This window comes from Macaca mulatta, chromosome 11 (genome assembly GCF_049350105.2).
Source record: "Macaca mulatta isolate MMU2019108-1 chromosome 11, T2T-MMU8v2.0, whole genome shotgun sequence".
Classification (NCBI taxonomy): domain Eukaryota; kingdom Metazoa; phylum Chordata; class Mammalia; order Primates; family Cercopithecidae; genus Macaca; species Macaca mulatta.
Window position 1 is genome coordinate 92,011,076 of NC_133416.1, and position 144,179 is coordinate 92,155,254.

General features: G+C 35.4%; 1 protein-coding gene and 1 pseudogene across 1 annotated transcript; both read right to left on the minus strand.

Annotated features, from left to right (window-relative positions):
- Window positions 1-29,476: 29,476 nt before the first annotated feature.
- On the minus strand, window positions 29,477-82,158 carry SLC6A15 (solute carrier family 6 member 15). Its single transcript, XM_015152362.3, has 12 exons — window positions 81,918-82,158; window positions 61,329-61,806; window positions 55,744-55,901; window positions 55,268-55,394; window positions 53,699-53,880; window positions 46,274-46,384; window positions 42,214-42,455; window positions 41,730-41,922; window positions 39,586-39,778; window positions 36,130-36,289; window positions 32,562-32,724; window positions 29,477-31,154 (listed from the first exon to the last, which is right to left on the minus strand). Exons 2-12 carry the CDS (start codon window positions 61,615-61,617, stop codon window positions 30,780-30,782), a joined length of 2,193 nt encoding a protein of 730 aa, XP_015007848.2. The 5' UTR covers window positions 61,618-61,806; window positions 81,918-82,158; the 3' UTR covers window positions 29,477-30,779.
- On the minus strand, window positions 63,372-63,520 carry LOC114671237 (U2 spliceosomal RNA; annotated as a pseudogene).
- Window positions 82,159-144,179: the final 62,021 nt, after the last annotated feature.

Consider the following 144,179-nt stretch of genomic DNA (forward strand, 5'->3'; position numbering starts at 1 on the left):
TAGGAACCTCCACCTAGATTTAAGGGGATGTAAGGTAATGCTTGGATGACCAGGCAGAAATTTGCTGCAGGGGCAGAGCTCTCATGAAGAACCTCTGCTAGCGCACTGCAGAAAGGATATGTTGGGTGGTAGCACCCACACAGAATACCCACCGGAACACTGCATAGTGGAACTGTGAGAAGAGGGCCACTATTCTCCCATCCCCAGAACAGTAGATCCACCAACAGCTTGCACCATGTGGCTGGAAAAGCTGCAGACACTTGGTGCCAGCATGTGAAAGCATCTAGGAGGGGGGGTGTACCCTGCAAACCCACAGGGCTGGAGTTGCCCAAGGCCATGGGAGCCCACCTCTTGCATCAGCATGACCTGGATGTGAGACATAGTATCAAAGGAGATCATTTTGGAACTTTAAGGTTTAATGTCATCCCTATTGGATTTGGGGCTTGCATAGTGCCTGTAGCCCATTTGCTCTGGCCAGTTTCTTCTATTTGGAACAGGTTTATTTACCCAATGCCTGTGCCCCCATTGTACCCATTGTATCTTGAAAGTAACTAACTTGCTTTTGATTTTACAGGATTATAGGCAGATGAGACTTGCGTTGTCTCAGGTGAGACTTTGGAATTAGACTTTTGGGTTCATGCTGGAATGAGTTAAGACTCCAGGGAACTGTTGGAAAGGCATGATTGTGTTTTAAAATGTAAGGACATAAGATTTGGGAGAGGCCAGGGGTGGAATGATATGGTTTGACTATGTTCCTACCCAAAATCTCATCCTGAATTGTAATCCCCATAATCCCCATGTGTCGAGGGTGGGACCAGGTGGAGGTAATTGGATCCTGGGGTCAGTTTGCCCCATGCTGTTTTTCTGATAATAAGTCTCATGAGATCTGATGGTTTTGTAAGCATTTGGCATTTCCCCTGCTTGTGCTCACTCTGTCCTGTCACCCTGTGAAGAAGGTGCCTGCTTCTCTTTGCTTTCCACCATAATTGTAAGTTTCCAGAGGCCTTCCCAACAATGTAGAACTATGAGGCAATTAAAGTTATTTTCTTTACAAATTACACAGTCTTGGGTATTGCTTCATTGCAGTGTGAGAGTGGACTAATAAATCTCCTCTCCTAGCTTGTAAATACATGTGGAATCTTCTACATGTTGGAAATTAGAAAATGTTCAAATTAATATAGGGAAAATTTGAGGGAGGGGCCCCAAATATTTAGGCAAACTATGTAATTTTTTTTTTCATTTTGTTCTCTTTCTCTCTCTGCTTTTAATGAGCAGACAGGAGGAATACACTTTTGGCTCAGAATTTCTTTCTCCACATATGCATTTTAAATAAGAAATAACAGTCCCTAATTGAAACAAAATATTTAATTAAAAAAATTGAAAGGAAATTATTTAGGCTTTCACATATATAAATAAACTCTAAAAGCCTTATTTAACATGATACACTAGAGATTATCACTTTTTGGTAAGGTCAACTTTAATGAGAAAAGATTATTAGCTAAATTAAAAAATAGGAAAATGAGTAATTAGTTCAGGAGAGAAAAATAAGTAAAATACTTTGGGGGAAGCATCACAATGCTGTCATGAACTTAAAAAAAAAAAAAAAAAGTTGGCCTGCACCTTTTAAATCCAAAAACCTGAAGATGTCAGATAAAATATACCGCATGTAAAAAGTGTTATCTAAAGACAATTCATATTTTTTTTCTACTTTTTAAGGTAGCTTTTATTTTAAATATTTCATTTCAACCTCACTATAATTTTGTTAGTTCAGAAGGTCAAAATCTTTAGGACAGCTCCTTAGAAATCCAAAATCCTTTGGATTACTCATCGAAAGGTCAAAATCTTTAGGATTGCTCCTCACAGTCTTTAAACATTAACTAAGCTATCTTCCATCTAGGTATGTACTTTCCAGAAACAACTATCTTCTCTAGTCCCTTGTACATTTTCTAAAGATCCAATGGTTTGAGGAACATAGAAGAATGGATGAAGAGAATACATAATATCAGTAATTTGATTTATTGACATACCTAGTATCCAAGAGGGAATGTCTCTGTGCCTCCATTTATAAGACCAAAAAAATTGTTCTTTGTAGTTAAATTAAATTTCCCTAATTTTTAACTAGAACCTTCAGATTCTAATACACAGTCATTAGAGCATAAGTTAAAATAAATTCAAGGTTTTCAATAGTGTATGAAATTAGTTTGAATAATATATGCCAAAAAACTTTTACTGAATTATCTTAGAAAAAGAGAAATATGTATTGTACCTGTTTTCTTGAGTAATGTGGGAGTTGTAGAGGTAAGAAACTTACTGGTTTATTTTTAGCAATTCTCAATTATATCAAATGTTTCTTCAGAATGGAGCTATTGCAATACCAAAATATATGCATTTGAATCACTGACAATTTAGAGACTATTGTCTGGGGAAAAATTATGAAAGAAGTTCAAATATTTTGAAAACTGTTTCTAAAGGAAAACAACTTTTTGATAACACCCACATCTTTTCATCCTATTACACTAGTTCCCCAAATTTACCACACACTAGAATTTCTCACACTACTTAATGAAACTACAAAATTCAAATGTTAATCCCTGAAGATTTTGATTTGATAGAGATCTAGAATTTGAGTTTTCATTTTTTTAAAGATCCCAACAGACTTGGATGGTCCCCTAATATAGATATGAGGTTTTATAATCTATGCCAAAAGATGCAAATATATAAGATTATGTTAAAGAGATAATAAAATAAAACATAAAAATAAAAATAACTCAAAATATGTAATAATTCCATAAAAAATATAAATATTATATTTCAGTGTGGAACTACTTGAATTTTCAAATAAATTAGTTTTTTTTTCTGTAAATGAGTCAGTCTAACTTGCTTAAGGCTATGTATTATCTCAGAGACCAACCATAGTGACTACGAAGTACAACTGGGCACTCATACCAGTGTCCTGAAGTAAACATAATCTTTTTCAGACAAGAATCAAATCCCAAGTAAATATCTCTGCAATTACTGTTTTCCACACTCCATTATGTCATGTTTATTCTTACCACTCTTTCCTATGACACTATGACATTGCTTTATCTATGGTTATTTTGGGAATCTACTTGAGAAATACAGGAATAAAGTGTTTGGTGAAGAGATTTTAAGGCTGTTTAGAGTAAGCCTCATTGAAAGTGTTCCCAATTAAATTTTGATTAGTGGAATTATGTGTTTCTTTATTTACTTTATTACTTACTGAAAAGTTACAAACTTTTCAGTATTTTGTAAATTTACATAATGTTTCTGAATTACTTTCACAATTAGAAAGAAATTTTTAAAAAGACCAAATGCAAATTGTAAATGGTATGAATATTGTTATAATAATCAAGGATATCTACACCAATTTGCTTATTCAGGTGATAAGATAATTCATTAAGTTAATAATTTCTGTGCTTTCATTCCTGTTAATATTTTTCCTTCCCTTTTTTTCAAACCATCTTCTTGGGCACCCCTTCCTCAGAAGCAAAGCAAAATACTTTCCTTTTCTCTCACACAAAAATTTGAGTTCATTGAATGTATACAGACTGTGAGAGGTGAAAGGAAGCATTCATGATGATATGACAAATGTGAATTATTGAATATGAAAGTCATTAGTAAACATGAATTTATGTTTTAGAGTAGTTTTCAAACTATTGGGGTAAAAGGAAGCAAGGAAAGTGCCCATGCAGGGGGAAAAAATTAGCCAAAGACTCTGCATTGGATCGAAGGAAGTCAGATTATTTAGATCCAGGTGTTTCACAGTAGGACAGAGTTAAGGGCATCTGGTAGGGTAAAATAGTTTGTGCACCTAAGTTAGTGCAGTATGGAATATACTCACTACTTTTTTTTTCTTCTTCTCAATTACTAAAGTTTATTTAATATACTCTATGGAATAATATTTCTTACAGTAAGTGACACAAATCATTTGCATCAAGATCCCCGAAGATATTTGTTTAAAAAAAATGCTGATCACTGAATCCCTTCCAGATATGTTAAATTAGAATTTCTGAGAGCTCAGAAGTTATCATTCAAATGAGCTACATAAGTTGTTTTAATCACAGTAAAGTTTGAAAACTATTGTTGTAAATGCATAAATTCATATTTATTAAATACCCTTATATTCAATAATTAACGTTTATCATATCATCATTTTAAATATGGGAGAAAATCTTGTATCCTTTCCTCAGTCTGAGAGGAAGTCTTCTGTGGTCCACAATACATGAGAAAATAAGGATAAGGCAGTGAGTGTATAACTAGTTCTCAGCCTCCTGGAGAACTGATTGCTGTGAACAGGAGGATAATGAATCTTTATCACCCTATTCACTTCCATATATTTGCTTCTGTCTAATCTAAGGTAAGTAAATATGGTATTTAGTTTTCTGAAAGAACTTTTAGTAGAAGGTATCTACAAGGGACAGATGCTTGGAAAATGCACAGCAATTACCACAATTTCTCACTGGCTCATAACCCTTTGGGTATGGTTTTGGAATTAGGGAGAGCAACACAAGGGTGAGTTACAACTCTTTGGTGTCTACATGGAAGGCAACACACCCTATAGATATATAGTGTATTTAATATGAATATGGGCCTTATTGACAAATTAGTATTTGAAACTTGGAGTGCCAAAATCTGATTCCAGACCTGTGAGCTATACCTGAAGTCCCAGGTCTCATACAGACAGTTCTGTTTAAGCCTCCTCTACATTTCTCAGGCAGTTTATTTTAAACAGAATGACTTAGACCTATGATATTTACTCAGGTCTATTTATTATGTCTCCCAGATTGTATTAATGGAGGGAAAGAAACTGATTATAAAATAATGGAGGGAAAGAAACTGATTATAAAATAAGGCTGGACTCTGCAGTTTTCAGTGGAGTTTTCCAAGAGGGAAAAATGAAACTGCGATAGCTTAGCGGGGAAGTATTGTCAGGAGATAGAGAACAAAGAAGGCCTTCATGTAAGGTAGCAGGGCTAGGTTCTGGGGAGTGTTCTCATGGGGGCCTGGATTAGTCTGAAAATCCTTTGGTTTAATGGTTTCTAATAGCATGGGAATTTCCCTAACACTTATCATAAAAGGAAAGACATTTTTTCCCATATTCTCTCAGAGTATAGGTGGGATTAGGAACTTTTGATTGTTGACAACGGACCTTAAAATCTGCATGAACTTTTCCCCAAAGAAGATAAAATTAACCATAATGGAAGTAACATGTAAGATTGGTCGCTATTTTAGTGTTGTTTTTAGAAAATAGGAAGGGAGCACCTGTTCATTGAACCCATCTCAAATGAGGTGATAGAATTATAATTGCCTCTTCCCATGACCCATTGTTTCTGCCCAAGTGGGAGTCGTAAAAGTGGCCAAATTCCTCTTTACTTTGCAACAGTCACCTGGTTGTAAACAATACCAGAACTTCCCTCTCTGGGAGGCCCAGAACTTCTCAGAGATTGAGAAAAGGAGGAAGAAGAGAAGGAGTCATTCTAATTAGAACTAAGGGATGAAACCTGTAGGGATAGAAACTGAATGTGTTTAATGCTGGTTTGGGGTAAATAATAAAAAGGCATAGTAGATTGGTCTCTGCCTCTGTGTCATTTTTGTTTCTTACAGAAGAATCAAACTAAAATTACATGATGTCTGATATTTGCTTTAAAATATTCTAGAAAACATTTACAGAATAGACTAAACAAGATTGGTAAATCTTTTATGATTATTTAAGTTGGATGAAAAAGGGTGCAGGAGGGTTTGTTTATTGTTACCTTCTCTCTCTCTTATGTATGCTAGAAAATTACATTAAAAAAAATTGAGTTTTAGCCCAGAAAATGCTGTCATCTCTGATTTTAGCTAGCTCTAAAACAGTGACCTTTTTAAATGCCCCCTGCCTCTGCTTTGAGTCCCCAAGTGAAATCTGGCCTTTTGTATGGCAACACCTCTGTTGAAAACATTTTCACATATACTGGGGAGGGCAATGGTCCTGAAGCTTTAGACCATAATCAGTAAAGAAGTTGCAGTGAGTTCTATTTTAGAAGTGAGAGAATTGGGAAAGAATACTTTAAATATCTGCTTCCACACGATCTAGTTAGATGAAGATATAACTACCTTCTCTCTCAAATACAGTAGCAGAGAATGATCCTCGAGGAATATCTGTGTATTTCTACACGTGTCTGTGTTCCGTAATACGTTGCCAACTGCCTCTTCTTTGAAAGGGTTAGCTTCAATTCTGACAGTATATTCTTCCTCTATTTTTTATTCCAATGTCTCTATGAAGTGGTGGGGATAAAATATGGTAGCATGGCAAATATTTTTGAAATCTCATTTTATGTTGTTCTGCAGAACTGTTTTGAAATTATTTTTAAAAATCCAGGAATATTGTCTTTGTTTAATCTCCTTTATTTGTCTATTCCATCCCTTCATCTCATTCCTTTAATTATATGCTTGTCTTATTTGTTTACTTCTATAATTTTTCTCCTCTATTCCATCAAGTCTCATTATGTTGAGATTTGTACAATCACATACAATCACAGATATTTTTCTAATTAAAAAAAAAATCACTATTCACTCTGGTCACCTTCCAAGATGTGGACACACAACAAACATAAAACAGAAGGGTGCATATTATGTAGAAGTAACACCTTGATCTTCCTTTTGCAACGGTGAAGGAATTATGAAGTAAAAATTAACAAAGAGACTTTCACCTTTGTATGTCCAACATTTTTTCAGAGCTGTGTTGGTTGATGGTGATTACATTAATAAAGGCTATTTTAAAGAACAGAAACTGGGCCAGGTGCGGTGGCTCACACCTGTAATTCCAGCACTTTGGGAGGCCGAGACGGGCAGATCAAGAGGTCAGGAGATCGAGACCACCCTGGCTAACATGGTGAAACCCCGTCTCTAATAAAAACACAAAAAATTAGCCAGGCGTGTTGGCAGGTGCCTGTAGTCCCAGCTACTCAGGAGGCTGAGGCAGGAGAATCACTTGAACCCGGGAGGTGGAGGTCGCAGTGAGCCGAGATTGCACCACCGCACTCCAGCCTGGGTAACAGAGCAAGACGCCATCTCTAAATAAATAAATAGGTATCACAAAGAAAGTAAAAGGAAGAAGCAACCATCATCCTTTCAGTTGGAGGAAAAAGGAAGAAGTTGAAGGTATTAGAACTTAGAAGTTTGACAGAGGAACCCTGTAGAGTTAAGACTTAGTCTTCTTAGAAAGGGGGAAGACCAAGTAGTGCTAATATTTTAGGAGCCAGGGAAAGGAACTCGACTGAGCTAGGACCTAGGCCTTGGAATGAAGATGTTGCTTGGCTGGTGCTGGTATCCCAGGAACTCAGATCCAGTGCTTTGCAAAGATGGAACTCATATCTCTAAAGAGAGGGCTCTACTCATCTGGAACTAGTGCCTCTAAGGAGATACAATAAGTCTGTTTGGGGAAGAAAGTTATTCCTGTCACCATAATTAAAGTCAGGAATAACATTAGCATCACAGAGCAGATAATAGGTGTAAGTTTGGAGATAAGAGAAAAATGACTAACATGATAATAAATCCCTTCTGATTCTAATCACTTGTACACACCTTTCTGCATATATTAAAATGTCCATATAACAATATAAACAATTTTATGCTTTTGTCTCAAAGTATTCACTTATCTTTTATACACATGAAGATGTTGTCATCTACTCCCTAAGGGCAGACAAAATCTAAACAGTGATGGGATCCATCTCTGGATACTATCCATTAATCCCCATCTGAAAATACTGTAAACTAAAAACTCAACTGTAAAGTTGACCATCCATGACAATCCTTAATACGATAAGGGTAAGAATGGGGGGCAAAGTAACTGGTACACATGAGCACACACACACACACACATTACATCACAACATGCAAGAAGAAACAGGCTTAGCTGTTACAGTACTTGTTTTTGTAACCAGCCTTAAAGCCATAGTTGATATTATGCCCTGATTTTTAGCATTGGCTGAATTCTGTGGCGGTAAGTATTCTCATGAATGCTAATTTCAAGATGTCAAAGTGATGTCACTAAAAACACAGTTGGGAAATGATGCACATCAGTGATTCTGGGGAGTTCATATGAACCTGTTGCAGGGTGCCAGCTCTTTCGTAGCATTGAAAGTTAAATTGCACCTACCCATCTTGCATTTGGCCATTTTGCACTCCTCATGCTGTTGAAACAAGATGCAAAGAGGATAGTATACTGAACAAGGCGATAGATCCTAACTAACATAAAATGGGGTTGCTACTCCACAGGGGAGCAAGAAGGGCTCTGTCTAAAACCTATGGAATACTCTAGGGGATCCTCTCATTCTTCCATTCCAACTGGTAAAGGTTAATTAAGGAAAAAAAAAAAAAAACCTTCAATGAAAAGTTGGAGCAAAGTGCAAAACAAATGAAAAAACCAACAGGCAACCATAAAAGAGATGAGGCATGTTCACTCATGATTCAGACCTTTCAGAAATGAAGGTTGAGATCACTACCAAATAAAGAACTTCAACAAGCTGAGACTCTTGACACAAAACTAGGGGCATATGGAATATGCAATGAAAAAAGAATACTGACTAGCCATATTTTTGTCCCCAAAATCTAAGAGAGCTTTGGCACATTTAAATACTCGAAAAAGTACTTGCCAACTGAATAAAAATTGTCTACAAAGCTAATTAAATTGTCATTAAACCAAGTGATGTTTTCTGAACTAAATGATCAAATACATTGATGTCTTTGGGTTTGAAATTCCCATTGCCTGATACATGTGTGCCAAAATATGACCAAAAAGTGACTCAATTAATTTTGCCAACCTGATAAAAAAATCTTCTGAGTAATCCTGTACAGAGGTACCCACATTTCTCACTTTGCTTTTTATTATATTGATATGATGGCTTTTGAAGAACTGAAGATAAAACTTTTATCTTCACCTGACTTGAATGGCAGGGCTGAATAATAGCAATTAATTTGTATATTGAGCTTAAAGAAGAAATAACACCAAATCACCTATAATAGACACTGTTTTCTAATTCTCGGTATCATCCCTATCCTTCAACTCTCTCCCCAAAACTGCGGGGGAAAAAGGCCCTATTTCCCTAATTCCCTGTCAGTAGGGCCATGAGAAGCACTCAGGTAAGTTTGGGAGGTAGGAGATGAGGAGGAGTATTCTGCGACAGCTGTGGGCAAGTGTGAGGGAATCTGCAGGCAAGCAGCAGATAAAGGGTATTTGAGACAGGAATTCCACCTGAGGATTCTCCACGTTAGTATTCTATGACTTGAGATCATTAGTAGAGACTACCTGAGGCTTTCTGGGGTCCTTCAGAAAATGACCCACCCTGGTACTGCAGGCAGCTGAGGTCACTGGCAACTAGTTTTCTGCTCCATTTTCATTTCTCAATCTCCTAAAAGTGCCTTTCTCAGCCCTTATAATGGTTTTGGGAAGCTACTTGTTATTCATTTAAATCTTTTCCCCGTATTACAAATCTGTGATCACCTATGCATGATACACCATTCAATTCCATGCTTTTCCTTCATAAATTGCATAATGAAGACAGATGAAGCAGAAGGAATAAGGAGAAAAGGCAAAATAGATCAGTATTTGTTTATTTTTCTTGGAAATTAATACAAAGATTTCCTAGTCCCAGGGATACTTAGAGATGGATCAGATAAACATTTGTCAGAAAGTGCTGAAAATCAGTATTGTTTAAGGAATCTAATAATTATGTCTAAAATTAGCTTTAATGCTACAATATTGCATTTCTAAGAGCCATCATTGAATGGTAGGTGTTCTGAACCATTGTGGAATTGTTATTAAGTTATCTAAAATGTGATAGAATAATAGCAGTAATAGGACTGATAGCTTATATTACCACTTAAAACTATTTCTAGGTACAGGATTGCATAATTTCCTCCTAAAACTTTCCCTGTGGAAGCATTATTCTATCATTCTTTTCACTCTTCTAATTATTTTCAAATGATACAAAAATCTCCAATAAATTTATATATTAACACACACAAAATGTTTCATACAGACAAGACCCGATGCAATACATGTACTTTGGGAAATAGCAAAAAGTATAATTTACATGCTCCCTGATTTTACAGAGAACCTCAGAGTCATCCATAATCACCATGGGCCTGCCTCCTTATCCCTGCTTCTATACATTTTTCTCCCCATCCCACCACCACCACCAAGCTAATTTAAACTGAGCATGGAGATGACAGTTTAAAAAAAATCAGGATTATACAAATCACCTGATTTTAAACTTTCAGGGCTTCCACCTTTTTAAATTACAACATGCATATGCCTTTGGTCACTCAAGTTCTGCAAGACAGGGCTCCTGTACATCTCTCAAGCCTTATCTCGTAATACTGCACCCTTTCCCTTCCTATGCTGCAGCCACTCTACCCTTGTGTATCAACCTCCTTCCTTTGTGTTAGCATCTTCGTATTTTCAGTTCTCTCCCTTGTAAAATCATTGGTGTTTTCTTTGTTTGTTTGTTTGTTTGTTTTGAGATGGAGTTTCACTCTTCTTCCCCATGCTGGAGTGCAATAGTGCCATCTTGGCTCACTGCAACCTCTGCCTCCAGAGTTCAAGCGATTCTCCTGCCTCACCCTCCCAAGTAACTGGAACAACAGATGCCCACCACCATGCCAGTCTAATTTTCATATTTTTAGTAGAGACGGGGTTTCACCATGTTGGCCAGGCTGGTCTTGAACTCCTGACCTCAGGTGATCCATCCGCCTTGGCCTCCCAAATTGCTGGGATTACAGGCATGAGCCACCATGCCTGGCCCACTAGTGCTTTTTTCAAATAAAAAAAAAATTTTTTTTGAAATAATTTTTGAATTTATGTCAATGTTGTCAGCTAGTATTAAGAACTCGCAGAAGCACTTTTTCTAGAGTAGGACACTTGCATCGATAACCACAGCAAAATAATCACAATCGTGAAATTATCATTGATCAAATGTTGATTAAATATCATTATCTAATCCACAAACCTTATTCAAATCTCCTTGATTTTCCTTGTAATATGCTTCTAAGGACTAGATTCCAATCCAATATTGTATAATACTTTTAGTTGTCATGTTTCATTAGCTTTTAAAGACTGGAACAGTTGCTCAGGCTCTCACTGTATTTCATGGTTTTGAGAGATTAGAAGAATGCAAGCTAGTTGCTTTGCACAGTGTTTTATATTGATTTGTATTCTCATTACTTTGTATCAGAAAGTACACAATGGTTAATTGTCATTTTACTGATGATATTAACTTTTATCATTTTGTTAAGATAGTGCCAGGTTTCTCCACTGTAAAATTAAGTAATATATGCATTAATTAATGTATAAGTTTAATTATTTTGTGAGAAATATACTCTGACACTTTGTAACTGTCCTGTTCCTCATCAAAATTTCACCCACCAATTTGCATCCATTTAAGATTCATGCATTAATTATTACTATGATGATCGCCAAATGCTGATTACCCAATTCCATCATTTCTTTTGCACTTATTAGTCAGCAATCTACTTAAGCAGAATTTGCCCTCTCTTCCATTTAATATTTATTCAGTTATTGTTTATTTATGGATTTTAGATTTCTGTTCTACTCAAAATGTTGACATTGTTACTATAGTTATTTTGACACTCAAATTATCTTATATTTGTTCAGTGGAAGCCTGTTCAGTGTTGCTGCTATATCTTTTTGACACACCTACATTGTTCTTTGAGCACATTCTTACTCCAACACCAAGTGGTTTCCAGCTCATCTTGTATTTCCTTGCCCAAGCCTTGGAGTGAGCCACTTCTTCAAAGAACCTTGGTTCATTTTAGTGAAGAATTATATTTATGAACCAAGACCAATTTGCTAATGTGCTCATTTCAAATGAAGCATCACTGTATATTGACTGGTCTGTGGAGAGAGTTGGGAAATATATATATATATACACATACACGTATGTATATTTACACATACACACATATGTGTGTGTATATATATACATACACATACAAGCTCACACATATGTATCTATTTTAATATCAACTTATATATAATTTATTCTTGAAAATCATGATTTCACGCTGCTACTTCAAATTCTAGCCATTCCATTTCCATGTCTGTAACTCCATTTTTTAACAGTGTGAAACTTAGCTTCCTTTTTCCTCAATTTGTTTGCTTATTTTCTTCATCCTCTTATATTGTATGTAGCAATCTGATAGCAGTCTTGGTAACAGCTCAACACCTATGCAGGGGGAAAAATGAAAAGAAAAACAAAGAAAGAGATAATCTCACCATGTCTTTCAACTAGTTCAATTTCACCCTTGAGGTCTTAGCTCAAATGCAACTACCCTTTAAAATGGCCTTTTCACACAGGGCCACACAGGTCCCAAGTGAAAATATAAGTACATTGACTACCTAGTTTTTATAATGTTGTTTTTTTCAATGTGTCAAATTTTTGATGCTTTATTCCAGTAAACTGGTTAAGATCTTAGACTCTTTGAGATTTGATTCTGCCACTTATTAGCATTATGAAATTGGGTGATAGATTTCAATTCTCAAATATAAAATGGAGCTCACTGTACAAAGACAGCTAACTCATCCAGATATTGTAAAGAACAAATGAGATCAGAACTTAAAGTTCTTGGCATGAGTTTTATCTGGCATGTAGTAATCACTTAACTAAGAAACGTTAGCTGTTGCTGAAATATATTTGCGGTAGTATTGTTGTTGTTATCAGGTTCAATTGATGTTAATATTAGCATTAACACTCTTCAGATTTTTTCCTACAATAATTTATGTATCCTCCAAATCATAACTACATGCTATACGGTTACCATTAAACTGTCTGAAGATTTTTTCTTAAGAAACATATAAATTCACAGCAATAAAAATCTTGCATAATTTTAGCATAGTATTCATAAGGATGTGAATATATTGATTATGTTAGCCTACAAATTACAAAGAGATTCTGTTATTTTCAAGTTGATTCATGGCATTTTACACACGCTAATACACACCCACATATATAGATGCATAATACATGCCTAAGCAATGACGAAAAAACTGACAAATTCATCTTTTGTTTATATTTTAATAAAAGTGTTTTTAAAATATATTAATAATGTCCAGAATTGTTACTAGAAAATCAACACATTATATCAATTTTCTTGCTGCTTGCTTTTATTTAGAAAAACAATATGTTTAATGATTGTATTTTGTTTTTACGAATCAATAATGTTGGTCTCTCGTGTTTTTTAAGTAAAGGTTTCATTTCTAAATAGAAATAAAATACATTTTATTTTAAAGTTGAATGATAATAGAGTGTACAAAATAAAACTAAAACAACAACAACAACCAAAAACAAGAGGATTTTACATCAACTACACCTTCCAAGCAACCAATTATTAGCGTCAATTTACTTGGACATAACATCAATGAAAGTAGTTGAAAACCTACTGGTATGGAAATGTTCCACTGCCCTCTTATGGAAGATACTTGTATGACACTCAATGGTTTCACACATCACGTTTGGAGTGAAGATATAAATAAGATTACAGTAAACAATATGGTTTGATTCATTATACTTTATTCTGTTCACTTATTGTTTAGATTTTTGTAAGTTAATTTCCTAACTACAAAATATTTTAAAATTATATTTGTATAATATTAAAATTCCCCTTGAACTAATCAGTATAGAATTTTGATAAATTTCCTTCTCATATATCTTCCTTCAAACTTGTATCAGAATGATAACAGTATGCTTAGTGAAAAATTAAAATACAGTAGTTGAGCATTTATCTTTGCAGGTGGGTGACAATGCTTCATTTTAATGTTTAAATCATGGCTGGTTAACACAGATGGAAAAGCTGGATAGATGTGGAAAATAATAGTTCACATTATATAATATGTATTATTTGACATGCATTGTTCTAGGTCTAAAGTATTCCACATTATTAATCCACTATATGCTTACATCAACCTTATGAACCAAGTACTGTTATCATTTCTAATTCAGATGGAGGTATGGAAAAGTTACATGAATTATTCAAAGTCATTTGGATTCAAAGTAGCAGAGCTGGTATTTCAGCCAAGGCAACCTGGTTTCAAATAATTTATGTGAAGATCTTAGGCCTACCTTGTTTTATTACACTTTGCTTTACTGAGCTTTGCACATACTGTGATTTTTCTTTTACAAATTGATGGTTTCTTCCAACCCTTAATCCAGCTAGTCTATCAGAATCAATTTTCCAACACCATGCTCACTTCATGTCTCTATGTCACATTTTGGTAATTATTGAAATATGTTAAGCTTTTATATTATTATCACAACTTCTGTGGTGATCTTTTATGTTAGATTGTTGTTGTTTGGGGGTACCATTAACCTCCCCCTTATAAGACAGCAAACTTAATAAATGTTGCCGGTGTTCTGACTGTTTCACCAACTGACTTTTCCCCAGTCTCTCTTACTCCTAGGGCCTCCCTATTCTCTGAGACTCAAGAATATAAAAACTAGGCCAATTAATCGCATTACAGTTCTAAGTGTTCAAGCGAAAGGAAGTGTTACTCATCTCTCACTTTAAATCAAAAGCTAGAAATGATCAAGCTTAGTGAGGAATGCATGTCAAAAGCTGATATAGGCCGAAAGCTGATATAGGCTGAAAGTTGATATAGGCTGAAAGCTAGGCCTCTTACACCAAACAGGTAGCCAAGCTGAGGATGCAAAAGAAAAGTTTCTGAAGGAAATTAAAAGTGCTACTTCAGTTATCACACCAATGATAAGAAAGCAAAACAGCTTTATTACTGATACACAGAACGTTTTAGTGATTTGGATAGAGGATCAAACCAGCCACAACGTTCTCTTAAGCTAAGCGTAATCCAGAGCAAAGTACTAACTCTCTTCAATTCTATGAAATCTGAGAGTAGTGAGAAAAAAAGAAAAAAACTGAAGCTAACAGAGGTTGATCCATGAGTTGAAGGAAAGAAGGCATCTCCATAACATAAAAGTACAAAATGAAACAGAAAGTGCTTATGGAGAAGATGCAGAAAGTTATCTAGAAGATCCAGGAAAGATAATTAATGGGATGACTACACTAAACAATAGATTTTCAGTGTAGATGAAATAACTTTGTATTTTAAGGAGATGTAACCTAAAACTTAAAGTCAATGTCTAGCTTTAAATCTTCAAAAGACAGGCTGACTCTCTTGTTAGAGGCTAATGCAGCTAACGACTTTAAGTTGAAGCCATTGTTCATTTACCATTCCATCAATCCTAGGACCCTTTAGAATTACACTAAATCTACTCTGCCTGTACTCTCTAAATGTAACAACATAGCCTGGATGACAGCACATGTGTTTATAATATGGCTTACTGAGTATTTTAAGTGCAGTGTTCACTGTTAAGAATTACTCCTCATGGGGGAAAAAAAAAAAAAACCCTTTTAAAATCGTATTGCCCATTGCCAATGCACCTGTTCATCCAAGAGCTCTGATGGAGATGTACAAGATTGATGTTGTTTTCATGTCTGCTAATACATTCTTCAGCCCAAAGAGCAAAGAGTAATTTTGGCTTTCAAGTCTTATTATTTAATGAATACATTTTGTAAAACTATAGCCGCCAAAGATAATGATTCTTTTGATGAATCTAGGCCAAGTATATTGAAAACGTCTGGAAAATTATCACCATCTAGATGCCATTAAGAACATTAGTGATTCATGGGAGGAGGTCAAAGTATCAACATTAACAGCAGTTTGGAAGAAGTTGATTCCAGCCCTCATGGATGACTTTGAGGAGTTCAGAGACTTAAATGGAGAAAGGAAGCGTAGACACGATGGAAATAGTAAGTGAACTGGAATCAGTAAGTGGAGCCCGAAGTTGAGACTGAATTGCTGCAATCTCATGATTCAAATTCAATAGATGAGAAGTTGCTTCTAGTGGATGAGCAAAAAAAGTGGTTTCTTGAGATGAAATATACTTGTAGTGAAAATGCTATTGACATTGTGGAAATGACAAGAAAGGATTTATAATACTGCATAAACTAACTTGATAAAGCGGCAACAGGGTTTGAAAGGATTGAATCCAATTTTGAAAGAAGTTCTGTGGGTAAAATGCTATCAAACAACATCACATCCTTCACAGAAATCTTTCACAAAATGAAGTCAACCTATGGGACAACCTTTATTGTCTTCTTACTTTTAGAAATTGCCACAGCCACCCTAACCTTCAGCAACCACCACCCTGATCAGTCAAGTGGATATAGGTAATAGCATGTAGAAAGAAATTAAGTCAACAGTGCAACCATCAACATCAAGGTTAAATCCTCCACTAGCAAAAAAATTAAGACTCACTGATGACTCAAATGAATATTAGCATTTTTTAGCAACAAAATATTTTTAATTAAAATATATACCCTATTTTTTATGCATAATACTATTGCACAGATAGTAGACTACAGTATTGTGTAAACTTTCTATGCACTGGGAATTTAAAAAATCCATGTGACTCACTTATTGTGATATTTGCTTGATTCAGGTGGTCTGGAACTGAACTTGCAAAATCTCTAAGGTATGCTGTGTATTTATCCATGATCCCCAAAGAGAACTTAGCAATGGTCAGCTCATCTCTACTTATATCATTATAATGAGTTTCCACAATTTAAGTGGGAAACTAATTTGATCCTATAATAAGAGTGTGATTGTTCAGATGGGGCTCTGTTTATTCTCCTCTAATGCTTCTTCCTCCTTCGATACCTGCTTCCCTTCTACCCCATCTACTTTAAAAAAAAAATACAAATACAAAAAGCATGTGTCTTCCATGTCAAGTGCTGTGTAAGTTCTGGGAACATGATTCTGAACAAAACAAAACACCTCACTTCTGGGAGTTTATAGACTACTGTAAGAAACAGATAATTTCAATACAGTAATGAATGCTGTTCCAAGGGTGAACAGAGCACATAATCAGGGCAAACAGCCCCACAAAAGAAAATACAATCTAAACTAAGAACCGAAAGATGTGCTGATTTTAGTCAATGATTAAGGGAAGAATGGTATAGGTAATAGCATGTAGAAAGAAATGAAGTAGAAGAAATTTAGAATACAATAGTTAAAGAACGATGAATATAGCAATTGCTAGGGGACAGAGGCAGAAACCTATTGCAAAGAAGGAGGGTTACCATCTTAAACACTTTGTACTGAAGGAAATAAAAAGACTTAAAATGATTTTTGTACCTTAGAAGGTGTATGTTTATGTAAAATCTTGTTTCTTTATGTTTTCTTTGCTTAAAACTTTATTTTATACACCTCTACTAATGTGTAATTTTAAAAGAAAATGTGTTTGTATTTCTCTGTAGAAATAAACTTAGTAAAATAATATTAAAAGGTCTACATTATTGATTTCTAAAAACAAAATACAATCATTAAAAGTGTTCTCCTAAATGAAAGCAAGCATCAAGAAAACTGATACAGTATATTCATATTCCAATAACAATTCTGGACATTAGTAAAATATTTTGAAAACACTTTCATTAAAATATAAATAGTGAAAAGATTAATTAGCTAGATTTTTTCATCACTGCTTTGGCATTATTGTGTGTGTGTGTGTGTTTATGTGTATTACTGTGTGTTAAATGCCATAAATCATCTTTGATAATAATAAAACCTCTTTGTATTAAGTAGGCTAGCACAATAAATTTATTTACATCATTTTGAATAATATGCCATATATGTCTAATACTGCTAAGATAATAATATAGATTTCACTATTTTCCTTCATATTTCTAGAGAAAAATACAAATAACTGAAAAATTTAAAAGTATAATTCTAGTCTGATCATTCTCTTAAAAATACGTCAGGCTTGATAGTTATTCAATGAGCCAGACAAGGTTGCCATGCCTGGCTGATCAGTGAAGGACATCAAAGAATGGAAAACAAAAGTAGGAGCTCACAGTCCATTACTCTGTCCCGTTCACATTTTTCTTTAATGATATTACACAGCTAATACTATTTTATATTAAAAGATAAAATCTCATCCACATATAGTTAGTCCTTCATCTCTGATAATCAAAACTATAATGTGAAGACAGAAATTTATAATTCTATTCAGTCTATTATCAAGTAATTATACTTTTTATTAAGACAAAGCATAATTTAATGCCAAAAATATTTTCTCCCTATATGAAAAACTTTTTTATGGCCTTAACATTACCTGAAATTGTATGACTATAATTTTAAAAAGTTATTATGCTTTAGTAATATACAACTATTGAATTTTCTGAAACAAACTACTTGTGAAATTTCAGATATTTTCACGTAGTCATCAAAAATTGATGAGATAGAAAATTAGCTGGCGGAATCAAGGCAAAATCTCAGAATTACTGTTTATCAACATTACATGCATCATGAAATGCACAGTAATGATGAGAATGTGAAAAAAAGTGAATGTTTCTACCCATCCCTATCATAGAGGTATTTGCTCACTCTGCCTAAGTGAATCAGTTCTAACAGCTTAATTTAAACAAATTGGAAATTTGAAAATTTGGAACCTCTGGAAAACTGAAGTTTAGTATTGAACTACTGTGTTTTCTAAAAACACACAGGTAAATATACAACAAATTCATAACAAAAATAAGTGTTGTTTTTGCTATTGAAACGAATGAACAGCAAAACCAGAAGATAGATTTATTTACTTATTTTGGTTGAAATTTGTTTGAATATAAATATTTTATTAACAGTTGAGAAAAAATAAAAATGAAACGGTCTTGGATAAGAAAATGCTCCCTCTGCTTTATGGATGAGTTATTATTAAAAGAGTTATAAAGTAAAAATACAATAGAAAATAACTTCCATATCATGATATTAAAGTGTATATGATGTAAAAGGTCAGACTTATTTTACTGAAACTAATTCCTAGAACCAGTTTGCCAGTTGCCTCATCTGGCGAAAGAAATGGAGAGTAGGGCTGGGCATGGTGGCAAGAGCCTATATAGTCCCAACTACTCAGGAAGCAAGGCAGGAAGATGACTTGAGCCTAGGAGTTTGAAGCTGTAGTGTACAATGATCACATTAGTGAATAGGTACTGCACTCTAGCCTGGGCACCATGGGGAGAAAAAGAAAAAAAAAAGAAAGAAGAAATGAAAGGGAAGGAAGAGAAGGAGAAGAAGGGGGAAAGAATGGAGGAAGAAGGGAGGGAGAGAAGTAAGGAAGGAGGGATGAAGAAAGGAAGGAGGGAGGGATGAAGGGAGGAAAGAAAAAAGGAGGGAAGGAGGGGAAGGGAGGGAGAAACAGAGGGAGGGAGGAAGGAAGAAAAGAAAGTGAAAGAAGAAAAAAAGAAAGAAAGTAGGAAAGAAAACAGAGAAAGAAAGGAAAGAAAGAAAAGAAAGAAAGAAGGAAAGAAAGAAAGAAAAAGAAAGAAAGAAAGAAAGAAAGAAAGAAAGAAAGAAAGAAAGAAAGAAAGAAAGAAAGAAAGAAAGAAAGAAAGAGAAAGAAAGAAAGAGAGAGAGAGAGAGGGAGGGAGGGAGGGAGGGAGGGAGGAAGGAAGGAAGAAAGGAAGGAAGGAAGAAAGGAAGGAAGGGGAAAGAGAAAAAAGAGAGAGAGAAAGAGAAAGAAATAGGGTAGATATTGCTATTTTAGAATCGCTGGTTGTTTGGTTGGTTGTCTATTTCAACATTGCATTACTTGATACAGGAACTCAGAAAAAACGAATTTGAAAATATTAAATCTCTTGTAGGAATGCTTACATAAAGAAAGAATTCAAATTATTATTTTGAAAAGTGGATTAAGAAAGTATAGAGTGAATAGTTAAACTTTGGTCTGATTTGTTTAGCAGAGATTTGGATATCCATGTCCCTTCTGCTGAGACAGGCAATCTTCATTGTTCAGTTCTATAAGATATTAATTTCATTATTGTAATGCACATATGTTCCTTTTAATATTTGCTCAAATTAAAATCTTTAAAATGGAGGTTTAAAAAGGCATATCCCCGATGAGACGAAGAGTGCTCTGGAGGGAATAAATCTAAGCCAGGGGTCTGCATTATGAATTCTATTGACCTTGCAGTAATGTTTGTAAATGCTAATAATGAGCAGATAGAATGGGTGCCACATTGCTTTTGTGCTTGAAAATTTTAAAATTTACTCTATATTATCAGGTCAAGGTTTGCTGGGGTTTCATGTTCTACTTTTTATTTTTATTTTTATTTTTATTTTTGCTTTTTATAATGAAACATTCCTTTAAAAACACTGAAACAACAAATTTTTGTAACTAGAATAATAGACTGTTCCGAAAAAAATTCTATTCTCAGAAAAATAAATGTCAATCTCTACTAATTAGTTTTTAAAAAAATCTTCTTTACTGTGCAACTGAAAATACTTTGAAAAGGCAATCGATGAAAAATAATAGCAGCGGGGATATCACCACTCATCTACAGGGGATGGTTTCTTTTATTTACACGGCACCACATATGGTATTGCACAGGCATTACATGGCACATTTTTGCTGTTCAAACAAATCAAGTGTTTTTGGCCTTGGTGGTGACGGTGTGGGTACATAGGTTTAGATGGTGGTGCTAAAAACGATCATGGTGTGTTAAAGCAATAACCAAATCCAAAGGGCATTTAATTTAGGACAAGATAATGTGTAGTCCCTTTTTTTCTTTTCACCTCCATATGAGAGGCATTCTTAAGACAAACTTTTAGGTAGAATTTCATGTCATAAAAACTAGCAGATGAGTCAGTTTTGGAGTCAAGCATTTGAGGCAAAGTAACATATGAAGCATTTTATTTCAGTTCCAAATTGTGAAGGTGAAAATATGCTATACTCAGTAATATATAGCTTATGGAATGTTTTGTTTTGTTTTAATATTTCCAATAACTTTCTAGAGTTTTATGGTTTTCTCTTTTTGTCAAAACTTTATGGCTCAAAAATTTACAACTAAGCACTTTCATTTTCATTCTGTTTGAGAAAAGGCAATAATAATTTGTCTTATTTCATTTTGCGTTGCTATAACAGAATACCAAAGTCCGGGTAATTTATAAAGAAAAGAGTTTAATTAGCTCATAGTTCTGCAGGCTGAGAAGTTCAAGAAGCATGATGCCAGCATCTGCTTGGCTTCTGCTGAGGGCTTTTGTGCTGGTCACAACATGGTAGAAGGTCAAAAGGAAGAAGACGTGTGAAAAGGGACCAACCAGGAGGAACTTCCCTTTGCAACAACCCAATCTCACGGGCACTATTCCATTCTTACAAGAACTAATCCAGTCTCACAAGAGCGAGAACTCACTTCTGCAAGAAAGCCACCAAGCAATCCATGAGGGGTCCACTCTCATGACCCAAATGTTTCCCATCAGGCCCCATATTCCAATACTGCCACATTGCAGATAAAATTTCTACATGCATTTTAGTTGGGGAGAAACTATATCCAAAGGATATCAAAATCAGTATTTTACTTGTCATTTTTAAATTTTCTTTGCACCCATAATTCCTAACCAAGAATGCATATTAGAATAACTTTGAAGTTTTAAAAATATACCCTTGTCCTGCTTTCAATCCCAAAAGAATTTTTATTTAGTAGGTTGGAAATTGATATGGTTTGGCTCTGTGTCTCCATCCAAATCTCATCTTGAATTGTAATCCAAATTGTATTTCACATGTGTTGGGGGAGGGACATCATGGGAGGTGATTAGTTCATGGAAGTGGTTCCTTCATGCTGTTCTTGTGATAGTGAGTGAGTTCTCACAAGATATGATGGTTTTATAAGGGATTTTCCCTCTTCACTCAGCACTTCTCTTTCCTGCTGCCATGGGAAGAAGGACGTGTTTACTTTGCCTTCTGCCATGATTTTAAGTTTCCTGCGGCTTTCCCAGCCCTGCGGAACTATGAGGTAATTGTACCTATTTCCTTTATAAATTATCCAGTCTCAGATATTTCTACATAGCAGTGTGAGAATAGATTAATACAGAAATATAGCTTTAACAAAGGTACAGGTGATTGAAAACATAATTTTAGTTAAGAAGCACTATGTATTGATATTGAATTTACTGGAACCACATACTCATTTGATGATTTCTTAAAAAGAAGTAACTTCTGCATAAAAATACACACAAACACAAACACATGAAAATGCAAGCATATTTTCATGAAATTATGTCCTAAGATCTCCCTGCATCGATATACTAGACTATCTCATTATGACTCTCATACCTTACTCAGTACATTTTCTCCTTCATTCTTTTATGCTTTAATTTTTTATTTTTAATTATTGTGGGCACATTGCAGGTGTACATATTTGTGGCTGATATGGTTTGGCTATGTCCCCACCCAAATCTCATCTTGAATTGTAACTCCCACAATTCCTACATGTCATGGGAGGAACCCAGTAAGCGGTGATTGAATTAGGGGGGTGGGTCTTTCCTGAGCTATTCTTGCAATAGTGAATGAGTCTCACAAGGTCTGATGATTTTAAAAATGGGAGTTTCCCTGTACCAGTTCTCTTTTTTTGCCTGCCACCATCCACCATCCACATAAGGTGTGACTTTCTCTTCCTTTCCTTCCTCCATGATTGTGAGGCTTCTCCAGCCATGTGAAAGTGTAAGTTCATTAAACCTGTTTCTTTTGTAAATTGCCCAGTCTTGGGTATGTCTTTATCAGCAGCATGAAAATGGATTAATACAGCTGCATGCATGAGACATTTTTATACAAACCTGCAATGCATAATAATAAACTCATGGAAATGGGGTAGCCATCCCCTCAAGCATTTATCCTTGTGTTACAAACAATCCAATTATACTCTTTTAGTTATTTTAAAATGTACAATTAAATTATTATTGACTATAGTCACCCTGCTGTGCTATCAATAGTAGGTCATAACTCATTCTTTATAACTATTTATTTTGACTCATCAAACATCCCCACCTCCCCCACACTCCCCAACTCTCCTTCTACCTTTCCTAACCTATGGTAACCATCCTTCTACTCTCTATCTTAATCAGTTCCATTAGTTTGATTTTTAGATCTCTCAAATAACTGAAAACATTCAATGTTTGTCTTTCTGTGTCTGGCTTATTTCACTTAACAAGATGACATCCTCCAGTTCCATCCATGTTGTTGCAAATGACAGGATCTCTCATTCATTTTTATGACAGGATATATTCAATTGTGTAACTATCACATTTTCTTTAACCATTTATCTGTTAATGAACACTTAGGTTGCTTCCAAATCTTGGCCATTGTTGTGACAAACATCGGAGTCTAGATATATCTTTGGTATACTGGTTCCCTTTCTTTTAGGCATATACCCAGCAGTAGGATTGCTGGATCACATGGTAGCTCTATTTTTAGGTTTTCAAGGAAACTCCAAAAGGTTCTCCATAGTGGTTGTACTATTTTACACCCCCACCAAGAGTGTACAAGGGTTCCCTTTTCACCACATCCTTGCTAACATTTGCTACTGACTGTCTTTTGTTTCTCTGCATTCTCTATTCTGTTCCACTGGTCTATGTGTCTATTTTTATGGCAGTATCATGGAGTTTTGGCTAGTATAGCTTTGAACTATAATTCAAAGTTTGGCAATATGATTCCCCTGGTTTTATTCTTTTTGCTCAGGATGCTAAAAATGGGGCCTTGAAGTCCCTGGCTATTATTTTATTGGAGTTTCTGTCTCTCTTTAGATCTGATAATATTTGCTTTATATATCTGGGTTCTTCAATGTTGGTCACATATATATTTATAATTGTTATATCTTCTTACTGAATTTACCCCTTTATCATTAAATAATGACCTTCTTCATTTTTTTATAGTTTTTGTATTGAAATCTATTTTGTCTGACATAAGTATAGCTACTCTTGCTCTTATTTGTTTGTTTCCAGTAATTTGGAATATCTTTTTCCATCTTTTATTTTCAGTCTACATGCATTTTTATAAGTGAAGTGTGTTTCTTGTAGGCGACAGATTATTTGTTCTTGTTTTTTAATCCATTCAGCCGCTCTATGTCTTTTGATTGGAGTATTTAGTTCATTTATAATCAATGCTATTATTGACAAGCAAGGACTTCCTCTTGCCATTTTGCTAAATTTTTTCCAGTTGTTTGTCTTCTCTTTTTTCTTTTCTGCCTGTATTTCTTTTAGTGGATATTGTTTTCTCTGGTGGTATGATTTAATTTTTTACTTTTTGTATATCCATTGTATGTTTTTCAATTTGAGGTTACCATGAAGCTTGCAAATACTATCTTATAATACATTATTTTAAACTGATGACAACTTAATACTACTTGTATAAATGAACAAATATGCCAGAAGAAACCTTATAAAAACTCTATACTGTAATTTAATCCCCTACTTTACAAACTGTTTTTCTTTCTCTTCATATATTATTGTACTATGTCTGAAAAGTTGTTGTACTCATTTTTAATGGTTCATCGTTCAGTCTTTCTACTTAAGATATGAGTATTTCATACACCCCAATTATAATGTCATAATATTCTATCCTTTTCTATGAGCTTACTATTATGTGTGAGTTTTGTATCTTCTTGCTTATTAAAGTCATTTTCTTCCAAATTCAAGAACTCCCTTTAGCATTTTTTTGTAGAAGAGGTCTGGTATGAATGAAATCTCTCAGCTTTTGTTTGCTTGGGAAAGCTTTTATTTTTCTTTCAGGCTTGAAGAATATATTTGCCATATATACCATACTAGCGTAAAAGTTTTTTTTTTATTTTATTTTATTTTTGGCTTCAGCACTTTAAATATGGTATGCCACTCTTTTTTGGCCTGTAATCTTTCCACTGAAAAGCCTGCTCCCAGACACACTGACATTCCATTATACGTTATTTATTTCCTTTCTCTTGCTGCTTTTAGGAGCTTTTCTTTATCCTTGACCTTTGGGAGTTTGGTTATTATATGCATCAACATAGTTTTCTTTGGCTGAAATCTGCTTAGTGTCCTATAACCTTCTTGCATTTGAAAGCTGATATTCTCTAGGTTTAGGAAGTTCTCTATTATTATCCCTTTGAATGAACTTTCTACCCTGGTCTCTTTCTCTATCTCCTCTTTAAGGGCAGTAACTCTTAGATTTGCCCTTTTAGGCTATTTTCTATATCTTATAGACATGCTTGATTCTTTTTATTTTCTTACGTGTCCTCTGACTGTATTTCAAATAGTCTGTCTTCAAGCTCACTAATTCTTTCTTCTGCTTAATCAGTTCTGCTATTAAGAGACTGATGCATTTTCATTATGTCAATTGCACTTTTCAACTCCAGAATTTCTGCTTCTTTCTAATTATTTCAATCTCTTTGTTAAATTTATCTGATAGAATTCAGAATTTCTTCCTTGTGTTATCTTGAATTTCTTTGAGTTTCCTCAAAACAACTATTTGAAATTCTCTGTCCAAATGATCACATATCTCTTTTTCTCCAGGGCTGGTCCCTGGTGCCTTTTAGTTCATTTAGCAAGCTCATGTGTTTCTGAATCATCTTGATGCTTATGGATGGTCAGTGCTTCCGGGGATTGACGAGTCAGGTGTTTATTGTACTCTTTGCAATCTGGGCTTGTTTGTGCCTGTCCTTCTCGAGAAGGCTTTCAAGGTATTCAAAAGGACTTGGGCCCGAAGCCCAATAATGCTGTTTTGTTTTGTTTTATTTGCAGATTCACAGAGATACCACCTTGGTGACTTGAATAAGATCTGGGAACATTTTCTGGATTACCAGGGAGAGACACTTGTTCTCTTCCCTTAATTTCTCTCAAATAAATGGAATCTTTGTACTGAGCCACCTGCAACTGCGAGTGTGGCACTGAAAGTACCCCTGTGGTAAACACTACTGGAACTATGCTGGGTTTGACCTGAAGCCAGCATGACACTATGTCTCACCCAATGCCCTCTGTAATGACTACCTGGCTACCACCTGTGTTCATTCAAGGCCCTACAGCTCCACAATCGGTAGGTAGCAAAGCCAACCAGTTCCTTCCTTTCAGGTCCTTCCTTTCAGGTGGTGGGTTCTCCCAGGTCCCAGATAGGTCCAGAGATGCTGTCCGGGAGGGAGGGATTAGAGTCAAAAATCTTAAAAATATACCTGATGTTCTATTCTTCTGCAGCTAAGCTGGCACTCAAAGCACAAGACAAAATTCTTTCCACTCTTCCCCCCCTTTCCTCAGTCAGAGGAGCCTCTCTGTGGCCACCATCACCACCAGCCCATAAGGTTCTCTGCCAGACCACCACTGATGTTCACTTAAAGACCAAGTACTCTTCAATCAGCTATGGTGGATGCTGCCAGGACTGGGACACACCCTTCAGAAAAGTGGGCTCCCCTCTGGCCAAGAGCTGGTCCAGAAATGCTGTCCAAGAGCCTAGTCCTCAGCTCAGAGACCCCAAGACCGTGCTTGTTGCCCTAGCCCATTGTGGCTGAGCTGGTACCCAAGGTGCAAGACAAAGTCCTCTATTTTCTCCCTGATTTACTTAAACAGAAGGAGTCTTTTACCATTGTCACTAGAGCTGGGAGTGTGCTGGTTCACATCTGAAGCCAGTACATCTCAGAACCCAAGGCCCATGGCATACTGCTTGGGTATCACTACTGGTTATTCAAGGCACAAGGGCTCTTTAGTCAGCAGGTGGTAAGTCCTGCCGGGACTGGGTCTTTTCCTTCAGGGCAGAAGGCTCCCTTTTGGCCCAAGATGTGTCTAGAAGTGTCACCCAGGAGCTAGCATCTGGAATGGGGACCTCACAGCTCTACCCTGTGCCCTATCCTACGGTGGCTGAGCTGGTATCCAAGATGCAAGATACAGTCCTTCTTACTGTTTAATCTCTCCTCAAGCAAAAGGAAGGAGTCATTTTTGTTGCTGTGAGTCACACTGCCTGGGGTTGGGGGAGTGGTGGCACAGGCACTACTCCCTTAACCACCCAGGCTGGTGTTTCCCTAGGTCATGTGCCTCCATAGTCCATCCTAGTCCCAGCCCAGCAGTAGGAATTGCAGTTCTTGTGTCCTAGACTGCCTTTCAAGTTTACCTAGGACCCCAGAGCACTTTGGCCCATGTTGTTGAGGCTTGCTGAGACACCCAAGTTTTGACTGCTGGGATGGGCGATTTCCTTCTGGCTATGCATGGTCCAAATACTCTCCCTGTGCACAGATGCTGACTGAGCCCAGCACAGCTTTTCTCTCTACTGTGGGAGGGCAGCACTGAGTTAAATGAAAAAGTCCCTTAGTCACTGTGCTTTCCCTTCCCCAAGTGCACACCCTGCACAGCAGGCCCTCTATTAGGAAATGGGAAAGAGGTGGCTTCAGCAATTCAAGAATGTCCCCTACCCTCTTCAATGCCTGTTTCAGCAATACGAAGTTAAAACCAGTATTATGAATGTTCACCTGATTTTTTTTGTTCTTGTGATCGTGCTTTTCTGTGTACATGCAGTTGTTAAAATTTGGGGTTCCTGCAAGAAAGATAAAAGGTGTAGGCTTCTATTCCACCATGTTGCTCCACCCCGTCATCCTTGCATTCTACTCCAGAACATTTATTATCCCTCCCGTCTCAGTCCCTAGTCTCCTTTCTGTTTGAAGACAGACGAATCTTGGCTACATCACATGGAGGTGCAACATTAGGCCAGAGTTTATAGAAGTAGTGGAAAGTAACACAAATTTGAAAGCCTCAAATTTTACAGTATAGAGAAGGCTATTTCAAACTGCTATTTGTTGATTAAATCTTACATTGCCTGGGAAAAGGCAGGTAGCAGTTCTCACTGGCAAACAAGAGAAAATGGAAAAAAATTAATTAGAGCATTTATACTCTAATTATAATGGTGTCTTGCATAAAGTACTTATAATAAGTTAGAATTTTAGTTAATAGATCCTGAGTGAATAAATCAATAAATAAGTGTACAGCTGAAGAACTGACTGCATGAAGGAAGCAAAAAGAAGAGCACTTTGTCCATTTTTCTTTAACTTCTTTGGCCAGATTTCCTTATCTGCCAAGTGAAACCATAATAAGGGTTTTAAATTCTATTTCAACTCAAAAATAATATTCCTGCATTGTTCATATTACTCAGTGAATAGAAGGATGCAGAAATAATTCCTAGTGCAAGGCAGGCACCCAAACTGTAGATTATATCAAAAGGAAATGAAATCAGCACCTCATGGAAGATCTGTGCTCCCACATGCATTGCAGCATGATTCATAATAGCCAAGATATGGAAACAATCTAAGTGTCAATCAATGGATGAATGAATTAAGAAATTATGATATATATACACAATGGAATATTATACCATTTGCAAAAGCATGGATAAATTTGGAGGACATTATGCTAAGTGAAGTAAGCCAGACACAGAAAGAAATAGAGAAATAGAGCATGACCTCACTTATATGTAGAAACAAACAAACAAAAAAAACCCAAGTATATGGAAACAGAGAGTAGAACAGTTGATTACCAGGAGTGGGAAGAAGGTGAAAATGGGGAGAAGTAGGTCAAAAGGTTCAAAGTTATATAGATGAATAACTCTAGAGGTCTCATGTAAAACATGAAAATAATAGTTAATAATATTGTATTGAATACTGAAAAAATTGCTAAAAGAATAGATTTTAGGTTCACTTGCCACCAGAAAAGGCAACTATGGGAGATGATTGACAAGTTAATTGCTGCAACTATGTTTATGTATATCAAAACAGCATATTGTACACCTTACATATATACTTTTTTTGCTTTCACTATATTTATATACATCAAAACAGCATGTTGTATGCCTTAGATATATACTTTTTTTTTTTAAGAGCCCCCATGGCAAGAGAGCGAGAGAAGAAGAATGGTGCTATTTGGCAATGCATTATTGTGTTACAGTTAAAGTCTGGCAGGTTAAGTATTATAAAGATTAGCGTACTATATAAAAATATTGCCTCGACACAAAAATAAACAAAATTTTTATTACTTCAGCCTCTGAAATAATGAAGCACATTTGTGAGTATTCATATGTAAAATGCTGTCCAAAATAAATTTTTCACAGAAATAAGTAAAATATAGACGAAAGAATATAGAATGCTGTCATTTATGCAATATATTGTATTTCCAGAAGGATACAGAAGAAACTGGCAATGGTGATTGCCTTTAAGGATGGACAATGGATGGCCAGGAGAAATGTTGGGTGAGAATTTGCTTCACACTGAATTGTCATAATTTTTTAGTTTTGTATAATGTGCATATACTGCCTATTTATAAAATATTAAACCTTTTTAAAGGGATACAAAACATAATACTCATGAATATATTTTAAAAGACTAAAAATTTATGCACCAGTGGAATTAATATTTTAAATGCTATGATACTGTTTATTAACATCTATCTATAGCAGAGCAAGAATACTGGCTGAAATAAATCAATAGATACGGCATGTGTATTATCTCACCTATTTTGCTGCTATTTCCGTCACTGTTTTTAACATGTAACTGATCTGGTGGTAGGATAAATGAAAGATTTTTAACTAGAGGGCACTCAGTGAGGTTTCTCTGCTCTATCCAATTTCATATACACAACAGTTTTATTTAAAAATCATAGTCTTTTATACTTTACAGACAATATTGACACAGCAAGCAGTCAATTGCACACATGGTTTCTTGGGAGGCTATAAGTACTTTTTCAAGAATCATAAGACTACATAAGAACACCATTGAACCATAATATTCTGTTTTTCCTTTGTCTCTGAAGTGGTGGTAACTCTATTCAATTAATGTAATTAATCCCACTTGGAATGTGATGTTTAGTTATTATGAAATGCCTAAGTGCTGACTGAAATGAAAGACAATCCAGTTGAGGTGATACAAAGAAAATCAATGTGAAAAACAAACATTTCTAAACTTTGTTTATTTGTAGATTAAAATGTAATGCATTACAATTTTAACAATCACTTAAAAATGATGTATATTTGCATAAAACAGAAGCAAAACAGAAATAGGTTAATTAAAATGCCATCTTGCTTCAAGTTTTCAAATTAGTACTTTAAGTACTTATATGCATTGCAAGTATATTGTATAAATATACTATGAATAATCTTGAAACCACAATAAATATCAAGTAGATTTTTAGGCACACGGCATGAGAAAAATGCAGAGTCTGCATAATTCTTGAGAGTGCTGAGTAACTCACTCTAGTTCATTTTCACACATATATTTTACACAAAATATACAGCCATCACTCACATGATTCTCAGTCACCTCTGAATCTCATCTTTCATCCCAGCATTAGTGCCTTCTTATGCTTTGATGCTATTGCTCTATACAGCTATTACATAAGAAAATATTTTGCAGTTTTCTTCAACTAATTGCCTAAGAAGGTATCAATGCTACCAAAATCAATACAGCCTATCTACATAATATATTCATGGAAATGTGCTGAGAGGCACCCACTTACAGAACTGCTCATTATGACACTGGAAGTTACCCTGAAGGCAAACTTATAAATTTTAAGGTATACCATTTTTAATTGCCAACACTACTAAACCCAGAAATTATTAGAAACTGAGGTAACACAATTTTTTTAAGAGATAGAAATACTTGAAAATACACCAAAAGTACTTAAAAAAAATCCTCGCATACATGTGCCTCAGCCATCCTAAGATTTGTCTGCAAACCTTTCTGTACAAATGTAAACCAAAGAATCCAAAAGAATGCTCAAGTTGAACTGACATACACTGTTAGGATTAAAGATCACAGCCATGGAACACCTGAGATCGCCCTCTGATAAGGGAAGCCTAATGCTTCTCTTAGTAGGGCCAATGTTCATTGGTAAAAATGAACCAAATAAAACTCACTGACTTTTCCCCCAGCTACAAATCAGATTCTGGCATATCTGGCATAATATCTGCCATCAAGTACCCTATTCCGTACCGTCCATTGGGAGCAGTATCCAGAGTTGGGGATCCACTCTGTTTTCGATAAATATTTTTACCAAAATTTGGAGATGGCATCTCGCTTGATATTTTTCCGTGAATGAGGCTTGTATCATCGCCCTCTAAGTTTACAGGCTCTTTCAGGACCCTTCCTCTCTTATAGGTCACAGATGCTAAATTACCAGAACTATCATCTATAAGGTTGAAGCGACGAACAACGAAGACTACAGGGACCGGGAGTATTGCAAAGACAACCAGAGAGACACAGACGACCAGTCCCCAAGTTGGATAGCTCAGAAATTCTTCAGATGCCTGTTAAAGAAGAAAATAATAATTATTAGTAATCTATCTTTCTTTGCACATACATAAAATATTGTACTTGCTTCAGGTTTATGAGGAAAGAATCTGGGCTGGCTTGGTGACTTGTTTTGACCAATAGAAAGCGGTGGAAATGACGCTAAGCAAATTCCAAGACTAAGCCTTAAAGACCTTCCAATTTCTGCTTCTGTTTCTTACAATGTTGCCCTGAATCCATAATGCTTGGAAACGTTATAAATGAAAGACCACCTAAAAAGAGAGCCCAGCTCTCCTCCAAGTTGAATGCAACTGCTTGAGTTAGCCTAGGCAAGAAAAGAAGAACAACGGCTTAGCTCAGCCACGGAACTGTAAGAAATAATACATCAATGTTGCTTTTAGCCATTAAATTTCAGGGTAGTTTGTTACTAAGCAATAGATACCTCTTAAATGTGTCATATATCTTTCTCAAATCTGAAAACCAAACTTTTGAAGCACATCTGGCCCCAAGGGTTTTGGTGAGAGAACAGATTTGTTTATGCCTCAGTCTAGTATTATTAACCACAGGATAGTTAAAGGTCACAGGTATCTCTGAAAATAAGCACTTTGATTTTATGGCAGCTGAGATATACCTAATGATTACATTATTATTCAGCTTGAGAATAGAAATTGAAATAGTTATTGCTAATATAAATGTTATAACAGAACTTTCTTTAAAATTTACTAAATTGTGTACTTTGCTAATACATATTTTTCATCATTACATAAAATCTGGGATACAATTCTTATTGATTGATTGATTGATTGATAGAGCCTTGCTTTGTCACACAGGCTGGAGTGCAGTAGTAATCATAGCTCACTGTAACCTTCCACTCCTGAGCTCAAGCTATCCTTCAGCCTCAGCCTACCGAGTAACTAGGACTATAGGCGAGTGCTACCATGCCCAGCTAATTTTTTTTCATTTTTTGTAGAGACAGAGATTCTCTATGTTGCACAGGCTGCTCTCAAGCTGCCAGCCTCAAGTGATCCTTTTGCCTTGGCCTCCCAAAGTGTTGGAATTATAGGTATGAGCCACTGCACCTGGCCTGGGATACAACTTAATAAATTCATGTATTAAAACATTTCTGGTTTTGATTAATATGTTTTCTAGAGTCAAAGGCCCAATAATTATTGGTTCGTCAATGTTAAGATGGATATATCTGCTTTAATAAGGACAAGGTCAGTGTTTCATATGTGTTAAAAACATCCACAATGTATTTTAAAAATCATATATGCCTGGGGCAGGGCACAAACGTAAATCTCATATCCTTGCATAAAAGCTATGCCATTCATTAACAGCAAAAAAATGCTGTGACAGAGACAAAATGCTCTAAAAAAGCTTTTTATGTACCTTTTAAAAATGTAATTCCCTTATTTTGTATTTACCTTATCTTCAATCCATGCATTATAGCCAGGAGGACTTAATCCCATATTCACAACACTAGCTATTAGCAATGATAATAGCATTAGAGGAGAAATGTATTTCCACATATAGTAGTAATATCTGCTGGGAGCAAAGCCCAGCATATCTTTTAGGTCTTCCATAAACCTGAATAAAAAGAAAGTATTTAATTATTCCTTAATTTAATATTGCTAAACCTTAAAAATGTGCATTGTATTAATGGTCTGACAAAGATTTAGCCATGGATACCCTATGACATTTTATATTGTATCAAAGTTCCTCTTGGAAGATGACTATAAAGTAAAATGAAAACAGTTAAGTACTATAATTTTTATTTAGGGAAAACTCTCTTAAGCCAAATATTGAATTCTTCTACTGATAACTTTCTATTCTATAAACAAAATATTTTCAGTGCATTAAAAATTTATTGTCTCTTTTTTAGTAATACAAGTAATAATTACTAAAAGAAATTATTTAGAAATTATTTATTTTAGTAATTATTACTTAATTATTATTAAGAAATATTAAGTAATTATACATTAAGGAATTATTACTATGCTATTAAGGAATTATTACTTTTAGTAATAATTACTTTTTAGTAAATAATAATTTTACTAACTATTGCTTTTACTAATTTTTCTATTACTTTTAGTAAAAATTAGTAAAAGTAATAATTCCTTAATATCACAGCATTAAAAGCATAATAATTCCTTAATATCATCAAATATACCTAATCAATGTTGTATTTTCTGAACTCTTCCTTTTACATTCTGAATTTTTAAAAAGGTCTACATATAGTAACTAATTGTTATGAATTGTCATATCTCTTGAGTCCATTCTTTCTTTCTTTTTTTTTTGAGACAGAGTCTCACCTGTTGCCCAGGCTGGAGTACAGTGGCACAATCTCGACTCACTGCAACCTCGTCTTCCCAGGTTCAAGCGATTCTCCTGCCTCAGCCTCCCAAGTAGCTGGGATTACAGGCGACCACCACCATGCCCGGCTAATTTTTGTATTTTTAGTAGAGATGGTGTTTCACCATGTTGGTCAGGCTGGTCTCGAACTCCTGACCTCAAGTGATCTGCCCACCTTGGCCTCCCAAAGTGTTGGGATTACAGGTGTGAGCCACCGTGCCCGACCCAGTCTTAATCTCTATGTTTCTCCTCCCTTTTTCATTTCTTCCAAGTTGCTCCAGAATCTTAAAGGACATCTTCAATGTAAGAATTCTATACCTGCCCTTTAGAAAAAATACGAACTTTGAAGAGCAAGAGACCTCATTTCAGATCACAGTTCTGTGTTCTTTTGATGTATATCTTAATCTCTCTAAGTTTCATTTTTGGTGTTTTCCAAAAAGATAATATAATACCCACCTTTGAGGGTTATTACTAGAACCATAAACAATGGATGCTTAGCATACTACCTCACATATAGTACAAAATCGACAGATACATCTATTAGTAGTAGTATTTTTTCTTCTGTTGTTATAAATAGTGTTATTCAGGAACACTAGCATTAAAAAGAGAGATTCTTTAGCAAGTTTATCATGAATAATTAACCGTCTAAATGGAAATCTAAACTACAAATGTATTTACAGATCAATCCAATAACAACATCAAATTCCATCATGGTACAGGTTATGAGTTTTGAGTAGCCTAGTAAAGCTTAGAGAAAACTGGCCTTGAAATGAAGGTCAAGGTTACAGTACTGGCTCTACAGCTAACATATTGTATCCTCCTGTAAAAGAAGGGGCAGTTTCCCATCTGTAAGATATGGTTCATGTTAGTTAACACGGACTATTTTTTTATTACAGACTTTATTTTTTAAGAGCAATTTTAGGTTCACAGCAAAATTGAACTGAAAGTGGAGAGATTTCCCATATAGCTCCTACCAATATACACGCATAACCTCCTCCATTATCAGTATCTCCCACGAGAGTGGAATATTGGTTACAACTGATGAACCTACATAAGTTAACACATCATTATTATCTAGAGCCCACAGTTTACATTAGAATTCACTGTTTGTGTCGTAAATTCTCTGGGTTTGGACAAATGTATAATGACATGTGTCCACCATTACAGTGTCATACAGAGTAGTCCCACTGCCCTAAACATTCTGTGCTCTGACTATACTTCCCTGGATCTGGCCCAACCCCTGTCAATTGCTGATGTTTTTACTGTCTCCATAGTTTTACCTTTTCCGTATTATAATATAGGGGAATCTTACAATATGTAACCTTTTCATATGTGACTTGTTTCACTAAGTAATATGCATTAAAATTCCCTCTGTGTCTTTTCATGGATTGAATAATATTTCACTGCCTGTATGTATCACAGTTTATTTATCTATTTACCTACTAAAGCATATCTTGGTTGCCTCCAAGTTTGGGCAATTATGAATACAGTTGCTATAAACACCCACGTGCAGAATTTTAAGTGGGCATAAGTTTTCAACTCCTTTGGGTAAATACCAAGTAGCATGATTGCTGAATTATATGGTACGAGCTATTACTACTATTATTATACAGTACATGATTATCAAATGTAAGTTCTCCTAACCTTCCTGGCCTGGAGCTTTTGGCAACCATAAAGCTTTGTTACAAAGCTCATTCAATACCAACAATATTCTTTATGTTGCTTAAAAGGACTCTGGTCTTCACTTAAGGTGCATGCATTGCTACTTTACCTAGGGCTGTAATGAGCTTGGCGATCTTATTATCTCTCAGTTCATATATGTGATTAGAGACAGTGACTATAAAAAGTATTGGACAAATCCTCCAAAGGTCTTTTTCCCTTGAGATTACTCTGATGCTTCACATCAGTTAAAATACATATACTTTTCATATCAGTGTACCTGATTGATGTGAAAAGTATATGTATTTGATATGAATTTATGAATAGTGAATTTATTCATTGTTTATGCACATAGTGAAATTAAGTAATGACTCCTTATAAATATAACGTTTATGTGCAGCAAATGACATACACGTCTCACCTGGGAAAATATCATTTCCCAATATTGTCCTGCTATATAAGTCATTATGACACATGCACTCCTCTTATAAATCAGTTTAGCAAAATAATTAGGAGATAAGCTTTAGAGTTAAACAGAAATGGACATGAGTCCCAGGTCTGTCGCTGTCCAGGTGGGTGACAGGCAAGTCACAGGGTATCTCTCTAAGCTTGATTTTCCTTATCTGTGAAACGTAGATAACAACTACATCTGTAGAATGTAGATTAACAACTCAAAAGAACCTAAGGTTCTTGGAACACTGCCAATACTTACTAGATCCTAAAAGTTACTTTTTGATAACCAGGACTAAATCAAAGCTCTAAAATTCTACACACTATTACATCCTATATAATTCTATTTGCCCAATAGGTAAATGTACTTTACCAAAACTGTTGAATCAATAAGAGCCTGCAAAAAATTTGATTTTTTTAAAGAATTGTTTCTTCTATTCATTTCTTTCCTCTTCTTAATGAAATGAATGTTGATAATTGATGTTTTCAAAAGAGAGATAAAAGTGAATACATAAAAGCAAATATACTTACTTATCTATGCCATAAACAAAGCATACAGCAATATTCTCCAAAATGACTACAATTAGCAGAGGCAGTGTAGCAGAATAATCATCAAACATTGTAACAAAGTAATTTCCAGAGCGTTGCACAAATATCAGGCCAATACAAAATGCCAGAAGACAACAGATAACTAGACAAAAGAAACAAATGAAAAAATGAGACTCTATGCAGAGCCAAGTCCTTCAAACTTTATTATAAATTATTATATTCAAACTTTTAAAACTTTTATAACATGTCCATCATATAAACAGGCAATACCTTTCCTGATACATGGTATATAACCTACTAGGAATTAGGTTACCTGGGTATAGTCCCAACATTCATACAAATTTATTCTAAGACAGTAATTCATCTCCCTGAATTCATTTACGAAGGTAAATTTACCAAGGTAAATAGGGCTGTAATGAGCTTGGTGATCTTATTACCTCTCAGTCCATATATGTGATTAGAGACAGTGACTATAAAAAATATTGGACAAATCCTCCAAAGGTCTTTTTCCCTTGAGATTACTCTGATGCTTCACATCAGTTAAAATACATATACTTTTCATATCAGTGTACTTGATTGATGTGAAAAGTATATGTATTTGATATGAATTTATGAATAGTGAATTTATTCATTGTTTATGCATATAGTGAATTTAAGTAATGACTCCTTATAAATATAACGTTTGTATGCAGCAAGTTATTCATTTACCAAGTACAATAATAAGTGAGACAAAATTTACAGAAAATTTTGAAAGTATAAATTTCCATACTCTATTCCTATAATTAATAGCAAAGTGACTTCTTCAGGCAGCAAATATTCATAGGTCATTTCTTCCTTTTATAATGTTCTGTAGTGTTGAAATATAGATGAAATTTTTGAATTAATAATGAGACTAATATGGCTTATAATATTATGAAATATACATATTATATCATTGATTGAAATATGGTTACTTTTCAAGCATAACTGAAAAAGTCTGACCACACCAAAAACCTCAACAATAATCCACATTTATATCTTTATCTTGCCTGAACAGATTAGTTTGGAAACAAATTATAATGGAGTTATGCAATCTGATCATCCAAATAACATCTAAGAAAAATAATCTAAAAAGAGTTTCCCCAGTAATAGCTAAGAAACAGATGCATAAATTTCTGACCAGCTACTACTTAGAGAAGATTTGAAATTCATATAATATTCCCATGTTTTTGTTAGACTCTTTGTTTTTTTGTGCTCATTAGCAGAGAAGCCTCCAAAGGTAAAAGATGACTGCATTCCATTCCTCAACCACATTTCGGCAGAGGTGAGTAAACTTGAAAGAAGTAGAGTAGTAATGGCAGCTAAGGAATAAAGACATCCATGGATTCAATCATATGAATGTTCCCTAACAATTTCAGCAAGTATGTGTTACATGAAGAAATTACCTCCATCTCTTAAGTACTATACTGGTGCTGTGAGTTACATCTTACAGAAATGAATATCATATGTAAACATATAATGTAGAATAAGAAAAGTAACATTTACTTGGATTCTACTGCATATTAAATTTAAATGCTTATCACAGTATAAAATAATATTGCATTATCTCATTTAATTTTTATAACATCCCAATTGAACAATGTATTGCTTTCTTTACAGATTAGAGAAATGGTCTCGAAGAACGTTAAGTAATATGCTTAAAGTCTAAGCTGGAAGTAGCAGAGTCTGGATTTGCACTCAAATCTGTCTTTCTCAACAGCCTGTGTCACTTTCACTATCTCCTAATTACACCACAGTATGAGGCAAATATAAAAAAAGCACATTATAAGTGGTACAGACAGTAAGAGTTTTGCTGGAGATGTGAGGGAAAAGATAATGAGTAATTCATTTGCCTAAATCTTACTGCATAAAAGAGAAGAAAACACACCTACCAAAGAAAATGAGGTAATATTTCATTGAGGTCAAATATGACTACTATTTGAAGTATCAGTATGATCCCAAAACACAAGAAGTGGGAAAGAGGGTACATTCCCTTTTGCTCTTTCCAAATAAGTCTTCTAGAAGGAGTTAGAAAATACTACTTTATGTGATTTTCCCTTTACATTGTTACTTTTTCCTTAACCTGTAAGCCCTTTACTATAGGAGAGGACAGTTTGGATATGGTGAGCAAGGATAAGAATACAAAAATGACTTTAGCTTGCATTTCAGGCAGGATATGGATTTTCATATTAAGAAGTAGAAATCACTTTCTTGAATAATATAAAGCAGTTCCTCATTTCTGTTCAGCTGAATTGTGGATATGTAGCTATCAACATTAACAAACTGCTGAAATTAAATTGTTTTATACACACACATACATGCACATGCACAAACACATACAGACATACTTATCAGAGCAGCAAGTGATAAAGGTATATATTTGAGAGTTATTTACACATAAATTCTTAGTTAATTTTTATGGCTAAGAAATAGCCTTTGGGAGATGCACACCATTGTCCAGCATTCAAGGTTATCCATAAAATTTTTATCCAATCTTATTTTACATCACTTACTAGTACTATTTCTGTACTGTACTCTCGTATGGTTAGCTTTCTTACTGTTGCCTTTATCTCCATTTATGTATGTTTACTAAAGTTATCCTCTGACCCTTGAGAAGACCCTTCCTCTTTCCAATTCAACTTCCATCTCTTTCTCTGACAGCTCCATCATATATTTAGATGACTTAGAATCTTTTGAATTCTTACATGTAAAATCCATTATGCTCTCTATCAGTATTTTACATGCTATAAGTCTTATCTATGCAATCTGATTTTAATTTTAGTGTTATTATTTTTGGAGATTTTTAAATATATATTTGTATCTCTCTTATAATTTTTTATATCTTTTATATCCCTTAAATGAGAGTGTGATGCATTAAACTGGTACTTTAAGAATCACTTGTAAATTGGACCTATTAACTACCATTCATATTGATAAATTATTTTCTTCTCTACTTGGAGACATTAACTACTAATAAATCACTGTTGCTGCTGTGTATGAGAACTGGATTTAGGTTTATCATTTTCAGCTATGTACTTTTTGGATAGGAATATTGCATCTGAACTGCTCTAATTATGATTATTTGACTTGAATACAAAATTATACACAAACACTCCATGACTTTATTCTAGTGTCAGTAATTCTTGATAATGCATTACTATTAATGAATTATAACAATAAATATTTATCAATAAATGATAAAATGTAATTTATATTAAAACATTCCTATTTTATAATATATATACAATAAAAATTTATATAATTAAAATGTATACAATGTATACAATCATAAATAAATAGTAATAATAGAAATTAATAAAACTCAAAATATAAGACTTTCCAGTTTTCATCTCTAAACTTTCACCAAGAATAAAATGGCCTGGCTTTGTTCAATGAAAAGTCAAATACAAAAATACTCACCAGTAAGAATTTCTTTCCTCACTTTGAAAGTGTCCACAATAGGCGTGACAATCCCTTCAATGGTTCCAAACATACTGCCAAGGCCTAGATTGACCAGCATGAGGAAAAACATCACTGACCAGAAGGGAGATGCAGGGAAATGTGTCATCGCTTCTGTAAAGGCAATAAAAGCTAAGCCAGTCCCCTGAACAGCCTGCAAAATACACAAAATAGCAACATTAGTACAGAATAATAATTAAACATTCGCTCTATATCTCAGTTACAATGAGGAGAAAAGAACTCTGAATAATGTCCAGGGCTGCTGGAAATAGACATGCTCACATCAGCTCTTAACCTGATGAATCATGTTGTCATTCTCAGAACTCGGATTTAATGAGATCAAGCAGATCCAAATAATGAAATTTTGTGTATAATTACTAAGCAGAGTACACGACTGTGTTGTATATACTATTTCACAAGACTCCTAGAATGAAAAATTATATTAAAGAATACATAATATGTTTGGTTTTTTTAAAGCTTATGAATATGAATAGTGACATATTATCATAGACATATAAATACATATATATATATATAAACTATTTCTGGCTCATATACATAAAGATTTTAAAAATTTGGTTTTACCTTACCTCAAAGTGGCTCAATCAATTGTTATAAAATATATATATATACTATGAATAATAAACTTGTTTTAAGAGAAAACTGCAAATGCAAAATAAAAGGATGTGAACAGAATAAGTAGATCATAAAAAGCCAATTTTTAATTTAAAAAATCTGTATCTTTACATTTTTTACTTCTGATATTCCTACCTCCCTGATTTAAAAAAAAAAAAAAGTTGGGCTGGTTTTCATAATTCAGGAGACACAATGAATTTCCAGACCAAACTAATAACAAAATGAATTAAAAGACAGATACTCCAATTGGGCAGGAAGAAATTTACTTACTTGCCAATATTAATGTTAGCTTATTTTTACAAATATCACAAATATTGAGTTGTAAAATAACAACTTACTTCGTCTAACTGTACCTATAACCAAACTTCAAGTTGATTGTGTCGTCTCATAAAGATAGATGAGAATTAAAAAAACAAAACTTTGAATAGTACATTAGTAATTAATTAAATATTTCCTTGAGAAATTCAAGGTTTTTCTATTAATGATGGCTTTACGTTTTTAATGAATAATATCCACACATGATTCTTTACATTAGTCTCAAGTACATTTAACTATCTTAAAGCAAATAGTGACTAATTTCCCATTATATTTCCCTTTTTGACATACAGGAGACAGTGGCAGCCAATACAAGCACATTTATTAACGCTGACCTTTTTCTTACTTAATACAACATAGCTAAGAAAAAGAACTTGATCAGTCGGGCACAGTGGCTCAGAACTGTAATCCCAGCACTTTGGGAGGCAAAGGCAGGCAGATCATGAGGTCAAGAATTTGAGACCAGCCTGGCCAACATGGTGAACCCCCTTCTTCCATCTCTATTAAAATTACAAAAATTAGTTGGATGTGGTGGTATATGCATGTAATCCCAGCTACCCGGGAGGCTGACCAGGAGAACTGCTTGAACCTGGGAGGCAGAGGATACAGTGAGCCAAGATCGCACCACTGCACTCCAGCCTGGGCGACAGAGTGAGACTCTGGCTAAAAAAACAAAAAACAAACAAACAAACAAACAAAAAAAAACAAAAAAAAAAAAAACCTTGATCATGACTTGTGGAACGCAACAACTAAAATTTCTATTTTAAATATTATTCATGCATCAAAGCAATCATATGATGTATATGTAAATGAGAGCCATAATTCTAATTCTATATTGAATATTATAGCAAGAAAGATTTCAGACTGATCATCATTCTATGATGAAAATCACTTTATATTCATATTTTAAATTATTGTGGCTCAATCAATGAAATAACTTTTTAAAATAAAGCAAATCTTTACCATTTAAGAAAACATATTCTCTAAAATTAAGAATGTAAATTGTGAAAGCCTTACAATGCCCAGGAGCTTCTCTGGGCATTTTAAGAGCTTCCTCGGGCATTTGAAGACCCTTTTCCTGAAGGGAGTCTGCTGGATAATGCATATTTCAACTGAATGATAATTATTTTATTGCTCAAACATGGCTTACTAACTTTATTTAGCTCTTCTTCAATTTGGCAGGAATTGAGATGAAGAGCAGGAAACTCTTCTTCTTTCACTTTTTGAATGATGTCATAAACTAAATGATAATCTTCTGCAGTAACTGCTGAAAGGTTGATATGATGGGGAATAATATCCTGACTAATGTTTCCCATTTTCAAAAATTTCATGATCATCTCTGAATTTCTGAAAAATAAAACAACATACAAATGAGCACATAAGAGTTCTTTGGTGTATAGTTTGTAAACGACTATGCCATTATAAGCTAATGAATGAGCAATGTTCCCACACAAAGACATGATTAATGTTTGAGGTGATGACTATCCCAATTACCCAAATTTGACCATTATACATTGTATGTTTGTGTCCAACTATCACGTGTATCTCATAAATATGTATAGCTATCATGTATCAGTAAAATTATAAATAACAAAATAAAAACTAAGAAAAAAGGCAAATGGAAATTAATATTCATACTGTATAATGCATTTCTCATTTATGACATTTGCTTTGAAGCCCAGAACTGCAAACACCACCAATGTTGCCAGGACAGAAGTGAAAAAATTGATGAAGGACACCAGGACAGCATCAAAGTGGCAGTTGTTGTCTCTCTTGTTGTAGCTTGAAAAGGCAATGACACCACCAAATCCCAGACCTAAGGCAAAGAATACTTGAGTAGCAGCTTCTCTCCAGACCTTGGGCTCCAGCATTATTTCAAGCTGTTTAAAAATAAACATAATAGAATAAGCTACAAAATAATATTTCAGAATAATTAATTTTTATAGAATTTACTGTTTCAATATATTACAATGATATTTATGCAGCCAAAGGTTATTTAAATCGGGAAATAATATATTCTTAAGCATAAATAAACATCTATTTTTAGGAAACAATTATGAGTAAGCTAGTTTATTAATCCTTTACATGGAGATTTTAAGTACATGGGGATTTTCCACTTACATGGTGGTTTTTAAATATTTTAAGAATATGAAAGGGAATATGAAATGAGAATATGAAGAAAAATTAGTTATCTTCAGTAATTTCCCATTATGTCTTTTTTCTTTCCATAGCAAAACAGGTCAATTACCAATAAAAGTTAAGAGTTGCTTCACTAACACTCCATGTTTTGTGTTTTCTGCTGTTAATCTAATGGTTGAAGCAGAAAACGATTATAAACTTGTTAGAGTTGAACTATTTGTACTTTGCATATTCACATATGTATTCTTCATTCATTTAAAAGTCTACTAAAAGATTTTTCTTTGAAAATAGAGTAAATTCATCTATATTGTCTATAAGATACTCTTTCAGATCCAAAGTTCTGACACTGAACAGATATTAAATATTGAACAGATATTTCATGCGGTTGTGCTTTATGTCTTAGATAATTATCACTGTATATAATCAAAACTTAAATGAAACAATTCAGATCAGCCATGTGTGGCACAGACCTCAATACATCAAAACAGTTCAGTTTGATTTCAGTAATAATAGTGTTTAAATTGGCATTTTATCTCTTTTTACCATTACAATCAAATTGCCTTTATTGAGAGCAATGTCAAACATGGCTAAGAACATGAGTTCTACAGAGAGTTTCAGATTCTGATTCTGCCATTTAGTAATTTTACAATAGTGCAACCAATGGCAAATGACGTGTCCTCTCTGAGTTTCAGCTTCTTCAACAGAAAGATCAGAATAATAAGAAGGGTACCACTTACCACGGTGCCTACCACACTCTAAAAATGCTCAGTAACCGATAACATAGACGAGCTATAGTGGCAAACACACTGAAAAGCATTTTATGTGGCTTAATTCTTTTAGTATTCACAACAACCCATGAAGTTGTTGCTACTTTTACCTGAGTCTTAGGAAGGTTATGTAACTTGCCTAAGGTTACACAGCAGCTCTGAGGTAGAGATGAAATAAGAACACAGGTAGATTCCAAAATCCATATTCTCTCAAACAATAGGATGTATTGCTTCAACTAATTTTGGTTATTAAAATCTATGAAATATGCTTATTAAACATAATCATGATTATCTTCATCATTTATGAGCAATTAACATATGCATATTGTTTACTGGCCATTGCTACATCATATTCTATTAAAATACACTCAATTGTCTATCTCTATTTTTCCCACTAGATGGCAGAAAAGACCTATTTACTAAAGACCTTGCCAGCATCCCTTCCAATCTCTGACCTAAACCTCCACTCACTGTTTCAGGAGTATTGGATGTGCTTACATACTTTCTCCCCTACACAAACAATGTAATTTTTAAAAAAAATTACAACTACTTCTCATATTGAGTATCACATCCTACAGAAATGTAATAGAGTCTTATCAACACTCAATGAAAAGTTAGCTGAAGGAAAATTAAAATTTTTTTTTTTTTTTTTTTTTTTTTGAGACGGAGTCTCGCTCTGTCGCCCAGGCTGGAGTGCAGTGGCCTGATCTCAGCTCACTGCAAGCTCCGCCTCCCGGGTTCACGCCATTCTCCTGCCTCAGCCTCCCGAGTAGCTGGGACTACAGGCGCCCGCCACCTCGCCCGGCTAGATTTTGTAGTTTTAGTAGAGACGGGGTTTCACTGTGTTCACCAGGATGGTCTCGATCTCCTGACCTCGTGATCCACCCATCTCGGCCTCCTAAAGTGCTGGGATTACAGGCTTGAGCCACCGCGCCCGGCCGGTAGAAAATTAACATTTTAATAGTGATCCCCAGTCTAGGTAAAAAATGTTAATTCATGCTGCAGTTTTCAGTACTGGGACTATATATAATTATTATGTATAAGCATTTAAATTCTAAAATATCTAGTTAAATGTTTAGAATTTTGTCAGAAGCAATTGTCAGTTTAGAAAGAGAATATATTCTAGAAATTCACACAGAACTTTGGTTGTCTTGAACTCAGAAAACATTTTCTTCAATATTATACATATAAGTATTTTTGGTCATTAAGTATGGCCCATTTGTAGCAGATTTAAATTATAGTGTGGCTGAAACTCATAAATCTTAACTAGTTGTTCACAAAGAAGTTCCAAGAACTCTAAATGTTAAACAGGACATTTGAAGTAGCTGAGAAAACCAGACACCAGTGTCAGCATTTTTGCTACTACAGAATGAATACCAACTCAAAACCAGACGCACAAAGAACACAGCTTCTTTTACGCAGTATCAAGGCAGCTGCCAGGAGTGACAAAGAATTCCAGAGAAGCTAATCCCTTCTGCCCAAATCTCACAGCACAATGCTGCCTGCACATTCATCCTTCAGATAACTTTTAATTCCTAAACTAATTTTGAAATCATATCTTTAGACAGTTTCATCTTTATGTCTGCCTATGATAGCATTAGCAAACTAATAATGGGGATCACCTTCATTTCAGTGAATTTTTTATATATATACATATATACACACACACACACACACATATATATACTATCAAAAACTTATTTGTTTCCTGTTAAATCAATATAAGAAGTTATGATTAAGTCCACAGTTATGATTAACCAGGTTAAATGTGCCTAGTGTTGAGTTTGGCTCTACTAAGTTGCATGATGGATTATAAGTTCTGAGCCCTTGATGGCGTCTAATGAGAATTTTCCTAAAATATATATGCATCTATAGAAGTTACAGAATTTCACAATCTGATCACTATATTCTTCCAGAAGATACAAAACTACAAAACCTCAAAAAAAAGTCACTAAGAAAAGAAAACACTAATTTTCTCTGAGAGAGTATTTTAGGGTTCTTAATCTTATTTTAGGGTCCATGGATTCTAGATGATCGGTCAACCTCCGGATACACTAAGCAAATTAATATGTTCACTACTTTTTTTTGGTAAGAAAATCCTCGTCACTTTTTGAAATGGGTCCATAACACAAAAAGATTAAAAAGCACTAGAAGAAAGGGGGAAAGAGTAAATGAAGACTGAAAAATTGCAGTTAACTCAGTATAAAAATTAGAAACAGGCCGGGCGCGGTGGCTCAAGCCTGTAATCCCAGCACTTTGGGAGGCCGAGGCGGGCGGATCACAAGGTCAGGAGATCGAGACCACGGTGAAACCCCGTCTCTACTAAAAATACAAAAAATTAGCCGGGCGCGGTGGCGGGCGCCTGTAGTCCCAGCTACTCAGGAGGCTGAGGCAGGAGAAAGGCGGGAACCCGGGAGGCGGAGCTTGCAGTGAGCCGAGATCGCGCCACTGCACTCCAGCCTGGGCAACAGCGTGAGACTCCGTCTCAAAAAAAAAAAAAAAAAAATAGAAACAAATTTATTATAAAAGAGGGATTTTTGAAGTAGAAATAGTGGTAGCCTCACTCTAAAATCAAAATGGGATCTAGAAAATGGAGATTAATGGCTATAATTATACATAAAAAAATGCTGGTTTTTCTAGACTGGTTAAAAATTATATTTTAAAAGTTTAATGTACATATATTAGAACAATTATTCCTTAAACATAACTTAACTTAAACATAACTAGAACATTTTACCAATAAACATAAAGCTTTCATGATCATAAGCCTTAAATAGAAATACGGTACATACCTTAGGGGTAAACATGTGGCGAATTCCGTCAATTGAACCATTTAAAAGGAATGCTCTGATGAGGAAGCATATAAGTACCACATATGGAAACAGAGAACTAAAATATACGATCTGCAAAGAAAGAAAAACAAAAATAAGTGAGATGCAATGACAATTATATTTTTATAGTTAAGATTTTATATGTTAGTTTCTGTACTTTGACAGTCACTGTTTCATGACAGGGTTAATAAAACTATTAATAACTTCTAAAACCATTTTTAAAGAATGGTTTATGAGTTGTGATTTGGCCTTAAGATTCTATCTGAGATGTAATTTAAATTTGAAAGATTCTATCTCCTTTGAAAAAATCCATAAGCTATGGTGTGGCTTCAACAGTGTTGATTCCTTATAGTCCATAAAACAAGAAATATTTCAGACAGAAATGAACAGGCACTAACTACCTAATGAATTCCTACTTTTTTGTTGTTGTTCTAAGTAGCAAAATAAAGTCCTATGTCTTTTTCTTTTAACCAAATTTTCATTGTGATTCTGTAAAGCTTTCAATGCAGCATTGTTCCTATGCTGCATCTTCCAGAACCCAAACAATCAAACGTGTAAAGATTTTACTTTCCGCTTCAGCAATTTTCACCATTAAACAGTTCACCAAATATTTATAATAGAAAAGGAAGTGTGCTACTCAGACAGTCACTGCCTCCTTGACATCATCCTCTGGAGGCCTAGTAGGTCTCTAAAATGTTTCAGATCCAGAAGGAAACTTCTGAATTTCCCTCAAAGCTGTTCCCACCCATCTCTATTTCAGAAAATGGCCCCACCCTCCATCCCACAGGTAAAGCCAAACATCTAGAAGTGGTTCTGGACCATTCATAATATTCTCCTATCTGAATTGCTGGCTGCCCCTTGGTTTATGTCTTTCCCTGCTTAAAACACTCCAGGAATTTCTAATGCCATTGGAGTGAAGTGCTGATTCCACCCTCTGGCCTGCAAAGCCTTACGCCACAGTGCCTGCCTGCCTGCCCACCACTCTTCCCATGGAGCTCTGGCCACGCGGGCCCTTGCTATCCTGTGAGTCTACCAAGCTCAGCCAGCCTTAGGGTGCAGGGCTGCACCTTCCTTCAGAAGCACCTCTTCCTTATTTGCAGATGACTTGCTCTTCCTTACTATTTTAGTCTCATCTTCGTCTTCTCCCTGAGGTCTTCCCTGACTACCCAAAATAAGGGGACGCCTCTTTCCATCCTCTCTTCTCCCATCTGTCCCTGCCAACCCTCAGTGATATTACCTGGGTTTGTTGTTGTTCTTTAGAGTACTTAGCACTTTTGGCATTTTATTTATGTGTTTCTGTGTTTATTTTTTGTATCTTCTACCAGGCTAAAAGCTAGTGAGGGTAAAGATCTTTTCTGTTTACTACCAAATCCCACACACCTAACACAGTTGCTGACATAGTAACTCTAGAATATGTATCTGTGGAAGGAAGGAATGGAAGGAGAATGGGAACAATGGAGGAAAAAGTGTCATAGCAAATGATGCCTCCGGGCAGGTAAGAGATACTGAATTCAGTAATAACTACAAACAACATAAACATAAGGCAACACAATAAGGGGCACTTTCTCTCTCTCTTTTACCCACTTAAGAATCATATTTAAACACGTGGCACACTCTAAGGAAAAAATATGGATAAAATGTCAGCATACTTTGGAACTCAATATTTTAAAACTAAATTATATTTTAACTTAATTAGTTGTAATGAACATAATTTTTTAATAATTTCAAATTGGTTTAATCCTTTGATTAATCCTTCACTCAAATTTTTTGATTTTTTAAAAAAATCAGAATGCTTTCAGATGGATTTTTTTCATTCTCCCTGCCTACTTCTGGCATTCATTAAATTTGGCAGTTGCCTTGATCTCACTTGAATTAAAGTTATCACCTTTATGATTCTTCTTCACAAATGTTGAGGCTAGCCAGAAATATGGATTTACTTTTGAACAATAGCTTGTTTTTACCTTTTTTTTTTTTTTTTTTTTTTTTTTTTTTGAGGCGGAGTCTCGCTCTGTCGCCCAGGCTGGAGTGCAGTGGCGCCATCTCGGCTCACTGCAAGCTCCGCCTCCCGGGTTCACGCCATTCTCCTGCCTCAGCCTCCGGAGTAGCTGGGACTACAGGCGCCCGCCACCGCGCCCGGCTAATTTTTTGTATTTTAGTAGAGACGGGGTTTCACCGTGTTAGCCAGGATGGTCTCGATCTACTGACCTCGTGATCCGCCCGCCTCGGCCTCCCAAAGTGCAGGGATTACAGGCGTGAGCCACCGCGCCCGGCCCTGTTTTTACCTTTTAAAACGAAACTCAAATGTACTGCTTTATTAATTCTACTTTTATATAAGTGTAATGAAGATTATACATTATAAAGTCTAGTTAGATTATGATTTTATCCAATAAAATATACCTTTTTAATTTTATATTTTATCTTTATATTTTTAATATAATTTCTAATTAGGTACTAAGAAAAGATTCTTCCTGTACTCATATTATTCCAGGCTAAAATATTCTAATCTATCCTTAGTATGTCCCTCTTCCTCAAATCCCGTAAACCAACTGATCACCACACCCAGCTAATTCTACCACAGAAATCTCACATCTGTCCCTTTGCTTCCCCTCTCAATAGCACAATACCTTTCAGTATGAAAACAGTTTCCTGCTCATCTTGCCTCCAGATTCTGTTAGCTTTCCTCTGCATCCCAGAAATCCATCTTTCACACTTGCCAGAGTGATCTTTCTAAAAATCTGGTGCTGTCACTGAACTATTTAAAATCCTCAAATGTTCCACACTGTTTGCTAGGTAACAGCCCATCATTTTACAAGAGTTCACAGATCCTTCAATATCATCAACCAATTTGCATATCATCCTTCATCTTCCACAAGCTGCACAAGTTGTATGTAAAAGTCACACAGAAATACTCAGCAGTCGTTGAGCTTTGCACATGCTGTTATCTGTGCCTACACACAGTTCTCTGTGAACTTGCTGGTGAACTTCTCTTCAACCATCAAACCCTGCTCCAAAATTTACATCCCCTGTGAAGCCTTCTTCCTAATCCAGTTTAATTACAATTGCTGACTCTACACTATCACACACTTTCTTTTTTCTTTCTTTCTTTTTTTTTTTTTTTGGAGACCGAGTCTCACTCTGTCGCTGAGGGTGGAGTGCCGTGGTGCAGTCTCAGCTCACTGCAACCACTGCTTCCCAGGTTCAAGTGATTCTTTTGCCTCAGCCTCCCGAGTAGCTGGGATTACAGGCACCTGCCACCATGCCCGGCTAATTTTTTGTATTTTAGTAGAGACGGAGTTTCACTGTTTTGCCCAGGCTAGTCTCAAACTCATGAGCTCAGGCAAGCCACCTGCCTCGATCTCCAAAAGTGCTGGGATTACAGGCGTGAGCCACCGCCTGGCCACTATTACACACTTTCTATGTGCTTCTGTTACTCTACTTAGTCTGTTCTAATCATCATTACAATATGTTGTACTATTGTTGTTCAATAATATAATACTAAAATATATTGCACATTAAGATAAGACTTATAGGAATTTAAGTTTTTCTTCTTGTACACAATTCACTCATTGATTATGGGTTCCATGAGGACAGACTGTGGCCTCATAGGCATATCCATCAGTGCCTGACAAACAGCAGATATTCAAATACATTGTTCATTGAGATAGGATTTACAGGAATTTGAGGTTTTCTTCCTGCACATAATTCCTAAAATTGCAAGCTTATCTTTATTCTGCAGTATTTTGAAAATTATATTCTAATTATATGTCCAGATATTTTGATTTTCATTTATTAATTCAACAAACATTTAAATTCTTAAGAACACTGATCTGTATTCAATAAAACTCTAACACAGTTTCATAGTAAGTTACAAGAACATTTCAAGCCCACAAAATGGAGAAAAATAAGTCAGTATTTCAAACATTTAAGTGATATTAAGAAGGCAACCCATCAATTGTATTCCTCTGTGAGCAGGTAAGAGGACAAAATATTTCATTATTAAATTCCATGATTTAAAAAGATATGTCTTAGGAGTCAGCAGGTTACATAAATATCTGTGTCATTTTTAAACACAAATTATTTGCATCCGGTCATATGGCTCTAATCTTATTAGACCAAAATAGCCAGTTGCATAATATTATTAAAATGAGTTAAATTCAACCTACTGACTATATGTATACCAACCACTTTCTTGTTTCCATGCTTTATGTTTTGTAACTTGAAGTTATTTTATAAATGTGTTTATTGTTTGCTGCCTCTGCCACTATAATGGAAACTCCATGAGGACAGGCACATTGTTTACCTTGTTAGCTGTATTTCCTAAACTAGATCAGTGTCTAGAACATAGTAAATGCTTAATAAATATTTTCTCAAAATAATAATGAATGGGTGAATCATTCTTACTCATTGGCCAAGAAGTATACATGTTTAAAACTGGGAAATGATACAATGAAACATGTTCCTTTGACTGATTTTTAAGACCCCCCTGGGCCTTGACAACTGTTATGCCTGTAGAAGCAAGTATGTTAGTAAGAGAGACTATTTTATCATTCAAAAGATTGTATAAAACATGTATAAAACATTTTCATTTTACTAAACTGTTTAAAAAATCGAAAACATAAACCATTGTTTTACATATGTAAATGTTTATTATAAATATACCTTCAGAATGTATCATTCTTTTTGAAAATTTTATAGTCCAGTTTTAGCCCTGTCTATCATGTATTGGTTGCTTAATTCTGGCCAAATATTTATTTTTCCTGAGCTTGTCAACTTTGCAGTAAAATGGGGATAAAACACATAAATTATCTAGCTGACAGAAAGAATAAACAAGCTAATGTATGCACAGTATTCAGCATAGTAATAGTAACAATAGAAAAGTAGTCGGAGTAGAAAATACTACCTTAGAGTTCGAAGAAAGCTTGGAGCTGTTCATTTCTATCCTCCATATTTGAGACAGGCATCCCTTTATTAGATGCTATAACTAGGGCACATGCCACTTCTGTGTGACCACCTCCAATGATGCTGAGCTCTCTACCATTGAGGCAACTGATTTCATTATTGTCAAGTTTGATTCTTGAAAGGCCTTTCTTTCTTTGAAGGCTTACCACCATCACAACCTCCTCCATAATAGCCAATATTTGATCATAGTTTTGCTTTCTATGGTCACACAAAGCAGCCCTATTCTTCTTTTGTTTAACTATTTGAAGACTTTGATCACAGAGCTGAAAGTTCTCATAATAAAAAGGAAAATACAAGATTTCAGTAAAATCCAGTATTGCAGATGTGGTCCAACTGATATGTGCCTACCTAGCCCAAAGGACAATGTCCCTGTCATACCCCTCTTTTAAATCATGCAGTTTCCACTTAGCATTTTGCGGTATATGTATATGCATGTATGACTATGTGGTTTGACCAAGCACATCACCAGCTGACTCATTCTTCTTTTAGCTGCTAAATCCTCTAAGCTGTTTTTCCATGTCCTAGCCTTAAACAATATTTCTCTCTTCAGTACTTGTGACGCTGTTTATTTGGGGGCATTTTCTGTTTAGTAGGTAAACACAAAGCTTAACATTTAATTCCTCATGAAGTCATTCTTATTATACTTAACTCATTGTTTCAGATTGAGGAATTGTGACTATTTTGGCTTCCACATCTTTGCTCATATTACCTACAGCTTGCTTTCTCCCCATCAGTGCCTGTTAAATTCTTTCTTCAAATATTGCCCAAATACTAGTCTTTTCCTGAAGCATTCTCATTAAAATAATGAGTGTATGCACTAAATAAACTGTATTACATTTTCTATATAAATTTATACTATGTGACATGAGAAAAACAAGCCCAAGGTTCTGTGATAAGAAAAGGATGCATAGTTCTTTAAGTGATGCTAAGACACAGACTAAGAAGAAACAGAAACAAAACGTGGTAGTAACAGAACTTGAGTACAAGAGTTTTCGAGCTTCTCTGGATGACCACAGTTGGTTTTCTTTCTACCAAATGATATTATGTTAGGAATCATATCAATATGTTTAGGTCTTATTTAAGAATCTATTCCTTCATTTATAATGTGAGTGGAATGTGGTTCTGACGTAGTGGAAGACACACAATTGAACAATTTGAAGTTATTTAGTCATACAATACAATAACATTTGCCAAAGACTTAAAGATATTTAGATGTGTTATCAAGTATATTCACAAATTCAAAAGACAAAATGATACAGAGTTTCCTGCAGGAAGGTAAATGTAAAATCAGCTACAATTTACAAGTTAAAAAGTCACTAAAAATTTTAATTAAATATAAAGTAACAGGAAGCAAAGATGAATCAGACAGACTTCTGCCCTGAAAGAATTCACTAATTGTTGGGACTAGGACAGGGTGAGACATTATAGTGTTGTGTTAAAGAACACGGGCTCTAGATTTAGACAGACTTGCATTTGACTCCAAATACTAGAACTTAGTAGCCATGAAACTTTGGATAAGTCAACCTAATTTCTCAAGTCTGTTTATTTTAAATCTGTAAAATTGTTCTGAAAATCAAAATTACTTCTCAAGAGTTGTTTTTATAATTAAATGGGATAAAGCATAAAAAGTAGTTATCACAGTACCCAAAGCAAAATAAATTTGTAATAAATATTGGCTTCAATGATTGTTCTTACCATAATTATTGTCAGAAACATCTTTATCATCTATTATTATTATTATTATGACTACTTCTACTATTACTGCTACTACTACTAATACTATTGCCATTCCTGCTAGTATGTGATGATGAGTGGTAATAAGTTAGCCTGAAGTCAGAGTTATACTTTGAAAAGGAAAATGGCACAGCTGTACTGTTAAACGGCAGAGAGAAGAGTCAACAGTAAATTCTTGCTATGATCCAGCCAAGAGATATAGAGAGCTTTAGAATAATGGCTGTAATAATGAAAAAAAAAAAGTAATATGAAAGCAAAATAGTGAATAGCAATTACTTTCCTAGTGCATCCTTTAAAAATAACAACAAACAAGCTACCTAGAATTCACTTAATGTCTTTTTAAACCACAACCATTCTAATTTTCAATTTGCCTTAGAAGGAATGATACATTAGGGTTAATTGAATAAATGGCAAGAAGAAAGGACTTTTAAGTATTAAAAACATTTTAAAGATCTTGTTGAAATAAGGAAAGATTATAATTAACCTTAGATTTCATTATAAAACACTTATGTTTTTATTTGTCTTTTTAAAAATTTAAGCACACTTTTAAAGTGCCACTTTTCACTAATCTTTAACTACCTAGAATGAAGCGTTATGTGTGATTTGCCCACAGAAAATTTTAACAGAATTTGAGAGAGGGATGAATCCAGAAATGGTGATTAGCAGAAAAGAGAAGGGCTCTAACATACTAACTTTTCCAGAAGACTGAATGCCTTTGATCATAGCCAAGCAAACCATGACCCAGGCAGCCAACAAGCAGATGGTCATCTTCCAGTTTAAGCCCCCACTTTCAGAAATGGAACTTGAAATATTCAGTGCTTCCCTGTACCAGTAATAGGTGGTGGCAGAACTTTGTTCACATTCTGGTTCTACAACTGTAGAAAGAAAAGTAACACACAATTATTTCAGAATATAAAGAAAATGAGACAATTTTTTGTCCAATAAACCTGTAAGTGAATTCTTAATGCTTCCTAGAAAAGTACTACCATTGTATAGCAGCGTGTACATTCACAATGAACAATAAAATCTCAACTGTGCAACCAACAGAAATGTATCCTGTTAGATATTTCTTACGTAGTTCTGCAGTCAGAATATGTGAACTTCTTATCAAAGTGATTTTTATTTATTTATATTTTATTTTATTTTTATTTCTGAGACCGAGTTTTGCTCCATTGCCCAGGCTGGAGTGCAATGGCGCGATCTCCGCTCACCACAACCTCTGCCTCCCAGGTTCAAGTGAATCTCCTGCCTCAGCCTCCCAAGTAGTTGGGATTACAGACACCCACCACCAAAGCCAGCTAATTTTTGTATTTTTAGTAAAGATGTGGTTTCACCACATTGGCCAGATTGTTCTCAAACTCCTGACCTCAGGGGTTCCACCTGCCTCGGCCTCCCAAAGTGCTGGGATTACAGGCGTGAGCCACTGCACCCAAACCCTTATCAAAGTAATTTAAACAAATCAGGCTTATCACCCCTACTACCCCTGGAATTATGGGATTGCCTCCCTGGGTAAGCACTGTCAAATATGCTAGCTGCTGGCCAAGTTTTGCTTTTGAAATGAGGCCAATCTAAAGTGACATGGGTTACAAATGTGAAATTTGAACTAGATTTCAGATTCAGTATTGGAAATTATTGTGAATTATTATATTAATAATGTTTAGAGTAATTATATATTGAAATAATATTTTTATATATTAGATTAAGTAAAATATTTCATCTATTTCTTTTTACTTTCTTTCAACATGTTTACTTGAAAAATATAAACTATACTTGTGCATCAGAATCTATGTTTACTAGACATCACTACTATAGGTGACTGTTCTTTATAATATTTATATTATATTATGGGATTTAAAAAATGATGGGAAAAGTATGAAACAACAGAACCAAAGATATAAAGGCAACTATTTTCATTCAAATTCGTATTTCTGTCCCCTTTGTGTTAGTTTTAATGAAAATGTAAGGCATCAATCAGGGCCTACAAAATAAAGATTATCAAAGTTAATAAGTGAAGGCTTATAATACTTTACCCTAATATCATAGGGCATAGTAAAATAACTAGGAAAGAGCTAGAAAAACTAGATGGTCCCAAAAGTCTATCTCTAAGAGTATGTCAATCCTGAATGTGAGCAAAGTCTGTTATAATGATAATTTTGAATGATGTTTCTACATTATTTTTAAAAAGAAAATATCTCGAAAGCTTGTACCTTTGCCACTCTTATAATGCTTAAATACCAAAACACTATATTATACATATCTTACAAGTGTGTGAAGCATTTTTCACCAAAGGACACTGATCCCAAGGCAGGGGTTGCTGAAAAGACTGAGAAAAATAAAACAAACTCCAGCCAATGATGACGTTGTAGTAGAGAGCCACAAAATAGCACACCTGCAAAATAAAATGACATTCCATTAAACCTCTCATACCTCTTCCATTAAAACAATGAAATCAAATGCATAAAATGTTACTTAACATTTAAAAATCCTCTTCATTTTATTATTTATTTGGAACACATTATCTTTTCTAAAAAGTTAATGTCTTTCTCAGGACTTAGAACAGGCATTGACACCACCGAGCTATAGCAATATTTATAGTTAGTCCATATGCCAGTAATGTTTTCTAAAACATGGTAAAAGAGTTGTTTATTAACACACACTCCAAAGTTTCATTTAAAAATGAATTATATCATTTCAAACCCTATAAAGATTATAGCATACATCAACACCAGGAAACTTACAACACAACTTGCAAATCCAATCCCGCCCAGTTTAGGGCTTATGTAATTCCATACACCAATGCTGCCTCGCCGAATTCTTTGACCCACAGAGAGTTCCAGGAAAAAAAGGGGAATGCCTATTACCATAAGTAGTATTAAATATGGTAAAAGATATGCACCTAAAGAAACAAGAACAAAACATAGATTATATTTTTAATACTCACAGTAGAAAACACACTAATTCACTTTATCCCATTAAAGATATTTGAATTACTATATAGTGTCATTATGGAGAACTCTGAAGAGAACACAATTTCATTACTTTGCACTTTCTAGATTCTGAAACTTGAATTTGATTTCTACAAAAGGTTTCTGATAATAAAATAACTAGGATAAAATTAAGAATATTAATGAATAGCTTTAGTTTAAATTTATTTAAAGAGTAAAACAGTTTCATTTTCCATAAAAATAATTGATTATTTAAAATTCATTCTTTTCTGGGGCAGATTTCACAAACTCCTAGAAATCTTATTCACACAATGTTTATGAACTCATTTATTAAAATTTATGCAAACTCATTGAAATAATGCATTCTAAATCAGAAAAAATAGAGTGAATGAGATTTTATGGCATTAAAGTTGACTTTTATTTCCAAATAAAATACTGTCATGGAAGAAGAAATGTCTGCTTAGACTGAAAAATTTAAAAAACAAACAAACAAAAAAAAAAGCAAAATAATTTCTACCGGAGACAAATGTCATTTTTTTCCCATAAATACTACAGAAAAGAAGTATACAAAGAGTTTTTTGTTTTCCAAAATTATCAGAAAAGGCAGTGAGTCATTAAGAAACGAAAACATTTAATGTCTATTGTAAAAATGTATATGTTATTATCCTTATAATAAAGTTTCCATATTTTAAAAAGTATTTTTTAGTTAAATCACAAATTAAGATGTATGACTATGACTGGTGATTTTAAAAGGTACCTAAATAGTTTGACAGTGTTAATACAAGATTCTATTAACTGAATTATAAAAAGATAAATGTGAAACCTTTACTCATTTGTTTGTGTCTTTCTTTTCTTTTGGAGACAGGGTCTCACTCTGTCTCCAAAATCCAGGCTGAAGTACAGTGGTGTGAACACTGTTCACTGCAGTCTCAAACTACCCAGCTCAAGGGACCTTCCTGAGCCTGCGGAGGTCATTCCTACAAGAAGCTACATGTGCAAATTATTATTAAATAACCTCTTAGCTAAACTTTTTATATTCAATTTTTTAATCTGCAGTTTTGTCCAACTAGATACTGTTAAATGTAAAGGTCTTATAATCAATGGTAACTAATTCCTATTTTCTATAAAGAGCCTTTTATTATGCATTTCCTACATATTTATCATATGTTTAATGGCACTGAATAGATTTTTGAAGCATTCAAATTGTCTTAATGGAATATTTAGTGGAATACAAATATTTAGTGAATAACTGTCTTCAGCTGAAGCAGTGAAATAATGGATTTTTTCAAATTATTTATCTCAGCATCTGTATATCTCTGTAATAATGATTATATACAGGAATTTTCCCTACATAGTGGTTGCTACATAATCTGAACCTTCCTATGACTGATTTTCAGTCTTTCATTCTTAGTTGATTCTAACAAAACTACATATCAATGTAAAAATTGGATGCATGAGCTTAGAAAACAAAATTCTAGTTCTAAAATGATGAGTAACATTCAGCAACTGTTGACCTGAACGTTTTTCCCAAAGACTGAAAGTGAATTTTAACACCTGCATCAAATCTTAGATTATGAATGGGTTGTTTATATGCACGTGAATGAGTAAGAAAAGAGAGAGAAAGAATTATGACTGAACTCATTGGGGATTTTTTTTTCCAGTTATGTGTGTGTGATGTGCTGTTGGATACTTAGACTTTTCTTCTATCTCAAATTCTTCTATGCAAAACAGTATGAAGATCTCTTAAAGAACTAAAAGTAGATCTCCATTCAAGACAGCAAGCCCACTCCTAGATATCTACCCAAAGGAAAAAAAGTTATTATGTGAAAAAGATACTTGAGGCTGGGCATGGTGGCTCATGCCTGTAATCTCAGCACTTTGGGAGGCTGAGCCTGGCAGATTGCTTGAGCTCAGGAGTTCGAGACCAGCCTGGGCAACATGGTGAGACCCCTGTCTCTACTAAAAAAAAAAAAATCCAAAAGAAAAGAAAATAGCTGGGCATGGGATATGCGCCTGTAGTGCCAGCTACTTGGGAGGCTGAGGTGGGAAGATTGATTTTGAGTCCGGAGTGGGGGAGAGGTTGCAGTGAGCTGAGATCGTACCATTGCACTCTAGTCTGGGTGACAGAGTGAGACCTTGTCAAAAAAAAAGCCAAAAACAAAAAGGAAAAGACACTTACATGCATATATTTACAGCAGTACAATTCACAATTGCAGAGATGTGGAACCAACCTAAGTGTCCATCGATTAACGAGTGCATAAAAAAAGGTGATATTATACACCATATAGAATACTACTTAGCCATAAAAAGGAACAAACTAATGCCCTTCATATTAACTTGAATGGAGCTGGAGGCCATTATTCTAAGTGAAGTAACTTAGGAGTAGAAAACCAAAAGCTTTATGTTCTCATTCATAAGTGGGAGTTAGGCTATAAGTGTGCAAAGGCATATAGTATGATGTAATGGACTTTAGAGATTCAGAAGGGGAAGACTGAGATGGGGGATAGGGTTAAAAAACTACATATTATGTACAGTGTATGCTACTTGGGTGAGGGATGCATTAAAATCTCTGAATTCACCACTATATAATTCATTTATGTAACAAAAATCCACTTGTACTCCAAAAGCTATTGAAATAATTTTTCTTTTAAGCATGGCACTTTGGCATGCTGGGTACCTTGAACTAAAGGAAATTGGAAGGAACTCGGAAGCCAAGGCTTCCTGGCCTTTCCCTTTACTCCTGTCTCCCACTCTTTTTTTGTCCCTGAAGCAAGTCACAGACACAAGATTTTCACAAGATTTATTTTCCCTCAAGGTGGGTCATAGAAACTAGAATGTCTCTTCCCCAAAGCAAGCCACAACACCTAGAAAGCTCATTTTCTCTCTTTTCCCTTGAAGATCCTCATTCCAGAGAGGTCCTGTTTCATATCCAGGAGGAAGGAATGCTACTCAGAGAGGCCAAGAAGAATCTGAACAGACAGGATTTGCTGGGTTTGCTTCCTTTAGTCTATTCTCATTAGATCATACCCTTTTGTCCAAGTACATTTCTACATGGCTGCCTATTCTTCACATAATCTAAGCATAAAAACAGTTTTCCCTGAGTCTTTGGGTCTTCATTTCTGAAAGTTCTCATGTCGTGTAAGACTACGATTAAATAAATGTGTTATGCTTTAAATATATATATATTTGAACATTTACTATTTGCCAGCCACATTTCTAAACATATTACATGTAGCTATTAATTTATCCCTTACAAGAATCCTTGGAGAGAGATACAATTATTAACCCTATTTTACAGGGTGGAAACTAAGCCTGAACAAATGAGGTAGCCTGTGAAACGTCACATGGGTAGTGTGAAAAAGAACCAGGCTTCAAACAGTCAAATTGACTTCCAAACCTGATCTGGAAGTCTGTATATTATACCACATACTTCGCTTAAACATTGTGCTTTAAAAGGATAAAATCATTTGGAAATTAAACTTATATTGACTCTATTACTTTTTCTTTATTACTCAGAAAGTGCTTAAATGATTCATGAATAAGATTTTGATAGCCTGAGGCTGAGAACTATCTTCTTGTTGTTTAGCCAGAAGATATTCCTCCAACAATTAGAAGACTCAATGCCATACTGAATTTTGAGTGCAATCTTTGGTACTGTAACAACCATTCTAAAATGAAAAATCAGGTGGTATTTTATAATATGTATAGTACTGCTTTCTAATATTTCCATTTAGTAGAAAATAAATAATACTAGAAAGATATTTTGACTTTTTTAACATTTGGAAATAAGAAGGAGGAGCCATTTTTGCTAAGAACCCATTACTACATATAAAATCTTTCAGCACTCTCCAGCAAGACAGAAATTGTACAAAATGGAAGTCAACCTGACTTTTTAGCCAAATCAGCTATCCTCTTTAACAGTGTGGTCAATACCATTTACAAGGCAAAAAAGTCTCAAAACCAGAATTGATCTTCTGCTAGTCTTGGCAAATGGAATGATTTGTGAGAAACAAAAAGCAGGAGAGTACATAGTTGCTTACAGCTGACTTGATAAATAATTCATGTGTGAGGTTACTGGCTAGCTAAGGAGCTGCTCAGTATAGGGATGCACAGTGCATCACTGACTCTATGTATCGATCTTTACCTCTAAGGCAGATTTGCCAAATGGGCTATGTTTTCCAAACCTTTTGTTTTGTGCCTACTTGAATTAACTAAAAGATATCTTAAACATATTTTGTCACCATAACATCTTAGAGTTTCATGTTTCAGTGGCCAGGAAAAAATTTACATACGCATGGGTTTTATTATTTTATTTGATGCAGGGTTTATAGATTACAACTATATTAAAAATAAACCATATTTTTGCCCAGTCAATGAAATTATCACAAACTAGAATCAAATACCAAAATATTTGTTATATACTTTGTGTCCTGAAATGCATGGCATATGGAGTATTTTGGTTTCAGCCACATTTATTTTAACAGCATGTACATGTACATAAATAATAATATTTCATATATATATAATAACATTTCAATCCAATGTTAGATTAAATTCAGTTTGATTTTGGTATACTATGGAACTAGCATCATACATAAACAATTTTCTCTTTTGTAAAGTTTTTTCCCTAGACTTCTAAGATAATTTTTGCTAAATAAGCCTTTATAAGTACAAACACAGATATTAATAGCAAGAATAGCAATGATGTTGCAGATAATTTTGTTCAAAATTAAGGTTGCTAATTTCTTTAAAGTTGTCTTTGAAACTGAACATTGTTCCAAAATACCATGGAACTGGAAAGGAAATACATAAAATGCCTAAGGATGAAGAATGTCTAGCATTATATTATCTGTTTACATTCCTTCTACTGGGATTTAAATGTTCTTGTCAGCATTTGAAGATCATAATTATTCTAAATTACATATCATTTTTTATTTTTTGAAGAGTGAGGCAACTTAAAATTAAGAGTTAATAAATCATGGAGAGAAAATTCTCTATTTTCCTTCACCAGTATTGTCATATATCAGAAGCTTTAGATTATTCTTCAAAGGGAATAACTGACAGGCACAAATGATGCAATATTTGTTAGAAAAGTTTCATTCAGTAATTCAGAGATGTTTAATAAGCTTCCAGAGAAAGAAGTTGAGAATGTGTTACCCTTAAGCGATCCCAGAGTATTCACAGCAAGCCCATCTGCTCCTATGGAAACCTAATCCGAAAACATATCTGGGCTCACTTCCCACAAAGAAGTGGGTTTCTCTAGCTTTACAATGAAATTGAAAGTTTCAAAAATAATGAGACACAGCAATAATACGAGCTATTTGAGAAACCCAATTGCAATTCACTACAGTAATTTATCACTTAAAAAAATTACTTACCGCCCCCATTCTTCTGACATAGGTATGGAAATCGCCACACATTTCCTAAACCTACAGAAAATCCAACTTGGGCCAGGATGTATTGTAGCTTACTGTTCCAAGCTGGTCTTTCATCTTCGACTTCAGATCCTTCTTCAACATCTGTATCTTTCTCTTCCGGGCTATCAACAATTAGTTCACTTGTCTTAAAAGCATCATCAGCTGAGTCTTCATTGGAAAGAAGGTCTTTGACAGACTCAGTAACATCATCATCTAATTCTCTTTTTACCACCTTGCTATTTTTAGGCATTGGAAAGTATGGGAAGTATTAAAAAAAAAAAAAAAAAAAAACCAACTCCCTATGGCAAATGTGTTAATTCTGTTTTTCAAAACAATGTTACTTGATAGGAAGACCGAGGATGATATCAAATAAATCCTTGATTCAAGGTGATAAAGCCTTATGGATTCTGAATCCGTATGTCCAGTATTCTGTAGGTACCTGTAAAATTATAAGTTGAAATGTGATTATATTTAATGATGGAAAATATTTAAAATACAGAATTATTCTTTTTTATTTTTATGATAGAAACCCTTTCTACAGAGTATAAGATATGTAATTGTCTTTAGCATTTCAGAGCTTAATATTCCCATAAGTATGAGAATTGTAAAGCACGTATGAGCTTCAAATATAATTTTCTTAGCTAACATCCTCCTTCTTGCAAAAATCTCAGATATACTCCAATGCATAATGAATATTCTGTTCATTAGTAACTAAACTTTTAGGACTGTTTTTCTTAATTCTTTATTTTTTCCTCCCTGACTAAAGCAGATCTTTTCTTATATATCCTTGATTTTTTTCCTTATAGAATTACATACACAATTGCAAACCAACTCTGTAAATTTGTCTTAAATATAATCTCTTCTGTTCAAATGTTTGTCATTCACTCATTTGATATTAATTGTTCTTCTTAAAAATTTAACCTAGTTTATTTTATTTTATTTTATTTTTGGAGACAGGCTCCCACTCTGTCACCCAGGCTGGAGTGCTGTGGCAAAATCAGGACTCACTGCAGCCTGTACCTCTCCCATAGATACTCTTGCCTCAGTCCCACAAGTAGCTGGGACTAAAGGTGTATACCACCACACCCAGCTAATTTTGTTTTTCCTTTTTGTAGAGATTAAGTCTCACTATGTTGTCCAGGCAGGTCTTGAACTTCTGGGTTCAAGGGATCCTACCCTGGCCTCCCAAAGTGCTGGGATTATATTGCATAAGCCATTGCACCCAACCCGTTTGATATTTATTGTGATGGGGCTTTATGGGATATAATAATCAATGAAACGTACAAAGCATGTTTTTAAGGATATTATATTTAACAGAGAGAAAGGGACATCAAATAACAATACTATAGTGCAGAATTTAAATGATCCAACATTATTACAACAGGAAAAATCAAGAATGTTGGATAAAATTAGAGTTGAGCACAAATGGAGTGAGGTCATACTCAAACATAAGGAAAAGTATAAATGAGATGAGAAATGGTCAATGTACATTATATATGTGATCAGTCTCTTAACAGCTCAAGAAAAACACTGTAATCACTTTGGGATTTTTTTTTTCCTTTTTTTATTTGTATGTTACATCTCCTATCCTTTTCCCCATTCAGACACAGACCGAGTAAGTATACAAGACATGTCTACAAATCAGCGACACCTTGTTAAAATGTGACTGAAAATATGAGCACTTATCTTCAAATCTGGATCAGGAAGCTTATGAAATGGTAGCCCAATAATTCTGCCCTTCATTTATGGAATAAAATATAATTTCTTAAGAGAGTTGCTATTAGATTGACATTCAAAGTCAAAGAAAACAGCTATCATATTTCAATCTACAATCTTAAGGAGCAAGACAAAGTGTTGGGTAACCCAATGGAAAAAAATTACTTAACTTACTATGTAACTAATTTGTTGCCTTTAGGTTGGATGATGTTTAGTTGTTTCTAAAATTAAAATATACACCCTAAGAGCAAACACTTCTCATTTAGGATTTGGTGAAGATTAAGAGAAAATTGTTTAGAAAATTGTGAAAGAGGTGCATTCCCAAAATATTTTGACTGATAGACACATCTCTAGAATAGGTGTAAAACTTCCCACAGTGATTAAACTGATAAGAACAGATAGTACACTTGATCTTAGCAAAAAGGCCGAGAAGTGATCACAGTGAATATTTCACAGAGGCCAACAAGGTTTTGATATGGAAATAATTCATGAGGTTTGACATTTTATCTGTTTAATTTATATTATTTTCCCCTACAGCTCAGTAATTATTAGTTAAATACATTAATAAATATAGCCATTGAAAAACTGAAATAAACAAATTTCTAGACAGTATTTGCTGGAAGAAAACAACAGGATCTATAAAAAATTGTGATTTGTAAGACATGAATTATCCAGAAAAAAAGATTTACATTTATTAAATTATCTGAAGATACAATGTGTTGGCATAGTAGCAAGTGATATATGGATAAGAGCATGGATTTAGTCTGATAAATTTGGAGTTGTGTCCTAGCACTACAACTTATTAATTGTGTAAAAGCTGATAGTTATGCCTCTCTTAACCTCAGTTCCCACAATAAACTTTGGTTTCTTACTCCTTTTGCTTTTTCCATACAGACAGAAAAGTAAGGAGGATATCCAAGCTTAGATACTATCATAGTAAAAACACTCAACATTTTAAAAAGAAAAAAATTTAAATAGTGTTAACCATGAATCTCCCCCAAATTATTATGGAAAATAGTATATCTCTTCTATACATTTCTATTCTTTGAACAAAATAATACACAAAGAAAAATCAAAATAAAAGGTAATACCTCTGGCAACTACTGCATGTTTTTTACACACCAAGTGAATAATCCTCACCAATTTAGATAAGATATCCTTTGGCAAAGTTTACACTTAAAAATTCTGATCAGACTAACTAAAGGTCATATTTTCTATTTTAAAAAATCAGTATCTAATGTAAACAAATTTTAAATGTAATATTATATCATAAACACTTTGAATATACTCATATACTATAGATATTGTATAATAACTCTAGCCAAACTTTATATAATAAAATACTTATTAAAAAAGGGAGTTGAAGTGAGTATTTGCATGCATTAAGAGCTCCCCTTCTAATATGAGCAAAAAAAAATAATGAATCCTTAATGATATTATAAATAAAATTATTTAAGCTCTCTTTTCTTACTATTTTGTTTACCCTCTCCCACTTCTTGGTCTTTCTGGGGTGGCTGTAGGAAGATAGGGGAAGAATTGTAATTAATATTAAAGTATTCACAATAACATGTAAGTCTGGGAGAAAATAAGTCATTGCCTTGAGAATGACATTGTTTATCTTACCCCCATATTATCAGTGTTTAAACTCATCTGTTGAATGAATGAACTGAAAGGTTTAAAGAATAAGATCATATAACTAAACAAGTATTGAGCACTATTAGATGTTTTCTTTTTTTTTTTTTTTTTTTTGAGATGGAATCTCACTCACTCTATTGCCCAGGCTAGACTGCAGTGGTGCGATCTCGGCTCACTGCAACCTCCACCTCCCGGGTTCAAGCAATTCTCTGCCTCAGTCTCCTGAATAGCTGGGATTATAGGCGCCTGTCCCCATGCCCGGCTAATTTTTGTATTTTTAGTAAAGATGAGGTTTCACCATCTTGGCCAGGCCGGTCTTGAACTCCTGACCTCGTGATCCACCCGCCTCAGCCTCCCAAAGTGCTACAATTACAAGCGTGAGCCACCGCACCCAGTTTGTTTGTATTTTTACTCCAAGACCATGCACCCACTGAACATAAGAATTCACTTCTTGTGCACAGGTTTCATACAGCCAAAAGTAAATAAATAAATTTAGTTTCTGAACAGATTTATTAAAACTAAGTATAGTGACAACAATTTAGAAGCCAGATCAATTTCAAATTTTTAAGAGAAACTTTCTTGAAGGATAACCATTTTTATAAATTCTAAAAGCCCGCCTAAAACCTTAGTCCATAAATGTAGTCTATAAACATAGACAAAAAAGAAAATCATAAGAGAGGTTGGCAATTGCCAAAAATGTGTTATAATTGTTACATCTGGGAATAGAAGAAGAAATGAACAGAATTGTCCAAGAAGAGAGATAGAGTGATAAAGTATCAGTGCTTGATAAGTCAAATGGACAGTGGTGGAATCAGTATCAAGTAACAGCACAGCCTCTGCCAACTTAGCAGCATCCATTTTTGTGACAGAGAATCAACTGAGGAACAAACTATCATTCACTGCACTTCCTCTGCACCGAAGAGTTGTAATACATGTCCTCATCATTATTTGGTAAGAGCCTCCTGTCTACAACTGTACAATAGAGGAGGAGTCAACAAAATATTGCTCATGGGCCAAATGAAACCCACCATCTATATTTTGTAAAAAAAGATTGTATTGGCACGTATCCATGCCCATAAAATATTGCTCATGGGCCAAATACAACGCACCATCTGTATTTTGTAAAAAAGATTGTATTGGCACATATCCCTGCCCATAGATTTACATATTGCTATGGCTGATTTTGTGCTACAACAACAGAGTTATTGTTATGGACTGTAAAGCCTAAAATATTTACTAACTCTTCACTGAAAACATTTGCCAACCTCTCTTTCAGAGAATAAATCTAAATGAAAAATGTGGAGTTCCCCAGTTCACTCCATTTGTACGGCACTACTTTCCATGTCAAAAAATATTCTAATATAGAACTTTTCTTATTCAAAATGAGTAGTTTCAAATAATGAAAAATATGTGTATGGAAATGGAGAGAGAGAGGTGATAGTGGACAGAGGAAGAAACATAAGCAAAAGACATATACAGAATATAAATATACACCGGGAAACAATATGCTTCAGAGTTACAAAGAAAACATTTATTTAAAATAAATTTCATGGAAGTGAACTAAAAGATTAACTGAAAGAAAAAGGTAAGTGGATGAACACCAGAAATGGGAGAATTCATCAGGGGACTAAAAATCACATTAGAAGCAACTGAAGGCCGGGTGTGGTGGCTCATGCCTGTAAACCCAGCACTTTGGGAGCACTAGGTGGGTGGATCACTTAAGGCCAGGAGTTCGAGGCCAGACTGGCCAATATGGTGAAACTCCCTCTCCACTAAAAAAATACAAAAATTAGCTGGGTGTGGTGGCGGGCACCTGTAATCCCAGATACTTAGGAGGCTGGGGCAGGAGAATCATTTGAACCACGGAGGCAGAAGTTGCAGGCAGAGGTTGCCGAGATCACGCCACTGCATTCCAGCCTGGGTGACAGAGCAGGACTGCGTCTCAAAATAAAAAAAAAATAAATAAAATAAAATAAAATAGAAAAAGAAACAACAGAAACTAGAATAAATACTACTGAAACTATATCTGAGACATGGAGGACAGATGTAAAGAATGTTCACAAAAAAGAAATGAAAAGGTACAAATATCTTAAAGTAATTTAGAAGAAAGCTAATGGAAACTGAAGTCAGCTAAAGGTAATCCAACAAACTTCTAATTGGTATAGCCAAACACAATAATACAATTAATAAAACACAAAATACTAAAAGAAAAGCAGAAGTTTTGCTTGAAGACTTGTATTTGCAAATAATAATAACAATATAGAAGAATAAACACTGAGAAATTACTAAGATAAAGAATTCTGAGGGATTTCAAGCAGAATTAGAAAGATGAAATTAAAACACTTCTCATAATATTCATTAATACATGAAATTAAAACACTTCTCATAATATTCATTAATTTCAATAAAACTAAGAGAAAAATACGTGATTTCCAATTTTATACCCAATTAATTTGTATTCCGATTATAAAAGCCACAGGCAAATATTCCTATGCATGAGAGAAATGATGAGTCCTGTGGGATGAAGGAGTGGGGAATGGAGGGAAAGACTAAATAATCATAAAATTTAGCCAAAGAGAGAAAACAAAGTAAAAGATCTTAGTAAAGAGGAGCCGTGTTAAAGAATAGAAGTGAACATTAATTTAAACAAGGAGATATGGTTTACATTTTATAGAAATTATGTGCAGGGGACAATTATGAATTAAATTATAAAAATAAAAGCAAAAATTGAAATGAGAGGAGAAAAAGAAATAAAAGTGTGAAAATATGCTCATCTTTCATGTAGGAAGTAATAGATACTGTGTAAATATGACTTGGTTGGGCTCAGTGGCTCACACTTATAATCCTAGCACTGGAAGGCTGAGATGGGCAGATCACTTGATGCCAGGAGTTCGAGACCAGCCTGGCCAACATGGTGAAACCCCATCTCTACCAAAAACTACAAAAAAGCACCTTTAGTCCCAGCTACTTGGTTGGCTGAGGCACAAAAATCACCTGAGCGAGGAGGTGGATGTTGCAGTGAGCTGAGATCGCACCACTTCACTCTAGCCTGGGTGACAGAGTAAGATCTGTCTTAAAAACAACAACAACAACAACAACAACAAACCTTATTATGTAAAAGAGGATAATGACCTTAAGCTCTTCATGTGTTCATATAATCTCTCCTATTTAATTGTAATGTGATATTATAAGAATCAATATGTGTTGATGTGAAAAGACATGTATTATTCCCAAATATTTAAATATAGATTTTAGAAAGAGACTATCTTGAGTGCATATTGTAACTCTGTCACTTATGGTTTTATGACCCTGGCCAAGTTACTAAACTGTGCTTCAGTTTCTTCATTTATTAAATGAGAACAATAATATACTTATCTACTAAAAAAGTGCATAAAGTCAATGTTAGCACACTGAGAGGACTCAATATATTCTCTCTTTTATTACTATGATTATCACAACACTATAGACTACAGTGATTTGTTGACTATAGTCAAGACTATAACTGATTTGTTGTATATGCTTCTGTAATATTAAGGACAATGTTAAGTCCAGAGCCAATGCTACATGTTTTAATTTTCTCCTTAACACAACTTTTTTGTTGTTTGTTTGTTTCAGATATCCATTGCTGCACATCAAATATTCTCTCTATTTAGTGGCTTTGAAAAACAGTTTAATTCGCTCATGATTCTCTGGATTAGCAGTGTGAATCAGGTTTACATGATCAGTTGTTCTTGAATTTGGTCCTGCACTGCAGTGATCTGTCAGTTATAAGGAGGTGGTCTAATATGGTCTAACTGACATTCTAGCAAAAGGCAAGCTATCAGATGGAGCACTTTGGTTTGCTTATAAGTAATCTCTCCAAAATACTAGCTGCAACTTGTTCATACTGTAGCTCAGATTTCCAACCGTAGCCAAAAAAAAAAAAAAAAAAAAAAAAAAAGAAGAGTCCAATGCACAAGTGCTACTGGAGCCTCTCTCTAGTTCACATTTGCTAATGCCTCATTGGCCAAAGAAAGTCTCAAACCTAAGTCCATGCTGATTCAAGAGTAGAGATAAACCTTACTTTTTGATGGAAGGGGCAACAAAACCCTACTGCAAAGGGTATGCGTAGAGAGGAAAAAAAAAATACTGCCACTATCTTTGAAAAAAATTCAGCATCTGCTTAGTTTCCACCTCCCTTGAGTTTTAGTCTTGAGGAGAGGCACAAAGAGACTAAAAAAGTAGGCATGTCATCCAATTCCATCAAAGGCATTATGCCCAGGCTGTAAATACTGCCGTAGTCATGGACTTTGGTTCCTGGTTTTCAGAACTATTTTCATTCTTGTCCTTTTCCATTTCATTGCCAAGCACCCCATTGTTTCTTTGAGCTCCTGTGGCTGCCAATATTACTTTTCTTTTGCCTCTTATCCAGCGTAAGTTTCTACAGATTGCAAAAAATTCCAAATGGCACACCAATTATGAATAAAAACTACTGCTATATTTCCATTCATCTATCTCTGTATATGAACATAAATACACAAATATGTTGGGAACTTCATATTATTTAACCCTGAACTTGTATTTACCTCTTTCTCAAGCTCTCATTTTTTGTATTGCTTTAGTTATCTTCATATATTTTTCAAAATAAATCCATTTTGAAGCACTTAAAACTAGATCCAAAATTTTTATAACCATGATAATAAATTTCCATCTCAGTGGTTCTTAACCCCAACCATTTTGCTTTTTGTGTTCTTTCTCAAGATTGTTTCACCTATTCTAGGTTCTTTGATTTCCACATATATTTTGAAATCAGCTTGACAATTTCCACTACAAAAAAAAAAACAGCCTACTAGGATTTAAAATTGAATTACGTTGATTTTATTGATCTATTTGGGGAACACTAACATCTAACCAATTGAGTTTTCCAGTCTATAAACTTGGTGTATCTTTTTATTTATTTCATGCCTTTAATTTATCTCAACAGTGCTTCAGAGATTTCATTGTATTGGTCTTAACACAACTTTTGTTAAATTTATCTCCGATTAATGTGTGTTTGGGGTATGACTGCAAATTCTTTTCTTAGTTACAGGTTTCAATTATATTTTGCTATTATGTGGAATATAACTGATTTTTAATATAGGCTTCTGCCCACAAAGATGCTAAATCAAGTTTTGTATCTTTCTAAGATTCTGGAGGACCTCCACTTACATAATCATGTCATCAGTTAATAATGATAATTTAATTTTCATTTGTATAATTGTTTACTTTTATATCTTTCTCTTGACTTATTTTACTGGTTAAGACATCCACAAAAATATTGACTAGATATGCTAAAGGCAAACATCTTCATTTATGTCTCAGTGTTACTTGAAAAGTAGTCAATGTTCCCCTATGTACAACGTTAGTTGGGCAATTTTTTCATAGATCCCTTTATTAGTTTAGATACGTTACTTTATATTCCTAGTTCAGTGTGGTAGTTATTTTGAATTATTGTGGTAAATTTTGACAAATTATTTTTGCCTTAATTAAGATAACCATATGAGTTCTTCATCTATTGATATGTAGTATCCCATATTCGCTGCTTTTGTATCTTAAAACAATCTTTCATTTATGAAACAAACCTCACTTGGTCATGATGAATTACTTTTTAATACATCACTAAAATAAATCTGCTATATTTTGTTATAGATTTTCTTTCAACTGCATTCATGGGAAAGTGGGTATATACATATATATATATATATATATAAATTTATTTTGTTCCTCTGGTTTTGATGGTGTCTTAGAAAGCTTTAAAATGATTTCTCTTTTATTTTCTTAGAGTATTTGTGTAGAAATAGTTTTATTTCTTCTTTAAAAGTTTGCCAGCACTCACCAATAACCCAAACCATCTAGGTTTGGGGTTTTCTTTCTGAAAATGTTTTAAATTAAAAATTCAATTTATTTCATTGATATACAGCTACTAAGATTTGCCTTTTCTTGTTTTACTTTTGGTAAGCCATCTTTTTGAGGGATTTGTCCATTTTACGTAAGGTGCCAAATTCATTGTCATAAAGTGTTCTATAATATTCCACAGTTTTTAAAACATATATAGAATTTGCCATCATATCTCATTTGTTTTGTTTTGTTTTGTTTTTTTTGTTTTTTTGTTTTTTTTTTTTTTTTTTTTTGAGACTGAGTCTGGCTCTGCCGCCCAGGCTGGAGTGCAGTGGCGCGATCTCAGCTCACTGCAAGCTCCGCCTCCCGGGTTCCCGCCATTCTCCTGCCTCAGCCTCCCGAGTAGCTGGGACCACAGGCGCCCACCACCTCGCCCGGCTAGTTTTTTGTATTTTTTAGTAGAGATGGGGTTTCACCGTGTTAGCCAGGATGGTCTCGATCTCCTGACCTCGTGATCCTCCCATCTCGGCCTCCCAAAGTGCTGGGATTACAGGCTTGAGCCACCGCGCCCGGCCCATATCTCATTTTTATTACTGATATTGGTAATAGGTCTTTTTCTTTGTTTTTATCTCGACCAGTCTTGCTATATAATATGTTCACTACAAAATTAACTCAATACTTTCTGCCATTCTTGTTCCATTTTTCAAAACTTTGTACCCCCCAAGCCATTGTTACAATCTCTTTTGAAATTATATTACATTTTAATTATATGCAAACACCTGAAGTAGCAGGTAGGTATCTGCATCTGACATAAATGATGGATGACTCAAACAGATGTCTGCACTGGCTAATTTTTGGCATTTGTCACAAGCTTAATATTCTATAATAAAGCACTAGAACATCAGTAAATTATCTCCCTGACTTTGACAACTCAAAACTTCACTGAAAAAAAAAGTTTTATTTAAATATGAACTAATCTGAATATGGAATTAATTATTTACAGATTCAAATGCAATTCATTTTTCTATTTTCTAATATAGGACAAAAATAAAGACCATCCAAATAAAATCAAAATTTTGACCATATTGTAATGCTCAAGAAAATTTGTCACCATATGCTGATTAGTTTATAGTTATGGTATAATTACAGAGAAAAAAACTTTCATCAAGAGATTTGGTGAAATACTGAAATAATAATCTTGATGAAAAATATGATTTTTTTTTGCAAATTATATCCCCTTTACATAAAATTTTTGCATTGAGCTATAAAATAAAAAATTATAGACCCAATCAAAAGGAAAGGAAAAAAATTTTTTTACAAATAACAATACCAAGTCACAATTTATCCTTCATTAAATATATACTTTTTTTCCCAAAAGGTGGACTATAAATAACACACCTGCCAGAATGGCTAAACTTTGCTTTTTAAAGTAATAACACCAAATATTGGTGAGGACATGTAGAAACTAAATCAATCACATGTTGCTGGTGGAAATGTGAAATAGTACAGTCACTGTGAAAAAAAGCTTGGTTACTTTTAACATTAATGAAGACTTCTCATAGTAACCAGCAACTATATTTCAGGGATATATCATAGAAAAATAAAATAAGACTTACAAAACTTGTATACTAATGTCCATAGCAGCTTTACTCATAATAGTCAAAAACTGGAAACTATCCAGTATGCATTTTAATGGGTGAATGGTTAAATTGTGCTACATTCACACCATGAACCACTACTCAGCATTAAAAAAAACTACTGATACATGCAACAACTTGCATGTACCTAAAGGAAATGATACTCAGTGAAAACAATATAAAAATGTCAATTTCAAAGAAATACATATATAACAATTTTTATATAACATTTGTGAAATAACATAATTATAGAAATGAACAACATATCCATGGTTTGAAGAGTTAGGGACAGAGAGGGTAAGTGGGTGTGCTTATAAAAGAGTAGCAGGTTACTATCTTCATTGTGGTAAGGGATACAAGAAGGTACACATTTTATAAAATTTCATAGAGCTATAAACATAGACATATTGTGGATTATGCCGCATCAATATGCTGGTTTTGATATAGTACTGTGTCTTATATAAGATGTTAAAGTGGTGGGGAAGTCAAGTAAATCGTGCACAGACCTCCACGTGCACCCTTCCGTGAAATTGTAATTATTTCAAAATTAATTATAATCATAAAGCAATTTCCATAAATTGGAGTATATTTTTGTTGACTTCTGTGAACCAAAGACAGACAATCTTTCAAAATTCTTTTAAAGATTTCTGAAGTAGAGAAAAAGTTTTTAAAACAAAGTTTTATTAACATATTAAGAACACCTCAGACTTAGGCATTATATTCATTTCCTGAAGATTGCTTTAACAAATTACCTCAAATTTAATGTCTCAAACAACAGAAATGTATTCTTTCATACTTCTAGAGACCAAAGAATCCAAAATAAGTTTCAGTCAACCAAAATCAAGGTGTTACCAGGTCGGTATTTTCTCAGGACGCTCTAGGGGAGAGTGTGAACCTTGCCTTCTCCAGCTTCTGGTGGCTGCTGGCATTCCTCAGTTTGTGGCCTCATTACTCCATTCTCTGTTTCTGTGGTCAGATTGCCTACTTCTTTCTACTTCAGTCTAATATCTTTCTCCATCTTTTTTATAAAGATGCTTGTCATGGCATGTAGGACCCATCTGGATCTTCTGAAATCATATCTTCATCTCAAATACTTTATCTGCAAAGACTTTTCTTCCAAATTAGGTAACATTTACAGATGTCAGGGAGTAGGAACTAGACCAAGCTTTAGGAGGCATACTTAAACTAATGTATACTATGTTTTCTAAAAATAATAATTTAAAGGCACTGAATATGTTTTATTTGTTCATAAATCCTTATAAAATGTTATTGGATCTTTCATAGTTATTTGCTATAGTAGGCTGTTTTCCCTTCTTTTCAATCTGGGTTAACTTTGAGCTTGCTTTGACCAGAAGGCAGCAGCAGTGAAACTATGCAAGTTCCAAGGCTATAGAAGCTCAGCAGTTTCTGCTTTCCCTCTTTTGGAAGCTAGGCACCATATTACTTCTCCCGCTAAAACCCCACATGGAAAGAGGGGGGGAGAGAGAGAGAGAGAGAGCGAGAGCGAGAAATAGTCTCAAGCAACCATCATCTGAGGTGAAGCTCCAGACATAGGAAAAAAGGTATTGATATTCCAACCCTAGCTGAACTGCCAGGTAACACCAATCAGAACAGATGAACCATCCAAAAGAGCCCAACCACCTCACAGAAGAATGATTTTAAAAAGTCATTATTTTAAGACACTATGTTGTAGAATGGTTTGTTGTGTAGCAATAGATACCTGAAACATTTGTCTATGGATAAGATTATGTATTGGATTTAACTAAAATTAAACAAACTTTACTGAAATTTAAAATACTGTCCAATAATCTTCACAATGTGGCTAGATCTATGTAGAGGATATGTGGTTTAGGTGTTTAAATACACACAGTGATTTTATTTTAACCACAAAATAGGTATTAACTTTCCAAGCCACATTCAGTGAATCATATGTAAAGATGCATATAGTCAATTTCATGCTTAAGGCATCTTGAAAATCATAAGTGAAATAGGAATTATCACCGCAAAATCTGCAGACATCAAAATGACCATGAGAGAATACTAACATAAACTCTACACACATACATTTAGTAACTTAGGTGTAACCAATCAGTTCCTTAAAAAACACAAACTACCATAACTTAGCCAATAAGAAATAGATCATTTAATAGCTATATAACTAATAAAGAAGTTGAATGCATAATTTTAAAACTGTCACAAAAGAAATCTCACTGGAAAATTCTACCAAACATTTAAAAAAGAATTAACATCGATTCTACACAATCTCTTTAGACAATAGAAGATGATAGAATAATTCGAATTTCATTTTATGAAAGCAGTATTACTCAGATACCAAAACCAGGCAAAGATCATAGTAAAAAATAGAAAACTACAGATCAATATTCCTAATGAATATAGACACAAAATTCCTTTACACAGTGTTAGAAAACAGAATTCAGCGATGTATAAAAAAACTATATTCCATAACCAAGTAGGGTTTATTCTAAGTATTCAAGGTTGGTTCAATATTCAAAAATCAATATGTAATATACAATAATAACAGACTAGAGGAAAAATCACATGACTATATTGATCCAGAAAAGACAAAATTCAATATCCATTTATGGTCAAAAATTAGGAATAGAAGGAAACTTTCTCAACTTGATCAACAGCATCTACAAAAATTTTACAGTTGACATTATATTTACCAGTGAAAAACTAAATGCTTTTCCTTCAGGATAAGAAACAAGACAAAAACATCTACTCTCACACTCTTATTGAACATAGTATTGGAAGTTCTAAGCAGTGGCATAAGGTAAGGAGAAGGAAATACAGTCACCCCTTAGCGTCCAAGGGGCATTGTTCAAGGACCTCCCACAAATACCAAAATCCTCAGATGCTCAAGTCCCACATTCATCTGTGTGTCCTGCATCCCACAAGTATTAGATTCACATCTGCATTGGTTGAATCTGTGGATGCAGAACCTAAGGATACAGAAAGCTAACTGTATAAGTCACATAAATCAAGAAAGGAGAAGAGTCAAGTTACAAATTTATGTATAAGTCACATAAATCAGGAAGAACAGCCAAGTTACAAAAGAGTTCCATCACATAAGGATTCCCTGTGTTGGCCTTTTATAACTACAACCACTTTGCTCCAGTCCCCAGGCTCTCCTTAACTCCTGGCAACCTCTAATCTGTTCTTCATGTTCATTTTTTGGTCATTTCAAGGATGTTATATGAATGTTAATAATACAGTATTCAATTTTTTTGCAGACATTCTGATTGTCTATATTATAAATTCTAATGAATCTACAAAAATACCTTCTAGAATAATAGTACAAAAAAATCACAGAATACAAGGTAAACATACACAAATCATTTATAGTTCCATATGTTAGCAATAAACAAGTGGACACAAATTAAAAATGCAATAGCATTTATAATCATTAAACTGACATAATTACACAAAAACGTAACAAAACCTGGATGGTACATTTTTTGCTGAAAACTACAAAGTGCTGATAAAGTAAATGAAAGAAGATCTAAATGTATGGGAAGATATGCCATGTTCATGGATTAGAAAACTCAACGTAGGAAAGATGTCAGATTTCCCTAAATTGATATATGGTTAAATGAATTCCTATCAAAATATCAGTGACATTTTTCTACAAAGAAGATTATTTCAAAATTTATATGAACAGGCAAAAAAATTAGAGGAGCTACAACAATTTTAAACAGAAGAATGAAGTGGGAGGAATGATTCTTTCCAATTTCGTGACTTATTATGTAGTTACAGTAATGAAGTCTATGTGAGGTTGGTGAAAGGATAGCCAAAAATGAATGTAACAGAAGAGGCTACCCAGAAAGAAGTGCACACAATATGCCCAATTAATTTTTGATAAAGGTCCCAAAGCAATTTCAATGGAGAAAAAAATAGCTCTTTCCACGAATCGTTCTGGAAATAATTGGACAACCCTAGGCAAAAGTATAACCCTGAACCTAAACCTCACACCTTATAGAAAAATTAATTCAAAATGAATCACAAACTTAGGTGGAAAATATAAAACTTTAAGAAACAAATCATCAGATTAAATCTTTGAGATCTAGAGTTAACCAAAGAACCCTTAGACATGACAAAAGCAGGATTCAGCAACACAAAAACTGATAAACTGGGCCTCGAAATTTGAAACTTTTGCTCTGTGAAAGAACCTATTAAGAGGATGGAAAAAAAAAAAAAAGCTTAAAAATGGAAGAATATATTTGAAGGTCACAAAGGACTGTTGTTTAGGATATATAAAGAATTCTTAAAACCCGACCGTTGCCGGGCGCCATGGCTCACGCCTGTAATCCCAGCACTTTGGGAGGCCGAGGCGGGCAGATCACCTGAGGTCAGTAGTTCGAGACCAGCCTGGCCAACATGGTGAAACCCCGTCTCTAGGAAAAACACAAAAATTAGCCGGGCGTGGTGGCAGTCGCCGGTCATCCCAGCTACTAGGGAGGCAGAGGCAGGGAATTCTCTTGAACTAGTGAGGCGGTGGTTGCAGTGCGCCAAGATCGTGTCATTGCACTCCAGCCCGGGGCACAAGAGCAAGATTGGTCTTGGGAAAAAAAAAAAAAACTCAACTGTTGCCAGCCGCGGTCGCTCACACCTGTAATCCCAGCACTTTGGGAGACTGAGGCGGGCGGATCACGAGGTCAGGAAATCGAGACCATTCTGGGTAACACGGTGAAACCCTGTCGCTACTAAAAATACAAAAATTAGCCGGGCGTGGTGGCGGGCGCCTGTAGTCCCAGCTACTCGAGAGGCTGAGGCAGGAGCATGGCGTGAACCCGGGAGGCAGAGCTTGCAGTGAGCCGAGATCTCGCCACTGCACTGCAGCCTGGGCGACAGAGCCAGACTCGGGAGGAAAAAAAAAACAATAACCCACCATTATAAATAAAATAAGAAAATAGGTACAGACATTTCATTGAATATAATACATGAATGACAAATAAGCACATGAAATGAGGCTCGATATTATTAGCCATTAGGTAAATGCAAATTTAAAATACAATGAGATGTTGCTATATACCTATCAGAATGGCCAAAATATAGTGACAACCAAATTCTGGCAAGGATGCAGAGAAAATGGATTAGAGGTTGCCAGGAGTTAAGGAGAGCCTGGGAACTGGAGTGAAGTGGTTGTGGTTATAAAAGGCCAACACAGGGAATCCTTATGTGATGGAACTCTTTTGTAACTTGACTGTATCAATGTCAATATTCTGATTAGGAAGTTTTCATATAGTTATTACAAAATGTTATATTTGCAAAATGTTATATATATTGTGTAAATGTTATGACACAATGTTATATTGTCAAGAGCTTACAAGAACTCTGTGTTATTTCTTACCAACTACATGGGACTCAACTCCCATCTCAAAATCAAGACTTTTTTTAATACCCTAAAATTATGCCTTTTTTTTTTTTGCTGGTATAATTGGCTAACTTTATTGAATCAAGTACTAAATATGCTTCTGCAATATAATTTTATTACTAAAACTCTGGAAAGAGGAAACTTTCTTGTAAATTCAGAAACAACAACAAAAATCAGGGAGTAGTCAAAATAATTATTGACTTTTGTACCTTACGAATTCCATGGCATATGATGAATGAATAAAACTCTACCAAAGGTGTTCATTTGCCTCTGTCTTCACTTTAAAATATTTTATGTATTTATATTTTGAATACAGAATACTATAATATGGTATTAAAGGGCACAGAGTAAAGAAATATATATATCTTCCTACCCTTCCTCCCTAGAATATACTGTACCATCTGTACCTCCCAATAAGTAATCAAAATATTCAATAAATATTTTCTGTATATACTAGCATATATATATGTGTGTGTGTATACACACTTAAACACTCTCTATATATTCAAGCTAATATGTGTTTTCTCCCCACCAGCCCCCAATCTGCTTCTTTTTACACAACAATTACGATGTGCATAATTCTACCTCTTAGTTTTTCACTCAAATAAATTCTTCGAAACTTTTGATCTCAATGTAATAGCTTCATTTAGAAAAGCTTCTGTATGATATTGCTTGGTATAGGTATACCATATATTTAGATCACCGCTGAGAATTTGCTACTACAATGTTCCAACAAATTACTTTGTATATCTTGCATCTCCATATCTGTAGAATAAACTTCTAGAACTGGAATAGCTTGATCAAAAGGTATGACGCTCTTATAGTTTTGATAAATATTACCAAATAGCCCTTTATAAAAATTGTGTCCATTCGCACTATCACCAGCAATACATGAGAGTACCCTCTTTCTTCTGCCCTCTTCTGTATAACAAATAATCTCTTTGATCTTTGCCAATCTGATAGGTGAAAAAGTTCCCAAAGTATGCATTCTATTTAAAAATAAAAATCAATTAATCTTATGTGAAAAGATACCTTAGCACATTAATCACAAGGAAATAAAGTGACCTTCAAGGCTGAACACAACTTACAACTCTGCCCTGTGTCAAGTGATACTATGCATTTAAAATTGCCCTATATCCCAGTTTATTTTTAGGGCTTGTTGTCCACAGAAAAAGAGATGATAATTACTGGTCAAAGTTAATACTTAAGCAGATAAATATATCAAAAATTATTTAGTAAAGAAGAGTAGTGTTATAAGTAAGGGGGAAATAAATCTAATGATTCCTGCTGTGTAACCTTGAATGTTGTTCATGCATCCAACTATGCCTGTGGATTTTTATTAATACCATCTGCTGAGAAACCATTTCAAAATCTACTCTGCAGAGCTGCATAGGAATATACTAATATATCCTATCATGCATATGTATGTAGTAATAAAGAATTAACACATACTCTTCCACAAGGTGAGAGGTCCACTGAGAAATGAAAGAAAAGTTTTTAGGAGCTTTTGATAGCCACCAAGGTCTCTTTTGGGTCTGCCATTCTAAGTCAATGATTGAATTGCCTAGATGATATAATCCAGAGTTAAAAAGGATGCAAATATCTTACCTATCACATACACATTTTATTTTATGATAGGAGAAGCATATTTACAATTTCAACTATGATCACTGGGTAAGGTAATAACTATGAATATGGACTTTAGATTTTAGTAACTAGTCTGACTTATTTTAAATGTTTCAGTAGGTGGTAAGGAAGGCATCTCATCTGATTATTGGCATCTCTCATAACTGTTATCCAGTTTTAAGATTCTGTATTATTTCATATTTATTCAGTGATAGAGTACTTATCTCCTAGAAACATATAAAAATGCTTTTATTTATTCCATTAAAATATTATATCTTGAGTTAACTATATTAGAATCATAAAATAATTTTTCAATCAAGTATATAATGTGCAATCAGAAAGAAAAAAGCTTATCAACAGTAAAGTATTATCTTTCTTTAAAAATCCTATTCATTCCTGTCATCCTTAAAAAAAAAAAAAAGACTGAGAAAGCTTTATTTGTAGAAAAATGGTTAATAAATTCTGTTTTAAATTTGTTGGGATATGTTTTACTCCAACAAATACACATGGATCATTGATGATTCCATGAAAAGGCAACAATCCACAAAAATAAAATCACCAGATTTTGATGGTCGAATATCTTGAATTTAATATGAAAGAAAAAAATACATACTGTTTATTAGTCCAAACTGCACCATGCTGTAAGCTCCCTGCTGTTTTGCAGACCTTGGTCAAAGCGAAACATTTCACAGGGGTTCGAGCTGTGAGAAACATCCCGTCTAACCAACTGTCCACAAGGGGGACAAAGGCCCAACTAAAGAGACATCCCTATCATATCTTATTGGACAAAGGTCCAAGGAACACCCTGAACACCAGAACGACATTCCGCCGGAACAAGGGCCAGAACCGCCTCTTCATGGAAGCATCTTATCAATATCCCGCCGGGCAGCAAGCCATACTGCTCAGATCCCTTCTGCCCATACCTTTAAATTGACCCAGCCTGTAAGTGGCAGCGGGCTCTGGCATTAGCCGGGTCCCCCACTTCTGTAGGTTTTATGCTGGACAGAAAGCCTGAATTTGCTGTTGAGCCGCCTTCTTTCTGTGTGTGTGTGTGTGTGTGTGTGTGTGTGTGTGTGTGTGTGTGTGTGTGTCTTTCTTTAACCCTCGCCTTCCCTTCAAAACCTGACACTGTTCAAAAAAAATTTAGTCCATCATTAAGCATTTATTAAGAACGTACAAGTCAAGCCCAGTACTAGGTGCCTAAGACATAAGTAGGTCTGTATTTCAGCACTGTTCTTGCAGAAATGAGACTGGGTAGGTGAGGGGCTTGAAGAGGGTTGTGTCTGCAGAGAATAATTCCTCAAAGCAAACACTTTGTTGCTGGTGTCGCGGAAAAGCAATCAGGCATTGACAGGTAGAAAATAGCTTTTACAGGATGGGCTATGAGGAGACCAAAGGCAGCATGTAAAGCAAATCCTTCATTTTTCCCATACGTCTTAAGTAGTGAACTGCAAGGATGGTGCAGACTAAGATTGGGTCTACCTTTAAGATCTGGAGGGGAAAATGGCAAGACCAGAAGAAACGGTCGCAGACTCATTTGCATAAGCACCCAAACATTGCTTACGTCACTGCGCCGGAGTCCGGACCCCGCCCCGTCTTACTCCAGCCTTTCCCAGCTAGGGAGGAGGATGGAAAGGGAAAGCGGGAGGATGGAAAGGGAAAGCGGGAGGATGGAGAGCGCGAGCCTCGGGGCTTTGCTTTCCTCAAATGCATATCAAATGCTGCTTCTCAGCTCAGGGAAAATAATTCCCGCTCCCGCAGCCTGTGCCACTGGGTGGGTCATGCCGGCCCCCGAACGCCTCGGGCGTCTTGATTCATTCTTATGTATCACGCTGGTGCGCTACGTTAGAGTGCAAGATTTTCCCTGTACTCAATACCGTCTTCTTCCCAGTCACACACAGAACAGCCTAGTGAAAGAAAGGTAGAAACGATCTGGGTTTCTAACTGATTCCCATCTTCTTACAATCCCAGCAGCACCACCCTCACCGCCACACTCTCAAATTCCAGGTGCGCAGAAACACAGGAGCCGTGACTTCTCCAGCAGCCACGTGCCTTTCGCACGGCGAAAGGCCCCCTTTCGGGCCATTTATCACAGGATACCTCAAGCAAAAGGGAACTGTGGTCACGTGAAAACACTCTGTCCTCGGTAGTCGCCTTCAGCCTTTGCAAAAGCGAACGGAAGCGAACGAGGAATAAAGCTCTCTGCTCTCCCCGCCCCATCGCCCACCTGCACGAGGTTTAGCTTCCAATTCACCTCGCGCCTCTCTCTGCCCCGACCCTCCCAACTTTCCTCTTGGACTTCCCCGTGTTGGACCCCACCCTTCAACCAACCCCGACTTGACTTGGAAACAAGTAGGTCTCTGGGGATGCTGTGGGCAATTTCCACGACGGGAAGGAAGGATGGCGGCACGTTTCAACCCATGTGCTTCCCCTTACATGTGCAGCCTGTCGCCCCCCACCCTGATTGTGCAGAGGTGCAGAGTTAGAAGGTTGCCCGCCCAGCCCAGCTTCTCCCTCCCAGGGCTTTTGAGCTGCCCTCCCTCCTCCCACCCCAAGACGCAGCGAGTCCTTCCCGGCATCCGTCTGCCAATTCGCTCCCTGTGCTGGTGCCCAGGCTCCTGGGTGGCTAATGGCGAGCCCCACCTCATCCCCAGTTGTGCCCTTAGCGTAGGCGCTTGCCATTACCGTCAGTGTGTCTTGACCAAGCGCCTTTTGCTGCTTCCACGTCCCGGCAGGAGCAGCAGCAGTCGCGAAAGGGTAGGGTCCAGGTGGCTGTGACGGAGGCCGCAGAGGAGCTGTTTTCAGAGAAGCAGCTTCTTGTCTAGGATGGGACCAGGAGCTGGGTTTTGGGGGTTGCTGCCCTGCAGGCTGGCAAGGAGAGACTCGTGAGCGCCTGTGTGTCTGCCAGGGAAACAGCACGGGATACAGGCGCGCGGGTGCGGGTGCGCGTGTGCATGCGTATGTGTGTGCGCGCGCGCGTGTGTGTGTATGTGTGAGGGTGTGACGGAGGCGCCCACGTGCCCGGCCCGCCCGTGTTGCGGGCGCCTACAGGCTGCAGGGGAGAAGGGTAAGCTGTGGGCGGCGGCGGGGCGCGGAGGGGTAGCCAGGAGAGCCGGCTGAGCTCCGCACTTCCCCGCCCCAAAACCCACTGATGCAACGGCCACTGCGGCTGCCCAGCGGCGTCTTCCCAGAGCCCAGGGCTGTGCCCGCCCGATGCGGGATACAACTGAGGAAGCCCGCTCCAAAGCAAAACAAAACAAATTCCTCCAGCCATCCCGTCTTTCTCCAACCCACTCAAACGAAAGAATGGACACCAGTTACCCGCCCCTGACTTTTGCCTCAGTGAGAATAATAATAGGCATGGTGCTACCTGGCACCATGTGAATATTCTCTAAGAGTCAGTAATGGGACTAGAAAAAAATGGGTGACCCGAAGAACCCTTTTCCCTACCTATCTCCACAAGCCGGCCATTTCCATCTCTTGCGAAAGAAAAAGCCTCTGGGCATTGGCTTCTCCGTCAGGCGGTGGCCTGATAGCGCTCAGTGATTCCCTCCAGGTTATGAAAGGCCGTTTTAGAAAGCTGGTCCTCCCTCACCTATGGTGTGTTGGTGCCTCAGCAGCCGACTCTTTTCCAAGGGGTCTCATTAGAAGATGAAGCCTGGCTTACCTCTGCTGACAATCAAGGCATGATCGTAATTAAGCCACGTGGAGAATTCCTAAAATATACATCTCTGAACACAAAGCTTAGCCTGCTTTTGAAAATGGCTGAACTGTCCCCTAAACAGTGCATATGCTCTAGGGATGAAATTTTCCGTCCTTGAAACATTCAAAATTTAAAAGAAATGCAAAATGAACCTAGAACGTAGGTAAAAGGTTAAGTAACTTAGCAAAGTACATTTTTCACTTCCAGATTATTAATATTACTCTTAAAAATACTTTTGTGCACTTTGAGGCCTTTTAACAATCCCTTAGATTTTTACAGTTCGCAACCAATTAAGATTGAATTAAATAAAAAAGGCCATTGCAGACAGGTTTTTCATGCAGTGAAAAATCTCTTGGAAAGAAATCACAAGACCTAAATTTCAGGTCAGAACATTGCTACTAATCCTTAGCTTTTAAAGCAGCCAAGAGAGCTTTTTCTCAGACTCTCTTCCAATCCCAACTTTGAAAAATTAAAAGTTAAGAAATTAAATTAGATTTGATTCCCTGATACCCCTCCCCTGCCATAAGTAAATAAATGCTCTTTGGTAGATGCACCACAGGAAAAAATAAAAACAGTCAAAATAAACCTTTTATAGAAATTTTTTGCTTTTTACTTCACATTTTGGTGACAGGCAAATATTTAATGTTGATATATAAAGAAACTGAAATACAGTACCAACGTTATCAATAACAACTGAGAAAATTTTAAGAAAATAAGGAGATCTGTGTCCACCATGATCAGGATTAGGATTATCTGTGGGAAACAAAGTTATCCCTATGCTGGCAGAAATAGTTCACGGTAGTACCAAGAAGTACTGAAATTATTTCTCTCTCATGCGTTTTCACTTATGTCTGATACCTAATTCCAATACATACGCATAGGTCCCAAAATATTTGTAGAGTGATGCCCTCCATAATGACTGATACTAAGTTGTGTCTCAATGCCAATGAAGAGAAGTAGGAGAAAGGAACTATTGTTTTAAGCTTCCCACTAAGTACCTGGGGCTTAATAATATCTTACTTAATCCTCTCAACTAATCAATGAGGTGATTTTTCCTAATTTAGAGATTAGAGAGAGGTGATACTCAAAAAAATTGCAAAAAGTCAGACAACTTGTTCAATGACAGAATGGAGAAATAAATTCAGATCTGCTGGCCTCAAACTTCATGTATGTTTATACTATTTTGTACACCTTTAACAAATTTATATATTTTTAACAGGAGGAAAGAGTGGAATCTCAACACATGTGGTAGGCAACTTTGAAAACAATAAATAGAGGAAGAATAGAGAGACCCCAAAAGGAGAGTCTGGGAACCCCAGCCAAAGGTAAAATGTATCCATTTTTAAAATTTAACAACAATGAGCCTTCAGAGATTTAAAATTCAGTTGCTAATATATTTTAGGCTAATGATCACAGAGTTCTTTCTGTTTCACTATGGGGCAAAATAGCCAACATGGTATTGGTGTGGGAGGAAGAGGCAGCACACAAAAAGGAAAAAACAAAAAAACAAAAAAACAGAACTTGGAAGAATTAACTACAAGTTAAGGTAGACTAGTGCTTCTAGCCACACTGTATTTCATAATATTGACAAGATTCATTAAATGTTAATTATGTCTTTGCAATGTACAGAATAATTTCAATATTTTATGAATATATACTTCTTAATTCTTATACCAACCCTGTGATGTAGGTCTAGTTATTACCAAACATTGTCAAAGAAAAAACTGAAGCTTTGATTGTCCAAGGTCATACAGTCAGAAGGCATCTGTTAGATATTGTAAAAATAAAAACCTGCCCCTATCTAAATCACTTTCTGAAATTGATACCTGCTTTCAAGCAATTAACATTACACTTATTATTTTTAAAATCTGATAAAAGATCACATGAAGGAAAAGAGTATTCTCTTTGACTAGAGGAGAGAAGGAATCTGACTCACCAAGCATTTCTACCTTATTTCTTAAACCAAATCCCTTAGAATAACAATGTTATGTAAAAACTTCCAAAGATGTAGCACTAGAGTTCAGAAAAATAATTCAAACATTTACATTTACATAAAGGATGATTTTAAAACTACAATACTAAAAAAAAAAAAAAATTGAAAACAATTCACATCCTAAGATTACATTAATTCATTTGCTTATATTGCTATACGTGCAGTAGAGTATATTGTGAGGATCTTTTTTTTGCATTGTAATACAATTTTTAATTCTAATGTCCTCCATGCCAAATGTCGTTTGAAATATGGTCTCCAAATTTTTATGAAACCAAAGTCTGCACAAGCCCAAAATATCCGCTGAATATTCTGTTCTGTTCATACTACTGATAAAGAGCTGAGAGGTAGATGCAAGGAAAGTAGGTTCTCTGATGTCTCAGTAGGTAGAGGATGGGTTAACTGAATTGACAAATGCCAAAGTAATCAAATCAATTTTTTAACTAATTGATTAAGATAGTAAAGCAATTAAGACAATGTAGAAAATGATTGAATTTTGCTGTTTCTGCACTTTGAAGATAAAGCCTAAATGGCCCTGGCAAGTAAAAATACCAACACAGCTGTCATTTTTTTGACAGAGAAATGCACCCCCTACCTCTGTGAACTGATTATAACCACTAAGTTTTTAAGTTGCTCTTTTATTATAATGTTTAATATAATAGCAGACTATGTCTCTAAAACATTTTATGTGTGTCAGGTACTATGCTCAGCATTAGTCTATATAGCTACTTAAATAATCCAAAACCAAAATATTTAATGATATTTGTTTTGTATAAAGTATATGAGTTGCCTTTTATTTGCTGCACAATCTCACCGATATATAGATTCTATAGGCTCCATGATTTTTATACTTCTAAAAATAATTTGAATACAAAAGTGATACTTGCTCATTGAATACATTTCAATCTATGAACTTGTACATGGTGAAAAGTTAAGGCCCCTGTGTTTATGTTCCCCTGACTTTGAGGGGGGGTCCCAGGAAAAGGGTAGAGTTAGATTTTAAATAGAGTGGTCAGGGTAGGTCTCACTGAGATTTTATTGGTGCAAGGACATGAAGGATTTGCAGGAGTTAGCCTTATAGATATTAGGAGATGCGGGTAGGTTCCAGGTACAGGTCAGTGAAAAGGGTCTTTTCAGTCAGTTTAAAAAGATTGTAGGATCAGTGAATAGACCGTAAAAGAAGAATTTAACTGGTGTGTTTGAGGAAGAGAAAGGAAACCCAGATATTGCAAAGATGTCTTACTCCGTAAAGATAAGCTTATAGTTTTTATAATTTAATTTATTTTATAAAATTCATATTCATAGATTTTCTGTTATTGAACCATGCTTGCATCCCTGGAATAAATCCTACTTGATTATGAGATACTATTCTTGTTTATATAAATGGATGGACCCATTTTTTTCATATTTTTATAGAGTTTTTCATCTATATACATAAATGTAATTGGTAAGTGATTTATGTTCTCCTTATAAGGTTATTCTAGCATTGTAAAATGAGATCCAAAGCTTACACTTCTAGTCTCTCGAATACCCTTTTATGAGATAGACATTGTTTCTTACTCACCTGAGAAATCAAGGAAAAGAGGAAAGGGGTAAGACAAAGATATTTTATTTATGCTTTTTTTTTTTTTTTTTTTTTGGAGACAGAATCTGGCTCTGTCATCCAGACTAGAATGCAGTGTTGCAATCACAGCTCACTGCAGCCTCAACCTTCCAGGCTCAAGTGAACCTCCCACCCCAGCTTCCCAGGTAGCTGAGACTACAGGTGCATGCCACCATGTCCAGTTAATTTTTTAATATCTATTTATTTATTTATTATTTTGAGATGGAGTCTCGTTCCGTCACCCAGGCTGGAGTGCAGTGGCACAATGTTGGCTCACTGTAACCTCCGCCTCCTGGGTTCACGCGATTCTCCTGCCTCAGCCTTCCGAGTAGCTGGGATTACACACCACCATACCCGGCTAACTTTTTGTATTTTTAGTGGAGACAGAGTTTCACTATGTTGGACAGACTGGTCTCGAACTCCTGACCTCGTAATCTGTCTGCCTCGACCTCCCAAAGTGTTGGAATTACAGGTGTGAGCCACTGCACCCGGCTTAATATTTATTTTTGTAGAGACAGGGTCTCACCATGTTGCCCAGGTTGGTCTTCAACTCCCGTGCTCAAGCAATCCTTCCACCTTGGCCTCTAAATATGCCAAGATTACAGTTGTGAACCACAGTACCCAGCAATATGTTTTATTATTTATTCAGTTTTTCTGTTGGTCTATTCAAGTTAACTAGTTTTTCTCGAGTACATGGTAAATGTTGGCAGTTCATTTATTTTAAAGTGTTCATTTCACCTAATTTTTAAAAGTGCTTCAATAATTTTTATACTATTTTCTTTTGAATTTTAAATCCTAGATTACATTTATAGATATATGCACTTCTCCATATGATTGGTTTCAACCTTTTCTTCATTTCTCTTTTAATCTGTTAAATGCTAAACGTTATCTGTCAGGCTTTTCAAAGAAACAGCTATTACTATTTTTTTTTTTTTTTTTTTTTTTTTTTTTTTTTTTTGAGACGGAGTCTCACGCTGTTGCCCAGGCTGGAGTGCAGTGGCGCGATCTCGGCTCACTGCAAGCTCCGCCTCCCGGGTTCCCGCCATTCTCCTGCCTCAGCCTCCTGAGTAGCTGGGACTACAGGCGCCCGCCACCGCGCCCGGCTAATTTTTTGTATTTTTAGTAGAGACGGGGTTTCACGGTGGTCTCGATCTCCTGACCTTGTGATCCGCCCGCCTCGGCCTCCCAAAGTGCTGGGATTACAGGCTTGAGCCACTGTGCCCGGCCAAAACAGCTATTACTATTACTGGTGTTATAATTTTTTATTTTCTGTAAATTTCTTTTCTTGTGTTATTTATATCTTTCTTCTACTTTCTTTGAGTTCAGTCTTTTTCTAGCTTTTGAATTCGAACAAGTGCATTATATTTTAATTTCTACATTGCTTCAAGGTTATAATTTATTTTATGATATAGCTTTAGCTGCAACCTAAACATTTTGGTTATATAATACTTTAAGTGCTCATTTAAAATAATTTCAGGAGTCTCTCTGAACCTATTCTGGCTTGAGGAGGCTACCCTAAAAAATAATAACCATAATTTCAATTATTATTTGCTTAATTTATAAGCATATTTTAAACTATTTTACTGTTTATTACTTATAGTTACATTTAAGTCATATAACTTAATCTTTATGATATCAATTCTGTTGAATTTGTTGAGACATTCTTTGTGGCCTAGTACTTGCTCACTTTCATTTACGTTATCTATGTTGGCTTCCAAAGAGTATGTATGTTTTACTTGTTAAATCCAGCTTATTAATTGTGGATTTTAAATCTTCAAATATGTAGCATAGAGTTTTAAGACACATATGATTGCATAATCCTATTCCAACTAGATTTAGATTTTTATTTGTTTGTTTGTTTTGAGAAGGATTTTTGTTCTTGTTGCCCCAGCTGGAGTGCAATGGCACAATTTCAGCTCACTGCAACCTTTGCCTCCCGGTTTCAAGCCATTCTCCTGTCTCAGCCTCCTGAGTAGCTGGGATTACAGACATGTGCCACCACACCTGGCTAATTTTGTATTTTTAATAGAGAAAGGGTTTCACCATGTGCGTCAGGCTGGTTTCAAACTCCTGATCTCAAGTGATCCACCGACCTCAGCCTCCCAAAGTGCTGGGATTACAGGTATGAGCCACCATGCCTGGCCTAGATTTAGTTTTTTGTTGTTTTATTTTCTTTTTCTTCCTTTCTTCTTTTTTTAAATTATATTCTAACTTCTAGGGTACATGTGCACAATGTGCAGGTTTGTTACATCTGTATACATGTGCCATGTTGGTGTGCTGCATCCATTAACTCATCATTTACTTTAAGTATATCTCCTAATGCATTCCCTCCCCCTCCCCCCACCCCACGACAGGCCCCAGTGTGTGATGTTCCCCACCCTGTGTCCAAGTGTTCTCATTGTTCAGTTCCCACCTGTGAGTGAGAACATGCGGTGTTTGATTTTCTCTCCTTGCAATAGTTTGCTCAGAATGATAGTTTCCAGCTTCATCCATATCCCTACAAAAGGACATTAACTCATCCTTTTTTATGGCTGCATAGTATTCTATGGTATATAGACTTAGTTTTTTTTTTTTTAATTTTAGATTAAAAAAATAAAATGTGGGGAGGGGGGTTGGTTTGTTTTCTTTCTCTTTCTTTTTCCTCCTCCTCCCTCTCTTCTTTCCCTTCACCTTCACCTTCCCCTTCCCCTTCCTTCTCCATCTCCATCTCCTTCTCCTTCTCCTTCTCCTTCTCCTTCTCCTCCTTCTCCTTCTTCTCCTTCTCCTTCTCCTCCTCCTCCTTCTTCTCCTTCTCCTCCTTCTCCTTCTCCTTCTCCTTCTCCTCCTTCTCCTTCTCCTTCTCCTTCTCCTTCTCCTTCTCCTTCTCCTTCTCCTTCTCCTTCTCCTTCTTTGACTTCTATACCTCCCAGGGAAGACTTTGGCTATGTTGGGTCACATTCCTACACCTGAGCCAACCAAGGTGGCTTCACAAATGAAGTTCATTTTTCCATATGATCAAACAGAGTGGCATAAACTTCTCCCAATGAAAGAAAGCACTATTAACAGAAAAAGGGCAAGAGGGAAACACACACACACACACACACACACACACACACACACACACACAACATTTTAAACACTCAAAAACATGAACAAATAAAAGATTTCCTACACTTCATGGTATGAAAATACCTTCTACAGGGAGTATAGCTACATTGGATACTAGGAACTGAAGAGTTTGAGTCATTGAGAAAAAGTTTGACGGTCTAGCATGTAATTAAAGGGTGATGTTTGGGCCTGGCTTTCTCAGCTGATGGTGGAATCATGAGTCACGAGTACTCAAATGAATAAAGAGCATCATCCCTGAGTAATGGTGAACTCTGACCTCCTATTGTTATTTCTGTATCTCATCCTTGCCCCCCCATCCCTGACCACAAGCAATATAATAGGGGTAGACTTACAGGTCACCAGTCTAATAAATTGGAAGTTGGCTTTAGACCTAGAGAATTTGGAATTCTCTAGGTATACAGGGATTCAGCATATGTAATTTTATGCAAGTAGTAAATATTTACTCCTCCACCTCCCAAATGTGAAGTTTACATATGCTAGAACCTCAGTAGGTAAATGCCCTAGGATTATCACACCACATTCAGCAATACAGTAGTCTCTCTTTATCCTGGGATAATATGTTCTAAGACTTTCCATGGATGCTTGAAATTACGAACAGTACCATACTGGATTGCCATCAGTTGGAACATGTTTCTTTTAATGTCTTTTATCCACAAATTTGATGCCTTTTCCATCTTATCCAAGCACTAAATATGCACTGTAGCTATAACATTTGCAGTTTGATGTGTGACAGGAAAACCAGCACAAATCTACTTTTTTCTTCACAATGACACAGATAGAAGAATTATTCTTAATGTAAATCTTAGCAACCTCAGCATACGATTGTTTCTTCTTTTCATATTGAGAGCTTTCATCTTTCTATTTTTATTTTTAATTATTGAGACAGATTCTCATTCTGTTGCCCAGACTGGAGTGCCTTGGTTCAATTATAGCTCACTGTAGCCTCAAACTCCTGGGCTCAAGCAATCCTTCTGCCTCCATCTCCTGAGTAGCTGGGACTACAGGCCTGCATCAATACTCACAGCCTCACATTTTACTTAAAGAAGGCACTTTACTCCTTTCCCCTGGCATATCGAAATTGCTAGTATCGCTACTCTTACACTTTGGGGCCAATATGAAGTCAAATATGGATGAATTGAACACAAGCATTGCCATATCATGATAGTCTATCTGATAACTGAGGCTGATACAAAGTGACTAATGAGGAGGTAGTGTCTACAGCATGGAGAATCTGGACAAAGGAATGATTCATGTACTAGGCAGGACAGTGTGATACAGAACAAGATTTCATCACACTACTCAGAAGGGCCTGCAATTTAAAACTGATAAAACTGTGGATAAAGGGGGACACTGTAGCTGTAACTCTTATTTCTATAAATTAACTTAATTTCTAACTCTGAACTCACATACAATTTATCTGGTAAAGAAAAAAAAAGTATACTTCATTCATTCTAAGGGCCTCCTTGCAATCTCCAAGCATCTTCCGTGCCCCCACCTCACTCCTACATTTTTATATCAAGGATTTTGGGACTTCATATAGGCCCCAGGCAAAAGAGTTGGTATCATCTGATTATTGGGTTGTGTGTGTGCAGAGATAATCACTAAGATGTCCACTGTCTTTGCTCATATGATTACTTCAGGTTTTATGAGGTACCACAGTTTCCATTCCAAGTTTGGAACACAAGACTCTGCCTTAGCAGAGTCTATGCTTAGAATTCCACCCAACCTACAGTTAAACTTTGCTGATTCCCTGTTGCCTCTATAGCTTAACAGATGCTAATACTAAGCCAGAATCTATTAGGATTTATTAATTGCAAGGCAGTTTGCTTGCTATCAAATAAATACCCATGCATACTTCTTCACAGACCCACATATGCTACCATGTGGCCCTCCCTACTCAACCTCAGTATTTTTTTACTGGAAAGCACATGCCAAACAACGACACCCAGAGAACTGGAAACTCTGGGAAAGATCTTGTGATGCCCTCAACTTTACCTTATAGGGAACGTACTTAAGTAAAATCGCATTATAGCATCCTTCATAGGGAATTGTCCAATAATTACAATGACAACATTGTAAATTAATAAAATTGTTATGTTAATCTCTGTTGCATGAGGAACACAAAAATAAACAAAGGCAAAGTTACTCACCGTTAGAGAATAAGAAATAAAGGAGGGAAGCTTGTAGTGAAAAGGGGGCTATGTCATTCATGGGCATCAAAGTAAGGGGCAGAAACAGTTTAAATCAAGAGCAAATATCTACATTTGAGTTTCAGATATTCCATTTGTAGCTCTTATAGCTTGAGTGTGGTCCCCCAACTAATAACTTCGGTGACACTTCTCATACTGACTCAGTTTTACCATTGTTATTTAGTGTCTTTCTTAATACTAAAGAGACTGTCAGAATCTCATTTACTACTAGCAGGGAAATCACTAAAGCCTTTTAATATAAGGAGATTCTAGAACCACTTTCAGACTCCTTTCCTTAAAGTCAGTTCTCCTAGAACCATTCTTGTATGAACATTTTTATTAGTCCTGGTTTGGTCAGCAAAGCAGAGCCACCATAAATGTTATAGGAATAAGATATTTAACATAGCGAACAGGACTTAAAAAATTTGGCAGGAATTGATGTAGGAGAGTAAAATTCTAGAATGCTACAGCCAGAGAATCAAATATTTACCAACAACTTTAGCTTCAAGCAATGTAGCAAACTGGTTGTATGACCTCCTGAAAATTGTGGCTTCTATTTATGTCTTCCAAAATATATGCACATTTATCTTCTTATCAAGCCCTAAAAACCTACAGGAAAGAGGATTCTTAGAAATGTACTGCCCACTACACTAGAAGAAAGTAACGGTAGCAACAAATTGACAACATCCAATCCAGTAAAGTATTTCTATCTCTAACAGAAATTTTTTCTCATGAGTTTGTGTGTGTGTGTGTGTGTGTGTGTGTGTGTGTGTGTGATATTTTTGTTAGATGTTGTTTTTATGGCAATGCTGATTTTTACAAAATGAATTGGAGATATTTTTTGTTTTACCAAATTGTCAAATAGAATGGATGTATCTTCCTGGAAGTATCTCTTCTTTGCAAGATTGAAATAAATTAGCTTGTAAAGCCATCTGGCCTGGTAGTCTTTAGGAGGTAATTCTTTCACATTTTTTCCAAGATCTTCTTTAAAAATCTGTCTATTTAGTTTTTTCTTCTTTCTCTATAGCCATTTTGGAAATTTTTTTCAGAAATCATTACTTCAAGAATATAATTTTATATTGAAAAATCAATTTTTCCTGTAAGCTTGTATTTCAGTTAGTTCAGGTTGCTATAACAAATTATCATAGACTAGGCAGCTTAAACAACATTTATTTCTCACAGTTCTGGAGGTTGGGAGTCCAAGAGCAAGATGCTGGCAGGTCTGGTGTCTGGTGAGGGACTGCTTCCTGGTTTGCAGATAGCTGACTTTTTTCTGTGTCCTCATATGGCAGAGAGCAAAGAGAAGAAAAACAAACCCTAGAATCCCTTTTATAAGAACACTAATCCCATTCATGAGGTGTCCACCCTTATGATCTAATTACTTAACTATGGATCAGTCCATGGCAGCTTGTCTCAGACAGCCTTACTGCACCACTATTCACCGAAAAATCTGAGTTCCTTACAACACAACACGCATTTATTACTCACTCACATTACATTCCTGCAACTGTAGTTTACTCAGCTCTACGGCTCTGCTCCACTTTGCTCCATGTTTCTTCTCATTCTGGAACTTTGCCTGAAGGAGCAAACTTTCTACAGGACAGGCTTATTCTCTTAGGAGATAAGTGGGAAGGGAAGAACAAGAGGACAGATCAAACCACGCAATTACAAATAGAGCTTCTGTTTAGATGTGGTTAGTATGTTTCACATTTTTCAGTTTTCATTTTCCAAAGCAAGTCAAGTACATTTGTGGCTGCTCTTAATCTAGAGACATTGTACGGGGGGAAAGCCAAGTTGTCTAGCCTTCTACTCTTGCCACCAAACCCCACAATACAAATCCAATACTTAATGGCAGAATGGGGACAAAATTAGCTATGAGAAGCACTACCTTTTAGAGTATTCATTGGTTCATAGCAATTCTGCAGTCTCACTGAGCTAACTTTGTTGAGTGTTCCTACTCTGATCAAGGAAATGTTACTTAGAGGTTATGGTTTTCCTCCCCAAAAGTAGCACACTTGTCTTTTGTTCTCCATGACTCCTGGGTTCCCACTGTTTTTCCATTATTATATTTGGCCACATCTGAAATGGAGAGTTTTGTGCCTAAAATATCTGTCTCTCTAACTAAACTGATGGTGTTAGGGAAACAGGAGCCTATAAGAGCCAGAGTAACGCCATTTTAAAATCAACTCCATTTTGAGACTAGCAAAGCACATTTCTTGCCGATCACAACCCATATTCACAGATGCTTATAGCAAAAGAAACAACCTAAGGATATGTGCAAGGACACACTCCTACAACAGCAAAGTCCAGATCTCTCAAAACCAATAACAGTATATGTTCTTCAGATAATAACAGTTATGATTTCATGTAGTCACAAGCTAGACTGTCAAGGCTAGTTCTCTTTAAATAAATAGAGAAATAAATTTGTCATAATGCCTGCTCACCCACATGTGGACACAGCTTAGCTTAGTCTTTACATAGACAAGATCCCTATATAAATAATACCTTAAAGCCAGGACATTCCTCCTCTTGCTTGCTTACCCTACTCTGTACCCAGGCTGGAGCCCAGTGGCCGATCTTGGCTCACTGCAACCTTCACCTCTCAGGTTTAAGCAATTTTCTGCCTCGGCCTCCTGAGTAGCTGGGATTATAAGTATGCACCACCATGCCTGGCTATTTTTATTTTTATTTTTAGTAGAGACGGAGTTTCGCCATGTTGGCCAGGCTGGTCTCAAACTCCTGGCCTCAAGTGATCTATTCACCTTGGCCTCCCAAAGTACTGAGATTACATTTTTACTTTTACCAGTCAGAGAAGAGAACAAGTTATATTTCCAAATCCTGCAAGTCTTGAATTTCTAAACTGCTTTTCTCTTTCATCTCATTTTGAAAATGAGCTGATTCTTCCTTGAACTTAACTCTTTCTTGGAAAGTATCTTATCAAATGCAGCTAATACCAAAAAGCTCATTTAACAACATTCTGTTTAAAAGTTCCTTTCCCAGAGCTACAGTTTCATTACATACAATTATGTGTTTTTTAAATTATTGCAAGTGACATATTTACCAAATATTTTGCCATTGCATTATGTCTGTTGCCATTTCTCTAGTAACTGTTTACTATCTATCTACAGCCTGATCACAAGCCAATATTACATGTGTCAGTTTTTTTGTCAATATTTGCTTATTTGTTATGTGTTATGTCAGGACCCACTTCTTGTATCAATTTCTCTGTTAATCCTCTTTATTGGATAACAAACATGCTTAATGTAGCTTATTCTGGAGCTCTTGCAGCAGACGCCTATGTGTCCAGGCAAAGAGCAGAGGCAAGAATATAAGCAAAACCACAGGATCATATTCATAGCTGCTAATACATTCAGAATGTTTTAGTTTTGTGAAAGACCCAACTCTTAAACTTATTTATGTATTTTATCAATTTTTCTACTTTCGAATTTACTAAATTTGGCTTTAACTCTGTTATGTTCTTCTTCTCCTGCTATTGATTTGTTTGTTTTTCTATTTCTGACTCCTTAAATTAATGCTCAATTCATTTTCCTTTCTTCCTTACCTTCTTTCTTACCTTTTTTTTTCTTTGTTACTGAGGAAGTGATCTTACCAGTCACAAAGTGGTATTGTATTCAGCCTCTTTCCTAGAGTTGCTGACTCAGTGTCAGAAACTTTCCCCAGATGCCCTTTTATTTCAGCTTTCTCTGAAAGTTACTTTCTGTTGTCTGTTGGCTTATTGACTTATGATTTGATGTCCAGCTGCTTTCAAATTTAAACAGTTCCATTGCAGGAAAAAAAAAAAAAAAAAGAGAGATAAATGGTATCTCTGCCTCATACTTGATTGAAGATTGTACCCCTTGCTCTACAAATCAGAGTGCACTTAAGATGTTCTAAAAGGGTATGTCTTTATTATTTAGAAGTGACACAACATTTTCAAGGAGAAAAAGAATCCTCTTTATGCCTTCATTTGCTATATCTAGTTAAAATTCTTCACAGTTATTTTTTAACATCTTTCTTTAGTCTTCAGTTTATATTCAGAAATTTCCTCGTGAAAATTCCCTTTGATCACTGCAGTGAGGAGCCAAGGAGGATTTAATTGCCTGTGTTCATCTCACTCAAAACTTCTCTTTTGAATCATACATATATAATGCAATACAGATTTCAATAATGTCTAAATACACTGAAGTTGTAGGGAGGCAGAGTTTTTACTTGTGGAGAAGAGTGATACAAATGAGCAATGCTGGAAGTCAAAGAAGGAAAAAAATGTAAAGAAGAACCCCCTACTGTTGCAGCAGAATTGCAGGTATCAGAATAAGTTCATTACTTAAAGGTATAATTTAAGCTTTTAGTGATTAAAAAGAGATGGGAGCATTCAAAAGGATACAGGAAATAGCTTGAAAGATTTCCAACCTGATATATATATTTAAATTGTATATTTGAATGGAAATTCAGAATTTTGTAAACTTTATACTTGAATATATAACATATATATTTAAAAATAAAATATATTTATAAATCATAATATATGTCAATTTTAAAATAAAATTCATGAAATTTTACTGAAAGTGCCTAAAGTCAAAGACACACCTAGCAATGAGTATACCTAGAAGTCAAGTCTTGGCTTCTAGATGTTATTCTCAATTCACAAGAATCAAAGTTTCTGAAAGGAATGGCTGCATCAAGGTCTGGGACCAACACAATACAAGATGAGCTTGCAAATATCCTGTGTCAAAAGTGATTAAAATGGGATAGGGACATATCTAAAGGAAACAGAAGTAGCTTGGAAATTAATAATAACAGTGATGTAGTATAATTCAGTAAATAGAGTAAGTCCAGACCATGCTAACAACAAATAAATCAATAATTATGGGGGGATAAAAAAGCTTTTTGTTACAGTAAAATGCCAACTAATAAATGTTGATGGAATAAAAGACAGAGAAACAATCATTTTGCATCCAGGAGAGTAATCATAGATCAGAGTAACAATATGATTTTGAAAGCTAGTGGTTAACATGTTTTCCAATACTTATTATGAAAAATCTCAAGCATACAGAAAAGTTTAAGGAATTTTCTAGTAAACACTGATAACCCACCACTTTGATTCTACCATTAACATTTTACTACACATGGTTTATCACACGTTGTGACATAATAAGGATGTATATTTAGTCTCTGCCCCCAAGAGCTCCTAAAATACTTGCCATTTCCTGGGTCACAGAAAGATTTTTTTGTTCTAATGAGGGAACTCTTGTTGGGCTCCTGATAGCTTCATCGTGGGGGCTGGTTACCAGAAAGACCAAGCCATAATTAGAATATTGGAACTTTCAGCCCCACCCTTTATTATCTGGGAAAGGCAGAGGGGCTAGAGATTGAGTTAATAATTGATCAAGCCTATATGAAGAAACTCCTATAAAAACCTCTAAACTATGGAGTTCAGGAGCTTCCAGGTTGGGGATGCATCCATGTGCCTGGTGTGTGGCACACCCCCACTCCATGAGGACAGAAGCTTCTGTGCTGGGAACTCTTCTAGATCTTGCCCTATGTGGACCTCTTCATCTAGCTGTTCATTTGTAACTTTTATAGTATCCTTTACAATGAGCCTGTAAACAGTGATAAAACGTTTCCCTGAGTTTTTTTGGCTATTATAGCAAATTCTCAAACATGAGACGAAGGTAGTAGGAAGCCCAATTTGTAGCCAAGCCAGATAGAAGTGAGTACCCTGGGCACTAAATACTTGTGACTGGTGTCTGAAGTGGGAGCAAGTCTTGTGGGACTTACCCTTTAAACTGTGGGGTCTGCACTGACTTTGGATAATTAGTGTGAGAATGGAATTAATTGTAGGACACCCAACTAGAGTCCACAGAAAATTGGAGAATTGGTTGGTATGGAAAACTTACGTCTTTGGTGGGTACTGAGTGTAAAGAAACAGTTTCCTATACACATTAGACCATCTTTTCACCATTCTACCTAATAATCAATCCATCATATTTTATTGAAGCATTTCCAAATAAATTTTAAACATCAATGCATATTCTCTCTGAACACTTCAGCATATATTCACTGGAATTCAATATGTTTGTAGTTCTTTTTTTTTTTTTCCTTTGGAGACATAAGACATAAGAGAAAGTTAACAAGTCTTAAGTATATCATTTAGAATCTTGACACAACTGTGTAACCCAACTACTTGTCAAGATACAAAACATTGCCATCACTGGAGAAAATGTGTTCTTTCCTCTTCCTAGTCAACACCTACACCATTCGCCAGAGACAACTACTTTTCAGATTTTGATTTTCCAACATATATACATTTTACTTCTCTACAACTTTATATAAATAAAATCATAGAGTAGTGTCTTTTATTAATGCTAGTTTCACTGAGCATAATACTTTTTGATTCATCCATGTTGTTGGAGTTTCTTTTTATTGCTGAGTAGAATTCTTTCAGATGAACACAAATATACGACGACTATTCATACTCTTACTGATGGGTATCTGTGATATTTTCAGTGTGGAATGTTTAGAATACATTTGCTACAAATATTCTTGCATATTTCTTTTTGTGTACTTTTTTTTCATTTCTTTTAAGTAAATTCCTTGGAGTAGAATTCTTATGCTGTATCATAGTTGTATATTTAGCTTTAAAGGGAACTGGTGGAACTTTTAAAAAATGGATCTAGCTTCCAAGTTTCTGTTCTTAATGACTATGTATAGAGTCGAGAGGGACTTTATAGGAAGAACAGGATTTTTTTCTTTTCAAAGAGGAAATTTACAGAAAGATATTTCAGATCAAGGGAATAATACCAAAAAAGTACAGACCTGTCAGAGTACATTTCGCCCATGAGAAGAAATTAGGTATGTTTTTGGATATAGTGAGAGACGAGATTGTGAAGGTAATTAAATCGCGTCCTGGAGGTTTGCTTGATCACAGTGCTAAAGATTTGGGACTTAATGCCACAAAAAGTGGGCAATCATAGCAGTTTTGGGGAGAAGGAGTAACCATTTATTCATTCATTCTTAATAGAAAGTATTTCTAAACTGCTAAGCATACGTAAGCACTGTAGTGGTCTCTCTAGTAGTTTAAGAAGAGATACAAGGGGTCTGAGACAGTACAATCTCAGAAAAGGAAAGAACATCTCTTGAGAATCACTGAAAAGGTGAAATCTAAGGGATTTTGTGATTAATTCGCTTCGGCTTTCTGAAAGAAAATAAGGGTCTGTTGTTAGCCCGAATCTGAAAAGTTGGGAAGCTAACATTGCCTTAACCAGAATAGGAAACCTAAAAGATAGTCAAGTTAAAACCAGAAAGCTGGAAGCAGGAAGTGTTTTTGAAGACATACCTCTTAGGAAACACAGCAGTTCTGCTATGATATCAAGTACCTCATAAAAGAGCTTCTAAGTGTGAGAGTTTGTGTTCCAAGTTTTACATAAGAAAATAAAACTTGTTTAAACTGTTCTGCAATAAACACAGGGCTATTTTAGTTCTAAGTTGATATGCCATAGTCCAGTTATAGTTATAAGGATCTGTCAGATAATTTCTTAGAATAGTTTTGTTTGTTGTAGGAAAGAAATGCAGCCAAGAAGATCATATTTCCTTTGAAAATAACAATATTCAATGATTTAAAATTGGATTTCAAGTCAAGTGCGGTGGTTCACCCCTATAGTCCCAGCACTTTAGGAGGCCAAGATAGGCAGATCACGTGAGCCCAGGAGTTCGAGACCAGTCTGAGCAACGTGGCAAAATACCAACTCTACTAAATATAAAAATTAGCCAGTCCTGGTGATATGTGCCTGTAGTCTCAGCTACTGGGGGGCTTGAGGCGGGAGGATCACTTGAGCCCAGGAGGTGGAGGCTACAGTGAAGTGAGACCATGCCACTGTACTCCAGCCTGGGCAACAGAGCAAGATTCTCTCTCTAAATAAATTTTATATGTATGTGTGTGTGTGTGTGTGTGTGTGTGTGTGTATATGGATTTCAGAGCTTTTAAAATGTATTAATGTATTAGTATTAGTGCCTTTTTGGACTCAGGCTAAACCAATATGCAGAACTAAGAGATAGAGGGAGCTATAATAACTTTATATTTCAAGGAAAAGCAGTGTACAATTGTATTTAATATGTCACTTTAATTTTCTGCCTAGAAAGGATTTGGAGATTTGCGTAAAACCTGAGAATTCAGAGTGAGTCAGAAGTGAATCTATAGTCTCATAAAAGCTCTACTAACAATTTTTCTCTTTCATTATTTTAAGATGCCCTACCTTGAGTCTAATTGTCATATCATAATCTGTTGGTTATTTGCTCATGCTTCTCTTGTGAGTAATACTTGAGCATTATATTTTCCACCCAGGTAAGTCAATTTTTATATTAAATTATTAGATTAAATTCTGCTTTTTTCATTGTCTAGAGTCTTCCTCTATTTGAGAATGCTGGGACCACCATTTAATGAACACTTTTACCTGTGTGCTCAGCTCTGTCAATTTCTGATTAGGAAAGTTATAATAAAAGTCACAATTTTAAATAATATAGCATGTAGGAGGATATAGGAGGGACTTGGGACATTCAATTGAAAAATAGTGCTAATTCAAGAAAAAAAAATGAGGACCACTGAGTAAATCAGCTGTTGCCACAATAATGCTGCAAAACAAATAATTCCCAAGGCCAAAGTCTTAAAACTACAATTATTATATTTGTCACATATCTATGTGGTTATTGAACAGTACATTTTCTAGACTGGCCTGGATCTATTGCTTCTAAACTTTATTCAGTACTGCTTCACAAGTTCCTCATCCATCTTAAATCAGTAGTGTGAAGGCATGCTTTTCTCATGGAAAAAGGCAGGAATGTAAAAAGGGTCAACAAAAACTGGTAACTCTTAAGCCCGGGATTAGTTCTGGGACACTATTAGAACTGCTGATATTCTACTGGCCAAAGCAAGCCACTTGGCCAAGCCCCACATAGTGAGGTAGGGAAGTAAATTTCTTCTATAATTTTAGGGGAAATAATTGAATATTTGTGAAGAGTAATCTAATACAATACAAGCACTTAGGTAATCTAAACTATTTTCTGCAACCTAGAATTATCTCTCTTGAATTTCATACCTATACATATCCCTGCCTAGCTGTTTCCCCAAATACTTCTCTGTCCTTGACAATTCTGATCTTGCCCAGTAGCATCTTTGAAGGAACATTTATTTGTAGGCACAGCCTCACCTGAGTCATCAATAAAAAAATAAAGCAATTTATTAGTCATCCCGTTTCTGTTAAGTCTTGCTGTAGAAAGTAAACATCATTATGCCATAGGTCCTATAGGCTTGCCAGGCATCAGCCCGTGTTTCTAAAAAACTTTTGCAGAGAGGTGGGAAGCTTTAAAACTAGGATTCTGAATCTCTTTTCCAAAGTGCATGCTAGAATCCTCAATATCATCATGTTAGAAAGGTCTAATCTATCTTTCTAGAGCTTGATCTGCTTCTTATGCCCATAGTGCTTGGACTGAATTCTTTTCCAATCTCAAAAAATGATCCACATGTCTGAAATATTGCTTATGGCAAATATTTCCTGCTTGAAAACCTACTTGGCCAAAATGCTACCTCTGAAAAGAGTTTTGGTTTTTTGTGTGTATACTACATGCCAGATAAGCCCTTGGATGTTGACTTTATTCTGATTAAGGAAAGGTCCTTAGAGGTCTCAATCAAGTATCAAGAAAAACATTAAAGTTCATGGAGCTACCATCTTTTCACCTTTTTCTATGTACAATCACATATCACATAATAACATTTCAGTCAAGGATGGGTTATATATATGATGGTGTTCCCATAAGATAATAATGAATCAGAAAATTTATACCACCTGATGACATTATAGCCATCATAAGGTCATAATGCGATGCATTTCAGTGATGCTGGCTTAAACAAATCTGTGCTGCCCGTTATATAAAGGTGTACTGTAAGGTCCTCGACCTTCATATTCATTTACTACTCACTCACTAATGCACCCAGAGCAACTTCCTGTCCTACAAACTCCATTCATGGTAAGTGCCCTATAAAAGCATATATTTTCTTTAAAAAAATCTTTTATACTCTATTTTTACAGCAGCTTTCCTGTGTTTAGATATGTTTAGGTATACAAACTTACCATTGCTTACACTTACCTGGAGTATTCAGTACAGTAATATGCTGCACAGTTTTGTGGCCTAGGAGTGATAGGCTATTCCGCATAGATTATGTAGGTAGTATGGTGCATCATCTAGGTTTGTGTAAGTTCACTCTTTGAAGTTCACAGAATGACAAAATCACCTAATGATAAGTTTATCATAATGTATCCCCATTGTTAAGCAACACATGATTACATAGTATATTAGCAAATTCTATTAGCTATTTCACGAAACATTTCTCATAATGATCCATTTCTCATTATTCTTTCTGTTTCTACCATTATCTCAACAAACATTTTGCTTAGGAAACAGCTCTCATCACTGAGCTATAATCTCTGTGAGCTATCATTTCTACCTTTGAACCTTCCAAACACAGCTAGACATTTTGTTTGGACTTTCGGCTGCTCTCTTCAGTATGTTAGTCTTGCTAACCTCGAATCTACACAATCTTTTTTTTTTTTTTTTGGAGACGGAATCGCTCTGTCACCCAGGCTGAAGTGCAGTGGCCCGATCTCAGCTCACTGCAAGCTCCGCCTCCGATTCTCCTGCCTCAGCCTCCCGAGTAGCTGGGACTAAGGGCGCCTGCCACCTCCCCCGGCTAGTTTTTTGTATTTTTTAGTAGAGACGGGGTTTCACCGTGTTAGCCAGGATGGTCTCGATCTCCTGACCTCATGATCCGCCCATCTTGGCCTCCCAAAGTGCTTGAGCCACTGCGCCCGGCCGATGAATCTACACAATCTTGACAGGCAGACAACACTGCTGAAGACCAAGGACTCAGAAGCCTGTTTTATTGGATTTGAACCTCAGCTCTGCCATGTGCCATCTGTATAGCTTTGGAAGCTCACTTAACATTTTTGTGTTTCAGCTTTCTCCTCTGTAAAATGGAGATAATAGCACCTACCTTACAAGATAGCTATAAGCATTAAAAGTTATGTAAAGCATTTATAAAAGTGGCTAACATCTGAAGAGGTTCTTAAAAAGTTCGTGGAAAATGTGTATTATGAAAAAACTATGCATGAATTTCAATTTTTTTTGCACCAGAATAAACTTTTACTACCTTGTTATAATATGTCTGAACAATACATAGTGTCAGACACTAATAAGGATAAAACACAAGTTTGAAAAGAACTGCAGGCCACGCACGGTGGCTCACACCTGTAATCCCAGCAATTTTGGAGGCCAAGGCAGGAGGATCACCTGAGCCCAGGAGTATGAGACCAATCTGGACAACATGACAAGACCCAGTCTCTACGAAAATTTTAAAAAATATCTGAGTTTGGTAGTGTGTGCCTGTAGTTTCAGACACTTGGGAGGCTGAGGCAGGTGAATCATTTGAGCCCAGAAGGCTGAGGCTGTAGTGAGCTGTGTTTGGGCTACTGCACTCCAGCCTGGGTGACAAAGTGAGACCCTGTCTTGGGGGAAAAAAAAATACAAGAAAAAAGAGAAGAAAAGAACACCTTTCAGAGCAATGTGAACTCTGCTAAAGTTGAAGCAAGAACAAACATCAAATTCATGGTGGAACTTGGGTGGGAGAATGATGAAGTCATTGATGCTTTATGAAAAGTGTATGCAGACAATGTCCTAAAGAAATCAGCACTTTACAAATGGAAAACTAATTTTATGAAGAGACAAGAAGATGTTGAAAATGAATCCTATAGTGTCAGACCATCAATAATTTTGAAGGAAAAAAATTGTTCACTTTTTCATGCCCTTATTGAAGAAGATTGAGGATCAATAGCAGAAACAATAGCCAGCACTGCAGACCTCTCCATTGGTTTTGCTTACGTAACTCTGACTCGAAAATTTAAGTTGAACAAACTTTCCACTTGATGAGTGCCATAACCATTATACCCACATCAGCTGCAAATAAGAGCACAGTTTTCCATGAAAAAATTTAAACAAGTGAAACCAAAATCCTGAAGCATGTCTTCAAAGCTTTGTAGCAGAAGATAAAACATGGCTTTACCAGTAGGATCCTCAAGACAAGGCGCAGTCAAAGCTGTTGGGAACAGGCCCCCCCAAAATCTGGCCATAAACTGGCCCCAAAACTGGCCATAAACAAAATCTCTGCAGCACTGTGACATGTTCATGATGGCCATAACACCCACGCTGGAAGGTTGTGGGTTTACTGGAATGAGGGCAAAGAACACCTGGCCTGCCCAGGGCGGAAAACCACTTAAAGGCGTTCTTAAATCACAAACAATATGAGCGATCTGTGCCTTAAGGGCATGTTCCTGCTGCAGATAACTAGCCAGACCCACCCCCTTATTTCCGTCCATCCCTTCATTTCCCATAAGGGATACTTTCAGTTAATGGAATATCTGTAGAAACAACGCTAATGACTGGCTTGCTGTTAATAAATACGTGGGTAAATCTCTGTCCAGGGCTCTCAGCTCTGAAGGCTGTGAGACCTCTGATTTCCCACTCACACCTCTATACTTCTGTGTGTGTGTCTTTAATTCATCTAGCCCCTCTGGGTTAGGGTATCCTTGACCAAGCCGGTCTCGGCAAAAGCAATGGCTACCATGCCAGTTAAGAGCAAAAGTTGTGACAATAGCTTTTGGGGATGTTCAAGGCATTTTGCTTGTTAACTTTCTGATGAGCTGGAGAAAAAATAACATCTGCTTTTTATGAAGGTTTTGAGAAAGTTAACCAAAGCTTTAGCAGAAAAACACCTGAGAAAGCTTCATCAGAGGTCCTTCTCCACCATGACTCCTGCTCATTCCTCTCATCAAACAAGGACAATTTTGCAAGAATTTTGATGGAAAAATTATTAGGGATCCATCTTTCTGTTTGGATTTGGCTCCTTCTGACTTCTTTTTGTTTATAATCTTAAAAAATCTATAAAGGGCACCCATTTTGCTTCAGTTAATAATGTGAAAAAACTACATTGGCACTGTTAGATTCCCAGGATCTTCAGTTCTTTAGGAAATGTATTAAATGGCTGGTATTATGGCTTACAAAAGCATCTTGAACATGACGAAACTTATGCTGAAAAAATTGTTTTTATTTTTATCTTTTAATTTTATTTTCTTCATGAACATAATATATACAAGCTCCCTTGTGTATATGTATATATTATGAATTTGTTTCACTTTCCTTGTTCAATGCTAGAATTTCACACCTTGTTGGGGAGACCTAAAGAATCCATAATGGAAAAAAGTGAAGTTTCCACTACATAAGAACAAACAAAAATAAATATATAAAGCCAAAGAGACCAAATATAATGTCAAATTCAAAAAAATTAAATGTGAGAAAATATTTACTATGTGCCTTGCTTTTCCTTACCTTTATATAAGCTATTGCACTTTCTTCTCCAACTGACAAAAAGCTATTTGTTTTTTAAAACACAATTTATTTTTTACTGGCATAACATAAAAGTGGGATAAAAGGTAAAGGTAAAGTTATAAAAATTCAAAATATTCAAGGTGAATAGTAAAATAATGGGACACCAATGATAGAAATAAAATTATCAGATGGGGAACCATTTTTGAAGAAAGACGTTATAGAGATCCAACTGAAAGTTTCCAGGAAGCTTAGCAATGATATAGAACAAATTCTACATTGTGTTAGAAGAGAATTCTGCAAGCCGGGGAGGTCAAAGAATTTGTTTATTGTCAGATGGCTAGTTAAAGAAGAATTAGAAGAAAAACACCCTAAATACATTTTCACCTACACTATGCTACCTTCTAACAAGTAACATACTTGAGGTCAAAATTAGACCTCCAGTTAGATAGTCCATGAGAGCACTAGATCAAGTCTCACTAGATATGATACTAGATCAAGTGTCAGGCCTGGATATTTAGAGGAACAAAGTTTTCTATGAAGGACGAGAGAACATAAGTACACAGCAGTGTGCATTCTTTGATATCTTAAGAAATAAGTCAGGAAAGAAAGAAAGAAAATATAAAAAAGGAAAGAAAAATTCTGAGAGGAAGTAAGCACAGAAAGAGAACAACAAAGGTAATATGAAAGAACTTTGAATAAGTTCATCCTGTTTTTTTGTTTAGTTTTGTTTTGTTTGACAGAGTCTTGCTCTGTTGCCCAGGCTGTAGTGCAATGGCACGATCTCGGCTCACTGCAACCTCCGTCCCCCAGCTTCAAGCGATTTTCTTGATTCAGCGCACCATGTAGCTGGGAATACAGGCAACCACCACCATGCCTGGATAATTTTTGTGTTTTTAGTAGAGGTGGGGTTTCCCCATGTTGGCCAGGCAGATCTCAAACTCCTGACCACAAGTAATCCACCTGCCACGACCTACCAAAGTGCTGGGATTACAGGTGTGAACTATCATGCCCAGCCAGAATAACTTCATTCTGATGATCATTTGCCTCTCTTAGGGGTTCTATTTAGTTTCTGTAGTATTAGGAGAAGAAAATAGAGAAAAATAATTAGTAACAGGAAAGTATAGTGCCCTAGAAATTTAAAGAGTAATCAGGCAACACAGTTTTGGTCTAAAAGGAAGTTGCCATAATTTATCTTAAATAATGCATTATTAGTGTAAGAAGAATAAGGAAAGCATTGTCATTCTTATTCATTTATTTAATAAATATGTTTGGGAAAATCTAATTTGTGCTAGGCACTTGTCTAGATGTAGATTTTAGAAATCTGAGAAAGAAACATTTGGACAGGAAGTTGACCTTGAATCTGGGAACAAAAGGAAAAACAAATGTTAGGGTCAATAATAAAGTAATTATTTGGTTTTGTTTTCAACTTTAACACATTCTGCTCTGCAGCAAGCTATGTATTACTAGCACATTCCAGTCTACAAAGTGTACATGTAGATTTAAAAAAATCAGCCAAATTAATGCTGTTTTTTAAAAACTTCATCTTTCAATATTAAGGATTTCTTTCATTGTTTAAATTGATGACAATACAATGTTAATATGCATAATTGAAGTGTCCATGATATTAAATCTTAGGTAGGTCTTCTTGATCTTTGAATTTTTAAATTTTAAAATTATTCCTGATTACTATAAAAGTAACTGAATTCAAAGATATGTGGCCAACTGTGACTTAGAAAAAAATATGGTTTTTTTTTTTTTTTTTTTTTTTTGAGGGAGTCTCACTCTGTTGCCTAGACTGGAGTGCAGTGGCGTGATCTCAGCTCACTGCAACCTCTGCCTCCTGGGTTCAAGCAATTCTCCTGCCTCAACCTCCCGAGTAGCCGGGATTACAGGTATATGCCCCAACGCTTGGCTAATTTTTGTATTTTTAGTAGAGATGGGGTTTCACCATGTTGGCCAGGCTGGTCTCGAACTCCTGACCTCAGGTGATCCATCCACCTTGGCCTCCCAAAGTGCTGGGACTACAGGCATTAACCACTGTGCCCGGCTGAGAAAAATATATACCTATAAGGTTAAAAAATAAATGGAAGAATAAGCTTTATTATTTGTTTTGCAATAAAGGTTGAGATATTTTTCTCTGTATTCTTGTGGATACTACTATATTCCAGGACATAAAATTTGGAAAGTAGGTCTATATACACATAATTACAGTCACAGGACAAAAAAAATCAGTAATACATATTATACTCTACCCTCAATGGTCATTACGTGGAATATAATCAAGTAATTTGTACTCTGTAAATAAATGGATATATTTAACAGTGCTAAGTTTGTGATTTGAAAAAAAATTGGCCCAATTTAAAGAAATAGTTCACGTCAACATCAAAAATGGCATTTTTATTTTGTCGTCCTTTTCTTTATAAAGAAATGATTGATGTGAACATATTGCATTTAAAGTGGTAGTGCAGAACTATACCAACCTCATTATATTTGAATTACTAAAAATGTATCATTTTGTAAGAACATTAGCTAAAAGAAAAAGGAAAATGAACCTTCCAATAAAAAGTTAACACCTTTAAAGTTATAGTTCTATCAGAAAACTTTCTTCTGCTTCATAGAAATAGTTCTTAAAATCAGATACAATAAAATTGGTATCAAGCTAGCTAAATAGATTTAATAATGCCTATTATCTTTATTGAAAAAATTCTTTACTCAAAAATATTTAAAGTTTAAATTTTGTGGTTAAAAATTGATTAGAAAGATTACTACTTTACATAAAAACTGGCTTATTATCATACCAGCTGCTGACAAATTTGTGAAACAAGTTTCAGGTTGGCAAGCAGAACTACAGGCTGTCATAGATGTAAAAATATCTGCAAGCATGAAAGATGTTTTATGCAATTAGAGAAGAAGTACAAGCCCAAGTTTTGAATTTCTGAGAGTTTGTCTTGTAGACAATTTTCATTCTCAGTGAACATAGGAAGTAACAAGAGAAGTTTACCTGGCAAAGGTGGATACCCTGCAACTAATTTGACCTCTTCCTGGGTAAAAATATTATTATAGACAGGATCATGTAAGCTTAATGAATCAGCATGCTACAAGATATAGATGTACATTAGACATATTCATAATAAAATTAAATCAACGAATAGTTCAGATTTTATTTTAAGTCTTTCTATCCTTACTCCTGAGAGAGTTCAGAGTTTTAAAATATGTCCATGTGGTTTCACCTATTTTCCACTCAATAGCAAAATAGTCAAAGATTAAAATATCTTTATCTAAAAAACATTTCTCGTTTGTTTTTGCATTCAAATTGTTGACAGTCCAAAATAAAACAAAAAACAAAAAAAAATTCACAAGAATGTTCTGAAATAGTTTCATGATTTGCATAATGTTATCCATTCTGTGGAATCTACTAGAGGTGATTTTTAGAAGAAAAATTATAAAATTATCCAATGAACTCAGTTTTTCAAAGAGCAGATGCTTCCAAAATATTTTTAAACTGAACTCCTTGTGTTACATGAAGTTTTATAAAAACTTATGTCTAATCATTTTATTCAGTGGCCTAAATATCTTCAGTCTATCATTTATCTTTACTAGTTAAAAAAAAAAAAAAAAAAAACTAGAAAAACTCTCGTTTCAATTATGTTGAAATATAAATATCAATTTAAAGGTACATGTAAGCATAGTCAATATAGACAATGTATAGTTACCATAATAATGCAAACAAGGTCCTTTGCTTCTCTGTCGACTAGACTTGTTCTCCAATTTATTGGATTAGTTACTTTCACTACTGTTATAGACTTTAGATAAAAATAATTTAAAAATAAAATTAAGCTAAAATAATTAAATTTCCACTTTATATATTCATGTGTCCATTTTTTTTACTTTAGGACCCTATATATTTTCTCAGATCAAAAATAAAATCCATATTGACATTTATAGAAGGTAAAAACAGGGTACGTTTCCAATTTGTTGTCAGATTTGGGAACTATATCTTGTTTTTTTCTTACTATATAACTTAAATTTATAGAGGTTATTGGAAATTTCTGTTCATTTTGTGCTAAGTTTAACATAAACTTTACAAACTATAAGGTCAAATGTAATTATATTTGTTGTACTACTTTTTGTATCTTTATGAAAAGAACAATACCCAAGAATACTGTATTAATTGTTCTCAAGAATCTTATTGGCTTAAATTCACATTGCCTTCCAAAAAAGATTTGTATTTAAAATAATTTTTCCCTCCTTTCTTTTTTCGTCCTTTCTCTTTCACTGGTAGTATCTCTTTCTTGATTGCATATTTTTGTTAGGAACACAACTATTACATTCTCTCAACATAATAATAATATAATTGATGAAAGGATTAAGTGAATTAACCTTTGTAATTATTTTATTAAAATAAACATGAGTATCTGATCTAACATATCATTAGATGTCACATAATATTTTTCATTACAGAGCACATAATAAAATAGCTAAACATAATTGAAAAAAAATTTAAAAGCTTTCTCAAATTATTTAATTTAAGAAACTTTACAGCAGTGGTAAGATGGTAGAATAGAACCCTGTATGGTTTGTCCCCAACACTGAAACATCAAATTTTAGCAACTATCTGCACACAGTAAAGTGCTGTTACAAGAACCAGAAATCAGGTGAGCAATCACAGTATCCCATTTTAACATCATATTTCTGAAAAGGGCATTGAGGAGGGCAGGAGAGACAGCCTTGACATACCAACAACACCTCACTCCCATCCTCCAGGCAGTGGCTTTCTGGTGTGGAGAGAAAATTCATGCAGTTTGGGGAGGGAGAGCACAGCAACCAGGAGACCTTGCATTGAACTCAGTGCTGCCCTGTAACAGGAGAAAGAAAAACCATGCTGAGCCCAGTGAGCACCTGTGCATAGAGAGAGCATTTAGACCAGACATAGCAAGAGAGGAAGAGCTTGAGTTTCTTAGCAAGTCTTGCCAACACAAGCCAAAGTGCTCTGGGGTCCTTGGTAAACATGCAAGGCATGTTTACCTTTTGTCTGAGACACAAGGACTGCAATTTCTAGGCAACTCCTAGTGCTGGGTTGGGCTCAGAGCTAGTGGTCTAGGGTGACATGTGACCTAGGGAGACACCAGCCTGGGTGGTTAAGGGAGTGGTGCTTGTGCCACCACTCCCCCATCCCCAGGTAGTGCAGCTCACAGCAACAAAAGTGACTTATTCCTTCTGCTTAGAAAAAGGCGATCAAAGAGTAAAGAGGACTAAATCTTACATCTTGGATACCAGCTCAGCCACGGTAGGATAGGGCACCAGGTTGAGTTGTGAGGTCTCTATTCCAGACCCTAGCTCTGGATGACTTTTCTAGACACATCCTGGGCCAAAAGGGAGCCTGTTGCCTTGAAGAAAAGGACCCATTCATGGCAGGACTTATCACCTGCTGACTAAAGAGCCCTTGTGCCCTGAATAAACAGTAGCAGATACTCAGGTAGTATGCTGTGGGTCTTGGGCTCTGAGATCTACTGGCTTCAGGTGTAACCTAGCATACTCTTAGCTGTGGAGGCTATGATGAAAGACTCCTTCTGTTTAAGAAAAGCAGAAAGAAAAGTTAAGGGGACTTTGTCTTGCACTTTAGGTACCAGCTCAGCCAAAATGGGCCAGAGCAACAAGCAGGGTCTTGGAGTTCCTGAGCCCAGGCCTAGGCTCTTGGACATCATTTCTGGACCAGCTCTGGGCCAGAAGGGAGCACACTGACCTGAAGGGTGAGTCTCAATCCTGGCAGTACACAACACAAGCTGACTGAAGAGCTCTTGGCCTTTAATTGAATACCAGTGGTTGCCTGGAATAACCTCCATGGACTAGTGGTGGTGGTTGCCACAGGGAGAGACTTCTCTGCTTGTGTAAGGAGGAGGGAAGAGCAAGAAATCTTTGTATTGTGGTTTGAGTCTTAGCTTATCCACAGTAGAATAGAAATCAGGGAAACTGCTAAAGTTTTTAACTCCAATTCCTGGCTCCCAGCCAGCATCTCTAAACAAGCCCAGAGACTGGAATAACTTAATGTCCTGAAGAGAACGACCTTGGGCAAGACTCAGTGGTGTGCTGGCTTCAGGTCTGACCCAGCACAGTCCCAATGGTGGTGGACACAGGGTTGCTTGCATCACATACTCCCAGTTCCAAGTGGCTTGTTATAGAGAGAGGGAGACTTTGTTTGTTTGTTTGCTTGCTTGCTTGCCTGGGAGAAAGTAAGGGAATAGAACAAGAATCTCTACTTGGTTATCTAGAGAATTCTTCCAGATCTTATCCAAGACAACGAAGGCGGCACATCTATGAGTCTGCAAAATCTACAGCGTTATTAGGCTTGGGACCTATGCCCCTTCAAATACTTGTAAAGCCTTCCCAAGAAGGACAGACACAAACAATCCCAGATTGTAAAGATTACAATAAATACCTAACTCTTCAATACCCAGAGAATGACAAACATCTACAAGCATCAGTGTCACCCAGGAAAACGTGACATCACCAAATAAAATAAGGCACCAGGAATGAATCCCGGAGGATCGGAGATATATGATCTTTCAGACAGATAATTCAAAAGAGCTGTTTTGAGGAAACTCAAAGAAATTCAGGATAACACAGAGAAATAATTCAGAATTCTATCAGATAAATTTAACAAAAAGATTGAACAATCAAAGAAAATCAAGCAGAAATTCTAGAGCTGAAAAATGCAACTGATATGTTGGTTTTTTTTTTTTTTTAAAGTATCTTTAAAAAAAACCACACACACACACAGAATTTTATTATTCTCAACACCAATGGCAGTGGTCTTCATAGGACAGGAGAGTGAGTTTTGTCCACGGAGAGGTGGCCCCTACTTGCTGGCAATGAGCAAGTTCCGCAGGACAACGATGACTGAGTCCCCATGCAGGACTATCTTGGAGATGTAATGGTCTTTGTTGACTTGCTTGGAATTCTTGCCCTTGCCACTCTTGGGTACCTCAGTCCACATCTCCTTCAAGTATCTTAATAGCAGAATTGATCAAGTAGAAGAAGGAATTAGTGAGCTTGAAGAAAGACTCTTTGAAAATACACAGTCAAAGGAGACAAAAAAAGGATAAAAAACAATGAAGCACACCTATAATATCTAGAAAATTGCCTCACAAGGACAAATCTAAGAGTTATTACCCTTAAAGTGGAGATAGAGAAAGAGTTAGGGGTAGAAAGTGTATTCAAATGGATATCAGAGAACCTCCCAAACCTAGAGAAAGATATCAACATTCAAGTTTACAAAGGTTATAGAACACTAAGTAGATTTAACCCAAAGAAGACTTCCTCAAGGCATTTAATAATCAAACTCCCCAAGATCAAGGATGAAAAAAGAATCCTAAAAGCAGCGAGAAAAAATAAACAAATACCATACAAGGGAGCTCCAATATGTTTGAAAGCAGGTTATTTAGTGAAAACTTTATAGGCCAGGTGATAGTGGTGTGACATATTTAGAGGAAGGAAAAAAAATTACACTAGATGAGTGTATCTGGTGAAAATATGCTTCAGGCATTAAGGAGAAATAAAGATGTTTCTAGACAAGCAAAAACTGACAGAATTCATCAACCCCAGACCTGTCCTATTAGAAATGCTGAAGAAAGTTTTTCAATTAGAAAGAAAAGGGAGTTGGCCAGGTGCAGTGGCTCATGCCTGTAACGCCAGCACTTTGAGAGGCCAAGGTGGGTAGATCACCTGAGGTCAGGAGTTCAACAAAGAAAAGGGAGTTAAGTAAGAGGAAGTCATTTGAGGGTATAAAACTCATTAGTAATAGTAAGTACACAGAAAACACAGAATATTATAATGCTATCTTTGGTGTGTAAACTACTCATATTTTAAATAGAAACACTAAATGATGAACCATTCAAAAATAATAATTACAACTTTTCAAGACATAGTGTAATAAGATATAAAGAGAAATAACAAAAAGTTAAAAAGCAGGGAGCAAATTTAAATGGTAGAGTTTTTAGTAGTTTTTTTGTTTGTTTATGTAATCAGTGTTGTCATCAGTTTAAAATAACGGGTTAGATAAGTATTTACAAACCTCAAATCAAAAAAATACAACAAATACACAGAAAATAAAAGGCAAGAAATTAAATCACATCACCAGAGAAAATCACCTTGACTAAAGGGATGACAGGAAGGAAGCGGATAAGGATGTGAAGACCACAAACCCGCCAGAAAACAAATAACAAGAAGGCAGAAGTAAGCCCTCACTTATCAGTAATAACATTGAATGTAAATGGACTAAACTTTCAAATCAAAAGACATAGGATGGCTTAATGAATGAAAAAGCAAGAACAACTGGTCTGTTACCTACAAGAAACACATTTCCTCTATAAAGTTACACATAGACTGAAAATAAGGGTGGAAAATAATATTCTACACAGTAGAAACCAAAAAAGAGCTGGAGTCTCTATACTTATGTCAGACGAATAGATATCAAGACAAAAACTGTAAGAAGATACACAAAAAAAGGTGATTATATAAAGACAAAGGGGTGAATTCAGCAAGAGGATATAATAATTGTAAACATATATGCACCCAATACCAAAGCACTCAGATATATAAAGCAAATATTATTAGAGCAAAAGAGAGACATAGACTTCAATACAGTAACAACTGGAGATTTCAAGTTCTCATTTTCCAGATTGGACGGATCTCCCAGACAGAAAATCAACAAAGAAACATCAGAATTAATCTGCACTGCAGACCAAATGGTCCTAATAGATATTTACAGAAAATTTCATGTAACAGGTGCAGAATACACAATAGTCTCCTGAGCACATGGATCATTCTTGAGGATAGACCAAATGTTAGGTCACAAAACAAAACTTAAAACATTCAGAAAAATTTGAAAAAATATTAAGCATATTCTCCAACCACAATGAAATGAAACTAAAAATCAGCAAGGGGAATCTTGGAAACAATACAAACATGTGGAAATTAAACAATATGCCCCTGAATGACCAGTGGGTCAATGAAGAAATTAAAAAGGAAATTGAAAAACTTCTTAAAACAAGTAATAATGGAAAGATTTTAAAAAATTGACAAGCCTTTAGCCAGACTACTGAAGAAAAAAAGGGAGAAAATCCAAATAAACAAAATCAGAGATGAAGAAATAGGCATTGCAACGAATACCATAGAAATTTAAAGGATCGTTAATGGCTACTATGAGCAGGTAAATGCCAATAAATTAGAAAATCTGTAAGAAATTCCTAAACACATACAACCTACCTACATTAAACCATGATGAAATCCAAAACCCAAACATAGCAATAACAAGTAATGAAATTGAAGTTGGAATGAAAAGTCAACCAAAACCAAAGCCAGGGACCTGATTACTTCACTACTGAATTCTACCAAATAGTTCATGAAGAACTAATACCAATTTTACGCAAGTGATTTCAAAAAAAAAAATGGAAGAGGGAATACTTCCAAACTTATTCTATAAGGCCAATATGACAATGGTACAAAAATCAGACAAAGACATAACAAAAAAGGAAAATGACTGGCTAATATCATTGATTAATATTGATGCAAAAATCCTCAACCAAATAATAGATAATGTAATTAATAATAATTAAAATATCATTTATTATGACCAGTGGATTTGCCCAAGAGATGTAAGGATAGTTCAACACATGGAAAGCAATCAATGTGATACGTCATATCAACAGAATAAAAGACAAAAAGCATTTGATCATTTTAACTGATTCTGTTAAAGCATTTGACAAATATCAACATCCCTTCATCATAAAAACCATCAAAAATTGTGTACAGAAGGAACATACCTCAACATAATAAAAGCCATATATGGCTTTTATTGAAAAGGCCTGCAACTAGTATCATATTGAATGGCGGAAGCTGAAAGCCTATCCCCTAAGATCTGGAACATAATAGAGATGCCCTCTGTCATCACTGTTATTGAACTTATTACTGGAAGTCCTAGCTACAACAATCAGACAAGAAAAAGAAATAAAAGGCATCTGATTTGGAAAAGAAGAAGTCAAATTATCCTTGTTTGCAGATGCTATGATCTTATATTTGGAAAAACCTGGAGTCTCGGCAAGAAAATTAGTACGACTGATAAATGCAGTAAATTTGCAGGATACAAAATCAACATACAAAAATTAGTTTCATTTCCATGTATCAACAGTGAACAATTTGGAAATGAAGTCAAAAAAGTAATCTCATTTGCAATAGCTACATATAAAATAAAATACCTAGGAATTAACACAACCCAAAGAGTGAAAGATTTCTTTAATAAAAAGTATAAAATACAGATGAAAGAAATTGAAGTGGCACAAAAAAATGGAAAAATATTCCACGTTCATAGATTAGAATAATCGATATTGTTAAAATGTCCACACTACCCAAAGCAATCTACAGATTCAATGCCATCTCTGTCAAAATAGCAATGACATTCTTCACAGAAATAAAAATAACAATCCAAAAATTTATATGGAACCACAGAAGACACAGAATGGAAAAAGCTATCCTGAGCAAAATGAACAAAACTGGAGGAATCACATTACCTGACTTCATATTATACTACAGAGTTATAGTAACCAAAACAGCATGGTATTGGCATAAAAATAGACACGTGGAGCAATGGGACAGAATGGAGAACAGTTTGGAGATTACTCAAAAAATCTAAAAATTGAGCTACCATACGATCCAGCAATCCTACTGCTGGGTATGTACCCAAAAGAAAGAAAATCAGTATATTGAAGAGATATATACACTCCCTTAGATGTTACAGCACTGTTCACAACAGCCAAGATTTGGAAGCAACATAAGTGTCCATCAACAGACAAATGAATAAAGAAAATGTGATGCTTCACTTGAACCTAGGAGGTGGAGGTTGCAGTGAGCTGAGATCACACCACTGCATTCCAGTCTGGGCAACAGAGGGAGACTGTGTCTCAAAAACAAGAAGGAAAAGGAAAAGGAAAGGGACGGGAAGGGAAGGGAAGGAAGGAAGGGAAGAGGGGGAAGGAGGGAAGGGAAGGAAGGAAAAAAGAGGGAGGGAGGGAGGGAGAGAGGGAGGGAGGGAGGAAGGAAGGAAGGAAAGAAGGAAGGAAGGAAGGAAGGAAGGAAGGAAGGAAGGAAGGAAGGAAGGAAGGAAGGAAGGAAGGAAGGAAAGAAAGAAAGAAGGAAGGAAGGAAATGTGGTCCTTATGCGAAAGGAGCACTATTCAGCCATAAAACAAATAAGATTCTGTCTTTGCAACAACACGGATGAAACTAACTTCATTATATTCAGCGAAATAAGCCATGCACAGAAAGACAATCATTGCATGTTCTCACTTATCAGTAGGATATAAAAATCAAAGCAATTGAACTAATGGAGATGGAGATTAGAAGGGTGGTTACCAGAGGCTTAGAAGGGTCATGGGAGGCTGAGGGGTAGGTAGGGATGCCTAATGGGTACCAAAAAAAGTAGTTAGAAATAATAAGTTAAAACGTAATATTCGATAGCACAACTGGATGACTATGTCAATAATAATTTAACTGTACATTTTAAAATAACTAAAAGAGTATAATTGGATTGTTTGTACCACAAAGGATAAGTACTTGAGGAGATGGATACCCAATTTTCCATGATGTGATTATTACACATTGCATACCTGTACCGAAATATCTCATGTATCCCATAAATATATACCCCTACTATGTACCCACAAAAATTTAAAACATTTAAAAAAGAATCTTTAATGCTAAAATATTTACTGAGTACCTTGGAAAGTTAAGGCAAAGTGATAAATATATACACCCTGTCCTCAAGCAATTCACTCACCATTCATATGAGAGACAATAAAAATATACTTAAAAGGAAGAATGGGTGCAATATTTTGAGGAAGTTAGCATTATATGGCCATTTTAAGAACGTAATCTGCAGCTGAATTAATATAAGAACACACTAAACTTTTTTTTTTTTTTTTTTTTTGAGATGGAGTCTCGCTCTGTCCCCCAGGCTGGAGTGCAGTGGCACAATCTCGGCTCACTGCAAGCTCTGCCTCCCTGGTTCACGCCAGTCTCCTGCCTCAGCCTCCCGAGTAGCTGGGACTACAGGCGCCCGCCGCCACGCTCCGCTAATTTTTGTGTTTTTAGTAGAGACGGGGTTTCACCATGTTAGCCAGGATGGTCTCAATCCCCTGACCTCATGATCCGTCCACCTCAGCCTCCCAAAGTGCTGGGATTACAGGCGTGAGCCACCGTGCCCGGCCACAACACATTAAACATTTTAAATGAAACTTAAAAATTGGTAAACTTCAAAATGCATTCAGATAGTAATTACTTCTCATTCCTTCTCCATCTATGGTCCCTATATGAACCATCATCTTATCTTTTATCTACATTATTCTCAGCCTCCTCACTGACCTGATTCTGCCATGTCTCTCTACACTTCATTTGCAATAGCACATGTAATAAAATTATACTTTTAAAAAAGGTATATTCTGTCTCTTCCATGCTTAAAATCTTCAGTGACTCCCCATTTCATCCAGAGTAAAGTCAAATTTTATCAAATGACCTGTCAGATCTTCCATGATCCCCCCTCCTTTCCTTATCACACCACCCAGGCTTATTATGTGCGATTCTCCCTTGCTCATCTTCTTTGCTCAGTTAGCTGCTGCCACATTGGCTTCCTTTCTATTCTTGAACACTCCATGCATGCTGTACCCTTAGTAGGGCCTTTGCAGTGGCTATTTCCTCTACCTGCAATAATCTTGCTCCAAAGTCAAATGTTATCACCTTCAACTTTGCTCAAGTATCCTGACTATGTTTTTTTGTTTGTTTGTTTGTTTGTTTGTTTGTTTGTTTTCTCCCCAAAATGGAGCCTCACTCTGTTGCCCAGGCTGGAGTGCAGTGGCACAATCTCGGCTCACTACAATCTCCGCCTCCCGGGTTCAAGCCATTCTTCTGCCTCAGCCTCTCAAGCAGCTGAGACTACAGGCATGTGCCGCCACGCCTGGATAATTGTTGTATTTTTAGTAGAGACGGTGTTTCACCACACTGGCCAGGCTGGTCTCAAACTCCTGACCTCCAGTGATCTACCCACCTCAGCCTCCGAAAGTGTTGGGATTACATGCCTGAGCCACCGCACCCAGCCAACCATCTTATTTTAAATCCCATACTACTCCTTAGCCTGGCATTCTCAATTCTCCTTAACCTTCTCTATTTACTGTTTTTCCATTGCACTTTTTATATTCTAATGAACTGTAATTATTTAGTTATGTGTTATGCTCAGTGTTTACTTTTTCTCCTTAACTCCATGAGGCTAAGGGTCTTTGGATTGCTTGCTGATATATTTCAAATCAGTAGAGTAATGCAGAACTCACAGAGGGAACTTAATAAAAATGTGTTAGGTAAATGAACAAATGATTATATGAATGTATAGGAAATTCTAGTTTGATTTTTATAAAAGGTCAACTTTTACGATAATGAAAGTTACCTATATTGTGTTTGGATTTTAATGTATTTTTCTTCTTCATTTTCTAATTATGAGCTTTTGTTAGAAAAAAATTAAAATAACATCACTGTGTATGTAGTAGGAACAAGAAATAATAAAAGAAAAATTATCAGTGCGCCTCTGTTATTTTTCATTAAATATAAAATTTCAAAGTTAAAGTCTAATTATTTTCTTATTTGCTATTCAAAAGGGAATATCTCTTGTGATGGTACATTAGATAAATTATTAATCTGATCTTCCAACAGGCAGATCAAAGCCTGAGCGTTGGACCACTTTCTGAGAGGGGCACCTTATGTAGATTTGTGGAAGGATGAGACTGAATAGCTTTTCCCCCTTGATGAGAACAGACCTCTGCACACCTGTTTTGTTCCCACTCTCTCTTCTTTGGTGCTGGCACTTTTTCTCCCTTCCAGGACATAGGCCATGGATACATACTTAAGGGTATAAATAGAGCTATGTCAGATTCTTTCCTATTTTAACTATGGCTCTTCCTCTTTCTCATCTACAATAATAATAATGATAAGCATATCAGAATGCCAGTAACATTAGTAATTTTATATGTAATCCAAGTGGTTTTGTGAAAATATTTTAAAATTTATAAAAGTTAGCTTTTATTGCCTGCAAATATAAAGTAGGAATATAGATGACAAAGCAACAAAGGATTTTGACACTGAGTGAAGAAACATTAGCTGATCAATTTCTGAGCACACATTTGAGAGAAAAATGGGAAGTGAGAGGTTCCACTGCTACATACTGACAGCTGACTATAGAACATTTATTGATTCATTGATTCATTAATTATTCAATGGATATTGAATCTTGTCTCAGAAAATATATTATTATAACAGGGTGCAAATATAAGACATTGTCTTTAAAAGAAATAAAGTATGAACTAGTAGGAGAAGGAGAGAGAAAAAGACAATTAGAGTGCAATATGCTAGTTTTGCTAGGCGCAAAATATAAGCAAAAATTCCATAGAAAAAATAAAATAAAACTTTATCCTCTCTGAAACTAGATAGTCAATATTCACTAAAATTTAGCTCAAGCAGTTCCCTATTTTGAGCATCCTATGATTTGGACTGTGGAATAAATTCTTTGACTTAAAGTTACACAAAAATATGCATGTATAAACTAAATCTCTCATGGTGATATTAACATGGAATGGACATCTAATTATTTCTTTCTGTGGTGAAAGCATTTCAATGTGCTCTTTTTTTGTCAGTGACTACATGACTTTTTATAACTTGTGCCTCAACTTTTACCTCTCATGTTCTGCCTCCACATCTTGCTTTTCTAAAGTCAAACTTCTCCCCTTTCCAAAAACTGCTTTTTTTTGATTTAACAAGGCAGAACCACATATAGCTTCCTCAAAACAAACTATGCTTTTTCATGCTTCTGAATTTTTGTTCATGCTGTTTGCTATTTTCTATTCCTATAATACCATTGCAACTTTCCCCCAAGAAAATTCTGCCTATTCTTTAAAATTTTTTACATCCAAATTCCATGAATCTTTTCCTGAGGTCACAGTCACCCACTCCTACTTAGTACTCTTGGAATTGCATTTAAACGTTTTTATTTTGCATTTGTATATCACATTTTAAATGTACTCCTATTTCTGTCTGTTTCTAGTTGGCTAAAACATTCTGAGAATAAGAGATACAACATTCATTTATGTTTCCATTATCTCTCATAGTATTGGTATATAGTGGCTGATCAGTAAATATTAATTAAAATGAGCTTAATTTGAACATCATATAAGTTTTTGTTATTTTTTTGTTTATGTCATGGGAAACGTTTTTAAATCATCACATTTGCCATTTACTTCTCAGCAAATATTTAGTTTGCCTTATTCTCCTAGCCTAAGTGAATTCAGCACTTTATGTTAAACTCATAGACAGCTAATATTTTTTTATTCTATCTTTGCCCAGAACCACATTTTAAAACTACCAACATTTATGAAACTTTCATTCACAACTCCAAATCAGGAGACTATGTATCTTTGTTTCTAGTTGAAGTACCTTCTAACTACTTCATGAAACACATGTATTTTTCAAATGATAAGTTACTCAATTTGGCAAAGACAATCTGTTACTCTAGAAGATACATATTCATTTTTCTATTCATAAGAAAATAACATTGATAACCTAAATTACTCAGATTCTTATTGTTTCAGGCAAGAAGGAAAATATAAAGAACCCAGCCATATTATAATAAGAGCTGATTCCAGTGCTTTCTGTATATTGACTTATTTCAGTGTGTCACACTTCTGTTATTTCACTGAGTCAACACGTTGGTGCAGGTTTACGAATCCTGACCTCTTGAGGAATGGTTCTATACTGACTAGCTGACAATATTTGAAACATTTGTGAAAAACAGAATAATTTGTCCACCACTGAGAAACATTTTTATATTTATCAGGTCATATGAGTGAAATCACAGAATCAAATTAGAATATTTATTTCTAGGCCAGAAGGTTTCCTTGGTCATTATAATGATTTGTTTGGGATGGGAGTGGGAAGGACCCGTTTTAAAGAAGAATTCTTTAATGCACCCATATTTTAAAATTTGAAGAAAAAAAATGTAACCTTCCTAAATCTTAGGCTAATTTCAATACAAATAATCAATTTAGTTTAGAATATAAGGTAAATAATCTACGAAGTCAATAGCTAGATAATAATAACAACCAGCACCGGAACATAAAGACTTGGGAGTTCGCTCTAGAATAAATGTTGAGTTGGTCTACTCTACCCTGATTTACCCAGGAAATTTTAATAAGATTTGTGGCAATTATGACTTCCAACCCAGTTTTAAAAGGCAAAAGATTTATATGATCTGAAGAGTAACCAGAGTTTAACCTAGTTTTAATCCACAGAGGAGGTAGGTGGATTTATGATAAAGGAACACCAGACATTCACACATATTTTTACCAATGAAAGTAGTCAGCTTGATTCTTGAAATTGAAAACAGTACTGTTTCATGATTGTGGAGATGTAGCAGGAAATGAAAACAGAGGACGGTGTTTTCAGTCACTTTCAGCTAGTCTCATTGAGCGACGTAATAGTACCAAACATCATCTGGATTCTGTGAGTTTTGTTTCCTATGCTGTATTACTATCACAATCTCTAAAGTCTCCAACATTTGCAACTCTCATCACCCATCAACCCATTTCAATGGGAATCTTTGCATAATCTATATTTCTAACCTTGTGTTCTAGACCTAGATGCTAAAGTAATTGGTATTATGGAATCCAACCTTGTTACCATCCTTTAGGTGCATATAAGAAAATGTATTGATCTTCTTATATACCCAACAATATTCTCCACGTACACTGCTGCAAATACATAGAGTCCACTCTGTTAGGAAAATGTGTTGTTCATTAGAAACAAAACTGTAGGTGATGTTTGGTGAAAACAAATCTGGTGATTGACAATCGCCAGGGGTAGAAGAGAGGGAGAAAATTGCTACAAACATGTTGCTAAGTCCAGTATACATGAAAAAATGGATTTATTAACAATGCCACCTAGCTGGTACCTTTAGCCAAAAATTTGGTAAATGACTCACTGCTGTCACCTTAAGACAGTGCTGCAGGCTTTCAGCACTCAAATGCATTGTGTCTAGAAACAGAAGCTGATGATAGCCCTAGCCATTGGAAACACTGTAAAAGAATAATATTCTTTTTTATATAATCTCAAAAGATTGATAACTGAAATTGTTATTTTTATTTTGAAACTTCAACTTCTCTTGAATAATTTAAGAGTTCATTGTTAAGGATGTGTTTACAGAATGTTTTGTAAAGTCAAAAAATGCAAACTGATCAGACAACTACACATAAAACCAAATTAAATAATACTACTCATACAATAATTTTCTTTGTTTATGTTATTCATGTTGTGAATTAATATTTGAAATGATTGGCCACTTTAGGAGGTGAAAAAAAATCACTGCAGTAAATTTAATGTAAACTTATGAAGTCATATTGTGTCTGTCAGATTGTGATTAACACTTTTTTGTTCACTTTATAATCTCTCTTTTAAAAAATTTTTAATTAAGCTATAACCCAACCCAACAAACCTGCCACACATTTCCTCTAAAATGTAAATCATGCTTCCAGGAAAATTTTTACAAGTTCAATCAAATGTTGGAATGTATTAAGAAAGCCACAGTTGGGTAAAATGAATTTAATATCAATAACCTATCATAAGGCACTTACGTGAAACAAAATGAAGATTTCTAAATAAATTGAAATGTTCAGAGCTTCTCATGGTATGACTTACATTATGCTAAGACATGCCCCCTTTTTCAGCTTAGTGTGTGCTTGATATTACAAAATAATCATTTATAGTAACAGAAAGCATTCATTTATTTATCCATCTATTTGGTTGATATTTATTCATTGACTTATACATGGCCTACACTGTTTCTAAGGAATGAAATATATAGTTTGTATCTGATATGTATTTTCTCTTTATCCAACATCAGTTCCTTTAAGAGTAATTCCTCGCTCTTTTTTTTTTTTTTTTTTTTTTGAGATAGAGTCTCACTCTGTCGCCTAGCCTGGAGTGCAGTGGCACAGTCTAGGCTCACTGCAGCCTCTACCTCCCAGGTTCAAGTGGTTTGCCTGCCTCAGCCTCCCAAGTAACTGAGATTACAGGCGGACGCCACCATGCCCAGCTAATATTTGTATTTTTAGTAGAGACAGGGTTTCGCCATGTTGGCCAGGCTGGTCTTGAACTCCTGACCTCAAATGATCCATCTGCCTTGGTCTCCCAAAGTGTTGGGATTACAGACGTGAGCCACCATGCCCAGCCACCCTTTTTTATACCACACGTTTCTGGTGGAGTTGAGTTTTTGTTGTTTTTTTTTTTTTTTTTTGATGGAGTCTTGCTCTGTCACCCAGACTGGAGTTCAGTGGTGTGATCTCAGCTCACTGCAACCTCTGCCTCCCAGGTTCAAGCAATTCTTCTGCCTCAGCCCCCCGAGTAGCTGGGATTACAGGAGCCTGCCACCATAATGAGCCCTAACTACCCCCACCACAGAGGTGAGCACATAATCCAGGCTAACCAAAAAAAAAAAATACAAAAACAAAACAAAAAACAAACAAAAATGTGAGAGAAAGAATAGAAAAGAAAACAAGCAAACAAACAAATCATTCTACCGCACATGAACAACTGTTCCATGATTGGGCACATAATAACTTGCAATCACTGTTTGCCTGTGAGTGAAATCTACACAGAAGTAAACTCAGATTACTTGAGAGTGAAATCTACACAGAAGTAAGATTGCCTGAGAGTGAAATCTACCCAGAAGTAAACTCACAGAAGAAATGATTTCCTATTCAGTGAATGGTACTGACATAACTGGCTAACCACATGCAGAAGATTGACATGGGACCCCTTCCTTTCACCATATACAAAAATCAACTCAATATGGACTAAGGACTTAAATGTAAAACCTAACACTATTAAAAACTCTAGAAGAAAATCTAGGAAATACCATAGGCACTGGCAATGATTTCATGATGAAGATGCAAAAAGCAATGGCAACAAAAATAAAAATTGACAAATGGGACCTAATTAAACTAAAGAACTTCTGCACAGCCAAAAAAAAAAAAAGAAAGAAACTATCAACAGATTAAAAACACAACTTACACAATGGGAGAAAATATTTGCAAACTATGCATTTAACAAAGGTCTAATATCCAGTATCTATAAAGAACTTAAATCAACAAGCAAAAACCAAACAACCCCATTAAAAAATAGTCAAAGGACATGAACAGACAGTTCTCAAAAAGAAAAAAAAAAAAGACATACATGCAGCCAACATGCATATAAAAAATCAGCATCACTAATAATTAGAGAAATACAAATCAAAATTGCAGTGAGATACCATCTCACATCAGTCAGAATAGCTATTATTAAGTCAAAAAATAACAGATGCTGGTGGGGTTGCAGAGAGAGGGAAACACTTATACACTGTGAGTGGGAATGTGAACTAGTTCAGCCACTGTGGATAGCTGTCTGGAGATCTCTCAAAGAAGTTAGAACTACCATTCGACCTAGCAATCCCATGATTGTGTGTATACCCAAAGGAATATAAATAATTCTGTCATAAAGACCCATACATGTGTATGTTCAACGCAACATTATTCACAATAACAAAGGCATGGAATCAACCTAAATGGCCGTAATGGTGAACTGGATAAAGAAAATGTGGTACATGTGAATCCTGGAATACTACACAGCCATAAAAGACTATCCCTTGAAGATCATGTCCTTTGGAGTTACATAGATAAAGCTGGAAGTCATTTCCTAAGCGAATTAACACAGGAACAGGAAGCCAAATCTTGTGTATTCTGACTTATAAGTAGTCCACAAACATTAAGAACACATGGACATAGGAACAATAGATACCGAGGCCTATTTGAGGGTGGAGAGTGGGAGGAGGGTGAGGATGGAAAAACTAACTATTGGATACTATGCTTATTTACCTGGGTAATGAAATAATCTGTATGCCAAACCCCACAAGATGCAATTTACCTATATAACAAACTTGCACATGTACCCCTGAACCTAAAATAAAAGTTTGAATAAAAAAAAAAGGAAATATTACAGAAACTGTCTAAAGAAGTTGTCTCTCAGACATGAGATGCAAGATATGCATTAAACTTACCTTTCATAATAAAAAGAAAAGAAAAGGAAAAGCAGTCACATCAACTTGAGAATGATAAGAATCATCATAAAATTAGTCAGATTTAAAACTGATCTTGAGGAATGCAGGGAATTCCGGCAACTACATGAGTGTGAATGCTGTTGCAGGCTTGGGCAGCATGAGCACATGTGGAGTATCTGCCTGTTTGCCTTCCTTCTTTCCTCCCTTCCTTCCTCTCTTCCTTCTCTCTTCCCTCCCTTCCTCTCTTCTACCCTGTCTTCCCTCCTTCTCTCTTACTCTCTCTTCTTCCTTTGTCCATCCTCTCCCTTTCTCCTTTCCTTTCTTCGCACCTTAAGCATTTTGGAGGCAGTAACTAAAAACTATAATGGATGCTAAGGTTAAAAATGAAAATAAAGAGTTCCTGTCTTCTAGACCATGGAGTAAGAATGCAATATCTATATTTTTTTGATGAAATTTTAAATGATCCATACAAAGCAACTTTTTTTTCCTATTCCTCTTAGAATTCAGATATTACAGCATTTCTATAAGTAGAAATGTATAAAAAGTATCTTTTGTGGAAGTTGGATTTAAATCTTTGATACATGCCAAGTGATCAGAAATTATATATTGCCCCGAGTCTATTTAGAATATGAAAAATTGGATATGAAGTAGAAAATGATTTTTACATGAAATATATAAATTTATTTGAAACTATAAAATACAATTAATAAACATTTTCTCTGTGACTCTATTGTTATGCTGTGTGATATGCATCTTTAAAAGAATGGTTTTTGCACTTTTTAGAGAACTGTGTGGCTGATGACTTTTCACATGGCTTAAATAATTATCAGATTAAATTTGTGCATATAAAGCCAAATGGAAAAACACTTTGTTTCCAACAGACGAATAACTTGATGAAGAAAGAGTAGAGGGATAATGTAAAGGTAAATTAAAAATTACACACACACACAGTGGAAATGCTCTTATATCATAAGAGGACAATTTTACCTTAATGTAATAAAAATTAAATGTCAATTAATTTAATGATTCTAAGAAAATAATTATATTATTTAGACTTCTTCAAGACCATAGAATCTTCTATTTTTTTTATATTGGCAACTATGAAATTCCTTTCTTTTTGTAGCCAGAAAGCACAGATGACAGATAAAAAAAATTGTTAATTTCATAACTCTTAAAGACTAAATGGAGACTGGCATTAAGATTTGAGATATTCAATGCTATTTCTGTACAATATGTTTAGTTTGTTGTTTTCCCAATTTGATGTTGGGATACGGCCCAGAGTTTCTCTTCCTATTATAACTGTGCTCTTAAGATATGCATTTCATAATTTTTTCTCTATTACAATTGAAAAAAATATGTCTACATAAATTACTCTAATTACATAAATTACCTAAATTAACTGAAGACAGTAAAAGGAAAACTTTGCATTTATCCATTTCACTTAACATAGAATTTGCACAATATTATTTTAACAGATGTCTGCTTTATACTTTGTTTAGACACAACTGTAAAGCACTTTTTTTGAGATTCCAACCGGGGAATTTTCTATGAAGATGTAAAATAAAAAAGATGTTTGATTACAATAAAATACACTTTATTCAATTATTCTATGAGGTGCACATAATTAGACATTATAAGTAGTTCCAAAAGTATAAACATAATTTTTTTCCAAAATTTTACTTATGAGAAAAAATTTTTTCAAGAAAGGGAAAATTAATGGCCTTTCTATAGAATCTCATAAAGGTTTATTTTATCCACTAATAATCTGTCTTACAGCAAATTAAAGCTCTACTAATAAGTGCCTGTGTATAAGGCTACCCAGAGAACATAAATTTTTTTTATAAGAATAATACAATTAAACAAAAGTTAATAGAAATTATTAATGAGAAAGAAATGGGACAAAATATTTTGTTGATTTTTTTTCAAACTTTTATCTGGGTAAACTCGTACTATTAAATAAAGAATTGTTTTAAGCAATGTTACTATATTGGACATTTCGGTTTTCTCCATTATCTATGACTTTCCAATACATTAGCCCATTGGTTTATAGGATTCATCTCAGCTCAGTTAGGTGCTGTGAGTAATCTAAGCTTCTTGTTCTCAACACTGACAGCACGTTAGAATGAGCAGGAGAGCTTTTTAAAAAAAAAATCTAATGATGTTAGGGCCTCACTTCATAGCCTCTGACCAGTATTTTTTATTTCTTGGGTCATTCTAAAGTGCAGCCATTACTGAGAATTATTGGTGGCAACTAATTATAATATTGCATTTATCTATCCAATGAATATTTTAGAAACCAGGTTTGATTCAAGCCTGGGAATGTAGAATTGTAGATCCTGGTCAGGCAGTGGCATCTGGTGTCTCCTGGCAACATCAGAGAATGCATACCCACAGACAGATGAAACCTATAAGGCGCTGCTCATGAGTGATATCTAGTGACTAGTTTGTAATGTGTCCAAGACATATAAAGATAGTCCTCATTGCATTTTAAGAAAATACATCTAAATTTCACATTTTAGATCCAGGTGACATGGGTTATTAGAATCAATTACGGTAACACTTTAAGTGTATTAGAGCTTCAGGGTGATATGCTGAGGTAGGTCCCTTGGTAAGCCCACTCTTAGTACTTGTCCATAATCTGGAAGAACACGTAGAATACTATTGCCAACATGACCAGAAAAACTGGAAAATGTCAGTTTTAGACATCCCAGTTGTCTCAGTGCTTTCTCAGTATCCTCTGCTGAAAATATATTGTCTGCATTTATCACAGCAAAATATAACTTCTATAGAATTTGTCAGTGTTTATTTTTATCATGTCTCTAACCCATTCGCTTATGGAATTACCACAGCATATGATGTAATTCTGTCTACTGACACATGAATGAAAGTTCATTGGGATTTCTAGAATACATTTTTACTGGGACTTCTACAAAAAATTTTCACACGCCTCTTCTAGATGTTGTAATGTGGCTTTGAACCTTACAAAAGGTTGTATCCTTTCGTTTGTATCAAATGAAGATGAAACTGGTGAAAGGAAGTTGGTGAATTGCAGAGAAGCATATTGGAGATACGTAGGGCAACTCTGCAGCCTGGTCTACTTCTGGATTTCTAGTTACATGAAGCAATAACTGCTGCCAAGAGCATGCTTGCCATAAGAGCTAGTACATGTCTACCCAGAAAACAGAGTATGTTCAGGCCCACCGTTTTTATCTAAAATGCTTGGGATCAGAAGTGTTTCATACGCATTTGTATTATTTTAGAAAGACAGTATACACGTTACATACTCTGAAATAACCTTAGCAGAGCCTAGGACAGTACTACATTATCAAGAAAAAAAATCTCTGGAACGAAAAGAGTGTGTGGATGGGTGGTTGGCTAGACAGATGGAAATAGATATACTGATATACAGGTATATACAGGTATCTGTGTACAGTTATATACACACACATTCACACTATGTATCATAAAGACTCTAAATAGTCTCACTTCAGTTCACTTCAGGTTTTGTCTAAATTAGTCATAAGCCAAATTCAGTTTTTGGATTTCAGATTTGTGGACAAGCATTGTGGACCTTTTATATTTATATGACTCTTCTCTTCCTCTCATTCTATTTCCTCTTTACCATTTTTATGTTAGTCTTAGATTATGGCACCAGAGATAAGAAGATAATGTGAACATCAAATATAATTACAATCACTACTGTATGAGTGATTTTTAAGATTATTTTGATAATTTTTGAAACTCAATTTCTTCTAATTATATTTGGCAATGATAGGCCATATTAAATCATAATTTGAGCAATTCGAAAAAATTCAGTTTAATGCTTATTCGTGAAAATGTTCAAGAATCAATAATTATTTAATTATAAGACATAAATACATATATTAAGACTGTAAAACTAATGGTCATCTAATTCTCTTAAATAATTAGGTTATATACAAACATAGTCCAGAAATTGCATCTAATTAAGCGTGCTTGAAGTAATCATCAGAAGTTCATAAAAGACTTTCCTTAATCATATTCCTTTTCTTTCTGGTCATATTTCTCACTTTTCATTGGTTCACAAATTAATAATCATTCCAAGCTATTCAGATTCGGAGAGCAAGAAACTCAGAAGTAGCATCGCCTTAACAAGGGATGAATATGATAACACATTAAACGTATTTCAAAATTTTATTTCCAGGTTTTGCATACTGTGATTTTGTATGTTTAGTGTTACAGAAAGGTTTAAAATATCTTAATCACAATTTAAATGCACCATGATACTTGGATATATGTTTTTACATTTCAATCTCTACATTTTTTTCCCCCACTGTAATGTAACTTTGCACATGAGTCATTTGAACTAGTTTATTTATAAACATGTAGCTCTGGCTGAGGAGACCTAAATGATTCCTTTAGTTTTAGACTCATCCCCATTTCTTACTCATCGCCTGAATAAGGATATCCTGCAGATACTTCCAATTCAAGAAGGTCAAAACTGACAGCAAGTTCCTAACAAAGCAAGCTCTCGTTTTTAAATTCTCCTTTTCATTAGATGCCGTTCCATTTGCATTCAGTCAGGAAGAGAGATACTTGGGGGTCATCCCCAACTCCTCTTCATCACCAGTTTCCACATTCAGTCTACTTGCAATGTTTGACAACATACTTCATAACTATCCATTATCAGTTTTCTTCATTGTCACCCGTATTAACAATGATTAAGATCAGCTACTTAGTGTCTCTCGCAGTGGCTGTAGAGTCATGTGGTTTCCCTGATGCCAGTCGTGTACCCTTCATATTCATCTGTTCTAAATTGGCCAGAGTGATATTTCTAAAATGTAAATATGGCCATGTCATTCCTATTCAAAATTCTGCAAGAATTTATGGCAGATAATGTTCTATATGATGTGCCACTGCTTAACTCTCCAAATTGATTATCCAATAAATTCTTTTTCAAATGTTATCTTTCAATGTGTGTTTTTACCTACATAAACAATAATATGTTACCTGTTAGGATCAAGCACTGGAGATACAAAATAAATAATATATGGTCCCAACTGCTTAAAAGGTCACAGGCATGTAAACAAAAACTTACAAAGTTTTTGTAATAGTAGAGATATCCACCATATTTGGTGACAACATAGGATGGGCTGAGGATAGCTAAATATACTTATTTATTTCCCATTTATACCCCAACTAGTGCACTTTGACTTTCTCTCCTTACCACTTTGCAGCAGGCACATCTTTCACAGTCATGAACATTGTTAATTTCTTATTGAACAATAATATTTGACATACCCAAAAGATAATCTCTTTTAAACTTTATAATCCTTTGGTGTACATTAGAAAATTAGACTCTAGAATTCTCTTTTCTCCTTAATAACTCTTTATTTTGTTTTCTCTTAGAGCCATCCAGCTCTGTTTCCACTTTCATACATATCAGCTACTTACTTTATATTGTAATGTTTCAGAGATATCTGTCTCTAGGCTTGACCATCCTTTTGAGATTTGGATTCCTACATCTGACTACTTAACAGGTATACATCCTCTAGATACTCCTGAAACAAGGTCTATATGCCCCATGCTATGAAACAGCATCAAACATTCCAATTCCCAAATGTATCATCATATTGTTCTGATTGTATATTTTATCTTTCTCTTGTATTAAGTAGTTTTTAGAATACAAGTCTTGTACTCATTCTTTTGTAATTATTTCTAAATATTTTATTCTTTTTGATGCAATATTCAATGGAATTATTCATTTCATTATCAGATTTTTAATTATAAAATATAATTATAATTAATTATATTATAATAATTATATTTATATATTATATAATATAATTATAATTATATATATTCTGTAAAGACTGCAACCTTTTTTTTTTTTTTTTTTTTTTTTTTTTTTTTTGTGGAGGCTACTATTTGATATATTGCCCAGGCTAGAGTGCAGTGCCTATTCACAGGCATGATTGTAGCACACTACAGACTCAAACTCCTGGACTCAACCCATTCCCCTACTTCAGCCTCCCAAGTAACTGGGACTATAGGCTTTGAAGGCAATTGATTTTTGTATATTGATCTTGCATCCCTCCACTTTGATAAACTCACTTATTAGTTCTAATAGCATTTTGGGGATTTCTGAGGGCTTTCTATATAGAAGATCACATTATCCACAAATAGTGTTTTTAAAATCTATTTATTTTATTTTATTTTATTTATTTTATTTTTTGAGAAAGAATCTCACTCTATTGCCAGGATGGAGTGCAGTGACATGATCTTGGCTCACTGCAACCTCTGCCTCCTGAGTTCAAGCGATTCTTCTGCCTCAGCCTCCTGAGTACCTGGGATTACAGGCATGGGCCACCACACCCGGCTAATTTTTGTATTTTTTATAGAGACAGGGTTTCACCATGCTGGCCAGGATGGTCTCAATCTTTTGACCTTGTGGTCCTCCCACCTCGGCCTCCCAAAGTGCTGGGATTATGGGCATGAGCCACCCAGCCCGGCTTATTTATTTATTTTTAAAATTTACATGTATTTTATTTATTTTTCTTCCTCATTACCCTAGATACCAGTACAATGTAAAATGGAAGTGTGAATGTGATTTTTTTTTTCCTTAGAGGAAGCATTTCTTCTTTTTTCACCACTAAGTATGATATCAGCTGTATATTAATCATAGATGCCCTTTATCAGGTTTGAGGTTGAGGTTGAAGTTTGTCAGGTTGAAGACAGTCCCTTCTGTTCCTAGTTTGTTGAGTCTTCTTCTCAGGAAAGGATTTGAGATTTTGTTAAATGCTTTTCCTACATATATTGAGATGACCATATGTTTTTTGTCTTTTATTTTTATTAGTAGGGTATATTACACTGATTAATTTTCAGATGTTAATTCAAGCTTACATTTCTGGGATAAATCCTACTTGACAATGGTACATAGTCCTTTTTATATGTTGCAACATTTGGTTTGCTAGTATTTTGTTGAGGATATTTGAAAGATGTGTTTATCAGATTTTGGTATCAAGATAATGCTAGCCTAATAAAATGAATTGGAACATGTTTCCTTCTCTTTCATACTTTGGAAGAGTTTGTGAAGGACAAATATTATTCTTTGAATGTTTGGTAGAATTTGTCAGTGAAGCTCTCTGAGACTGGGCTTTACATTGTAGGTAGCTTTTAAAATAATTAGTTCAATTCTTTCATTTGTTAAAGGATTATTCCAATGTTCTACTTCTTCTTTAATTAGTTTTGTTCATTTGTTTCTTTCTAGAACATTGTCTATTTTATTCAGGTTATCTGACTTGTTGGCATATAGTTTTTGATAATATTAACTAATAATCCAGGTATTTCTATAAGATCAGTAATAATGCCTCTTCTTTTATTCCTGATTTACTAATTTGAGCCTTTTATGGTTTCATTTATGTCAGGCTAGTTAAACTTTGTCATTTTGTTGATTTGTTTAACAAACCAACTTTTAGTTTGGTTGATTTCCTCTATTGTTTTTCCAATCTCAATTTCATTCATTTTCACTCTAATCTTTATCATGACTCTCCTAATTCGTTTGTATTTTATTTGTTTTTCTTTTCCCAGTTTTTCAGATGAAAGTTTGTATTATTTGAAAATTGAGATTTTTTTAAATGTAGGCATTTGCAACTATAAATTTCTCTCTAATCACCGCTTTACCTGCATCCTGTAGATTTACATATGTTGTGGCTTTGTTTTCATTTATCTCATGATATTTTCTAATTTCTTTTGCTATTTCTTCTTTATTTAGGAATGTTTTTTAGGAATGTGTTTTTAAATTTCTACTTGTTTTGAATTTCCCAAGTTTTCTTTCATTATTGATTTCTAATTTCATTCCATTGTGGTCAGAAAACATACTATGTATGATTTTATTCCATTTATATATATTGAGGTTTGTTTTATGGAGTAACATATGGTCTATCCTGGACAATTGTCATATTCACTTGAGAATGTGTTCTAGAGGTATCTATTAGTTATCATTGATTTATAGTGTTGATCAAGTCTTCCATTTCCATGTTGATTTCTACCTAGTTTTTCTATCCATTACTGAAAGTGAGCTAATAATATCTCCCACTATTACTTATTATTGGATTGTCAATTTCCCCCTTCAATTCTGTCAATTTTAAAAAATATATTCTGGGGCTGTCTTTAGGCCCATATATGTTCATAATTGTTTTCTTGGTTACGAGCTGATACCTTTTCTTTTAAATGTTCTTCTTTGTCTCTAGTAACAATTTTTGCCTTAACATTTGTTGGCATACAGTGTTGATAATATTATCTTATAATTCATGTATTTCTATAAGATCAATAATAATGGGCCAGGTGCAGTAGCTCATGCCTGTAATCCCTACACTTTGGAAGGCCAAGGCAGGTGGATCACCTGAGGTCAGGAGTTCTAGGCCAACCTGACCAACAGGATGAAACCCCATCTCTACTAAAAATACCAAAATTAGCCAAGTGTGGTGGCAGGTGCCTGTAATCCCAGCTGCTCAGGAGGCTGAGACATGAGAATAGCTTGAATACTGGAGGCAGAGGTTGCAGTGTGCCGAGATTGTGCCATTGCACTCCAGCCTGGGCAAGACCCTGTCTCAAAAAAAAAAAAAAAAGTTAGTAATAATGTCTCTTCTTTCATTCTTTTATTCTATACTAATATCTTTTCTGATATTAGTATAGCCACTCCAGCTCTATTTTGTTTACTATTTGCATGGTATGTTTTCTTTTTTTCTTCCTTATACTTTCAACTTACATGTGTGTTTAAATTTAACATGTGTCTCTGGTAGACAGAATACATTTGAATCATGTAGTTTTACCAAAAATTCATTCAACTAACCTCTGTCTTTTGATAGAAGAGTTAAATTCATTTTTATTTATTATAATTGCCAATATAGTAGGATTTACAGATGCTATTTTATTATTTGTTTCTATATGTCTTACGTCTTTTTCTTTGTCTATTCTTTCATTACTATTTTCTTTTGTACTAAATTAATATTTTCTCACGTGCTATTTAAAATCCCTGTTGCTTTGCCAGGCGCGGTGGCTCAAGCCTGTAATCCCAGCACTTAGGGAGGCCGAGACGGGCGGATCATGAGGTCAGGAGATCGAGACCGTCCTGGCTAACACGGTGAAACCCCGTCTCTACTAAAAAATACAAAAAACTAGCCGGGCGAGGTGGCAGGCGCCTGTAGTTCCAGCTACTCGGGAGGCTGAGGCAGGAGAATGGCGTAAACCTGGGAGGCAGAGCTTGCAGTGAGCTGAGATCCGGCCACTGCACTCCAGCCTGGGTGACAGAGCCAGACTCCGTCTCAAAATAAATAAATAAATAAATAAATAAATAAATAAATAAATATAAATAAATAAAAATAAAAAATAAAAAAATAAAATCTCTGTTGCTTTTACCATGTTTTAAGATTTTTCTTAGTGATCGCCCTGAGCATTACAATTAAAATATTAACTTAAATTTTTTGTTTTGTTTTGTTTTGTTTTTTTGAGACGGAGACTCACTCTGTCCCCCTGGCTGGAGTGCAGTGGCCTGATCTCAGCTCACTGCAAGCTCTGCCTCCCGGGTTTATGCTGCCTCAGCCTCCCAAGTAGCTGGGACTACAGGTGCCCGCCTAGTTTTTTGTATTTTTTTTTAGTAGAGACGGGGTTTCACCGTAAACTGTGTTAGCCAGGATGTTCTCGATCTCCTGACATCGTGATCCACCCGTCTGGGCCTCCCAAAGTGCTGGGATTACAGGCTTCAGCCACCGCGCCCGGCTTAACTTAAATATTTAGTTCAGTTTAAGACCAAATTGATTTCATAATAGTATATGAAAGTTTATTTTAATAGAGTTCCATTTCCTCATCCCTTCTTTATATTCTTATTTATAAGCCCATTGATACAGTTTTATGTTAATCCTTTTTTTTTTTTTTTTTTTTTTGAGATGGAGTCTCGCTCTGTCGCCCAAACTGGAGTGCAGTAGCCGGATCTCAGCTCACTGCAAGCTCCGCCTTTCAGGTTCACGCCATTCTCCTGCCTCAGCCTCCCGAGTAGCTGGGACTACAGGCGCCCGCCACCTTGCCCGGCTAGTTTTTTGTATTTTTTAGTAGAGACGGGGTTTCACCGGGTTAGCCAGGATGGTCTCGATCTCCTGACCTTGTGATCCACCTGTCTCAGCCTCCCAAAGTGCTGGGATTACAGGCTTGAGCCACTGTGCCCGGCTTAACTTAAATATTTAGTTCAGTTTAAGACCAAATTGATTTCATAATAGTATATGAAAGTTTATTTTAATAGAGTTCCATTTCCTCATCCCTTCTTTATATTCTTATTTATAAGCCCATTGATACAGTTTTATGTTAATACTTTAGCCATTATTTTTAAATCAGGTAAGAGAAGAAAAGAATTATAAAAATATATTTATCTTTTCATTTATATTGACCTATGTAGTTACCTTACTGCTTCCATTTACTTTTTGATGTGAATTCAAGTAAAATTTTAGTGTTTTAAATTCTGATTGAAAGATTTTCTTTAGTAGTTCTTGTGAGATATGTCTGCTCGCAACGAATTCTCTCAATTTTCATTTATATGAAAATTTCTGTATTTCCCTTCATTTTTGAAGGACAGTTTTACTTGATCTAGAATTATTGGTTGATATTTTCCTTTAGAACTTTGAACAATGTCATTGTACTGTATTCTGGTCTACATGACTTTTTTAATGAGAAGACAGCTATTAATATTATTGAGGATTCATTGTATGTGATAAGTTTTTCTTGGCCAGGCATGGTGGCTCACACCTGTAATCCCAGCACTTTGGGAGGCTGAGGCAGGTGGATCAAGAGGTCAGGAGATCAAGACCATCCTGGCTAATACGGTGAAACCCCGTCTCTATAAAAATACAAAAAATTAGCCAGGCATGGTGGTGGGCGCCTGTAGTCCCAGCTACTCGGAAGGCTGAGGCAGGAGAATGGCGTGAACCCGGGAGGCGGAGCTTGTAGTGAGCCGAGATCGTGCCACTGCACTCCAGCACTCCAGCCTGGGAGATGAACCAGACTCCATCTCAAAATAAATAAATAAATAAATAAATAAATAAAAACTGTGTTTAATAATCTCTTTATGTCTTTGGCTTTCAACAGTTTGAATATTTTCTGTCTAGGTTCAGTTCTCTGAGTATATCTTACTTGAAGTTCATTAAACTTTTTGGATATAGAGATTAAATGTTTTTTCATCAAATTTTAGAGTTCCAGCCTTGAAAATATAGTAAGACTACATCTCTGCTAAAATTTTTTAAAAATAGCAAATTAGCCAGGCATGGTGATGTATGCCTGTAGTCCCAGTTGCTTGGGAGCCTGAGGCAAAAGGATCACTTGGGCCCAGGAGTTCAAGGTTGAAGTGAGCTATGATTGCCGTTGTACTCTAGCCTGGGAAACAGAATGAAATTTTATCTAAAAATAATTTTTTGAGAAGTTTTTGCAATTTTTTTCCAAATATTCTTCCCATTTCTCTCCCTGTCTCTTTCTAGGATTTCCATTATGTGTATATTTTAACACTTGTTGATGTTCTACAGGTGTCTGAGGCTCTGTTCAATTTTTCTTTATTCTATTTCCTTTTCATTATTCAGACTGAATAAACTCACTTACCAATTTTCAAGTACACTGATTATTTCTTCTGTCAGTTCAAATTTTCTGTTAATTCCATCAAGTGATTTTTTTCAAATTTCATTTATTGGACTTACATATACCACAATATTTCTTTCTTTTTATAATTTAACTTTATGGATAAGCTCTATTATGTGAGATATTGTTCTCACATTTTTCTTTCACTCTTTAGAAAAGGTTTTTTTCCTTTGTTTCTTGAATATGCTTACAATAGCTTGTATAAATTCTTTGCCTAGTTAAGTTCACATCGGAACTTCCTCAGGAATAGTTTATTTTGACTTTTTTTCTATGTAGGGGCCACCCTTTCCGGTCTCTTTGCACATCTCATAATTTTTTAATAAAAACTGGAAATTTTCACTCACCTAATGTGGCAAATTTGTAAATCAAATCCATAGCTGGTTGTTATTGCTGTTTCGATGTGGCTAATGCTGCTGGTCTTTAGTGGTTTTCCTGGACTTATTCTGTAAAAGCTGTATTTTCTGTCATGTACAGCTTTTGAAGTCTCTGCTCAAAGGACTATTTTATTGGTTATCTCAGGACTAGACAGTCATCTTTGGATGACTTAATACAGTAAGTTTTCCACCCCTTGCCAAATGATTCTGTGCTTTTCTTGGAACATGGAATTCAATGCTTTGGCAGTGTACCACTCTGCCTTCTTGTCTTTCCTTACTGGTCATTCAGAGTCTCATAGTCAGCTGGCGTTAAAAGATTAGTGATTCTGCATGACTTTCCTGAGCATGTACACATTTTTACACATGTATGTGAGTCAGGTCATCAGAAAGATCTCACTGTTTCTCAAGGTACTTATAGTTACCTGATTTCCAGATCTCCCTTTTCAGATTTTTGGCCAGCCTTTTATTTGTCCCATTGCTATCACTGCCTCACATAAATGAGATGCTAAATAATTGCTGCTGATTGTCTTTGAAAAATTACCTAGGAATGTTTATTTTTTTTTCCTTCTTTTTTTTTTTTTTTTTTTTCATCGAATGGGCTCTGGGTCCATTCAAATAAAGACAATTCCTATAAATGGGACTTTTCCAGCGAACTACCAGACAGGTCAAATAGTGACAATTCTCTAGAAATAAGGAATTTTTGAGGCGCTGTAAACTTGGTCTATGTTCACTATGTTCAGTGATTGCTAGACTGTTGGTTTCAGTAGCTGTCATCGTAGTGAACCTGTTGGTTTTCAAGGCTGCTATGGAGCTGAGAGAGGACAAATTAAGACACTATAAAGTTCACAGCTTTTGCCAAGATTCTGCTGTTTTTCATGAATAAATATGCAGACGGTTGCAAGCCTTTGGTTAATTTCCAGAGTTCCAAAATGATTTTAATAATTATTGACTGTTTTCTCATTGTACTTACAGAGGAATAGATTTTTGATGTCCTTACTATGCCATTCTGGAAATACTGCATTCCACCTATTTTGAAGGACTATCTTCTACTCTTCTTATCTGTTTTTTTTTCCTAGTGGAAATTTTATGTAAACACACCTGCTATCCCATTACTCCAAATGCCTTTCCTTTGGTCATAAGTGAGACAATATGAAAAACCTTTGATTAGCTACTGGGATTGGTTACAAAGAACAATTCAGTAATCACGACATTAAATCTGTTAGAATAGATGTTTAGATAGCATTCGCATAGAATAATAATTAATTGCTTCTCTTGATGTTTTGAGGGGGAAAGGAGCTGAGATAGAGATGCAATTTTTCAGAGCACTTATATAGACTGAGACTTCTAAATGACAGTATGCTGATCTCTAGAGATAGAGTAAAATAAAACCCTATATGATGTCACCAGAGTTTCATTTCTTCCTGGAGATGATGAGCATGGAAATGTGTGGGGAGAGGGAGCCACTCTGCATCATCTAGAATAGATGGTCAGAGTCTACATATTGACTAACAAAAATGAGATAACGATATCATACAGCAGTAGCAACATCAAGAGTAAGAAGGCAGTTATAACAGGAATGAATATACTTTTTTCCCCAGGGAAAGCCTGAGATTTGGATTAAAATGAGTGATGATATGTTAGCCAAAACAATTAATGCCAGCTACTGCAACAAAATTTTAGGGACTTACAACCAAATATTTTTTTCTTCTCACTCACATAACATCCAAAGTGGCTTAGGTGCTACTCCTACAAGAAATCTGTTCCTAATAATAATGAAGACACCCATATTATTTCCATCTTGCAGATCCACCTTCTTGGAATTGTTTCTAGCTGCACAGAGGAGCAAAAAGAAAGAATGAAGTGAAAAGACCCACATGTCATTGGCCGCCTCAAAGCAGAGGTGACCCACCACTTTACTTCTGCTCCTAATACATTGATGTTAAATAACTACCTACCTGTACCCAGCTAGACACGTTGTAGGTGTCTATGAAATACAGGGAAAGCATGTGGATAATTGATAAGCACTAGCTATCTCTGCCATACCCTCACAATCTAACAAACCAAACAATAACCAACCACAAAAAGAAAATATTCTATTGCCTTTCTGAATTTGATGGCTTCACACTTCACCTAGTAATTTCTATAAGTCAGAATTAAATTCCACTGTGTAAAACTTGTTAACATTAGTGTCAATGATAAGAAATCTGAAAAATTATGACGTTAAAGTACAGACAGTTTGGCATTTTTGTATGAAGATATACTTACCATATGACCATCAATTCTTAGATATTACCCAAGGGAAGCAAAAACTTATGTTCATGCAAAAATGTGAATGGGAATATTATGGTGGCAAGAATGGTTAATTTTGTCAACTGAGCTTGGCTATGGTGCCCAGTTGTTTGGCAAATATCAGTCTAGATATTTCAGTGAAGTTTTTTTAATTATTTTTTTATTTTTATTTTTTATTATTATTTTTTTTTTGAGACAGAGTCTTGCTCTGTCACCCAGGCTGGAGTGCAGTGGCCCGATCTCAGCTCACTGCAAGCTCCACCTCTCCCGGGTTTACATCATTCTCCTGCCTCAGTCTCCCGAGTAGCTGGGACTACAGGCGCCCGCCACCACACCCGGCTAATTTTTTGTATTTTTTAGTAGAGACAGGGTTTTGCCGTGTTAGCCAGGATGGTCTCGATCTCCTGACCTCGTGATCCGCCCACCTCGGCCTCCCAAAGTGCTGGGATTACAGCGTGAGCCACCACACCCGGCCAAAGTGTTTTTTTAGTTGTAACTAACATTAAAATTAGTACACATTGAATAAAGATTAACATCAAAATCAGTAGATTTTTTAGTAAAGCAGATTACCCCCTATAATGTGGTAGGCATTATCCAATCAGTTGGAGGTCCTAGGAGCAAAGACTGAGATTTCCAACTGGGAAGGAATCCTGTCTCTAGACGGCCATCAGACTCAAGATTGCAACATTGACTACTGGCAGAATTGTCAGTCTGCCAGACTTGCCATCACCTACAATCACGTGAGATGATTCTTTAAAATAAATCTCTTGTTTTTTTTCTTCCTCTTTCCTTCTCTCACTGCCTTTCTCTCTCTCCCTCTCTCTCCACATACATACACACCCCCTATTATCTCTGTGTCCCTGAAGAACCTTGATTGAGCATAAATTGCCTAGAAGAAGAAATGGCCAGATATACAATTGCATATCAACTCATGAGTTGGGACCAATGACTTGACTGAATGGTCAGGGACTTGGAAGAAACATTACTGGAAAACTGATAACGGGGAAGTCTGGAGAAGAAGTATATGGACAGACTTCTATGAATGGGCCAAAAATGTCAAAAAATAAAGTGAAGATATTTATGTCCCTTGTGAATGTTCACTAAAGAGTGACCTCAGCATAGGAAAATTTTAATCATTAAATGGACAGGATAACCCATTGTGTAATAACAGACAGTCTCTTTCACCACCCACTTTCACTGTATTCTGTTCTTTTTCAAGGGAGTCACTAGGTCTAACCCACAGACTCAATGGAGGAGATCACATAAGGGTGTAAATACCAGGCAGGGGGATGGAGATCATAAGAGGCTGTCTAATATGTGGGGCCTATCTTCCTTGATTAGACACCTGAGAGAAGGAGTTTCTTATCAGCACTGCTCACAGTATTTGGATAATAGTTTTGAAATAATAAATGACTTCTTTATCTTTGTATTCCCCTCCTTCAGTATCCAGTGCAGGTTTAGCAAGTAGGAGAAGTTCAATTAATATTCTTTGAACTGAGCTGAACTGAAATTCTCTTTGTGAATCCTTCATTCAAACCAACCCCAAAAAACCACTATCTCCTGAACACACCATAGACTTTTTCTTTCCCATGTTTTTATTAATTCTATTACCTACTGAGAATGGCTTTCTCTAAACTCTACTCTAAATCCATTTCAAATTCTATTTCTAATAAATTTTTATAGAATTCTACTGAAAATCAGTAATGCTCATATTTATATATACTACATCCTTGTTTTAATATTATTTAGATCTTCTGCTGCCTTTTAGCTTTTCATACTTTCCTATCTTCTCTCCCCAGCTAAATTGTAAATGTGCTGAGAACAGATATGCTCTTGTGAAATTCTTTACATCACTCAAAAAGACGTATGGTGTAGCATGTGATTTTATGTTTTCATGGTAATGGATTGTAAGGCATTTTTAATATTAAGCAGTGTTATGAAAACTTAATGTACTTATTTTTCCTTATGGCTATTATAATCCTTTTAAAATGACATGGCATTATTCAATAGCATTTTTCCCTTTAGGGTAATGTATATTAAGCCACTAAAAATAATGAAGTCTTATTGTGCTGGAAAGTTAATAGTAAATTTCAAGGGTCAAAATATTCATATATACACAGAAGCACATTTACTGACTCAACTCCTGTCAAATTTTGCCCAAAACTAAAAATTTCACCAAAATAGTCAAATACCTCTTCAACTTAGAGTATTCATAAAAATACAGATACTTGTATATTTGCTATATAAATGATGACCACTTTTTTAGCCAAATTTGTAATGTGATAAAACTAACATTTTATTTTATTTTTTATTTATTTTTTGACTTTTTTTTATTATTATACTTTAAGTTCTGGGATACATGTGCAGGCAGAATGTGCAGGTTTGTTACATAGGTATACATATGCCAAGGTGGTTTGCTGCACCCATCAACCCTTCAGCTAGGTTTTAAGCCCCACATGCATTAGGTATTTGTCCTAACGCTATCCCTCCCCTTGTCCCCACCCTCTGACAGGCCCTGGTATGTGATGTTCCCCTCCCTTTGTCCATGTATTCTCATTGTTCAACTGCCACTTATGAGTGAGAACATGCGGTGTTTGGTTTTCTGCTCCTGTGTTAGTTTGGTGAGAATGATGGTTTCCAGCAAAGGACATGAACTCATTCCTCCCTCTTTTTTATATATAGTATTCCATGGTGTATATGTGCCACATTTTCTTTATCCAGTCTATCATTGATGGGCATTTGGGTTTGTTCCAAGTCTTTGCTATTGTAAATAGTACTGCAGTAAACATACGTGTGCATGTGTCTTTATAGTAGGATGATTTATAGTCCTTTGGATATACACCCAGTAATGGAATGACTGGCTTAAATGGTATATCTGGTTCTAGATCCTTGAGGAATCACTTCAGTGTCTTCCACAATGGCTGAACTAATTTACACTCCCACCAACAGTGTAAAAACATTCCTATTTCTCCACGTCATCTCCAGCATCTGTTGTTTCCTGACTTTTTAATGATCGCCATTCTAATTGGCATGAGGTGCTATCTCTTTGTGGTTTTGATTTGCATTTATCTAATGACCAGTGATGATGAGCTTTTTTTCATATGTTTGTTGGCCACATAAATGTCTTCTTTAGAGAAGTGCCTGTTCATATCCTTTGCCCATTTTTTGATGGGGTTGTTTGTTTTTTTCTTGTAAATTAGTTTAAGTTCTTTGTAGATTCTGGATATTAGACTTTTGTCAGATAGATAGATTGTGAAACTTTTCCCCTATTCTATAGGTTGCCTGTTCACTCTGATGATAGTTTATTTTGCTGAGCAGAAGTTCTTTAGTTTAGTTAGATCTCATTTGTCAATTTTGGTTTTTGTTGCAATTGCTTCTGGTGTTTTAGTCATGAAGTCTTTGCCCATGTCTGTCTTGAATGGGATTGCCTAGGTTTTCTTCTAGAGTTATTATGGTTTTAGGGCTTATGTTTAAGTCTTTAATCCATCTTGAGTTAATTTTTGTATAAGGTGTGAGGAAGGGGTCCAGTTTCAGTTTTCTGCATATGGCTAACCAAAACCTAACATTTTAAAGTGAGACTCTTACACAATGTGAATGTCACCATTGACGTAAGCCATCAGCAAACACTTAATCCTTCCTTTGGCCAAAGTTCTACATTCATTAAAATGTCCAGGACTATTCAGTACCACCAGTGAAGTCTATTTCCACTAGTGCGTTGGTTCACATCAAAAACAAAACAAAAATGGATGGTCAGGCTTTCTCTTCTCAGTCACTAACTACTGAAACTTTAAAAATATTTATTTCATACAGCTTGAATTTTTGTCTATGTAATTCATTGAAATGAACATATTTATGTTTCCAATTTTACTCTATAAGAAGTTACAGTCCAGGCGCGGTGGCTCAAGCCTGTAATCCCAGCACTTTGGGAGGCCGAGAGGGGCAGATCACGAGGTCAGGAGATCGAGACCATCCTGGCTAATATGGTGAAACTCCGTCTCTACTAAAAAATACAAAAAAACTAGCTGGGCGAGGTGGCGGGTGCCTGTAGTCCCAGCTACTCCGGAGGCTGAGGCAGGAGAATGGCGTAAACCCGGGAGGTGGAGCTTGCAGTGAGCCGAGATCCGGCCACTGCACTCCAGCTTGGGCGACAGAGCCAGACTCCGTCTCAAAAAAAAAAAAAAAAAAAGAAGTTACAGAAAATTACATATCACTTTATGGAAAATCTGAAAATAAAATAACATTCTAGACATTTTTTCATGCTACTTATAATACTGTAAGTTTTTATTGTACTATTAATTTCTATTTGATTAAAATCCACAACTACCCACATATATTTTACTCTTTCTTACTCTCCTAATCTTATAGAGTAATTTATATTCAGATAAATTCATGCCACATTCACTGAAAGTCAGGCTAATTCAGAAGATGCTTTT

Coding starts and splice junctions, on each gene's coding strand:
- SLC6A15 (XM_015152362.3), bottom strand. CDS start 61,617: ATGCCTAAAAATAGCAAGGTGGTAAAAAGAGAATTAGATGATGATGTT. Junction 39,779..41,729: donor TTGAAGAAGAGCTAAATAAA/GTTAGTAAGCCA, acceptor TGTATTTTGCAG/GCTGTTCAGGGGACTGGCTT. Junction 36,290..39,585: donor GAGGAAAGAAATTCTTACTG/GTGAGTATTTTT, acceptor TCTTTTGTCTAG/TTATCTGTTGTCTTCTGGCA.